Raw genomic sequence first — 144,179 nt, forward strand, 5'->3', positions numbered from 1 at the left:
ACTGTTTTCTCTCTCGTTTGTCATACTTGTGCACTAAACCTCCAATGTAATTCCTTTAACACTATAATTATTCACTCTTAGTAGTCTAGTATAAATTTCTTAAATCTCCATTTAATCTTTCTGACTCGAAATGCGCGAACTTCGGATTCGCGAGAAATAAAGCGAAACTTAAAAGAAATTCTTGTAATGATAATATAACTAACTAATACTAGGGTAAAAAATCATAAAAATAACTATTTTAGAAATAAAGACATGAGTCCTCACACGAGTCTCGTATTAATTCCTCAAATCTCCAATTAGTTTGTATTGGCGCGTCTTTCGGAAAACTATCAACGCGCGTGCGATAAAGCAAAAATTTGAACTCACTCACCTCTAATCCCTTAATTGACCTTTCTTAGTTTACTACTGAACATTCTTAATTTTTCAAGATTATTGCACTCTTGAATCAAAATTTACCTCGAAAAACGTGTATTCGTATTTCTTACTAGACAAGGCACAGAAAAATTAAATTTGCTAACGGAACGTTTTTAAAATATAATTAAGGCGTTGTTCCATGTAAATGGATGTAAAATGGTTGAAATAAATTATTCGGAGAAAACAGGTGAATAAATAATTAAATAAGCCAGTAAAGTAAGATAAAAATAAGAAAATTTTTGGCTCCTCACAACCTACACGTGATTTTTTGCAAGTATGCGCATCGTGAGCGAATATAGGGTGTTAAGAGTTGAATTTACAAGAAAAACGGTCAACTATTGATACTATTGAAGTTTCCCTATTATTTAGACTCAAATTAAGAAAAAATAATTTAGGCTACAAACGGGTAGAAAATGCAAATGAAAGCTTCCTGGGCATTGGAATCCCTATTTGATCATACTAATACAACTCCCCAACTAAATGAGTACCAAAACTTTGGCCAAATTATGGCATAATTTTCTAATATTCATGATGTTCACTTTTACTAGTATATCAACTATACCTATAGCTAATCCACCTACTTTCACAGTTACAAGATCAACTACAAGCTCATTCATTTTTATGAAATTACATGGAACAAAGCCACAAAAGTGCACCTTTTCTTCTATGAGTATATACCTTAAACTTAGGTTTAACGCTTCCATAAATTAGTATAAAATTTCAATTCTCATTACAAATCTAATACTTTAAGATGATCATAATCAATAGGCAGTTAATCATGATTATAAGAACAAAAGTATTAAATAACTCAATCAAGAAAATAGCATCAATTACTCAAGTAATTAACACATAGCACTCATGGATAATTTAGCCAAAACCCAAGGCAAAAACTTTAAAGTAACATTACAAACATAAGATCCAATTCTTACATTAACAAAATTTAGAAGTCAATACAAAGATCAAGAGATGGAAAAAAGAAAACCCTGATCGCTAGAGCCTTTTGAGCCTCTCCTTCTTCATCTCTTCTAGCCTCCTTGTTGAACCAATACTAGAATGGATGAATACAAACTAGATGACACTACACTATCCCACCCTAAAAAAAGAAGAAATAAATAGAGCTACATTTGATGAGAACTTGCGTCTTGCCTCCAAGGACAAGACACAACCCTTTGGTTGCTCTTCTTTGCTCCAAACTCCCTCATTTCTCTCAAGCTAACTAAAACTAATGCTTCTCAAAATTGGAAGAACTAAGTACAATATATTCCTGGTCTTGTTTTTTGGAGCCAAAGGGTCAAAAATAGAAGTTCCTAGAACCCCTCAATACAGCTGCATTTCATCCCTTTATATCCCATAAATAATAGAGAAGAAACAAAAAGTCAAGCAAGTTGGCAAGGATTTCTCAGAAATTGTGGGAGGTTTGTGTAGAATCTCTCGAGTGATTGATGTTTGGCAATGTTTCTTAGTTATTTCGCTAGATTGATGTTTGGCAATATTTAGCTATGTTGGGTTCAATGATCACTACCCATCTTTGTCACTCCGCAAGCAAAACACAAACTAGAATATGACGGTTCATATGATGGGTCTTAAGCCGGACACCCATCTTGGCTTGACTCAATTTTATTCACAAATATTAGCCATCGTATTTTGCTCTATTACATATATTACATTATCCAATTTAGTATTTAACGCTCTAATACTATCATCAAAAGGTATACCTGTGGTAGTTCCTTTCTTTCTAATAAGTATGTATTTTACATGTTTTAAGTGTGTTTTATTAGTCAATTTTGGTGTGTTTTATTTAGTTTTATAGCTAATTAGCTAGGATTCTAGTAAAAATATATATTTTGTGGTTTAAGTGGTAAAAATTGCATTTCTATGGATTTTAATGGTGAAAACTTCATGTTTTTGTAAGTGTAATGATTCAATCATCAATTGGAATAATTTGAGAAGATAATTGGATGATTATTGATGATTTGAAGGAATTTAAAGAAGACATGAAATACAAAATGTTTAAAGGATGAAATGCAAGTTTTACAACTTTGACACCTTGTGGTATTTTGGTTATATCTTGAGTTACAAGTTTTGGATTGAGATGATTCTTACACATTTGAAGCTAAGAGATATTCTACATTTCGTATGAAGACATCGAAGTCCAGTTCATTCATTTTCCTTGTCAAAATACAGAAGTGCATTTTCATTGTCGAAAGCTGAAACATGGTTTTGACTATTCGAGAATATTTTGGTCATTTATCGGTCTACAGAGCTTCAAATTGGATGATTCTTGATGCATTGGAAAGCTAATTCAAAGAATTACAACTTTCCTATTTTACACAAGAGATGCTTCAGCCTCCATCATGAAGAAAATATCATAAAATTTTAGTGCAAAAACAAAGCAATGATGAAATTTGTCCAGAATGAGCAAACCTGCAAAGAGTAATACGTGGGTACAATATGCGACCCTAGGTTGCGTTTTCGAGGCGCGTATTCATCATTTTGAGCTGCAACTTTTGTTCTGTTCACACAGCTTTCCAGCTCAATTCCAACAAGTAATTTCGGCTGTATCAGGTCAAAAAGAGTGTGGAATCTTGGGGAAACAACTTTTGGGAGTTTCAAGAGTCAAAATGCCAACTAGAACAACTCATTTGACTCTTGAATTCTCTATAAATATAGGCTTTTGGAAAACATTTTCACAATTTCGGAAGGTTAGAGAAACTCCACAAAAATGTAGTCTTCACTAGTTTTCTTAGTTTTTTAGTATAGTGTAATTATAATAGTTCATCCTTCTTGTATTTGTAGTTAGATTTAGATGAAGATTTGAAGAGTAAAGATGGAGAGTTGGATCTTATGTGACAAGAGTGACTTCTCTCCTAGCACTTTTATTTTGTATTTGAATTCATGTTTAGCTATAATACAAGTTTGGATCTTGTTCTTCATGTTTAGCTAAAGTTTATACCTAGAGTTATGGATGAACTTTCTATAACTTGTTAGTGATGTTTACTTGGTTATTTGATGATATTATTTTGAGCAAGTTATTTATCACTTTTGCTTATCTAATCATGATTAATTGGCCGTTAATTGTGATAATATTAAGGTGTTAAGTTTGCAATGAAAATTGAAATTTAACACTAGTTCAAAGAGGTGATAAACCTAGGGAGTACACTCATGAGAATAGAGGTGCACCTATGTGGCTTTAGTGATTTGTTTTATGTAATTTCATAGATGGAATGAGCTTGTAGTTAATTTCATACCCACGATAGTAGATATGGCATAACTACAAGTATAGTTGGTTCACTACGAGTAGATTTAACATATGTTAGGAAATTACGCCATAACTAACCAAGATAATAACATTCAATTAACCGGTAATTTTATTTGCAAGAGTAGTATGGAATTACATAGCTCTAGAAGCTTTTATTGTTATTTATGTTACTTTTATCTCATGTTTATAGTGTAGATTTAATTTCTTACACTTGTGGTAGTCTAAATAATAAAGAAAGTTGAATATCATCGGTAATTGACAATCTTCTCTGTGGGTTTGACCTTTAATACCCTATATTCAATTTCTCGTATGCTTGTGAAAAATCATGTGTGGGGTATTTAGGATGTTATAAATATATACTTTGATTGTGGATGAGTTAATTATTATATGTATACCCCACGCTCATCAAGTTTTGGCGCCGTTGTTGGGAAGATTTGCACAATTTCAGTGCTAAGAACTACATTATTAGTTTAGACATTTTTACTTATTTTTCTTGTTTTTGTCGTGTCTAGTCTCTTAATTGTTGTGTTTAGTGTCTTGTTTAGTCATTTGTTTTGTGTTTAGTGTCTTGTTTTTTCAATTTTTTTTAGTTATGTTTAAACACTTATTGCTATCAAATTGATTTAAAGAAAATATGACAATGAATATTAAAAAAAGAACTTTATTGTATTATCATGTGCAATGAAAAAGAAAAAATGATGCAAATTCTATGAAAAAAATTTCTTACTGTTGATTAGATTATATTGATCTTAAATTTGATTTAGTCATGGGGTATAGACTTACTAATAAAATGGGACAATGGGTTGTTAGGTTAGAATTAGAATTGTTGGCATTTGGTGTTGACTATTGATATTAAACTCTAAATTGACTTAATATGTTTAGATAGCAAATGTTTTTTAAGACGGTTTGAGTGAGTCATAAACTAGCGATTCGGGTTCCAGTTCAAAATTTTGGTGAATCTAAACCTGAACCTTTAGTCATGGTTATGATTTTGATTTTGATTTCTAAAATCTAGTTCTAGTTCAACAGACTGTCGAATCGGTCACGGCTCAAGTCCTACCTACAATTTTTAATAAAAATATAAAAAATACATTGAATAGGGTATTAATGATGGAGCTGATTGTTCATGGCAAATGGCAGAGGCTGCAGGTAGTAGGGCAGCAAGGAAGTTTTTCTTTTGTAGTACGGCAGCAAGAAAGTTTTTCTTTTTGAAAAAATTATACTGCTTTTAGGTGTTTTGGATAAATACCAAGATTTTTCTTAAAAAAAATACAATAAATTATAGTAATTTTTTGGGTAAAATACAAAAAACCCCCTTGTGGCTTTGCGAAAAGACACCTTACCCCCCTATCGTTTAGAAACCTGCACATAAACACTCTAAACTTCATAACTAAAGTGGAAATTACCTTCTGAACAGGCTGAGTTACTGGCAGCAGGTCGAATACCCACAATACCCTCATTTATAATAGAGAGGGAAAGAGAATCAAGAACTGACTCTCTCTCTCATTCTCTACACTACTCCTCCTCAATGAGTTAATGATTAATTTTTCTTGTCTCCTAAATCCGGCCATTTGTCATCCATGGAAGAGAAGATGAGGTCTATGCTAGTGCTACTACTGCTACCGGAGTTAAACATGACGTCCGCCATATCTACGACGGGGTAGTCAACATCCCTCCCATAGCGGGAGGTGGATGGACCGGCTATTGCGCCACCACTCGTACTGCTACCCATGTTGACGGTGCTACTAGTGGACCCTACTACGCCTCCACCGGCAACAGCAAGGCCAAAGTCACTAATGGTTAGCCATTGGCTCATGGACAAGGCGATGGAGGTGGTTGGATTCGGAAGAGGATGGATGGCAGCTGTCGTGGCTTATTGCATCATACTATGAGCTTCTCTTCGTTCCACCGGCAGCGGTGGCAGTACAGATAGGGTCGTGGATGATAGATGGCAAGTGTGGTCGCCTCGGTTTGTTACTTCGAATATGTTTGGATCGTCATCCAGTCGCTGGACTTGTTTCTTGGTTGGACATTGGTACAGCTTTTGGTGGGTGCACCTCAAATAACTCTTGGAAATGACACAATCCAAAAGTTTTACAAATTCAATTGTGTTGACTAGTTGAGCACCTCCTATTTTCATCTTTCTTTGTGTCTTAATAAGGTATTATGGTGCGTGCTAATTTCATCATCAACTCAGTCACTTATGCTCTAACGGCGTCGTTTGGGGTCTGTAGCTCAAAAACCTCAGCTTACCGGACAGATTGACGTGAATGCGCTGGTTCCCTTGCGTTCCTTACGCACCATCAGTTTGATGAACAACAGCTTTGAGGGTTCGATGCCTGAATGGAAGAAACTCGGCGCTCTCAAGTCGCTCTTCTTGTCCAACAACCATTTCTCTGGACAGATCCCCCCGGATGCTTTCAAGGGCATGGCTTCTTTGAAGAAAGTTTATCTGGCAAATAACAGGTTTACGGGCAATATTCCTGTAACGCTAGCCACCCCTAGGCTTTTAGAACTGAGGCTGGAGAACAACCAATTTACAGGGCCCATTCCAGATCTCAAGCCAAGTCTCAAGGTGCTTAACGTGTCAAACAATCAACTCCAGGGTCCGATACCATCTAGTCTAGCCAAAATGGATCCAAGCTTCATCGCATGTACTATCTATCCATGTTGCTGTGTACATATGCATAGCGTGCGTGCGTGCATTTCCTAGAGCACTGGTACAAATTTTGCAGTTGTATATACGAAAATTAAGACGGAAATATTGGATTTAATTGTGCAGGAAACAAGGGTGTGTGTGGACCACCTCTAGTGATATCATGCAATTCTCCCGATCCTCTGGGTTTCACATCTGGTTATAGGTCAATTTCCAATTTAATTATAAAGTTTATGGTGTTTATGTGCAGGTTTCTAAACGATATGGGGTAAGGTATCTTTTCGCGAAACCACAAGGGGGTTCCTTGTATTTTACCCTAATTTTTTAAACAAACACGTTAAAAAATACCATCCAAGTGGACCCTAAAAATTTTAGGGGGCAGGGTTAAGTGATTCCAATTGCAAGAATAGAAGGACAAATGGGGTGTTTGATAACCCCATTAAGTGCTTAAAATTAATGTATTAAGAGCTTTTCTAATTTTGACCCTAGTAATTGGGGATAGAAAAGGCGTGAGGGGGAAGGGATTGGGAGCGTTAAAAAATAAATTTTAATATATTTTTTAAAAAGTTCTTTTCTATTAACATTGCTTGATGACATAATTTGCTTACACTTTAATATATTTAGACCCACTTAACTTTTAAGCAAAATTTTAAGTAAAAGTTGTATCGTGTAATTGGTTGAATTGTTGAACTAGTATAATATATTCACTCAAAAAAATTATCTCACACACACTTTCACACATATGTATACATATTTTCTCACACACACACACTGTCTCTCTCTTTATCACACACACATAGTTCCAAACACTTTTACACATACACGGATACACATGCACACACACTCTCTCTTACACACACTTGTACTTCAAATATACACACAAACACATACACAATTTCTCTCTCACACATGTAAAAACACATACTCTCTCTCCTGTAAGTATTCTATTCTATAACATGCACTTTTAAACATACTCACGTGATCAAACTCCTGTCAAACACACACACAGTCTCTCTCTCATAAGTGTAAACACACATACTCTCTCTCTTACAAGTATTTTCTTCTATAACATGCACTTTTAAACTGCTTCAAATCTTCTATCCCTAAATTAGTTTTTGTCCCCTCTGTCCCTTCTTTATATAGATACCACATTGCCTCTAGCTTTTTGATAACCCAAACTCAAAAAAATCGATAATAATCGGTTGACAAGTTTACTCAAAACCAATTAAAACAGATAACTCAAACTTTTTTTAAATTTTCTTTCTTAACAAAAAAGTCTTGTTGGTCACAAACATAGTAATCAACTAAAAATCTTCTTTATTTTTTGCCCCAAATCATCTTTTTCTTAAACCCTAACAAGTACTTTGATTCACTCATTATATCTTTAATCTTGCAACAAAAACGCCAAAGGAGCAATTGTGATGATATTGACTGTCATCCGTAAATTCCAATTCACTACAAGGTGGGAACTTGTGATAAGTGCATATTTTTATGTGTTTTTAGTGTGTTCTATTACTTAGTTTCTGTGTGTTTTATTTACTTTTATAGCTAATTAACTAGGTTTCCAGTGAAAATATACATTTTGTAGTTTAAGTATCAAATATTGTATTTCTATGGATTTTAATGGTGAAAATTTCATGTTTTTGTAGGCTTAATAATTCAATCATCAAATGGAGTGAGTTGCAAAGATATTTGGACAATTGTTGATGATTTGAAGTGGTTTTAAAGATAATATGAAATGCAAGAGATGAAATGCAATTAAGGGAGTTTTTCAGCTTTGACACTAGTTAGTATTTTGGCTATATCTTGAGTTTCAAGTATCGGATTGAGATTATTCTTGTGCCATTTTAAAGCTAATAATAGCTCTATATTTGTTATGAAGACCTCGAAGTCTAGTTTATGCATTTTCCTAGTCAAAATGTCAAAATACAGAAGTGTAATTTTGTTGTCAAAAGTTAAAATAGAGTTTTGACCAATCAAGCGTATTTTGGTCATTCCTCGGTTCATAGAACTCCAAATTGAATGATTCTTGATGCATTCATAAGTTAACTCAAAGAGCTATAATTTCATGTTTTGTACAAGAGTTAGTTCAATATCCATCATCGAGAAAATATTAGTTGAAGTTGGTGTAAAATAGAATAAGGATGAAGACTGACCAAAAATGAGCAAACCCGTAAAAAGACAAAATGTGGGGTCAATATGTAACCTCAGGTCACGTTTTCTAGGTCACGTATTCTTCAATTTTGGCTACAACTTACTTTGCAGCTTGTGCTCTATTCATACAAGCTTTTTGACCACTTTTTCTGCAAGAATTCTGGTTGGAAATGAGCAAGCAAGTATAGAATCTTATAGAAAAACTTTTGGAAGTTTCAAGAGATAACAAATGCCAACTAGAAACAACTTATTTGGACCTTGAATTCTCTATAAATAGAGGCATTGGAAAACATTTTCACAACTTTGGAAGGTTAGAGAAACTCCATAAAAATATTGTCTTTACTAGTTTTTCTTAGTTCATTAACAAAGTATAGTTAAAGTAGTTTATCCTTCTTGTGTTTGTAGCTAGATTTGGATGAAGATTGAGGAGCAAAGATGGAGAGTTAGATCTCATGTAACAAGGGTGAATTCTCTCCTATCACTTTCTCTTTTGTATTTGAGTTTATATTTAGTTATAATACAAGTTTGGTGTTTGTTTTCATGTTTTGCTAAAGTTTATGCCTAGAGTTATGGATGAACTTTGTGAGAACCCAAAATTTACTTAATTAAAACTTCTATTACTTTCTTATTTAAATAATTATCCACCCATTTTCTTCAAATAATTTATTTCAACCCCTTTTGGAACCATTTACATGGAACTATGACTTGCGTATATTTTTAAAATGTCCCGTTAATAAATTTAAATTTTAGAAACTCGTTTAGCTAGATTTAATGAAATCGCGTTTGGAGGCAATAGTCGATTTGAAAGTACAGTGACCTTGGAGATTGGAGGACTCATGCGTTAGTCTTAAAATAGGTATTTTTATGATTAATTACTCAAGTATTAGTTAGTTATACTATTGTTGCAAGAATTTCTTAGAAATTTCGCTTTATCGCGCGCGAGTCGGAAGTTCGCGTTTTCGCACGCGTGACTAATTGAGGAACTTTGGACATTTATTTTTAGACTACTAAGAGTGAATAATAATAGTGATAAATGAAGTGCATTAGAGGTTTAGTGCACAAGTGAAACAAACCCGAGAGGAAACGGGCATGAAACGCGAGCGTACGCGCACTATTGAGAGTTGACTTTTGTGCACATTAAAGCCACACCTACCAAGCTTCTCCAAGAAGCTTTACCAGCTGCTACACTCTCTCTCTCTTTTCTCTCATTGTGGCCAAGACTAGCTAAGGAAGAAGAAGGAAAAATTTCATCTCATTTCACTCCAAAATTTTGCACCATTTCACTCCAAATTTATCACTCAAACTCACAACAACTTGGAGCTTCACTTGGACTAGGAAGAGAGCAACTTATCCACGGTTTCTTGGAGCTCAAAGTGACCGAAAATTTCTGAGTTTCATCAACCAAGAGGTAGTAAATGATCCAACCTTTGAAACTTGATTCTAGTGAGTTAGATTTCACTTGGAAGCTTGTAGCTTCATGTGGGTATCTTTATTTTGTTGGAAATCATTTGAGTGAGCTCTATGAAATCCCACAATGAACATGTTGGACTAATATGATGATTTTGGATGTTGTTTATGCAAATTAAGTGTTAAACTAGTGGATATAAGTTGAAAAAGTGGAAAGAAAATAAAGGAAAGTTGAAAGCTAAGAAGGGCCGATTCTGCCCTGTTTTTGCAGAGCACTTGGTGCGATTTTTTTGTGATAAAATTGCCTTAATTTTGATATAGATATGTTGTATAGGTTGTGTGGAAAGTTTTCACCAAAAATCACTTGATTTGGTTAGGTAAAAGTTGCATTTTCAAAAATCCTTCAAAGTTGGAAACGGGTAACAGGGGTTACCTGGCAGCGAACCTTGAATGATCATAACTCCTTGCTCCGATGTCAAAATTGAGTGCCGTTTCTGGCATTTGAAACTAAACACTTCCAGTTTTCTAACGGTATAAAATGCATCCTATGATTTGACTTGAGTGAGCCGTACCAGTTCTTCAAATTTACCTATCCTGTTTCACTCCTGTGCTAGAGAGTCAATGATGTGTTGGGATTTGTTGCTTAAATTTGAGCTAGCTATGGACTTAATTTCAAAATAGTTTCTTCTGATGAATTGTAGCTCTATGAATTTAGTTTCCAACGCCATCAACCATACTTAATTCCAAGTTGAATTGAGTGAGTTGTGGCTAAATTACAGAACTGCATCAGTGATAAAAAATCCTAATTTTGGTTAGCCTCGACTTGGGACTTGTTATTTTGAAACTTTTGGTGTCAATCACCTACCAAATGTATGTTGGATATTTTTTAGACCTTTTCTTCATAAATGAACCATGTTTGAGATGATTTCATTGGCAAAAGGTTCGAAAAAAAGGGAAAACGGAAGCATAAGGCAGAATTGCCTTGGAAATTCCTGAAACTTTAGTGGTCTTGTTAACTGACTTCCCGTACAAATTTTTACATGAAATTTGATAGAGGAGTAACCCTTATATGGTAGTGTAATCATACCAAATTTGGTGCCATTCCAAGTCCATTTCGATGCCAACTGAAGTCCCAAAGTTTGTGTTTCAAATCTGGAAAATTGCCCAATGGTTGTCATTTTGAACCAATTTTGAGCTGCTATATCTTGGCGCTCAAAACTCCAATTCTTGTTTCATTTGTTGTGTTTTAAACTTTGATTGTAACTCTAATTGAGTTTCAAATTTCAAAGGCTAGTTCACATTCTGTGAATTTTGCCGAATTTTCAAAATTTGCCAAAAACCAACCCCGAATCTGTCTTGGAAGTGTAAGTCAACAACTTTAAACCGAAAATTGAGTGTCTTCCATTTAGAATCATGGAAAAGTATTTTCTAGGAATTTTTAGTACTTTGGAACTAGTTTTCAACGGTACTAAGTTTTCCAATTTTGGATCTGCAGAGTGTAAGTTATGAGTTTCCAAAAATTGCTCCTCGAAACTGAAATTTCTGAACTTGAAGGGGATTGAGTTTTAAAAACTCTCCATTTCCCGTCGATATTAAATGACTGTTTTAGACTTGATTTCTTGAGGGAAAATAGTTTTACCTTGCTTGATTAAACCCCACTTTTGAGTCTCGATTTACGAGTAATTTAGACTCTTTTCACGATATTTTCTTAAGTATTGTACAAGGGTACAATCTTCTCCGATAGCTAGGGGTTTTTAAGTGGTAGAGTGTAATCACCGATTATTTTTACTCAGGCACTCAAGGGGACCTTCAAGAGGACCTCATAGCGGATGCTTAAATACTTGATTGTGCACCACTCTCTTATTTTGACTAGATGAGTGTCAAGTGCATGAATATTTGAAAATTATGTGAATTGCTCATTATGAAATGGATGGTTTATAACTGTTGAGCCAAGTGTGTACTTTATCAAACGCGTTCTCATTTAAATGAATTGTAATTGAATTGCTTGTGCATCATATGCTATGGCTGCATATGTCGTTGGAGTGAATCTCCTCGACCCATAATTGAATTGTATGACTGCCGATTGGAGTGCGCTCATCGGCCTATAACGGTATTTGTCGATTGGACTGAATGTCATCAACCATTATAATTATAATCGTATAATTAGGTTTCTGAGCGATAGCATGTACCACACCTATTCAGGTGGGAGGTAACTCTTATGTCGGCTCAAAACCCTAAATAAATGATCAGTTCTCTGAGAGATAGTAAGTACCACATCAATTTGGATGGGAGGTACCTCTCATGTCGTCTCAGAACCACAAACCATTCTAAGTCGATTGGAGCGATGTCTCATCGACCACTGAGCGATAGCAAGTACCACACCAATTTGGGTAGGAGGTACCTCTCATGTTAATTCAGAACCATAAACATATAATCGATTCCCTGGACGATAGTAAGTACCACAACTAAAGTAAAAATTGACAGGTTGTCAGCCTGTGCAATAATAAAAACCTGTTCAACTAAAGTTAATTTCTGTAGATAGTGGTAAGCAGGGTCGAATCCACAGGGATTGGGTGTAACTGTTTCTTTTCAAATTCACAGTAACAATGGGGGTGTTTTTGTGCAGAATGTGACAATCAAAGAGATTCAAATAAAATCTAGGAAGCTACTAAAAATTAAATAACAAATTACTAAAATAAAATGAGTGATAATTAAGGATCTAGCCAAGAAATAACTTCAACAATGGTTCACCTAATTGATCATCGATGCAAAGCCAATTCCAATTATTTACTAACAAATAGATTATAACTGTCAAACAAGCGATGACAGTCAACCCCTCCTTACTGTGTCGATGATTAAGGTACGCCCGTTAATCACTGCCCTAATTGAGAGATAATCTTAGGTACGCCCGTAAGATTTAATTCCCCAATTGCCTTACGTATTAGAGGAGCCCTATTCTAACCAAATAACGCACTACCAGGGTTATTTTAGGTTAGCCCGCGTATCCCCCTGACACAAATCTAATCATGCCAGTTGCCACTATTTTAAAACAATTAAACAATTACGGATTCAACGTCCCAATTGACAATAGATTATCAAATTAACTAATTATTCGGATCCAAGACAATCAATTAATTAAACAATCATAAGCACTGCAACCAAGGAATATGCGAATACCAATAAATAGAGAAAAAGATAAAATTAAATCGATCTCACAATTTTTAGGCGACCCAAAGCATCCGTTGTTTCTTGACTAGAGTGGTGAAATTAGCTCATGTTTGATGAACAAAATCCACGCAAAATTGCGGCAATAGTTACGGCCTTCGTATCCATGAATTGGGCAAATTCAATTCGCTCTAATCAATAAGAAAAGTAAGCTATAGGAGTTGATTGATTACTTTTACTCTTGTCTGACATACGAAGGAAGACAAGAAACTACTAAAAGTTAAAAAGAAAGAAAAGTCAAAAGCTCCATGCTACGCTACAAGACGAAAAACTAAAGAAGACCAAAAAGATAGTGCTCCTCCCCTGCAATTCTTATTCTAGTTCCTAACTATTGCTTCTGCCTTGTGCGGCGACTCCCCAAGGGAAAGGAACAACCCCTCTTCAGTTCAGCCGTTGCCAAAAGAAAGGGCAAAAGATTTTTTTCCTTTGCCAACAATGCCCTTGGGCTAAGCTCTGTGACTTGGGCTCCTTTCCTGACAAATTGGCACCTGTTATCATATTTTCGTTCTACTCCCTGAAATAAATGCAAAATACTAAAAGTGAGCAGAATCTAATAATTAATTCACATCGGGTTAGGTAATAGAGGACATTAATAATAAAATAAATGATAAAATTGCAACCTATCAATTCCCTGGACGATAGTAAGTACCACATCAATTCGGATAGGAGGTACATCTCATGTCGACTCAGAATCATAAATGAAATAATTAAAGTTCTACGGACTTAATTACCAACTCGAGTGACAGAGTGTCATCACGAGGAGATACTAGATTGAATTTTGGCAAAGCAAGTGGAAATGAGCTGTTTTGTGAATATTCACGAATTACTTAAATGTTATAGCTTTATTTCTCGTGCAAGTTTTATTGCTACTTGAATTACGTGCTTGCATGATTTTCTTGGCCTCACTGAGTGTCAGCTCATCCCATTAGTTTTGTTTTCCTTAACAGGAGCCGAAATGGAAGGAATTATGGAGAGGTCAACTTGACGGCCCTTTTGATTAGAATTTTAATGTAATTGATTAGATGACTTTTGGGAGACTATATTTTAGGGAAAGTGATGTACTTTTGAGAATTTGAGTTGTGACACTTGAAAATTTGTTTAAGGAAGTGACTTTTCTTATTTCGACTATCATTCATTAGTTGTTTATCCTAAGTTTGAATTAAAATTGTATCAAGTCCTGGTGAAAGTTGGGCAGGCGTTCCGCGGATACCCTTGGATTCGCCCTTGGGAGAAGTGGGGGCGTCACAAACTTTCTATATCTTGTTTTTTTATATTTGTTTGGTTAATTGATGATATTATTTTGAGCAAGTTATTTATCACTTTTGCTTTTCTAATCATGATTAACCAGCCATTAATTGTGATAATCTTAAGATGTTAAGTTTGTAATGAGAATTAAAAGTTAACACTAGTTCAAGGAAATGGTAAATCTAGCGAGTAAACTCACGAGAGTAGAGATGCACCTATGTGGCTTTAGTAACTTGTTTCATGTAATTTTATAGAAAAAATGAATTTGTAGTTAATTTCATAACCACAAAAATAGGTATGGTTTAGTTGCAAGTATAGTTGATTCACTACGAGAATAGGTTTCACATACATTAAGGAATTGCACCATAACTAGCCAAGATAATAACATTCACTTAACTAATAATTTCATTTGCAAGAGTAGTAAGGAATTCCATACCTCTAGGAACTTTTTATTGTTATTTTTATTACTTTCATTCTATGTTTGTAGTATAGATTTAATATTTTGTATTTGTGATAATCTAAATAGTAAAGAAGTTCAAAAAATATCGATAATTGACAATCTTCTTTGTGGGTTCGACCCTTAATACCCTATACTCAATTATGACTCGTATACTTACAAAAAATCATTGTTGGGGTATTTAGCACTTTATAATTGTAAAATTTAACTGTGGATGAGCTAATTTTATCATTTCTTCTCTTTTCTCATGATTATTATTTTGAGTGAATGATTATTATCTTTACTTTGAAAAGAATAAAAAAAAGAAAAAAAAGAAGTAGAAAAGAAAAAGAAGATAAAAAGAGAATAAAAGTTGTTTTATTTCAATGGTTCTTGTACTTAGTAACCAGGAGTCTTCGTCTACAAATGTCGACTTTCGTGTAAAATGTCACTTGAATTAAGAGCATACAAAGCAACTTGAGAATGTGAAGTGTTCAGTAACTGGGGATTTTCATTTAAAAACATCGATCTTCACATCAAAAACCACTTTCACTTGAGCAATATTTAGCTATGTTATATGAATAAAATCCTTTGTTGAACTTAAGAAGAGGGATCACCATGGGCTTAGTTAACATTTTTATTGACCATATGAGTTACTTGCTTGTGAAATTGGATAAGGATGAGAAATTGAGTTAAATTAGTTAAAACTATGGTATAATTGGCTCTTCTTTACTTGATATTATGAGTACTTGAGTTTAATTGAATAATTGCATAATAGTTATTTACCTTGTTTTGAGAAAATGAAGTTGAATTGTGCACGTGTTTATTTTCAAAATTTTGGATTATTGTTGGTTTGTATTTCTTATTACTTGAGGACAAGCAATGGTTCAAGTGCGGGGAAGTTTGATAAATGTGTATTTGATATGTTTTAAATGTGTTTTATTTGTCAGTTTTGGTGTATTTTATTTAGTTTTATAACTAATTAGTTAGAATTCTAGTGAAAATATGCATTTTATGATTGAAGTGGTAAAAATTGCAAACTATGGATTTTAATGGTGAAAACTTCATATTTTTTGAGGTTTAATTATTCAATCATCAATTAGAGTGTTGAGAAGATAATTGGATGATTATTGATGATTTGAAGTAATTTAAAGAAGACATGAAGTGGAAAATGTTCAACGGATGAAATGTAAGTTTTACAACTTTGACACCTTGTGGTATTTTGGCTATATCTTAAGTTACAAGTATTGGATTGAGGTGATTCTTATATCATTTTGAATCTAAGAGATAGATTTATATTTGGTATGCAGATGTTGAAATCCAGTTCAGTCATTTTCCTTGTCAAAATGTCAAAATATAGAAGTGCATTTTCATTCTCGAAAGCTGAAACAAGGTTCTGACCATTTGAGGGTATGTTGGCCATATCTTAGTCTAAAGAGTACCAAATTGGATGATTCTTGATGCATTGGAAAGCTAACTCAAAGAGTTACAATTTCAGATTTTATACAAGAGTTGGGTCAGCTTTCATCATCAAGAAAATATCAAGAGATTTTGGTGCAAAAACAGAGCAATGATGAAATCTGCCTAGAATGAGCAAACCTACAAAAGAGCAATATGTGGGTACAATATGCAAACTCATGTCACGTTTTGGAGGTCACGTATTCATCATTTTCAGTTGCAACTTGCTCTGCAACTTGTGCCCTATTCGCACAACTTTCCAACTCAATTCCAGCAAGTAATTTCGGCTGTATCTGATCAAGAAGAGTGTGAAATTTGTAGAAACAACTTTTGGGAGTTTCAAGAGTAAAAAGTGCCAACTAGAAACAACTCATTTGGCTCTTGAATTCCCTATAAGTAGAGGCCTTTGGAGAACAATTTCACAACTTTAGAAGGCCTGAGAAACTCCACAAAAATGTAGTCTTCACTAGTTTTTCTTAGTTCATTAATATAGTATAGTTCATCTTTCTTGTATTTGTAGTTAGATTTGGATGAAGATTTGAAGAGTAAAGATTGAGAGTTGGATCTCATGTGACAAGGGTGACTTCTCTCCTATCACTTTTTGTTTTGTATTTGAATTCATGTTTAACTATAATACAAGTTTGGATCTTGTTTTTCATGTTTAGCTAAAGCTTATACCTTGAGTTACGGATGAATTTTCTATATCTTATTAGTCATGTTTACTTGGTTATTTGATGATATTATTTTGAGTAAGTTATTTATCACTTTTATTTATCTAATCATGATTAACTAACCATTAATTGTGATAATCTTAAGGTGTTAAGTTTGTAATGAAAATTGAAATTTAATACTAGTTCAAGGAAGTGATAAACCTAGGGAGTACACTCACGAGAATAGAGGTGCACCTATATGATTTTAGTGACTTGTTTCATGTAATTTGTAAAAGAAATAAACTTATAGTTAATTTCATAACCACGAGAGTGGGTGTAGGTTAGTTACAAGTATAGTTGATTCACTACGAGAGTAGGTTTCACATGCATTAGGAAATTACGCCTTAACTAGCCAAAATAATAACATTCAATTAACTGATAATTTCATTTGCAAAAGTAGTAAGGAATTCCATACCTCTAGGAGGTTTTTATTGTTATTTTTATTACTTTTATTCCATGTTTGTAGCATAGATTTAATATTTTGCATTTGTGATAGTCTAAATAATAAAAAAATTCGAAAAACATCGATAACTAACAATCTTCTCTGTGGGTTTGACCCTTAATACCCTATACTCAATTTCGACTCGTATACTTGCGAAAAAAAATTATGTGTGGGGTATTTAGGACTTTATAAATGTAAAATTTGATAGTGAATGTGCTAATTGTTGTATGTACACCTTGCACTCATCACTTTTCTCTATTGTTGATGCTTTGAAAGCACGGAGGAATGGTTGTTGAGCTTGCTTCTCTCAAGCATTGATTGCCCAATTGATCTATCCTTCTTATTACCTAAAAATGCTTTCAAACACTCAAAAGCAAATGTAGTCAACAAGAATAGGTAAATCGACACATACACAATCTAAACTCAAAAACAATAGACAATATCTCACAAGATCCATAAAACTCAACACACGCACACACAAGAAACTAGACCCAACAAACACACAAGAAACTAGACTCAACAAATTCACAAGAAAAGTGAGTAAAATATCTAAACTAATAAAGTCACTCTTCATACCAATATTGTTACAAATCATCCCCAACAATGGCACTGATAACTTAAGTTAGGGGTATGCACATAATAATAAATTCAATCCAGAGTCAAATTTTATATTTATAAATTTTCAAATACTCCACGCGCTATTTTTCACAAGTATACGAGTCATGAGCAAGCATAGGGTATTAAAAGTCAAACCCATAGGGAAGACAGTCAAATGCTAACACTACTAAAACTTCTTTATTATCTAGAATCTCAAAAAATTAAGAAAAATAATCTAAGCTGCAAAAAGGTAGAGAAATTCAAATGAAAACTCTCCAAGTTTTGGAATCTTTATCTACTCATGCTAGTACAACTCCTTAATTAAATGAATACCAAAACCTTGACTAAGTAATGGTGTAATTTCCTAATGTTCATAATATCCACTTTCATTAGTGTACCGACTATACTTATAGTTAATTCATACCTACTTTTAGGAATATGAAATCAACCATAAACTCATTTACTCTTATATGTAACAAAGGCACAAAAGTGTATCTCTACTTTCATGAATGTACAATCTAGGTTTAACACTTTCATGAACTGGTGTCAAATTTCAATTCTTATTAGAAATCTAACACCTTGAAATGATCACAATCAATGGCCAATTAATCATGATTATAAAAACAAAAGTTCCAAATAACTCAATCAAGATAATAGCATCAATCATTCATGGATGGTTCAACCAAAATCCAAGGCATAAATTTTAAAGTAACATAACAAACATAAGATCCAATCCTTGTATTAACAAAACTTAGAAGTCAATACAAAGATCAAGAGGTGGATAGAAGAAAACCCTTATCACTAGAGTCTTTTGAGCGTCTCCTTCTTCATCTCCTTTGGTCTTCTTGTTGAACTAATATGAGAATGGATAAACACAAACTAGAATATACTGTACTATTTTACACTAAAACAAGAAGAAATGAAGAGAACTACATTTGATAAGGGATTGGCAAGACACAACGCTTTGGCTGTTCTTCTTTTATCTCAAACTAACTAAAACTAAAGCTTCTTAAAACTAGAAGAACTAAGTACTATATATTCTTAGTCTTGCTTTTTGGAGCCAAAAGGTCAATAAGAGAAGATTCTAGAACCCCTCAATACAACTGCACTTCATCCCTTTATGTCCCATCAAGAATGGAGAAGAAATAAAAAGCCAAGCAAGTTGGCAAGTGTTTATCTCAATTCATATCTTTTGATGATTACAAAACAAACGGTTGTTACTAATACTTTTTGTAGAGACCCTTTTCAGAAATGACACTAAACAGGTCTGTGGACTTGGAACAAAAAGAAGATAAAAAAAGGTGAAAAGTGTTGAGGAAGATGTCGAACGCACAAAAGGAGAGTATCGGACGTCCGACATCCATTGAGTAACTTCGGACGTATGAAGAACTCAAACTCGGACGTCCGAAGAAGACAAGCCAGGGTTTCTACGATTACTGATCACGATCGGACGCTCAACACTTGAGCATCGGACGTCCGACAAGCGTTGCTGCACTTCGGACACAACACATTGGACGCATCGGCCGTCCGAAGGAATTGAAAAGGAACCTCCAAATCTGCATCTTACCCTCGGACGCATGGTGATAGGGGATCGGACGTCCTATGAGGTTCAAGAAGATTTCTCTAATTCATTGACCTCGTTCGGACGCATAAAAACTGAATATCGGACGTCCGACAGCACTAACGGCTAGTTGACTCTTAACCCATGTTTTGAGAACAATACGTGACCTTAACCCATGTTTTGAGAGCGTGTATTCATATTTTGGCTGCTTTGCAGTTGTAACCAGTTGTGATTCAACTTCAGCTCTTTCCTACTACTTTTAGACCAATTTTCTGAACAAATTTGAACTGAAAAGTGCAAAAAGCATCTTAGAAATTTGGAGGAATAACTTTTGGGAATCTCAAGACACAATTTGCACAACTTGAAACAAGATTGCTTGGAGCTTTAATTCTCTATAAATAGGGTCTTTGTTGAATTTGTTTGATAACTTTGGGAGACTAAAGACACTACCAAAGTGTAGTTTTCTCTAATTTTTCTTAGTTCATTAGTATAATATAGTTAATGTAGTTTATCCATCTTGTACTTGTAGTTAGATTTGGATGAAGAATTAAGGAGTAAGATGGAGAGTTTGGAACTCATGTGATAACAGTGATTTCTCTCCTATCACTTTCTCTTTTGTATTTAAGTTCATATTTAGTTATAATACAAGTATGGCCTTTCCTTTCATTCTCTTCATGTTTTGCTAAAATTCATGCCTAGAGTTATGGATGAACTTTCTATATCTTGTGAGTGAAGTTTAATCGGTTATTTGATGATATTATTTTGAGTAAGTTATTTAGTGCTTTTGCTTATCTAATCATGATTAACTGGTCATTAATTGTGATAATCTTAAGGTGTTAAGTGTATAATAAAAATTGGGATTTGACATTGGTTCAAGAAAGTGCTAAATCTAGGGAATACACTCATAAAAGTAGAGGTGTACCTTTGTGGCTTTAGTGGTATGTCCCATGTAACTTCATAAAAGAAATAACCTTGTAACTAATTTTTTAACCATGATAATAAGTATGGTTTAACTACAAAGTATAGTTCATTCACTACGAGAGTATGTTTCACATATATTAGAAAATTACATTATAACTAGCCAAGATAATAATCTCTTGCATTTATGATAGTCTAAATAATAAAAGAGTTCGAAAATCATCAGTAATTGATGATATTTTCTGTGGGATTGGCACCTAATATCCCTATACTCGATAAACGATCTGTATACTTGTAGAAAATAGGATATTTAGGTTTTATTAAAATTTGGTGCATGGTAGAACCTCTTCAATTTCACACCATTTGAGGGATATTTTATAAAAGATTTGTAGCTATAAAATGGAGATTTTAACAATAATTATTGTCCTTATTTCTTCAATAATTATGTGCTTTAGCTTTGAAGCCACAAAAATTGACATTCGAAAACAATGTTCACACTTAAGACAAAAAGAGTGATGAACATTTCTCTATGGATAGGAGCTTGTGTTTTCTTACTTAGGAAGAGATTGGAGAGTGCAGAAACACACTACAAAAATGTAACTCTTATATTTTCTTAACTTTACATTAGTAAGGGTATAGTTTAGGTAGTATAGTGTGTCATCAACTGTTATATATTGGTTCGACTAGGATGAAGATGGAGATGAACGATAAGGGGATGAAACTCATGTCATAAAAATTCTCTCTTCTCCGACTCTTTATCTATTGTATTAGATTCTTATGTGTAGTTAATATGTAAGTTTTGGATTTTATGTTTATTATGTCTTTCTAAAATTTATTTTTTGGATTTTGGTTGTACCTTCTATGATTGTATTGTATTGATTTCTTGGTTATTTGATACTATTATTTTGAACAAGTTATTTAGCATTTTTGTGTATCCAATTGCTATTAACTGGCCATTAATTATGACAATTTTAAGGTGTTAGATTTGTAATGAGAATTAGAATTTAATACTAGTTCAAGAAATTACTAAATCTAAGGAGTACACTTGCAAGAGTAGAGGTACACCTTCGTGGCATTTGTGACTTTGTTCCATGTAATTTCATAGAGGTAATAAACTTGCAGCTAATTTCATAACCGCAAGAGTAGGTATGGACTAGTTATAGATATAGTTGATTCATTACAAGAGTAGGTTTCAGAAATATAAGGAACTACGCCAAAACTAGCCAAGGTAGTAGTGCTCCATAATCCAAAAATTGCACTTGCTTGAGTAGTTTGGGATACCATGATCTAGGGAGCTTTCATTTGCTATTTTTTTACAAATTTTAGCTTAGTTTTATTTTCTTTAATTTGTTGATGATCTAAATAATAGAGGAGTTTTAGTAGTGCCGATAGTTGTCCATTCTTCCCTGTGGGTTTTATTTTTAATACCCAATACTTAATCACAACCTGTATACTTGCGAAAAATTACGTATGAGGCATTTAGGAATGTATAAATGTAAAACTTGACTATGAATTGAACTTAATTTTATATGTGTGCCCTGCACTCGTCAAGTTTATGGTGCTATTATCGAGGAAGATTTGTGACAATATCTGTGTGAAGAACAACTTTATTAGTTTAGATGTTTTATTTGTTTTCTTGTGTTTGTTGTGTCTACTTCTCTTGTAGTTTTGTAGCGTCTTTGTTTGTGTGTTTTCCTATATGTTGAATCACATATTCTTCTTGACTAAACTTATTTTTGAGTTTCTTTGAAGGCATGTCTAGATATTCAAGAAGAGTAGTAAACATGGGTGGATAACACATGAGAAATGGAAGTTCGGCTATAGACTCTTATCATATGCGAAGCTCCATGAATAGAGGGAACAGAGAAAGTATCACGAATATGTCTTTTGAAGATAGGTTAAGGAGTTTAAAGGCTAAATTTGATTATATAATGTTAAAAACTCAATTGGACACCATTATGCAAATACTTGAACAAAAGAAGAATGTTAATGTTTTTAATTCTAATAATGTAATTTATAACTTATGTAGAAGTTATCATGCTACTTATACTTGTATGTAAGTACAAAATATGAATTATTATGATGAATTTGAGCATTGTAATTTTTGTTTTGATCAATATGGTTCTAAATGGAGTAATTCTTATACTTACGGTTGGGATAATCAATATAATTATAGGTGATTCTTCATATTTTTATGATTACAAATCCAAATTTTTTCAATACAAATCTAGACCATATGGGAATTAGCTATTGAAAGAATAGCTGATGAATGTAGAAAACCTTGTGAGTTATTATTGAAAAGTTAGCTAATGTGACACCTAATTGTTTTGATCGGGTTATTGCCCAAGAAATCCTCGTGGTATCTTATTTAGTGTGAACTCAAGTGACACACATTCAAAATAATATTTATGAGTCACTTAAAATAGGTAAATTGTAGAAAATTACAGTCTTTTGCAATAAATCTAGCCAATTTTCAATGGGATTCAAGGCCGAAAATACAAGGCAAGAAAAAATTTTATTCTAGTTGTTACCGAAATCCTACCAGCAATCTGCAATCGGATTTGGCTGGAAGTTTGTTTTTGAAGGGAATTCACGAATAGATTTCCTAATTTCTTCCTCCTCCTTTGAAACCTTGCACACACTCACACCAAAAACAAACACTACTTACAACACTCCACTTTTCACCATTTAATCCTCAAACAAACTTCACTAAATCATTTCCAATACCCTCTAGAGTAGTTTTCTTGGTTAAAAATCTTTCAAAAATAACTCCAAATTTGGATTAAAACTTCATAAGAGCTAGCGTTTCACATTCTTGAATTGCTCTATTGAGGCCAAATTGAATTGAGTTTCCTGGAGGTTTTACACACCATGTGCATCTCTAATCAGCACCCAACAAGTTTGAAGTACCAAATTTTCATTAAACTTTGTCTTTTAATTATTGCCATTTGTGAATATTTTTCATATTTTTGGCAATTTTGAATTTCTCATCTTTGTGAAGTTTTGTGACTTTTACTACACTTGTTCATGTTGTTAATGATTATTGATGTTGAATGAATCATGAATTTATGAATATTTGATTAATTTGGTGAATTTTAGCTAATTTAATGCTTAATTTGGCTTGGTGAAAATTTTTGAATATTAAATGGCCAATGTAGCATTTTAGTTAGTTTTGTGGGAGTTTTATGATATTCATTTGAGAATATGCATTCATTGAATTATGAGAATATGTATGAGAATATGCATTCGTTGAATTATTAGATAATTGTAGAAGTTAAGGTTAACTGAAAAATGAACTTCAATTGGCAAAATTGATGAATGCACTTGTGCTATTTATGGTTCAATGGTTATTAGCACTTCATAAATAATAAAAAAATTCCATTTATATTTTGATTTGGTGCGTTTGCTTCTATTTTGGGATTACTTTTGTATTTGTAGGGAATTTTGGTAAATTGTATCTTAAGAACAAAATATATTAATAGAACTCACTTTGTTCATGATTATTGGCATATTTTGTGAAATTAGCTTATATTTTGTCATGATATTTATGCAAATACTTGCTATATGAAGTTAGCTAGTTTCATGTTTTTATCATCGTTGAACATTTTGTTGGTTCCACTTATTTAACCTATTTTCCCAATTTTTCTTGACTTGCAAGTTTACTTTTTGATGGTTGCATGAATCTATTTTTAGTTGCCATTTGTAGTGTTTTTTATTTTGGCTTTATCATTTGAAGTGATGCATTAATTGAATTCTCCTTTGAGTATACTCTCAAATAAGGTTGAGAATTCATCATATGGCACTAGATTTGGATTGCACAAGTTGCTATAGGAGTATTATCTATTACACTTTTTTTTATTTTCCTTTTCTCACATTGATGACAATATGAAGTTTAAGTGTGGGGAAGGAAAATACTTGGACTTGCTATTTTGTATCATGTGATGATGTTTTGTGGATTTAAATGCATTAGAAATGTTAGAATTGTACTTGAAAAAATTGCCATATAGAAATTTTCTTGAAAAATTGGATTACTGGTAGGAAGTTTCATCCAATTACAAGAGAAAACTCTGTCAAAATTTTTTCAAAATCTTTTTCAAAATTTCACTATGGCAAAAAAGTTTTGACATTTATTTAATTTTGTTTTAAAAGGACCAATTTGTTCCAACTTTAAACATTCTGATGCTCCTACAACTTTATATATATTTTTTTTAAAATCGTTCTCATTTGACTTGAAAATGGTTATTATGCAATTAGAATTTTTGCATTTTGTAAAGTATATCTTGTAAAATGAGGAGAGTTATGCTTATATTTTACATGTCTAATGAGATTTCTCCTCTTTACTTAATTTTACAAATGAATGATTGATATAGTTAATATTTGTTAAGAAGGATGGTTTATTTATTGTATTTCAAAATAAAAGAAGAGGAAAGAAAAAAAAAAGAGAAAGAGTATGAGGTTTTGGTTTTACTCCAATGATTCTTATATCGGGTAACCAGGGGTTGGCATCTACAAACGTCGACAGTCATAATAAAAGGTACTTGAATTAAAAGTATGTATAGCAACTTGAATAAGTAAAGTGTTGAGTAACTAGGTATTTTCACCTAAAAATATTGATCTTCACATTAAAAGAAATTTCCACTATTTGAGTAAAAATTAGAATGAATAAGTCCCTCTTAAATGTGAAATTTGAGGGAAAAAATGATTGTAGGAGAGTCATAGCTAATTTTTGGACTATATGATTTGCTTGCTTGAAAAATTAGATTAGGGTGAGAGATTAAGTAAAACTTGTTTTAATTATGTTATAATAGTCTCTCCTTTACCTGATATTATGAGTATTTAGTGTAAATTGAATGATTGTCTAATGATTAGTTTTGAATTATGAGGAATTGAATTTGAAAAAGTGCATATAGTGTTTCAGCACATTAGTCATTATTAGTGATAATATGTGGATTGCTTAAGGGGAAACAATTATTCAAGTGCGGAGAGTTATAAGTGAATATTTTGTGCTTTATTTGGATGACATTTGATGTTATTTTTAGTCACTTTTGCAATGTCATAAGCCAAAGAGGTCCATTTTTGCTAGAATTGATTCTAAATGCTACTTAGTGCTTAAATGAGATTTTTGTCCCTTTTACTCACATATTTTTGGTTATTTTTTTTGTAGGAATTGGAAATAGACTTCATTTTGGATAAGAAATAAATTTGTATTATTTTAATTGAACTCCTAAAGTTTGCGATGATGGAAAGAAAATGATGAAACTTGTCAAAAAAAATCCTTGTAGGGATTGTTGGAGGGATTTGACGTAGAAATTTTTGGTGAAATAGAGGAGCAATCTCTCCAAGAATCCGGCTGGAATTCTGAAAAAATTGCCGGAGGGATTCTGGTCAAACATTGTGGTTACAACTTTTGCAACTTGATTTCAAATTCATTATTTCACACCATTTGAGGGACATCTTATAGAAAATTTGTAGCTATAAAGTGGAGATTCTAGTAGTAATTCTTAACCTTATTTCTTCAATAATTATGTGTTTTAGCTTTGAAGTCACAAAAATTGATATTTGAAATCAATGTGCACACTTGAAGACAAAAAGAGGGATAAAGATTTCTCTATGAATACAAGCGTGTGCCTTCTTATTTAGGGAGAACTGGGAGAGTGCAAGAACACATTACAAAAATGTAGCTCTTATATTTTCTTAGTTTTACATTAGTATAGTATAGTTTAGATAGTATAGTGTCTCAATTGTCGTCAACTCTTATACATTGGCTAGATTAGGATGAAAATGGAGATGAAAGAGGGGATGAAGTTTATGTGACAAGAGTTCTCTCTTTTCCAACTCTTTATCTTTTGTATTGGATTCTTATATTTGGTTAATATACAAGTTTTGGATTTTATGTTTATTATGTCTTTCTAAAGTTTATGCCTTGGGTTTTGGTTGAACTTTCTATAATTGTATTGTATTGATTTTGGCTATTTGATGCTATTATTTTGAACAAGTTATTTAGCATTTTTACGTATCAATCATGATTATCCAGCTATTGATTGTGATAATCTTAAAGTATTAGATTTGCAATGAGAATTAGAATTTAATACTAATTCAATGAAGTGCTAAATTTAAGGAGTACACTTACAAAAATAGAGGTACGCCTTTGTGACTTTTGTGGCTTTGTTCCATGCAATTTCAAAGAGGTAATGAGCTTGGAGCTAATTTTATAACCATGAGAGTAGGTATAGATTAGTTAGGGTATAGTTGATTTACAACGAGAATAGGTTTTACATAAATAAGAAAAATTCGCCATAACTAACCAAAATAGTAGCAATGATGCAACAACTGTACTTTCATGGGTAATTAGGGATACCATGATCTATGGAGTTTTCATTTGCTATTTTCTTGCAAATTTTAGCTTAGTTTTATTTTCTTCAATTTGTGAATCGTCTAAATAACAGAGGAACTTTAGTAATGCTAATAGTTGTCTATTATTTTTTGTGGGTTTGATCCTTAATACCCTGTATTTAATCAGGACCAGTACACTTATAGAAAATCGTCTGTGGGGTATTTAAGAATTTATAAATGTAAAATTTGATTGTGAATTGAACTTAATTTTGTAAGCATACCCTGCGCTCATCATCATGTCTGAAATTGCCGCCCTTACGTAGAATTGTGTCTTCTTTTAGTCTTGCTTAGTGCAAGGATTTTTTTTTTTTGTACAAAGATGAGAGGAGTTTGCAAGGGCAGAATCATCTGTAACCTTTACAAAACCCATAAACTAAGAGAATCTCTAATCTTATATTGATTCAATCATATCCTCATCTTCTAGCCATATATGGCAACTCTAGGGAGGTGCGAGTGTCCTAACAATACATTTTCCTTTTAGCAAATTCCTTATAAGGCTTGTGTTTAATGATGAAAAACTTGTGTTTGTCTTCCTAAAAGGGGTTTTCAGATTTAAGCACGAAGCTTGAATGCAAAATCATCTCTACTAAATTGTTCTTTTTTCTTTGATATGTTGAACTCGTCTCCCATTATCAACTGAAACAACCTCCAATGAATAAAGTCCGATTTTTGGATAAGTTTCTTTCCTATTTCAGCTACTTGAACTTTAATTCCACCTTGCTACTTGCTATTTTATATAGCAACATTTATAGTCTCTTGATCTTGCTTTCAAACTTTAGGAAGTAAAACCTTTTGAGATTTAAGAGGACATTCAAAAATAGTATACTCAAATTTTTTGAAATGGCTACACTTAGGTGGAGTGAATTTGTAATACAACTTTTAAGAGAAAGAAAATGGAAGAAAATTCAAGATAGTAATCTTCCCAAACCTCACACAAAAGATGCTATCTCAGAAATAGTCAAGCTACAACTACTTAGGCTACTACAAAGATAGTCGAGGCACAACTACTTAGACTATTGGAATGATAAAAATCTATTTCAAAACTTTAAAGAATCTATTTATTTTTCAAAGATTCTATCTATTTATATATGCTTGTCTGAAATTTATCACTTTTACAAGGGTTTTAGGGAATCATACTCATAGTGTCCATAGTAGCTTGGGTCAAATAAGACCCCATCAGGGGTTTGACAATTATAATTTTTGGGGTCAACATATCCGACACTTTTTTATGGTCAACCTGTCCTTCTAGAAGTAGTTTAGACAGCTATTGAACATCTTCAAATTTTTAATATTATCTTTGTGAGAACCTGAAAATTTTCACATTTTCTCGGCATTATTTTATTTCTCAGTTCCCCTTTTATATATAAATTTGCTATCCAATTTTATAAGGAGGGGTTTCATTCGATATATATGAGTGTGTGTTGTGTATATCAAGTGTAATTGTGCGTAGTTGTACTTCTCTGTGTTGGAAGGACAGACGAGCGCGGCGTTTGAACTAGGGGGAAAAAGAAAATTTTTGATGGAAAAGTTAGTACCAAATCCGGCCAGTTCTTGGCTGGATTGTTGGTGGGTTTTGAAAAAAAAAATGGATTTCGTCACTGCCCTAAATCTGGCCGGATTGTGACGTGTCACCTCCGGCAGCCAACTTTGACTGGCTGTTTTTCCTTCATTCTTATCTTGTTTCTTGGCTGAGATGTCTTCATTTTTGTTCCTTCTTGACCGGCTCTCTAGAGAGGAAAAACAAGAGAGACTTCTTCATTTTCTAGCTTCTAATCTTGATCAAATCTTGAGTTTTAACCGGTGAAATCACAAACTACTCCGTACAAGTGTACACTAAGGAGGAATAAAGACTTTGGTGGAGTGATTTTGGAGGAGGAAAGACTAAGCTACCATTTTCTTTGAGGTTCTAAGGTATTTTGCTAAGAACATCTCTCTTTGCTTCTAATAGTTAGAAATTAGTGGCTTGTGGTCGCCACTTTGGTAGCTTTATGCAAGATTTCTGGGATTGAAGTGGTGATATGTGAATTTTCAGTTTTATAGTGAATTTTCTGCCCATATATGGAGTTTAAAGGCTAGCCATGATTTACTAGTTTTGATATGTGGAATAACTAGTGTTTTAGTGTTAGTTTATTGTGCCTAAAAGAATTTCCAGCTTTTGTGCCTCAATCTCAGTTTAGGATTTCTATTATGAGATGCTAAGTGGTTGTATTTTAAGGGGGTTTAATAGTTTATAATGTGTATGTGTGATTGTGGTTGATTGCTATGAGAACTGGCATTTGATTGTAGGGTGGAAAGTGAAAGAATTCAAGGGAAATGCTGTCTGTTTAGTTTCTTGAAGGTTGAATGAGAAAAGTGAGATTTGGAAATGTGATTTTGTACTGAGTTGGACTTATTTCGTTTAGTACTACTTTGGTCCTCTCGAAGGGTGTTAGATAAGTTACATGTTTTTTTAAACTTTTATACTGTCGTATAATGAAAGTGGTGACCGTTTTAACCGTTTTCAAACATGATGCATAGTTACAAATATCCAGTTTTGAACTTCAAATGGTTACTCATTTCTTTCTCAAACTTTCTGAATTTAGTTTTGTGTTTGATTTGAAAAACTCTTAGTTACTCATGTCTTTGAGTCTAAAGGTACTTTTTTCATCCCAACAACCATGTATATACATTGTACTTCGGATTTCTTCGATTCACCTAACTTTTGCTAGATGAACTGTAATATATGGTCTTGATTAATTTTAGGATTCATCGGTGATTGAGGGTATTACCCGGAGGGTTACTTTGGACGTTATTTTGCGTAAATAGGTGAGTGTTCTTTGTTTGTTATGTTTCCATTAACTATATGATTTGTTGTGGATAGTTCATTAAATGATAAATGTTTGTTAAAAATGACTTTTCCTAGGCGAGTGTGTACTTTATCGCACTCGACCTAAATGAAATGTGAAATTTTCAATGTTTAAGTGATTAAATGTTAGTTGTGCATGAATGCAAGCCTTTTGGCTGAACTGGACCCTTGCCTTCGTTGCCGATCGACTCGAGGCAGAAGCAGACTTGGTCGGGCGATTTGGTGACCCTGGGTGAAAGTTTGGTATATTCGAGTATTACCACGTTATCGGGTGGAGTCTGGCCAATGTCCAGAAGGGGGAGAAATGAAAAGAATGAACGAAAGGAGGTTTTCAATTACAAATGAAATTTTAAATATTGGAGGAATAAGGAAATGAAAGGAAAAGGAAAGAAGAAAGGCTCCACGTGAGCATGTATCATTTTAATGAATGTGTTATTGGTGCTTCTATCTTGTAAATGTTTCTTGGATTATTTGTTATCTATGATTTATGCCTTGGACTTAATGTTTTTATTATGTGTCTGGAACCTCACTGAGTTTTTAACTCATTCCGTTAGTTTTGTTTTCCTTAACAGGGGATGCGTGCAAGGACGAGAGATCTGTATAGACTATCTTAGTCTAGTTTTTTTGAATTTTTGTGATGGTTCTCGCCCTAGCGCTTGGCAAGGGTTGGATGTATGAAGAATTGAGAACTTTTATATAATTGAGTTGTATTCCTTTTGAGATTGAAATGTATATAAGTATATGTTTTAAGTTTGAAATTATTGTTACACTTGTTCTTGTGGTCTTATTTTCATTTTTACTTGAGGTGTATGTTTGAGTCCCGGCGAGAGTTGGGCAGGCGGTCCGCCAAACCCTTTGGTTCGCCTTAGGGGAAGATAGAGCTGTCACAGGTAGTATCAGAGCCCGCTTCGCGTGGTCTCTGCGCGGAGTGAGCTTGGGTCAAGTGGTGAATAGGTATGAAGGACTAAGTGCTCTTTTGAGCATAAGCTATGCATCGTGAATTGTTGTAGGCCTTAAATCGTTATCATGGTATTTGAGGACAATAAATAGGTACGTCAGGTAGGAATGTCGATTGTAGGTAATTTACTCTTGAAACTAGCCAACTCGAGATGTGAATTATTTTATTTCGAATTCTTGTACTCGAGTACTCCAGAGTTGAGGGTAATACTAAGTATTTGAGATTTTCATTTTTGGGAACATGAACGGATTAATATTTGGCTAGAGTGAGTGCAAGAGGTCAACGGACGTCTAGTTCGGATAGAAAGTAAAGTAAGAGACCGGACGGGGGTGATTTTAGCTGAGTGTGGGATGACAGGTCGCGTTTTCTTCTTGTTTTGCCCTTGTATTGTATTACATGTCTTTTGCTTGTGGTATGTTAATACCTACATGTATAGTACTTGCTGCACTTTACTTTGTCTAACTTGAAATGTCTCTTTGTGTATATGGTGCTGTCACGGCCCCACTTCCCCCTAAGGCGAACCAGAGGGTTCGGCGGGCCGCCTGCCCAGCTCTCGCCAGGACTCAGTCGTTCACTACAATCCTCAATTGAATGTCAAGATATATATCTCAAATATACATCAAAGGTTCCCAAACTTTACATACATATCAAAAGCGAAGCGTCCACGCTTCCGCAGCGCCACTCTGATCCTTGATTACAATTAATACAGGAGGAAGTCCAAAACTAGCCTATTACACATCCAATCCAATCAATTCTAAACGTTCAAGACAATCCCAATATGAATGGTTACACAAAAGGAAATCCAAATTCAATCCATACATGAGACAATCCATGAATAAACACTACAAGCCCTTCCTTCGCCTTGAGCCCTGTGGAGGGGAATAAAACATTTTGGGGTGAGCTAGAAGCTCAGCGAGTAACCAGTAAAAGCAGTTATCAAATCAGTTTCACAATCGTTCATTTCAATAATGTCATTTCAATCTGGAGTATCAATAAATCAAGAAACATTTACAATGGAAAGCGATAGTAACATTCATGAAAAGGATACATTCGTTCTCCTGACAATTCATTGCATTTGGTTTCATTCGTGCATTCATTCACCCCATCCCTGGCTTTTGGCCAGGCTCTACCAACCTACAAGGTAATACTCGAATATACCGAAACGTTCACCCAAGTTCCTAGTCGCCCGACCGAGTCCGCTTCTGGCTCGAGACGACCGGTAACAAGGGGCAATGGCCAGTTCAGCCCAAGAGGCTTACATTCATGCGCAAGTAGCATTTAATCACTAATCATTGAAAATTTCATATTTATTAAGGTCGAGTGCGATAAAGTACACACTCGCCTAGAAAACTCGTTTTAACAATCATTGAAAGCAAAATCAATAATAACAAGACACTGATATGCAAGCACGCATGATATGTAAGAAAACAGTTCCAAAATTAACTTTGAAAACAATTCAAAAGTAGATAATGCAGGAAAGCGGTTCAAAAGTAAATTTGGAAACAGTTTGAGGTCACTCACCTCAATGGCTCAGAAATCATCCATCAAATAACATTGCCTTGCTCTAATCCAAGTCTTAGATCACAAACTCAAAGCAACCAAGTCCTTTAAAAGTTCGGACAGCACTTCCCCTGAATTTGCTAACTTTTCCAGCCATCATGGCTTCATTATATCCTCAGCCAGTCCCAAAGGTACACACACAACAACAAGTTCATCCAATAGCCATTCAGCAAGCTCCAAGTAGTACAAATACAAGTCAAGCTAGGGAAAAGTCCGGAAATGAGAGTTAAACTCAAAACCAGAAAAAAATAGCTTTGACGTCATTTTGCGGTAATGGCACAACTTGCACTACGATTATCGGATTAGGGTGTAAGACCCACCATTTCGAAGCTAAGAACCAGGGCTACAACAATGTAGAAGGTCACTCAGTCCAAATCCCAGCACAACTAAGTCAAATATGCCAAATAACAAACCAGAACCGTAATTGCAGGTGTACAAATTACACTATGCTGTAATTAGTCCAACTCAGTCTATACAGGTCCAAATGCATTGATTCCAAAGGAATACGGTAGCTAAGACATCAAGCTACATTTCATCAGAAGACACCAACATCCAAATCCAAAGCAATTCCAGTCAAAACAGACGATTTCAATCGCAGTTCGCACATTCTGATCAACCCAGAACAGCAACAGTAAAATCGACATATCTCACTCTACACTACTCCAAATGACCTGAAATTTTACAGGCATCTCAAACACATCAATACCTACAACTTTTATGTTTTGAGCCAAGGCCAATTCGGCCTCTATATAGGACCAAATATTTCGGACAGAATGAAGAAACCAAGAACCCTAATTTTCCAGATTTCTTCCAAAACAGATTTTACTTGCAATCTTCCACTTTTTCCACCTTCTAGAATCATTAAACATCATTTCCAATCATCATACATGACCCCATAATCATACTCATATTAAAACAGAAAAATCCCCAATAATTATAAAACTTCACCAATTCAACCAAAATCAAGATTCAATCCATAAATTTGCATCTTATACAACCACCAATCATGAATTACACATCATTAGAGGGAGGAGAGGGGTCCTTCTCAACTCACCTTAGTAACCAAAGAGATGGAGCAACCTTGCACTTAAATCTTCCAAATCACTTCACCAAGAACCTTAATCCTACCAAGAGAAGAGTTTTTATGGAGTAAAACTAAAATTAAACGGTTCAAAGTGAAGATTAAGCAAACTTGGAGCAAAGAAATTGGAGAGCTTTTCTTCCCTTATTGCTTGAAGGTGGCCGGCCATATGAAGCTTAGAAATGAAGATATTTTGGTCAATTTTTGAAGTTATTATGGTAAATGGTAAAAGGTTGAATAGTAAGTCAAAGTCCAAGACTTAATCTTATGGTGACACTTGTCACCCTTAGGTTTAAAACTTATCTTTGTGTCTCTCCAAGTACAAATATCTTAACACCTTATAAAATAATATCACTTAATACAAAATTCCAACAAGTTGTCAAAAATATAATGCATTTACCGCACTAGCGGGTCCCACGTCCAAAATACGCTTTTAATTTCTCAAAAACTAACCGATACTAGAAAAATCATGTTAAAACTATTTTTGCTCATAAACTTTATCTGGGAAATTTTTCTAATCAAGAAAATGTAGAAAGAAAATGTAGAAAAGGCGGGCGTTTAAAAAATAAACCCTAGAAAATTAGAAAATTTCCGGGTTCTCAAACTCATTTTTTTTCAGGGCGTCACAGGTGCGTTATATTGTGTATATGTCTCCTTGTGTATTTGATGTGTTATATCTTGTTGTTTAGTCAATTCACTTCGTTATATACTAAACATCTTTTTTAAAAAAAAAAAGAGAAAAAGGGTATGGAGGGGAAACGTAATCGTGGACGTGGAGTTAGTCAAGGCCGTGGGACTAAGCGAGCTCAAGAACCGAGAGAAGAAAGAGAAACAGTGGCCGAGCAAGAACATGGACCGAGGATTGAGATCGGAGATCAAATGGCGATGGTGTGACGCCCCCACTTCTCCCAAGGGCAAACCCAAGGGTATCGGCGGAACGCCTGCCCAACTCTTACGAAGACTCGGTACAATCCATAATTCAAAACTAGGAATATTTACTACAGCCATCTGCTGTAATACAACTTAAAGTTTTCTCCAAAAGAAAACAATTTAGCACTATTTACGAGCACTTTTGGTCTCGAACCCTGTTAAGAAAAACAAAAACGTGGAATGAGCTACACAACCCAGTGAGGTTCCAAGACACTCTACCATTTCTAACAAATCAAATAATTTGAGCATATCCAATGTATGATTTAAGGTTGCACATTGGCACATTAACATGAGACAGTTATCATTGTACAAGTAATTTGAGCATATCACAGGTATGGTTCAGGGTCGCACGTTAGCACATTAGCATGAAACAGTTATCATTATGTAAAATAAACACACATTGAAGAATACGGTGTTTCAGTGGAACCATTTCGGTTAACTGCACCTTATAACTTCAGAATCCCCTTGGTTTGTCTGACCATCACCTTATCCCTCCAGTGGTAGTACTCGAGTATACCGAAACGGTGTCGCAGGGTTCCAACCTACCCGACCGAGCCCAGTCCTGACTCGAGTAGGTCAGTAACCAAGGGCAAGATCCAGTTCAGTCTAGAACTTACAACATGCACAAGTAATCAAGTAAATTGGTGTACGGTAAAAATTTATCATTTTAGTAGGTCGAGTGAGATTGTGACGACCCCACCTTCTCCTAGGGCCTACCCTAGAAGTTAGCGGATCGCCTGCCTGACTCTCGCCAGAACTCACTCACTTACATTGACTTCAGAGATAACATTATCATTGAACAACTGAACATTCACTCTGAAGTACCACTCCAATCAGCTTGAAACATAGATTTGTCCACTAAAAGAAACAAAATACACGTTCTAAACATCCATTCTTAATATTACATCAACTCAAAACAGAAGATTCAACCATCTTAAAATACAAAAGAAAACGTGACTCCAATATATTCGCATAGTGATGGAATTTCCCAAAACAACTTTCCAATTCCATCCAATCACTTTTCAATCTCCAACTCCTGTAAGGAAAACAAAGTTAAAAGGGTGAGCTTACGCCCGTGAGGTTTCCATGCAAATAACAATCAATAAGCACTTAAATCAGTACAATTAAGCGAGTAGTGCACATTTCACTGTACAATCACTCTCATTAAACAATTGAGGAAGCACATCACTAAACAATCACTTTTAAAAGGATACGGTGCTCGCATTAGAGCCACTTCAATGCACTACACACTCCACCGAACTCCTCCTTATAACCTCCAAAATAATAAACACTTCCCTCACTTGGATGGCCATATCAATATCAGTAATCTGCTACTCCGTGGTAATACTCGAGTATACCGAAACACTTACCCAAAGCTACCGCCCTACCCGACCAAGCCCTCTGCTGGCTCGAATAGTCCATTGAACAGAGGGTTTTGGGGCCCAGTTCAGCCAGTGTGATAAGGTATACACATGGCTTACAGTCATGCACACTTACAATATCACTTGATCAATTATCAACCTTCAACCTCAATTAAGCCGAGTGCGATAAAGTACACCTTCGACTTAGAAGGTGAGGGACAATTGAAAACACTTCACAATGAATCACTTAACAATATTTCATAATAAGCACATTTGCCATATAATTGCACTTAGGTACACATAAGCAGTTTAACACATAAATTCGAAAAACACTCACCAAAGATTCAAATGACTACTCTCGAGTCTCGAGTTGGTTTCTGGGTTCACGGCTACTTCCTGGTACAAGTTAATAATTCTAAAGTGAATATTCATTTTATATGCAACCACTCATCTTACATAATTTAAGGTTTAAGTAACTAAAACCCAAGTTCCTAAGCTTATAAAACGAATCACCAAAATCTAGCAACCTTCCTTACGTTTGTCTTCAAGATTATTAAGTTTGGTAGCTTTAAAACAAGGTTAATGTACATATACACCAAATTTTAATATCATATAAAACACTTGAGCCAAGATTAACTCATTTCCAATCTAATGTGCAAGGATTAAGACAAGCAAACGTTTCATTTCTTCCGTCTAGGCTAAAACAGATTCTAGTTTGACCTTAAAGTACAAATATAATATATTCAATATTCATTTATCATTTTATTTTGAAACTCATTGACTTTATTGTTTTAATCAAGAATTATACCTGTTTTCCCAAGTTAATAATTTATAAGATATTTATTTTAAGATTAAATCATTTTCCACTCAAGATTCTAAGGTTACGGTTTAGGAGTACTTCATTGGTCCCCTTTTTAATTAATTAAACTCTAGGTTATTTGTAAGTTAAATTTTATTCCACTACATCAGTCCCTCAAATTTTATAGTCTTTAAAATATTTGTGAAGACAATAGTAAGTAATTAGAAGCCAATTTAGGTACATAATTATCATGAGTTTTCCCCTCATTTGCTTTAGTTTAACTCTACTTGTGGAGCTGTATATAGCCAATAAATCTCAGGGTAACCGTAGCTATCATTTATGAAAGCTTACAAAGTTGGAAATTAGAGGAAATGCTGGTTCAAAGTTGGTTCCTCACGGCCATTATCAAAGCAAAGTGCATCCGGGAACAAAAGGAAAGCAACAAGAAAGGCAGCTTTGCCACCCTCTGATGTTTTGATCACAACTAGAGCTACACTTATCGGATTGAGGCGAATTTTATAGCGTTTCGAAACTAAGACATAGACCTGCATTTCTTCTGAAGACATCGACATCCAGTTATTGTGTTTTCAAGGCCAAAAAGGGACGGTGAGAAGCACAATCTGTTTCATTTTCTCGGTCAGCAACCAAAACTAGTAACGTTACTTCAAGCTTTCGACGAAAACTCTATTCTTTCACTTGCTTAAAGCTCTAAATATTTAAAGTACATTCAGTCCAGCATATACCAAGGCAAATAGCATCTAGTTTCAACAAATTATTCAACCCAAAAGCTACGCACAACAATTTGTCATCAACTAATTACAATTTGCAGCAGTATAGCAGTTTAACATGTGGTGTTTTCTCATAATGTTCTTTTCAGTTTCATGCTCCAACTAGACATGCAGGGGATGATCATTCAACTACAGATCATCTTAAGCAAAACATAGAAATTGATAGCCAAAAATCCAAGAGAAAAGCTGAACCAAGATTTATATCCTCTCTCAGCTATAAAGCTGGTTCGTAGCAGCAAGTAATGCCTAAAGACGAGTTTCTTCTACTAGATCCCTCCATTTTATGCTCAAACCTCTCATGCATGAAGAAATCAAGATGTTATACCGCATATTACAGATTACCACAGAATTTTAGAGTCATTATTCACCAAAGACAGCTGAAACTTTTCCATTCCCCCCCCCCCACTCGGATGAAGCTGGAAAAATTCCAGCAAGGATCTTCCATCGGTCCTCCCAATTTCCAACTTTTCCCAAATTTCTTCAACTAAACTTCTTATAATACCTGAGATAACCATATTACATGCTTTTCTTATATTATATTTTCCATTTTTACACTGCTAATGAGCTGAAATTCATGTAATTAACTCCCGGTTGCTACAACTTCAGTCAAATAATCATTTTAATCTCAACCCAGAATTTTTCTTCAATCGAAGCTCATTTCCTCTGCTAAAACTTATCTTGCAGCTTTTATATATCTATATATATTCATTTATACTCAATCAATAAGTATTGATCACATAGAATTTACCTCTTTCCTTTAAGAGTTAAAAATTGCAGACTGACCAGATTTTCCCAGCTTTGTTTCCTCAAGGTCTGCACCAGCTATCCCTCCTATTTTCCTTGCCTTTCTCTTCTTGATTATGATCAGCAGATGATGAAGCTAACCAAATTTTCTCTCCCTCACTCTTAGTTCCACTCCCTCGATAAAGTTTTTGGAAAGAAAGAAAGAAAGCTGCCTTGTGTTTCTTTCCTCTCGGTCACCGCCCAACTAGCAATTTCTTTTTCTTTGTTTTGCTCTCGGTTATCTTCCAGAAGATGGCTTCCTTAGGTTGCATAGTAGTTTAACCAAGATTCAGGGTTAGTTAGGTCATTAGTATTAACTTATTTGTTCACTAAGGGGTGCGATTTTATTATTTCATGCATTGACTCCAAACTTCATTTGTTCTAATTTATATACCCTAACAAAATTCTCGTACATTAATCTAGGAGATTTTCATACATTTGGTTTTAAAGAAAAATCAACTAGACATATAATTTATTCAACTGTATAATATATGCTACGTGTCTAGTACTATATGCAAGTGACACAATTTACAATATACATACCATGTGTTTATTTGATTCATAAAATTTTTCTACACCAATCTAGGATATTTCTAATTCTCGATTTCATAGAAATACAATTAGACATTTAATTTAACCACTTATTCGTTATATGTAACATTTCCAATATCAAGGTAAATAAAATAAAATAAATGCAAAGCACACACCTGATTTTCTCGAGTTCTCACAGAGATAAAGTACACACTCGCCTTAAAACGGTGGCCAATTTCATATGAGCAATTATCATTAACACTTAACACTCGCCTTAAAACGGTGGCCAATACATAAGCAATATGCGGTAATTTCATATGAACATGTAACTTACGATAATCAAGTAATCAAGTAAGCAGGTAATCAAGTAAATCGGTAAACGGTAAGTAATCATGGTTAACGGTAAACGGTAATTAGTAAACGGTAGTAGTTCACAGTTAATAAGTAGACATTTATCATTTTAATAGGCCACCCATTGGCCGTCCCCACTTTTATCACTTAAGAGTCGAGGAGATTCACTCCAATCGACTTATGCAATCATAGCATTCCTTAATTTCCTTATAAGAAGAAAAATTGAGTCACGAATCTTAATTTCCCATACTCATTATATTGCATTCCTTTCTTTTAGATAACATATATTTATATATTACAATTTTTCTTTTCTTCGAATCTCATCTTTTGCATATTCGTGACCCTTTCTAAGAATCATTTTAGGCATCACAATTAATGTGATTTGTGCTAATTAAACTTTGAAGATACATTTCGACCCTCTCGATATTCATTAGGTCTAGATTTGCATCCATATAGAAACATCCAAATTGATAAGTTTATAGGTTAGAATAGGCAAATTTTTAACTAAATCTCGCAACTAACTTTGGTTAGGTTGAAAAAGTGCCTTAGATCAAATCTTGTCTTCCTTTTGTTCAACCATGACTCCCGAACCATTTTCTTTTATTTTCAAAGACCCGGAGTCGTCTAAAAAGGGTTTTGTCTATTATTTTATTAAAAATACAAGTTTAGGTGACTTGGTACACCTAAACTCAATACCAAGTGGCGACTCTTATTTTTTCTTAAAAACCCTTTTTAGACTATTATTTTGGGGCCAAATCGTCGCATATTTTAAATCCCATTTTAGGCCCTTTTTTTATTTATTCTCTAAAATAAAAAATTAATTTTTGAATAAAAATTGATCAAAAAATACATTTTTTTCTAAAACACTTAAATTATTTTTCTAAAAAATGGGAAGCGACACCATTTACCCCGGTAGTGATAAAAAAACTCACAGGAGGAAGGGTCCTATTAGAGACAATGATAGCATTAATACACCTTTTGTCCAGTCTGCAAACAAAAAACAAAAATTAGTTCTTAACAAATAATGTAAAAATAATCACATCAAATGTGCTTTGTCTCAAACTCGACAGGCAGATTTTTTCTTAGATTTCTAGGCAGCTGGATAGGTAGATTTTTTCTTAAATTTCTAGGTTGGACATATTGCAGGGAAATTAACACATAAGATACATAATAAAAAAAACACAAAGAAATGAGAAGAGATCAAAATTGTTGCCCTATATAGCCAATAAACAATTGGCAGTATGGCCATAAACCGTTGGCTATATAGGCCATAAAGTCGTTATGTAATTAAGTGAAAGCACACATGTTCATTATTGGGCAAATGATATAAGTTCAAAATCTAGTGGCATTACTTCAAACTAGAAGAACACACATCAGATCTTGTTGCAGCATAAGTGAAGCTTCAAATAATGGTCAGGATCCATTTTAATTACTATTTTAAATCATATTTTTCTTCTAATTTTTATGTTTAGTCATAGACAGAACTTCAAAGGCTGGTCTCATAGATCATAGTTGATGGAGCTTGAGGCTATAGAACAAGAAAACAGTAAAACTCAAAAATGAAAAACTAACGTTTGTACTCCTCCTATTCCTTGAGTTACAAGACATGAAGGAGGTTTAAGTACCCAATATGATAAAGTTCTATATCTCCTACCCATGCTATTGTATCACCAACTGAATAATGAACCACTTATATCATAACACAGAAATGATAAATGGTAAGAACAGAATGAGCATTTGAACTAATTAATATAACAGTTACTTGCCAGTAACTGATAATGGCTAAAATTATGATATTTGTGAATGTGTTTCACATTATTTTTTAGTCATTTGTAAGATTAAATTGTATAAGCTGTCTATTTTAGGTCACTAATTTGCACCTTAAGTTGATAAATGAATTAATTATGATTTTGTCATTTTACTCGCAAAATTTCGTTGTTTGGTAGGTGAAATGATCGAGCTCAATTGGAAGCGAAATGTCCGAGAATAGAAACTTGAGAAGTCACAACAAATGCTAAAAGAAGTGGTGCAAGGAAAAGAAAAATAAAAGATACAAGAAACTCTCGAAGAATCCACCTGCGGTTTCTCCTACGGTTTGTGGGCAGCAACTTCATTTCGCAGAGAAAATCAAATAAAGACTTGTTCTGCCCAATCCTTGGGAGAATCCCTGAGGGATTTGTGCAAGGGATTCTTGGTAGTTGCAAGTTACCAACTTGCATGTTTTTTGCTTCTTTCTTTATCTTTGATAAGACAAAAAGAGACAACTTGTACTAACTTAGAGGTTCTAAAAGCTTCTCTTTTTGACCTTTTGGCTCCAATAGTGCAAGTCCAAGAACATATACTACCTAGTTCTTCTAGTTTGGGTTGTAGTTAGAGAGTTATAGTTCAAGTTAACTTGAGATAAGAGAGAGAGAGTTTGGAGAAGAAAAAGAACAACCAACACAAGCCCTTAACAAATCTAACTCTCTTTATTTTCTCTTGTTTTAGTATAGGTTAGTGTAGGATAATTTAGTTATTGTTATCCATTCTTGTATTGGCTCAACAAGGAGGCCAAGGGAGATAAAGAAGAGAGGCTCAAGAAGCCCTAGTGACAAAGCGTTTTCTTCTCTTCACTTCTTTTATCTTTGTATTGAACTATAAGTTTGTTGATGCAATTTGTGATGTTATTTTAAGTTTATACCTTGGGTATTTGGCTGAACTTTCTATGATTATTTGGTGTTGATTTCTTGGCCAATTGATACTATTATCTTGTTTGAGTTATTTAGCACTTTTGCTCTTATAATCATGATTAACTGGCCATTGATTATGATCATTTGAAGATGTTAGATTTACAATGAGAATTAGAATTTGACACTAGTTCATAGAAGTGTTAAACCTATGGAGTACACTTACGAAAGTAAAGGCACAACTTTGTGACTTTTGTGGTTTTGTTCCATGTAATTTCATAGAAGTTAATGAACTTGTAGTTGATTTCATGACCATGAAAGTAGATATGAGTTAACTATAGGTATAATTGGTATACCGACGAAAGCAGGTATCACATATATTAGGAAATTACGACATAATTTAGCCGAAATTTTGGTACTCATTTGGTAAGGGAGTTGCACTAGCATGAATAGGTAGAGATTCCATTACCCAAGGAGCTTTATTTGTATGTATCTATCCATCTATAGTTTAGTTTATTTGTTTTAATTTAATGATAGTCTAAATAATAGAGAACTTTTAATAGTACCGGTAGTTGCCCGTCTTCCTTGAGGAATCGACTCTTAATACCTATACTCATTCACGACCCGTATACTTGCGAAAAATCGTGTGCGGGATATTTAGAAATTTAGAAATGTAAAATTTGATTGTGAATTGAGTTTAATTGTTATATACATACCCCGCATTCATTAGTAACAGCATAGGAATTGTAAGTTAATGAAAATAAACTCAAGCATCAAAACATTATCTAGCGGAACACAGAAAACATGTCTTCTCGAAATTGGGGAACTGATGAAGAGTCAACAAAAGATGTCAAAACATAATCTGTTCTGGCAAAAATCAAATTCAATGAAACTCCACAAGCAAAAAACAGCTTTAAATTTAAGGATGAGGTCCTAAAACATGTAAGTTTGCTTGGTAAAGTTCATCAAGTAATTTTTCAAATCAACAATTTATTCACAACAAGTGTTATTACAGTTGCATAGGTGAAATGATACAACTACGAAAACATATGTTGAGTTTGTATTTGTATCTCACATCGAAAGTTTTACAAAAAAAAAAAAAAACATTTCCTCTTTGTGGTTATAAATATAGTGGGCTTAAATAGGTTTATGGGTGCTAAGGGTACCAGTTCAAGTACCATATGCACCAGTTTAAGAGAGTTTTAGGGGGCCATTTAAGAGGAGTTTTGGTTAGGTATTAAACCAAAAGAGCATATTATGGGTTTTTGGACCATTAAGCAATTTATGTTATTTAATCTCTTTTGTGTTTTCAATTTTAGGTGCCTTTTGGGCCTTGAAATTATTTCCTAGGTTTTGTACTCTTTTTCTGTTGTAATAAATCTACTATCCCTTCGTCCATGGACATAAGTCAATTCGACCGAACCACATAAAATTCTTTGTCTCTCTATTTGATTTATTTAGTTGGTTATTGTCTTTATTGGGTTTCCAAGAATCATATTATTTTCGCTGGTCAATTTTCTAGGACTAGATCTAACAAATTGATATCAGAGTTTCAGGTTTTGGGTTCTTGATGACAATAACAAACTATCAATATCAATTTTGGGCGCTACAAAAAGTGAAGAAAAAAAATTTCCATTGGAGTTCAGTTGGATTTTGAAGAAGAGCTATTTGGCCCATTGGAACTTGTTGAGAGTTTTGAGATGAAGGTGAAGTAAGATTACTATATTCATGATTTTTAACCTGTTGGAATTTGTTGAATCTTTTGTTAGTTTTGACTCGTTGGAACCTATTAAGCCTTTTGTTTCTTGGTTCATTGGTGGCTCGTTGGGATCCGTTATGGGACTTTGGACTGTTAAGTAATTTGTATTATTTAGACTCTTTTACGTTTTCAATTTTAGGTGCCTTTTGTGTTTTCAAATTATTTTCTAAGTTTTGTATTCTCTCTTGCATACTCTTTTTATATTATAATATAACCGTTACCCCTTCACCTCTAACACCTCTGACCAATATTATCCCACAGTTAACCGCCCCATTGGGCCGTGAATTTTGTTCTTGGAGGTGGGGTTATAGCCCACAACAAGTGAAGAGCCCAAGTCCACAGGTCAAGAAGCCCAGCACCCCTCCAAAAGGCCTCAGTTAGGTGGGGGACATCACAACAGGATATTAAAGCCGTTCAGGACTTCCTTCCTAACCGATGTGGGATCATTACAATCCACCCTCCTTAGAGAATCCAGCATTCTCGCTGGCACACCAGGGTCGGGAGTCGGTTCTAATACCAATTCTAACACCTCTGACCAATATTGTCTCACAGTTAACCGCCCCATTGGGCCGTAGGTTTTGTTCCTGGAGGTACGGTTATAGTCCATAACAAGTGAAGAGTCCAAACCCGCAGGTCAAGAAACCCAGCACCCCTCCAAAAGGCCTCGGTCAGGTGGGGGACACCACAACGGGATATTAAAGCCGCCCAGGACTTCCTCCCTAGCCGATGTGGGATCATTACATCGCCCGTGATCGTAGGTCAATTCGAACGAACCACATAAAATTCCATGTCTCTCTGTTTGATTTATTTATTTTGTTATTGTTTTTATTAGGTTGTCAAGAACCGTATTATTCTCGCTGATCAATTTTCTGGAACTAGACCTAACAACATATCCTATCAGTTCAAAAATAAACAAGAGCACCTAGCATGAACATTGCATTCAATTTTAATCCACTTACTCTAATGCTGGCATGGGAAGGAACAATGCCTAGTGACTTCATACCCATAACTTCAGTAACAATAGCTCTAGTGTTTCTAGCTCGATAGAAAATGTTGTATTCTAGATGTGGGCTTTCCTCGGATCACATTTTCCACTTGAAGAAGTGAAAACATGAGAACAGATAAAAACTTCAAAATTTCCATTATTTAGCACATTATAACCCTTTTTCTATTTACTTTTTAAGTACATTTGGTCAATTGTTTCATCCTAGATTGCAAATACCAAAATTACTGTAGCTTGCCATCAAAAGTTGATAGATTACCTTCTGAATTAGTCCTCCAAAGGGAAGGGTAAGGACCATTTTTGGCAGATTTCTACTTCAAAGCAGGAAAATCTGCTCAATATACATAATAAAAAAGCACACAATAAAAAAGAAAAGAGCTTAAAATTGTTGGGTCACATGGACCATCAACGGATACGGGGCAGGAGCGGTCATCAGATGGACTGCTCCTGAACGGTCCCCTCACAAGACCCACCGAATGGAGTACAATAAGTCACGTCAAATACTTGTGTTGATGGCAAAAAACGTCGCCATTCCACCAAAGCAAAAATATATCCCTAACGGACTCTGTTTAGAGGAAACGGAAGAATTGAAATTTTGAAAACGAAGCTAAAAATTAGAATTGGCCGCACAAAACAAAATGGAGAGAAGAAAGCGGGCTTGGTATGTGAATGTACTCGGCTGATATCAGAAGAAGAGTTGGGGTATGCCATCAGAAGAAGAAGGAAGAAGGCAAACAGTGCAATAAGAGTGCAGTAAAAGAAGGCCAAAGTTGGTAGGAAATTTTATGAGCAATGCATGCAAGGCAGGCGGTAAGGTAGAAGCGAATTAAAGAGGGAATTCATTATCTCACGTTGCCCACCATTTTTCGTGCAACTTAATAGCAGAAGCAACTGCGCTGTCCGAGTTCGGTGAAGCATAAAGCGCTCAGCAAGCCAAGGTAATGTGATTGAACTATGTCAGCAACTTTGTGATCTTATACCAACAACTTTTTGACTGTTAGATTCAATAAAGACATAAATGAAAATGATAGAAGAATAGTGAAGTTGTACCATATGTATGTGTGTGAGCGTGTAGCTTTTCAGTGATGGACTATAATGGGAGAGTAGTTATCCAAAGACGTAAGGGTATTACATCGAGTAAAGCGTCGAGCGAAATGAGGGAAAGAGGAGAGAAACAAAGTCACATTTAACAAGTGAATGAATGTACATCCTGTTGTAAATAAGTTACAGGTTATAGCCACAATATTACAATTGATATGAATCATTGTGCATCTAGTAGTTGGTCCATGCTCATCACGCAATCTTAGTTTGTCCTTCTGCTGACCATGCAGTGTGTATAAAATGGAGGTGTAGAGTTAAATAAGGTGAAGCAGAGGAAAAGACATATATGTAAATAATAAATGGGTGTACCTGGTGTAGTAAGTAAATTAGATGATGTAAAAAATAGTGTTAATTCCACTTTGTCCCCCCAAACTTTGGACGATTACCCACTTCAGTCCTTAAACTTCAAAATGGGACACTTAAGTCCCTAAACTTATAAATACCTCCCACTTAAGTCCCTAAACTTATAAAATGGGACACTTAAATCCCTAAACCCTTATAAAATGGGACACTTCGACCACCAACGGCATTCAGGATTTGTTAACAATTTTCCTTAAGTGAGAGGTATTTATAAGTTTAGGAACTTAATTGTCCCATTTTGAAGTTTAGGGACTGAAGTGGGTAATCGTCCAAAGTTTGAGGGGACAAAGTGGTATTAACCCTAAAAAATATATTACAATGAGTAGAAAATGCTTGTTTGGCCCTCAAAATATAGAAAATGGTATAAAATACGGAGTTAGTTTAGGCGGGTATCAGTAATGAATGACATAAGGTCCAGTGAAACAAAGTACCTAGAACCTCAATATAATCGCCAGAGTGGATGTACATACAGTTAAAATATACTTACATCGTGTGACCAACACATTACAATCCGTATAACTTAGTGTACATGGAGTTGTATTTGTATATAGATAATGCCGTTGTTTTAGAGTAAAAATAAAGTGATGTGAATAATTAATTATATTGATAAACGTAATAATAGGATTTGGTATACGAGTAATGTGTGTAGCCTAACACATTGTGAATGGTAATATACATTTATGTTGTCGTTTATGCACATACTATTCACGAACTGTTGCAAATTAAGGTGTTTGATGCAAAATTGGTAGGAGTAGAAGTAATGGATTGCAACAAATTGGTAAAAGATGGGACTCCTGAGTTAGGAATGGAATTCAGCAGTGAAGAGGATGCTTACAAGTTTTACAATAAATATGCCTTTCAAATGGGTTTTAGCGTGAGGAAAGACTATCTAAATAAAGACAAAGACGGTATGACCACGTCTAGGAGATATAGTTGCTGCAAAGAAGGTGTGAAATGCAAGTACGAAGGTGATGTGATATCAAAGAGGACCCGGACGTCGATAAAAACAGGGTGTGGAGCTAAAATGGTTATTGTGTTGCTTAGAGGGATAATGAAGTACCATGTGTATGACCTTATTTTAGAACATAACCATGAGTTGCATATTGCTAAATGTTTGCACGTGATGCCATCACAAAGAAAAGTGAGTGAGGCTCAAGGATTCCAAGCTAAAATAAGCGAGGATGCTGGGCTTTCATTGAAACAGAGCCATGAGCTTATGGAAAAGGAGGTATGTGGGATGGGTAATGTGGGATATACTTGGGATAACCTTAAACGATATTTTCGTACGAGACGGGAAAGGAGCTTAACATATGGAGAAGCAGGTAGCATGCTGAATTATTTTCAAAGTTGGGTCGATAAATTTGATAGATTAAAAAGAAAATCTCGATTGTCAAAGACTACACAGACTACGGTATGGATCCAATTTTATGATGGTAAACATTTATGTTAAAATAATGTTATCGTTGTACTGTTAACTAAAGTTTAAGTACTATTCACTATGAAATAACGTTATTGTCATGTTAATAGTACAGGTCTCAGAACCAGAGTCGACATCGATTTCATTTGATGAACACATGTTTATGGGATGCCGCTCATCTATTGACTCGGTTTCGGTTAGTATAAAATGGTCATGGCTTTAACTCTTATTTGGATGTTTCTAACAGAATAATTAGTTACATTAATGTTACATTATGTGATAAATTTGTTACGCTTGGATTCCCATTCTGTAAGGCCTGGTGCAACCCAATGAGTACAAACAATTTCACAATGATGCACAAAGATATATCAAATTTAAGCACAATAAAGAAAACTTAATTAAAGAGAAAAGATGAGAAATGCAAACCAAATATCAATCCAATAGCCTCTTCAATAGATGGCGATGCTAACCAAGACGTACAAGTGAAGGCTCACTCCTTCCTCACCCCAAACACACTTTGGTTGAGCCAAGGAGTTTTACAACTATTCTAGTTAACCCTCAACAACCTACACTTGAAAGATCACTCACCCAAATAAGAACTATTTTATACAAATGAGGCAACCTTCACCAAGGTTTTACCACTCCAAGTGATAGGTTCACCTTCACCAAGGTTTTACTCCACCTAGAGAGTAACCTTCACTTGAGCAACCTCACAACCCAACTTTCCCAACCCCTTATACAACCAACAAAGAATCTTTCTACTCAAAAATCTCACTTGTAAGCTTGTATTTTGTGTTGGCAAAAGTCTCTTGTCTTCTTGTGCTTTGGGGTATTTATAGAAGGTGAGAAATGGCTTCAAAAGGCTCTCTAACGGTCAAATATTAAATGCTGTCAAAACTAGCCGTTGGCCTGTCGGACGTCCGAACCACCTGTCGGACGTCCGAACCCTGCGTCCAAACCACCTGTCGGACGTCCGAACCCTGCGTCCGAACGTCGTCAGAGAGTCATCAAATCTTTGCGAAATTTCTCGGACGTCCGATGCGATCGATGTGCGTCCGATGCGTGCGTCCGATCCTTCCGGACGTCCGATACTTCCTCACGAGCGTCCGACAGAGTTTCCTTCTTGATGTTCTTCATCCTTTCGGACGTCCGATAGCTTCCTTTCGGACGTCCCACATGAGTGCCCTGTTTTTGCTTCTTCTTTTGTGCCACAAGAATCTGTTCTAACAAATTGCTCACATAAAAACATTAGCCCAAATCTACATTTTAGTTTGTTAATCATCAAAACCAAGGATTGATCGACCAAGGTCAACAATCTCCCCCTTTTTGATGATGACAAACAAAATGAAGATTTTTTTGATCAAATAAGTTCAAATAAAACTCCCCCTTAGAAAATGCCAACATACAAAGAAATTTCAATAAATCCTACTCCCCCTTTTGACATCAATCAAAAAGCAAACTCCCCCTTTATTTTCCAAATCAAGACCATATAGAATGACAAAACTTTCATGATACCAATTGTAATTTTTTATAGGGTTCTTGGGAGTTAGTACAACATGATCTAGCAATCCACATGGATTTCATACATTTTCTCATATTTTTCTTTACATAGCAATCATTTTGCATATGTCCAAATTGGTAACAAAAGTGACACATGATAGAAGTATTTTGCACATAGGTGGATTTAATGCAACTAATTTTCTTACTTCTTATCATAGCAAACTTATTTGTACCTTGAAAAGATTTGCTTTCTTTTGTTTGAGAAAACGTTTGTTTTTCATTTTGGAGAAACTCGTTCAAGTCATTAATTCTTTTCTTTAACACATTTTGTTCCTCCAACATTTTTTCATAAAACTTTGTTTTCTCTTCCAACTTCCTTTTCAAATTATTTTTGCAATCAAAAACACTTTTTTGATTTTTTAAATCATCATTTTCCATTCTCAAACATTTGTTTTCTTGAAAAAGTTTGGAGTTTTCTTCCAACAAATCATTTATTTTTGTTTTCAAATCTTTATTTTTAGCATAAGATTTTCTCAAACTTTTATGCATTTTAATCATAAGAATTTTCACATCATCATCTTCATTATCTTCATCACAAGAAGAGTGATAAGAACTTACCTCATCTTCTCCAACGGCCATTAGTGCTATTTGGGCCAACTCTTCTTTTTCTCTTTTTGAATTGCATTCATCCCATGTAATTTTGCAATCTCCTCTTGAACATCTCTTGTTGAAGATCTTCTTGAAACTTTTGATGTGAGGAGTTATATCATTGTCCACTTCCATGATTTCATTACCTATGAAGGATGGGTTATCCCCCACTTGAGATGCTTTAAAAGCTATGCCTCTCTTATACATTCTTGCATTTTCTTCCTCTTGCACTTTGAATTTCAGTTTTAATTCATAAGAGGTTAGGGTATCCACAAGAGATTCAATGGACATAGAATTTAAATCCTTTGCCTCTTCTATAGCATTTATTTTGTTTTCCCATTCTTTTGGCAAGGCATTCAAAATCTTTCTATTTTTCTCACCCAAAGAATATTCTTTTCCAAGCAATTTAAGATCTTCAATAATGTCACAAAATCTACTACACATCTCATCAACATTTTCAAGAGGATGCATTTTGAAAAATTCATATTGAGAAACAAGCAAAGATTTCTTTTGTTCTTTAATATCTTGGTTACCTTCATGAAATACACACAATTTATCCCAAATATCTTTAGCTGATTTACAACCTTTAATCCTACTAGATTCATTTACATCTAATGCATTGTACAATATACACATGGCCTTGGCATTCAAAGAAAGGTATCTCTTGTCTTTTTCATTCAATTCTTGTCTAGTCTTTAATCTACTCAAATTGGTGGTAGAGTCAACTATTCTAGCTTCATAAGGACCATCTTCTACCACATACCATAATTCAATATAAACGGATTGTAAGAAAATCATCATTCTTTGTTTCCACATGCTAAAATGAGAACCATTAAACATAGGTGGTCTATCAATAGATTGTCCTTCTAAAAAAGAAACTTTTATGGTTGCCATGATCTTTACTCTAAGCGGTTAAGCTTGATCAAAAGAGACCAAGCTCTGATACCAATTGTAAGGCCTGGTGCAACCCAATGAGTACAAACAATTTCACAATGATGCACAAAGATATATCAAATTTAAGCACAATAAAGAAAACTTAATTAAAGAGAAAAGATGAGAAATGCAAACCAAATATCAATCCAATAGCCTCTTCAATAGATGGCGATGCTAACCAAGACGTACAAGTGAAGGCTCACTCCTTCCTCACCCCAAACACACTTTGGTTGAGCCAAGGAGTTTTACAACTATTCTAGTTAACCCTCAACAACCTACACTTGAAAGATCACTCACCCAAATAAGAACTATTTTATACAAATGAGGCAACCTTCACCAAGGTTTTACCACTCCAAGTGATAGGTTCACCTTCACCAAGGTTTTACTCCACCTAGAGAGTAACCTTCACTTGAGCAACCTCACAACCCAACTTTCCCAACCCCTTATACAACCAACAAAGAATCTTTCTACTCAAAAATCTCACTTGTAAGCTTGTATTTTGTGTTGGCAAAAGTCTCTTGTCTTCTTGTGCTTTGGGGTATTTATAGAAGGTGAGAAATGGCTTCAAAAGGCTCTCTAACGGTCAAATATTAAATGCTGTCAAAACTAGCCGTTGGCCTGTCGGACGTCCGAACCACCTGTCGGACGTCCGAACCCTGCGTCCAAACCACCTGTCGGACGTCCGAACCCTGCGTCCGAACGTCGTCAGAGAGTCATCAAATCTTTGCGAAATTTCTCGGACGTCCGATGCGATCGATGTGCGTCCGATGCGTGCGTCCGATCCTTCCGGACGTCCGATGCTTCCTCACGAGCGTCCGACAGAGTTTCCTTCTTGATGTTCTTCATCCTTTCGGACGTCCGATAGCTTCCTTTCGGACGTCCCACATGAGTGCCCTGTTTTTGCTTCTTCTTTTATGCCACAAGAATCTGTTCTAACAAATTGCTCACATAAAAACATTAGCCCAAATCTACATTTTAGTTTGTTAATCATCAAAACCAAGGATTGATCGACCAAGGTCAACACATTCTCATATACCTATTTTATCTTCTTATACAATTGTTTGGCCTTTCAAAACTCTTAGACGCATTTAATGAGTCAGTCAGTGAATGGCCCTCCAAACACTGTTGCTCCCGAAATCGAGTAAAGTGAAATGGTATACATACATTTAGTAGGAAAAATAAAGACTTTGTTGTTCCCAATCACAACTACTTTTCTGCTTATTGTAATAGTGGGGACCCAAACGCTCCTAATGCATACATATATGTAGTTAATGTATGCTCGCTTTAATAACATATTATTTTGTATTATCCGAATGTCCATCGTTTGGCTAATCAGGGGCCTCCTGCTACTATCCCTACAGAATGGATACATCTCAAATTTTCTATTTTTTTCAAACATAACTCCGTCAGAGATATCTTAATGGTCTAATATATCATTTTTGTTATAATGTATAGTTCAATTTAACTTTTAATTGAGCAATGTAGGCACTGCTAATGATTTATTTACAGTTGATATTTATATTATATAATGAAGCTGTGACAGCCCCACCTCCCCCTAAGGCGAACCAAAGGGTTCGGCGGACCGCCTGCCCAACTCTCGCCGGGACTCAGTCGTTCACTACAGTTCTCAAATGAATACAAGATAAATCTCAACATAACTCAAATGAATTACAATATAAATCTCATATATTACATCAAATTTCCCAAGAATTACATATCAAAAGCGAAGCGTCCACGCTTCCACTGCGCCACTCTGATCCATGATCCCAATTATTATACAAGAGGTATTCCACAACAATAAAATCACAACAAGCCTTCCTTCGCCACGAGCCCTGTGGAGGAGAATAAAATAGTTTTGGGGTGAGCTAGAAACTCAGCGAGTAACCAGTAAAATCAGTAATCAAATCGGTTTAACAATAGTTCATTTCAATGATGTCATAAATCAATGATGGAGTATCAATAATTCAAGAAACATTTACAATGGAAAGCGATAGCAACATTCATTAAAAAGGATACGGGCCCACATGGAGCCAAATATTCGCGCGCTCGCTCGTTCTCTTGCCATTTCCCTTTATTCGTCCAATTATTTGAAATTTTAATTTTGTGAATAAACCCTCGTTTGTTCGTTCATTTGTTCATTTCATTCACCCTCTCCTGGACATTGTCCAGGCTCCACCAACCTCCACCAACCTACAAAGGTAATACTCGAGTATACCAAAACGTTCACCCAGGTCACCATATCGTCCGACCGAGTCCGCTTCTGTCTCGAGTCGATCGGTAACAAGGGGCAGTGGCCAGTTCAGCCAAAAGGCTTACATTCATGCGCAACTAGCATTTAATCATTAATCATGGAAAATTCCGCATTTATTTAGGTCGAGTGCGATAAAGTACACACTCGCCTAGAAAACTTGTTTTAACAATCATTAAAAGCACTTAACATATTATCAATCAATAATAACAAGCCAATAAGTCAAGGAATATAGCAAACAAGGAACACTCACATGTAAGCACGCATGATATGCAAGAAAACAGTTCAAAAGTAAATAATGCAAGAAAACAGTTCAAAAGTAACTTTGGAAACAGTTCAAAAGTAAATAATACAGGAAACGGTTCATAAATAACTTTAGACTTGCATGATATGCAAGAAAACAGTTCAAAAGTAACTTTGGAAACAGTTCAAAAGTAAATAATGCAGGAAAACAGTTATTAGAAATAGTTTGAGGTCACTCACCTCCATGGCTCAGAAATCATCCATCATATAATATTGCCTTGCTCAAATCCAAGTCTTAGATCACAAACTCAATGCAAACAAATCCCTTCAAAGTTCGGACAGCACTTTCCCTAAATTTGCTAACTTTTCCAGCCATCATGGCTTCATTATTTCCTCAGCCAGTCCCAAAGTCACACGAAATATAAATTCTTCACAACAGCCGTTCAATAGGCTCCCAATAGTACAAGTACAATTCAAGCTCTAAAATATTCCAATAAGCACAATAAAACTCGATTACAAGTCATAAACCAATTCCAAATACCACCAAAATAGGGCTCCATAAGAATGTATAAGCACTAGAGTAAACCAGGAAAATCCGGAAATGGAGCTAGCTTTAACCCTGAAAAAAATAGTTTTTGACGTCATTTTACAGTAATGGCACCAAAGGCGCTACGATTGTCGGATGAAGGTGAAAGACCCACCGTTTCGAAGCTAAGAGATAGGGCTACAATATTGTAGAAGGTCACTCAACCCAGTTTATGGTGTAACCAGGTCAAAAATGCAAGATACTACACAAGAATCACAAAAACAGATTCACAGAATCCATTCTAGCGGAAACATCATAAATCAGGCTATCCAAGTCCAAATCCAGCAATTATAAAACCAGCTGAAAGCTAAGAAATAGGGCTACATTTCATCAGAAGACCTCAACAACCAATTCCGAAGCATTCCCAACCAAAATAACCCATTACAGAAGCAATTCTTACATTCGGGTAAAACCAGGATAGCAAGGGTAATTCCGTCTTTTCACAAGTTACACTACTCCGATTGACCTGAAATTTTGTAGGTACCTCTAAAATATCATTCCCTACAACTTTCATGTTTTAACCCAAGGCCAATTCTGCCTCTATCTATGAGCTATAAATTCGGACAGAATGCACAATCATAAACCCTAACTTTCCAAAATTCCTTCCAAAACAGAAATTGTTTGCAATTTACCACTTTTTCCACCTCATAGAGTTCTTAAACATCATTTCCAATCATCATACATGACCACATAATCATATTCATATGAAAACAGAAAAATCCCCAATAATTATAAAACTTCACCAATTCAACCAAAAATCAAGGTGTAATCCATAAAAGTACATCTTATACCACCACCAATCATGAATTGAACATCATTAGAGGAAGGAGAGGGGTCCTTCACAACTCACCTTAGCAATACAAGAGATAGAGCAACTAGCCACCTTAGTTTTCCAAACAACTTCACAACCAAGCTCAACTCCACCAAACTAAGAGGTTTTATGGAGTAATTGGAAGATTAATCGGTTTAATTGAAAGATTGGGCAAGATTGGAGACTAGAAAATTGAGAGCTTTTCTTTCTTTCTTTGAGCAAGAAAATTCGGCCAAGAAGCTTGCAAAATGAAGAGATTTTTGGCCAATTTTAATTAAATGGTAAAGTTATGAATAGTAGTCAAACTCAAGACTAAATCTTATGGTGACACTTGTCACCTTTAGGTTTAAAACTTATCTTTTTGTCTCTCCAATACAAATATCTTAACACTTTGTAAAATAATATCACTTAATACAAAATTCCAACAAGTTGTCACAAATATAATGCATTTACCGCACTAGCAGGTCCCACGTCCAAAATACGCTCTTAATTTCTCAAAAACTAACCGATACTAGAAAAATCATTTTAAAACTATCTTTGCTCATAAACTTTATCTGGAGAATTTTTCTAATAAAGAAAATGTAGAAAAGGCGGGCGATTAAATAAATAAACCCTAGAAATTTTAGAAAATTTCCGGGTTCTCAATCTCATTTTTTTTCGGGGCGTCACAGAAGCAGGAGCGTGCGGCAATTTCAACACACTTTGATATTGATACATATCATGTATTTTCATCATCACCCCAAGTGACAAACTTTTATCATTACAACACATGTTTATGTAGTATTGCTAATTGGAAACTTGGACATCATATATCATTAACCGTATGTTCCATTAACTGTATTAGATGATGTTGCATCGTTGTTTCTTTCAGGAAAGAAATAACACCCAGGGATTACAACTAACTGTTGACGTCGCCTCCCCCGAGAAGCAGGTTGATGAATGATGTGTACCTATAATTTTTTAACGACACATTAAGTTGGTTGACCCAACTTGGAAATGCTGCATATGTTCAGTTACTAGCTGTTAATAATTTGTTACAACTTATTTAGGAGGTTATACAGGCACTATTGATGTTTCACTCTTTTCAAACTTAGACAAGTGGGTTACAATTGTAATCGCGTCCTGTGTTAGTAGTCATCAATAGTATGTATTGGGTTGTATAAAATTGTTAGGAAATTATAAAGTCAGCAAAAAATTGAGTAACATTTTTACAATAGGTTTACATTTGTTATTATTTTGTTATGATGCTACATTTGAATTATTATTTTGATATTTTTATAAAAAAATTATCATTGAGGCCATATGGTTTATATTTTCTTGCCGATTTTATCGTAGCATTGATAGGATGTATCACAGGCACTTGAATAGTGTACAGGTTTAGTTACATTCATAACTTGATTAAGTAACCACACGAGCACCTGTAGTATGATAATTTCGCACAAGAAAATCATTCCTTGGACAACTAATTGTAATGTTAAAACTAAGTTTTATAATGCAACAAAAATGAAGAACAAACAGTATAAAATGGGTTACAACCAGTTAGGTAAATGTTATAATACGTTACAACAAGTTTCCTCCCATATGGTGTTTTTGTACCTTCTTAGGGCATTTGTTGGAGTAAACGATACTTTCCGTCTTTTTTGCCGAATCTTTGATTGTAAACTTGTATGAGATCCTTCGTTTGTGGGTTGCATGACTATGCTAACACCTACTGCTTTTAGATTGGATGAAAGGAAGGATCTACTGCCAAAATAGATGGGGATGAGATACCAAAGAGGTATAGATTTGTTGGCAGATAGTGAGAAGAAATTTTTAACGTAGCAGCTATTTATGACCATGCATAGTAAATGGTTTGTGGTATCAACTTTAACAACTGCTTCCTGTGTAATTTCATGCTGTTCTCCACAGGATAGTAATTTGAACGTGCATTTTCTTGGATCTCAAATTTTGAACGTTGTAACTAAGAACGTACAAAGTTGTACATGCCCCAAAAGAAATGCTATTCTCCATGGCAGCCGCTCTTTCACTTGTCACGCTCCAAACGTTTCACGGTCTATATACGTTTTACATAATGCGTAATTTTATGAAACATCTTGGCAATCACTACAAGAAAAATAGTGACCTTTCATACATGTTTGGTGCCTGTATGTATGAGATTGAAGAAGTGAAACAATTCAACAGGGTGTGGGAGGCGATGGTGAAGAAACACAATGTTGAAAATAATGAATGGCTTTTAAGGTTGTATTGAATTCGTGATAAATGGGCAAGGTGTATGATGAAAGAAAAATGGACCGCGGAAATGCGAGACACCCAACTTAGCGAAAGCCTAAATGCAGCAATTAAAAATCATTTGAAATTGGATCACGATCTTGTGCAGTTCTTTAGACATTTCAATCGGGTGGTTGATGAAAAGAGACATAATGAACTCATCGCAGAATATGAAGTGAGGCAAAAACTCCCCATGGTAGGTTTAAGGCAAACACCTATGCTTGTGCATGCAGCAGAGACGTATTCACCAACCGTATTTGTTGCATTCCAAAATGAATATGGCGACTCAACAGCTATGGTTATATTGAGACAACAAGTTGCAGGGATGTTTGTGGAATTTACGGTCATGAGATATGATGGAGCTATTTCAACTCACGTAACTACTTTTTCTGCACTATATCTAATCTCCCTTTTATATGCTTATATAATCAAGAAACTAACACCTAACATGATGTACATTTTTGTAAACCGATTGTACTTCATAGATCATCCCGTGTAAGGTATTCACACACAAATAATGATTATCATACAAGTAAAATTATACATCTACTATAGAAAGATGCACAAATTGATCAAAGGACAAAATAACCACTCTAAATTTATGCGTACCATTGCACTACCTTTTATAGATATACACGGTTAAGTAACTAATATCTAAAATTATTTACATTTTTGTAAACTGATTGTACCTCATAAATCACTTCGTGTAAGGTGCTTATAGGTAAATTAGTATTAGTCATATAGATAAAATTACATACACACTGCAACTTGCAAGGAGATGCATGAGTCTTGATTCTACACCATTTTTTAGATATATGCATTAGACACGAATAGAGTTTCATGAAGTGTTTGACGAATCATGACGTGTATTTATCTTAATCTGAACCCGTGCTTTTCACACTATCGGCTTTCAAAGACGTTCCATTTCTTTCTCGTACTCTTCTTTCTCTTTCAAATACTCTTCCTTTCGCTTCCTCACGTCTTCCTCACTCAACTTATTGTATGCTGCACGGGCAATGTCATTGTATTGCATTGAATAAACAAAGTCAAAATGCACGTTAAACTAAACCCAAAACAATTGCTCGTTTCACTATTTTTTTCTTAGCCTGACCATCAGTTGAATGATTGCAGTTTTTATTTTTGCTAGGCCAGCATACCTCTGTCACCTTAACACCCTTCACGGAAACCATGCGTTGATACTCTTTCCTGTCCACATTCAAAACTTCAAAGTTATTTGTGTTATTTAGTAACATTATTTTTTCCTCAAATTCAATGATCTTACCTGAACTTCATCCATGGATTCAATCGTGGGACTGGTTCTGCCACCTTGCTTGTTCCTGCTGTCTGCATTTCTTCCTCTCCACCTAAACGATCATTCCTTTTATTGGCTCTTTTCCTTCCCATCCGGCCCCTGCATTATCAACATTCTAATGCATTATAATGATGACAAATCCAACCTGTCATGACCATACACAAGCACTGACCACTTACCTATTCAATGATTTGGGTGGTACCTCGTGTTCTGTTTCACCAATTGTTTCAGCTAGTTCTTCTCTCTCTGCTTCCTGACGTGAGCTTCTTGATCGCATTCTTGCCATGTAAACTAATGTTTTTTACAAATAAATTGCATTTCAATTCCAAAATTTCATTTCCAACCACATAATATATGATGAAGTACTGCTAAATATAATATATGAGTTTCAAATATTAGTCACACTAGTTATAGTACAACTTGTAACATTTTTTTTCACATTGAGTAAGTTATTCTTCACAGTTTGTTATTTATTCCAACTAGCACTAATCAACATAATATGTTGTCCTACCTATCAGGTTTTGCTTGGGATCAACTTCTTCTTTTATTTATCATACTACTGTACAATATCAATGAAGTAGCACACGGGGGCAAGCAATTTTACAGTATGTTGATGTAATTTTATGGAGCAGTTCTATTACGGTCACTTCTGACCTACTGTGTGTAAAAACTATCAAATATGCCACAATAATTACTGTACTAGTAATCTTCTTTTCACAATTTATTTGCCACCGTGCAAAGTTTCTTGTTAATTATGCCTAATTTAGTCATATCATAATCTATTCTCCTACCTATCAAGTTCGGTGGAATCAACTTCTCCTTCATTTATCACGGTATTCAACAATACGAATGAAGTAACAAATCCGTGGAACAATTTCAACGTGTGTTCAGCCAATTTTACACAACACTTCTAATATTGTCACTACTGAATCATTGCGTGTAACAATTATCCAACATGATGTGCACCCACAATAACTAACAAGATTCGTAACTGTTTTCCCACACTGAGTATGCCAAACTTCACAATTTGTTATTTCTTCTGCCACACATTGTTAAATTATAACCTACTCTCCTACTTATTCAGTTCCATGCAATAAACTTGTCTATCTAAGCACTATGCTAGTATACAATTCCAGTGGAGTGACAATCACATTCTTGCAATTTCATCATTTGTTGGGGCAATTTTACACACCATTTTGAAGGTGTCACTAATGACTCATTGCATAAACGATTTGTCCAACATGATGTGCAAACACAATACCTATCAAAACTTGTAAAATTGTTTCCACATTGAGTATGCCAAACTGTGTAGTGCAACTTAATAAACAATACCTAAGACTCCTTTTAACCTACTTGCTGAAGGACCTTATAAAGACATGTTGTCTCGATTGATTCTCACATCTGTATGTATCTATGTCTTGCTTGATCTACTTTCTGTCATTATTGCACAGATTATTATCCTTTTCATTCAAATAAAGCCTATAAAAGATATGCCCCGTACTTGATAAATGGATATCAGGCAAGGCAGACAGGTGATTTTGGAGCTAAATAAATATGGTTAATAAAGACCTTGAATTTTATGATTGCTTGACAAAAGCATCATGTTGGTTTCTTGTCTGATCGACAAATGTAGACTCCAACAAGTCACGCCTTAATTAAAACAGGAAAGAAGATGATAATGTCATTCTATAATTTAATCCTTAATCAGAAAATCCAATAAAACGTCTGCCCAACTCTCATCAAAATAATAATAAGTATTAACTATTACAATTTCCTAACAACTTAAACTATATATTTGCATATAGCTAATATTACAAATCACTGTATAAAAATAATAAAGCCCCAAGTGTCCAATTCTTTGTCCACAAGGAGTGGAATTTTGAAGTGCAAATGCGCAAATTTATACGCACTGAAGGATTTTGCTCTAATTACCTGATCTCTACTACTTTAAACGAACTCCTTTTAGTGGCATAAAGCAATGAAAGATTAGATAGAATGAGCATTAATTAGTTAGATGTTGAACTTGAAAGAATACCATTTTGGTCTCCAGATTTAGAAGTCCTGGTTCTAATCTTCCTTCCCCTTTCTTTCTTAAATCTGTCCTTTCGCTGCTTAAAAAAATATGAAAAAAAAAACTTGCAAGATGACCAGCACATTATACTTCCTTTGGGAGCTAACCATGTGTTTAATATTTTCAAAGTGCCAATTTGGCAATTGAGCAGGTTGAGCAGTTTTTGGGTTGATTAGTGCTCGCTTTTCATTTGGATGGATTATATCCATCCCGCTCAACTACAAATTAGGTTGATGTTAGATTGTGTCATATTAGATCAATTCAAACCCATGACCGAATTATAATCCAACATATTATTTCATATATTTTGATACATAATACTCTCTTACACACATTTACACATATAAAATGATTTTTTTTTTTTACATATATAAACACAGTTTCACATGCATAAACATATTTTCACATACCAAAATACTTTCACACATACAAATACACACTCACTTCTTAAGTTCCTTGGATGGTAACACATCATTTTCACACATGCATACACACTAAAACATACACTAACATACTTTCACACAAACAAACATACACATGCTAACTTTTTACACTACTTGGATGGACAAATTAAGTGCAGAAAATCCTTTTGAAAAAGAAAATCAAATCATGTAAAAATGCAATTAAAGGAATCACCAAATTGAACTCAAGAATTGTAGAATTCAAGCAAATGGAGTCAACAGATGTTTTTCTTTTCATTGAGCAACATCTAAATCGATTCTGGGCAGTAAAGACATTTTATTCTAGTTGATGAAACAGAGGTTACGCACATTTTGTGGCCAGAAAAGGATAGACTTGTAAAATACAATTTACTTCTACCAAGTTACAGTGTTGAAAATGTTGGCAGCTGTTCCAATGCCTGGGACACACACAATCAATTTGTATGCAACCTGGAGCAACGCATGTACAAAAAATCAACACAAGTAAATTATTTGAGCCACAAAATATTGAAATTGGAATTGAATCCGAACTGCCAATTTTCTCAAATCATTCACAACGGGTGACCATTTTGCAAAATATGCAAAATATTATGCTATGAAAACTGCAATTACTATAAAAAAAAATGCTATTAGTGGCACTGGCTCTTCAAGCAATCCCCAAAGTTTGATGGATTATTTCTTCCAGTGATGGCGGGCAAGTAAATAACTAATTAGTAGCAGTCACCCAGAAATCATACTCTCTCGTGTTTTCATGGGTACTAAGTTTGTAACTCCATAAAATTGATTAATGAATACAAATATCACCTATGTTCTTGTGGGAGCTTATTAGAAACTTCTTATAGTTGGACAACTATGTACATTTGGTTGAAATAATCCTCAATTAGTCAACCTGTAATTTGCAGAGATTATTAACATAAAATAAAACTTCTTAACTTGTAATTAGTCAACCTGTAAAGTGGGAAGATGTCTGTAGACCAAAGAAGGATGGTGGATTAGCAGTGCAGAACATAGCTAACTGGAATAAATATCTAATCTTTGAGCTCATTTGGAATCTCTGTCAAAAAAAAAAAGATTCTTTATGGGTTAGATGGTTGCATTCTGTGATGTTGAAAGGGCAGTCTATGGGAAGTGAAAATTCCCGCTAATTTTTCATGGTATTGGAGAAAGTTGTTACAACTTAGGCACTTTGCTCAGTCATGGATTAAAAGTGACATTGGTGATGGTAAGAGCAATTTTTTCTGGTTTGATAATTGGCATGCATATGAGCCATTATATTTAAGAGATTTAGGATTGTCTATTGCATCTAAGGTAAGTGATCTGGTGAAGGATGGAAGGTGGTCCTGGCCCAAGGGAAGGAGGTTTAATGTAATAACGCAGGAGTTTTAGGAGTCTACTCCTAATTCTATTTTACAGCAAATGCACGGAGAGGATCATACGAAGGTCTTTTCTGTTAAATCTGCTTTGAAGAAACTCTATCTAGTTGACAGAAAAGTGAAATGGAATTCTTTAGTTTGGGAAAAGGTTTTGTTCTCAAGTATGCTTTTATTTTGAGGTTGATAATACAGCAAAAATTGATGACTAAAAATAGGCCTATCAAGGGTCTGTTTGTTTCGACAGAAAAGATTTTCCAAAAAATATTTTCTGTGATTTCTGCTATTTGGTTCAATTTAGCGCTGAGAAAATGATTTCTCTTGTAAAATCTTTTCCATAAGTGGGTGTAAAATAACTTCACTTATAAATTTACTAAAGTTATTTTCAACGCTCTGATCCTGTCCCTTTTGTCCTTAGTTTCATTCATCAACAGAAGAAGTAAAAGGCTATAGGAAATAGCTTCGGTGGGATTGTCTGATATCTCTCGACAAAACATCATCAATCCCTCTATTCATTTCATGTTATTCCTCCTCTCACAGAAACACAATCCAACCTATCGCACATCACATTGCATCTGCGTCGGACTTACAGAAACAATTAAGATCTGCAGAAATAGGGAGGATCTACAGAGACAAAACAAGGAGATTGGCGGCATAAAGAAAAAAGAGATCTCAGAGGAACTTTTACCGAAGGAAGAAAGACTTTAAGATTGGCCACGGAGGAGAGAGATGAATTAATTCTATATATCACCAACAATGTCCAGCTTTTGCTTTGGAAATTTCAATCCGAGATCTTCTAGATCTTTGAAAGAATTTTAGCAGTAAAAATATTCCCGTGAGAGTTGGTTTTATTTCATTGTCATCTTCAATGTCTTATAACTGATTACGATTGAGTTGGAAAACTAATATTGATCATTCATGTGTCTATTGCTTTAATCTCTTCTTGGTCAAAGAATGATGGCAGGGGTAGTGTATGTGGTGGAGGAAAGTTTTTTGTGGTGGAGATGAAAGAGAAATGGCGGAGCCGGCCGACGGGAGAGAATTTCTTGATATGGTGAAGAATTGAATTAATTACTCGTGAGAACAAATGTTTTCCAAAAGTAACCAAACAAATGAAAATTAGAAAGAAAACAAAACTTTTTCCAAAAAAAAAAAGACTTCCAATGAAATTATTTTCCCAAAGAAAATATTTTACATCCTACTAAACAGACCCCAAGTGGAGTGTAACTAATACACTTCCTACATGTGTGTTATGTGATCAAGAGGATGAATCTGTTAAACATCTATTTTTGAGTGTTCCTTCTCCAGGTGTGTGTGGGAACAAGTGCAAAGATTGTGCTTGCTATATAGGGGGTGCTGACTGTTAGGAATTTGTAATAACTACAACTATAGAAAATGATTTTGGCATGAAAATTCACTTTTCTTAAGGAAATTTGCCCCCACTATTCTACTACCAGGTTTGCGGCAATTCCCTCCAAAAATAACAAAGTCAACCAGAATTTCTACACAGTGGTATGCAAAAATTCTCCCTAGAACGGTTTTAGAGAATATCATTTTCAAAGAAGTAGAAGAATAGTAAAACTAGAAATAAAATGTGAGTTTTCTGATATCTGGACATCTTTATTTATAACATTCAGATACCCCAAAAGAAATCTCATGTTCTTTGAAAACATATTTCTTCCTGAATAGGTACCTTTTAAAATGAATAGATACTTAACGGACATTTAAGAGTTGTATCATAAGACACAACCCCTAAAAGAAAACCATTTAGTTAAGAAGAAATATTAAAACAAAATTAATTAAAATTAATTTGGGTTTTTAAGACCCAAGTAACCAAGTGCCAATCTTTTGACCACTAAATTTATATTCTAATTTAATAGTCAACATGGCAAGTGTATGTGCAATTTTGAAGTTTCCCTCCAAAATTTCCCACAATCCAAATATATTTGAATAGATGTGAACTTGATTATAAATCTCTTTCATTCTTCAGACACTTTCAATGTGGACTCATCACTATCTATTTCTACACTAACCTTGGAACAAGAATTAGATTGGTGGTGTCACCATGGTGGTTCCAACTCCTTTGCTGCTAAGATCGGAAGACTCTCTTCAGTTGTCATTGTCTGGCAGCTTTGATAGGAGAGGAATAGAAGGATCTTCCAACATGTTGCTACGTGCACAAGTCCTTACAGCCATCAGTAGAATGGTCCACATGGTGATTATTTCATGGCCTAAAGCTCCTCGAACTCAAGAGAATTGGCAGTTGATGATTGAACCAGGTTGTCAATGGAGTGCGTGATCTACTAGTTGCAGTAGTAGCTAAAAATAGACAAACTGGTGTGTAGTGTAGATCACTGGAGTATCTCAGATGTAGTAGGAGTTCTTTCTCCATTGTACAGTTGAATTGCATATCAATAAAATAATTCGTTTTTTGCCTAAAAAAAAACTTGCTTACACCTTAGGAACAGACTATATATTTGAAATGGAACTTGGGAGACCCGATTCCTGCGAAAGACCAGAATAATTTACGGCTCCATTTTCTACATTTGTTTATCAACTTAGACTTTTAATAAAGAAACAAAGGGAAAGAGTAAAATCAAAGAAAATTCATGTGTATATGTTTTTACTACTTTTTTTTTTTTTTTTTTGTAAAACAAGTATACACATTTCCTACATAGTATCCGAATTGCTAAACACAATACGCGACAGATATTATCTAAATTAGGTCGAACAAAACATATCAATAAACTTGTCGCTAGTTGTAAGCTCAGCAGAAATGTGATGTTGTTGACCTTTTTTTGTGAACAGATGTGGTGTTGTTGACCTGGAAAATAAAGCTGGTCTTGTCCCAAAGTGAAAAGGATAACATTTAATTTTCCTATAAGAAATATGAAGAGTAACCTTGTTTTGTACAGCTAGAATGAAAACAAAAGTGCTGAGGATCTGTTTTCTTCTAAGGTTTGCGGTCAAGTGTTAAGTAAAAGAAAGTACAAAGCAGGCAGTTCCTGAAGGTTAGTAATCAAATGGATCCAAGAAACAGTGGAAATATATAGAAAAGAAATCTTCAACTGAGGCAAGTTTCTTATTAGTCAACACTGACCATGTGGCATGATATAAATCATGGAATAAGTTCAACATTTTTAGTTGTTTTATGTAGGAGAAAAAACAGGTAGATGATGGACAATGACAAGAAGACAAATCAAAGTATACAGGCAACAAGAAAGGTGTTGATCTGAAATTCAAGAAACATTCAATGTTTGACGAAATTAATTTCTTGCGTGTTCGGTGTGCTTAATTAGTAATGGTAAGTAGCGGTCATGATATTTAATATGGGATATTCACAAAATATTTAGATATTTATTCACTAAATCAATTTATTATCCACTGAGTGACAAATGATGCAATAAATTTTGGCTAGGATAAGCAAATTATCATGGTAGCAACACCAATATACATTTTCTGTATTTTTACTCTCCCAACCCCTCCTCACACCCTATCTATCCTCAACTGCTAGACATAAAATTCAAATTCTTAAACTCTAAACTTGACAGTGATGAGGATTTTAAGAATCCTTTCCTAATCATTAAGCCAACCCCAATGATTTTACAAAAGTTTCATTCAAGGCCATCTTCATTTTTTTTTTGTCTGTTTAAAGTTATTTTACATCTATCGTTTTTGCATTTTTAATCGGAATGCTTTCAAGATTCAGTCATTTAGAATATTGACTCAAATCGCCGGTCGCCACTAGAAAGACTTGAAAAGCCAAGTCTCTTGGCCGGGCAAGACACGAGCAAAGTGGCATAACTAGATGACTGCGAGATGTATGATCAACTTGTTATTAATTTATAGCTTGTGCCTTCAGTTGTCTTCATTTTTTTTTTTTTTGGCTCGAAGTTCCAACTGAACTGGGTACTACGGAAAATAAGAATGAGACAGTAAGACATGTTTGTATTGTTGCCAGCACTAGACGTATTTCAGCCAACATCCATGGTGACAGTGATGGAGTCGGGACTTATGGTCAGTAGCGGCAATATTATATATATAAAATGATGTCGTTATTATGCAAAGAGAATTTTAATTAAAGATAATCTTTTTATTATGAGTTTTTTGTGTTGAGAAATTATTGAATTTATTTCTTATTCAAGTAGTAAACAATTTTATGTTTTAATAGCTTTAAAACATTTGTATTGTAGGAGAGATGTTTCAAAAATTGGTTGGTTAAGAAGATAATGTAAAGGGAATGAGGATTTCTCAAGGGGCAATGTAAAGGAAAAACTTGTACTTTTCAAAATGGGAAATTTGTCAAATTGGTTCCTAACTTTTTTAGTTTCTAACATTTAAATCAATTAGAATAACCCCTAACATATAAATTATGAGCCAATTTGGTCCTAATGCTCGTATTTGCCCATTTCTCCGGTAAAAAATAGCACGTCTCTCTCACGTGAGTATAATTTCAAGGGCAAAACTGGAAAACACACTTCGTTTCTGGTTTCCATCTTTCTTTCATATTTCCCCAATTAAACCCTAATTGCCTCGCATCAAAACCAAAATTGAAGAGGAAAAAAGCGGCTACAACTGGATGATTGTGCAATTGAGAAAGAATAACAAAAAAATGCAAAGAAACTGACCTATTGAAGAGTACAATGGATCTGAACAACAAACGATATCTTTGTGAAAAGGAACGCATCATTGGGAATTCTTGGAAACCTATAAATCCGGGAAGAAGATTCTATACCTACCCAAATTATGAAATAAGCTTTCTAAACATTCTCATGTTCATCCGGGGGAGCGAAGTATGTTTTTCAATTTTGCCCTTGAAATTATGTGAGAGAGGCTTGCCATTTTTAGCCAAAGAAATGAGCAACTACGAGCATTAGAACCAAACCGACTCATAATTTATATATTAGGGACTATTCTATCTGATTGTAAATGTTATGGACTAAAATTTTTTTTTTTTTTTTTAAATGTCAGGGACCAATTTGGTAAATTTTCCTTTCAAAATTGAGGGGATGCAGTTATGACAAAAACATAAATATTTTTAATAGTTTCAAGGCTACTCTTTAAATTTTGTAAAGTTGAGAGGAAGGGAGGGCAATTGACCACCCTCAACATGGTGGGGCTCCGCCACTACATGGTGGTGCCAACCAACGCTGAACATCTTTTTCTCCAGAGAAACAATTAACTAGTACTCCATCTCGCAATTAGCAGGTGGATGTTTCCTAGTAAAGTGAGTACATATACAAAAAGAAACTCGGAAAACAGCATCCCCATGTGTTTTAGCGTTTAAGGTTGGTAAAATGAAGGTTCAAGCAAGTTATACATTTTTTGTTGAAAGAAATTGATGAAGTTGAAAAAACTTTCTTTTTTTCAAAAAAAAAAATTGTTGGTGCATGTGTGCGTGTTATATTTTTTTTATTATTTATTTTTGGTGGGGGATGGGGCTGGGCACGGTCGCTAGCCCTTGTAACACAGAAATTTCTTTCAAGCCAAATAGCCAAAGCAAATTGAACAAGAGATTATTTGAAATATTATTTAAAATAATTACATATAACACTTTGATATATAATGTATATGAGACAAAAAAAAGTGATTAAAAAGATTTAAAAAATGTATCAAAAAATGTATTGGTGATTCAAATAAATAATTTTAAATTAATATTTCATATACTGACAGTGTATACAATTTCGCCATATATGACACAGAATCTGAATTTAAATTTGAAATTCAAATTTTACATATGCATCGTGCATCCAACCATTATAATTTATAGCGCATATAAGATTTACTCAATAATTTTTTACGATTAATTCCTATCCAAACACGCATTCAACCGTTGAGACGACATCAAAAGTACAATTAATACTATGGAAAACATAGACCGATTCCCAAATGCCAGGTCAGTTAGCCGTGACTTAAGGGCCTTAGGGGCTAAGGTTGCAACGTGGGCAGAAATCAAATGCTTGCCTTTCCCCACATGTTCCGTAAAGCCAACTCAACTTTAGGAAAAATATCAAAGCAATTTAAGCAAAAGAATAAAGACATGAAAAGGGCAAAAAAGAAGAAAAGAAAAGCTAATTGCGTTAATATATAAAGAAGAGGTCAATGCCATAAAGCAATGACTCACTATCATCATTGAATGTCCAATACAGAAAAACAAAAAGGCAGTAGTAGCTGTTCAAATCATCCTCTGGTCCACCTTTTTAAAACTTTTCTTCCCAAGTAAGCATCCCTATTAAAGAATTACGGGCTGATCTAAAGAAGGCAACAAGAGAGCACTAGCCGGCCAAGTATTACAGATAAAAATATCACCAAGCAGTTGAGTGAAGACATCAGAGAGTATGCAATCACCTTGCTTCAAGGCAGCTGAACGAGTATGCCTGTACGGTTGCTGCACCAGTCCTCTACTTGTTACCAGTGAGGACCAGGAGCCCCAAAAGACGAGCTCCAAGTCCAAAAGCACATTGGCTAGTTGCCGGCAAGGCTTTGCTGCCATAACTGCTTCCACTTTCTTCCCAAACACACACTTCACCAACCATGAAAATCTCCCCTCTCAGCAAGAATCACTTGTCCAATTCACCAAAGCATATCCTCGATATTCAGAGACGTCCCAGGTGGACCAAATACGAGCTGAAGAGTACTATCATCTATCACTCTCCAAACACATCTGCCTGGATTACATTGGTATTGGTCTCTTTTCCTACTTACAAATTCAGTCTCAGTCTTCCTCAGCAGTCCCAGTAACATCATCTTCTTCTCCGCCCCCAAGAATTTCTGATGCTTCATTCTTCAATCTATCATACAAATCAGTTAACCTCAAGTCGCAACTACTTCATGGAGGCCAAGGATCACATCTGGAATCTGTCATCAGGAAAAGGATCATGGATTTTCTTAATATTTCTCAAAATGATTACTGTATGGTATTTACTGCAAATAAATCATCAGCTTTCAAGCTACTAGCAGAATCCTACCCTTTCCAACACAGCCGAAACCTTCTCACAGTTTATGACTACGAGAGTGAAGCACTGCAGACCATGGTGAATACATCAGAGAGAAGAGGAGCCAAAATCATGTCAGCTGAGTTCAAGTGGCCACGGCTAAGGGTTCACTCAACAAAACTCAGGAAAATGATTGGCAGGAAGAATAAAAAGAAAAAACACCAGGGTCTATTTGTCATACCCCTCCAGTCGAGAATGACTGGTGCCAGTTACTCTTATCAGTGGATGAGTATCGCACAAGAAAATGGCTGGCATGTCTTGCTTGACGGCTGTGCATTGGGACCAAAAGACATGGGCAGCTTTGGGCTTTCACTCTTCCGTCCTGACTTCCTCATTTGCTCCTTCTACAAGGTTATTGGGGAAAACCCAACCGGATTCGGATGCCTCTGTGTGAAAAGATCAACAGTTCAAATTCTGGAAGCTTCCACGGGTACCGGAATAGTAAGTCTTGTACCAGCAAATCAACCCTCTCAGGAAGATTCTTCTGGTACAGACACAGAACTAGAACAGATATCCATACCTGAGGCAAAAGAAGAAATGGATAGAGAGATTTTTCCTTCAGGTCTTATTGTTTCTCAAGGTAGACAAACTAAAAGGCCAACTGAAAGTGAGACTGCTACGACACAAGAAATGGATACTACCTCAAAAGCAGAAAGACTGGGAGATTCAGAAACTATGAAATCTAAAAGGGCCATTGTCTCATACAACAACAGCGATGTTAAACTACCTGAAAATGAAGGAGCAGGCATGCAATTTAGGTGTCTGGATCACGTGGACTCATTGGGACTGATGCTGATTAGTAGCAGAGGAAGATACCTGATCAATTGGCTGGTTAGTGCGATAGTCAAGCTTCAGCATCCTAACAGGTTGGATAACTTTCCCCTGGTAAAAATCTATGGGCCAAGGATTAAATTTGACCGAGGACCTGCATTGTCATTTAATATATATGACTGGAAAGGAGAAAAGGTTGACCCTATACTGGTGCAGAAACTTGCAGATCGCAATAATATTTCTCTCAGCACTGGGTTTTTACACAACATTTGGTTCTCAGATAAGCATGAACAAGAGAAGGATAAAATCCTGGAGACAAGAAAGAGTCAAGAAAAGGAGAAGGCAAGAAACAAGAGTAGAAAGGCTGATCAAAAAATACAAATAGTTACAGCTGCACTTAGTTTCCTGGCCAATTTTGAAGACATGTACAGGTTTTGGGCTTTCATAGCTCAATTTCTGGATGCAGACTTTGTGGAGAAAGAGCGATGGAGGTACACAGCTCTTGATCAAAAGACAGTGGAAGTCTGAGGTTAACACCTGTGTAGAAAAGAGATTAGTGTTTTCACAACTAACATTTTTGAGGTTGAATTCGAAAATGCTCAGCATCATCTTAAAATTGTATCTTGCATCTAAATTATGAGGAAAGACCTGATCATCTTGTAATAACTAACATTTGAGTAAGCATTTTCTGTGTCCTTTCTTTTCAACAGAGGAAATAGAAGTCATCTATTTGGCTTCTTTTAGGAAGACCAGGCAATTCCATCTTTTGCCCACTCATGCCCGTAATACTAATAGATAGTAATGTTATGGCTGCTAATCATAATTCAACAACATAGATTGATGAATCAGTAAGAGGCAAACAGCTGATTGAATTTTTTTCATCTAGGACGTCCTAACAATACGAGCACTATGATGCTAATTGGAAAAGTAAACAACCACAATTCCTCTTTAGCATCTCGAAATTTCAGGATTTATAAAATCGAAATGACGAAGCAAATTGGGGATGAACAGATATCAAATAATTTGGTACATCGTACAAATCTTGCAATGGCTTGAAATTTCAGACACTGTTATGATGCAAAGTTTCAACTCGTTAAAGGCTCACTATGTAGCCTGACAAAACTTGATAAGCTGCTATGCAATTAAGAATCAACCAAATCTTAATAACCTGATGGACATCATTATTCTGTTTTTTATCAACAACGAAAAGCAATGAAAAGTTTTAAAAAGTTCAGTTGCTCCAGAAAGCAACAGCTAATAAGCATCTCAATTTCCAGTAGCAAAGAGTGGAAGTACAACTAAGATGGCTACAAAGCAGTAAAAAAAGATGTCTTACATGGTTGTCAGCTTCTTTAAGTTGAACAGCAGTAAAGGGGATTAGCTTTTCTGCATCCAAACCAAGTATTGCTGCATTTAGCAATTCTTTTCCATCATCCAGAACAATCCCAATATGGCATCTGTTATATGTTACAATATCAACTCATTTTATCAAAAATTTGTTTAGTGGAAGTGATTTATTGACTGTAAGATTAGAAAGTTGTGTATTATAGTTATCTAGCCTCAATCTCTGTTTCTTCCTTGCATGAAGGACACTTGATAATCAAGTCTATATCTGCATGGACTGATTTTTGGCAGTTGAAATATGCAGTGTACCAGAATCTTGATTGTCCTGGAAGCAATTTGGTTTTTCCTCTTATCCACGATGTCTTGGTCTGTTGAAGTTGTCTTATAAGATATAGACTAAAATATGAATTTTCTAAATAGAAGTAGAAACACTTGCATCCTTCAGTGTGTTGATTGCACTCTCAGTGTCAATTATGTCTTCTTCCCTTGGAGGTGGCAGCAGTTTGTTGGAGTCTTTATAAGCAGCATCTTCAACCAACTTTACCAATTCTCCTCTGTGAACATTGTACCTGCATTATCACCTTAACTAAGCCAAAAATATCAAAACTCCAGAAAAAGTCAAAAAGCTTAAAAGGATTATCTTACCAAGCTTTCAAGCTGTTTGTTTCTTCTCTTGGAGGATTAATTAATAAGCAAGTTGAAAGTCTTGCACTGAGGGATAGATCTGCAGAAGAACAACTCAGAATCCAGCAATAAGAATTAGTATAACAAGTAATAATGCTAGTGTAAATATGTTTGAAGATTTAACTCACAGCCGAAAGTGGTAACTTTCAGCCTCATAGCAATAAGAACATTGCCATTTGCAATTGTATTTGCAAGTAGAGTTCCCTCATTCTGTTTGAACTCATTCCACAGAGTAAGCGCCATCATATTTCCCCTGAAGAAAGCATATGAAATTTATTCCATTTTGTCGAATGACAGACACTTTGGAAAATATGCAAAACAGCCAAAATTCTGTGCCTCACTCTTGATCAACAATGATGGAATCTCTTGTGAAATTAGTCCATGTTCCTTTGCAGGAAAAGCATGGATGACAACAGCTTGTACATCTTCAATTCAAAGAAAGAAGAATATTAGTTCAGCTTAATTAAGTTCATGAATCCAAACAAACAAATTAAGTTTTAAATATAGTTTGTAAAAGAAATTACTTACCCTGCAGGTTGTCTTGATCTGCATATCTGAAGAAATCAGAGAATCTCTTCAGCTGGAAGGTGCACGGCAGATTTGGAGGAATTGGTTCAAGATGCTATTCCACCAGAGTGTAATTGTTGATCACCCAAGAGCAGGTATAGTCACTAACTTGGTATTTTGGTTCTTGTAGTTTAACAGAAGCATTAGAGATGTAATATCTCTTAAATGGTTGCAGCAAAGTAGCGAATATCGCTGCCATGTATGGCTGCTGAAACTGTAGTTCCCTGTTTATTTGAAAGTGGAAAATGTAAGTAAAAATTTACCACGTGTCTCAAGATGTGTCTCAGATTGTTTGACTTGTAATAACAGTTATTTTTACCTAAGAATCTGTCAAGAGGAAGTGCATAATGTTCCTTGGTGGTGTTTCACAAGTAAGCTGCACATCTCCAGCCTCAACCACTTGCACAAGCACAGTCCATCCCCTCATCTTTTCACGAACTTCAAGCACTGGAAGGTAGCGCCTCAGCGTTGTTATCTGAAAAGATAAAGCATGAGACTAATTTCATATTCATTAAAGAAAAGGAAATGAGACATTTCACAAAAGAAATAGAAATTTCATGAGACTAATTCCATATTCATAGAATGACTACTATGAAATAGAGGAAATACAGTACCAGATCTACTAAGAGCATGCCACATGATAAAGTCCATTGCAGAAGGACAGTGTTCCTGCAACCTCTCATGGCTTAAATGATTTACCCTCGTGGTTAAGATATCAGGGTAAACAATTTTTCACTGTATCATCAGTTCATGATTACATTGCTCATGAACTACTTCATTGTCTGTGCTATTCTGCTGCATTTCTTGTGTCTTCGTTTATGTACCAAGAAAATCAAAATAAAAGGCTCAAAACACAGGGAATGGTACTAATCCAACCATTGCAGTAACTAATAGACAATCAAACCATTGCAGTAACTAATAGATAATAAAATTGAAACTTTTCAAAAACACAAAAAATGACAGTTCTCTAACAAAAATAGACATCCATCGTCACAGCATCCAGTAACCAACTTCAATTTGCAGAAAACAAAACTAAGAAAAGTCATAATGAAAGCCTTAACACATAAAGGGCAGTAACCATCCTCTTCTCAGTCAAACTTAAAGCATGCAGAGGTCCAACACTAGAGATGAAATGGTTCATAAATTTAGAAAGTACAACAACCGATTTTATAACATAAGCTTCAAAATTATAAATTGATAACAAAATTTCCTTGTTGAACATGATTCTAGCTTAAAAATCTTCATGTATCTTTAACTTTTTAACTATTCTAACATGCTAGATTTCAAGCACGTTCTTCCTGTCAATTGAAGTAGCTCTTAGTAAGCAAAGTAAGAAACAAAACCACCAGGTTACAATGTCAATAACTATATGTATAAAGGAAGGCAAAAGATTAAGAAGGAAAAAAATTGGCATAAAATTAAAGCATCCGTGAGAGACGAAGTACATGTGATTGCGTCCAAGAAATTCTTGAAAAAGACCAAAAGAAAACGAAGCAAACAGCTAAATCACAATATACTACACAACCACTCTACACAACCACTATTAACAGGGGAAGAAAAAGCAATGAACAAAATGAGAGCAAAAGCTAGTAAACTGATAAAAAAAAGTACTTAACATGATTCGAGCTTCAAGACTTATACAAAGTGGTTTTAATTGCGACTGCTGTGGTGGTTTTAATTTGCACACATGTGGTTTTACTAAGTAAGATGTACTTAACATGATTCCACTTTTAATTTAGCAACCCACTCTCCATATGCCAAGTCTAACTTGTTAAGTGCTCTTCCGTCACTCTCCATATGCCAAGTCTAACTTGTTAAGTGCTCTTCCGTTCTTATTATGAATCACCTTTGCTAGGTTTCAACTCACTTTCTTGCTCCAAATTTAGTACCGTCTTAGCCAGCAGAGAATAAGAAATAAAATAAAGACCACCATACTACGTGTGCAAATAGTAAGAGTATGTATGTACATGATACATCTAAAACATCTCAAAAGGCCAAAAAGGACTTCTATTAAACACAAAAAGGTGTAGGGAACAGACTGTTTTAGAAACGTAACTTAACATGCAATAACTTAGTTGAATTTGAAAAAAATACATGAAAAAAGCAAAGCCAATCAGCAAGATCAAACTATGTAGAGGTCCAAAAACCTGAGATGAAATGATTCAAGATTAATAACTAATTTTTATACTATAAGCTTCAAGATTATAGATTGAAAACAAAATCTAGTTGTTTATCATGTTTCAGCTTCAAAACAATCTTCAATTTTTTAACCACTCTAACATGCTAGATTTCAAGCACAATTTTACAATGCCATAAGATTAGCAAAAAAATTGGCATAAAATTAAAGCACATATCAGAGACAAAGTGTAAGTGATTTCATCCAAAAAATTCCGGAAAAAGGACCAAAAGAAAATAAACTAAACAGCAAAAGCACAATGTACTTAATAACTTCTGTCAACAAGGGGGGAAAAGAAAGCAATGAACAAAATGATAGCGAAAAGCACAAAAGCTGACAAGAAATCCTACTTAACATGATTCTAGCTTCAGTATTGTTGATGTAAATTTAACTTATTAACTACTCCAACATGGTAGATTTCATGCAAAAAAAATTTTCCCTTCCAATTCAGTATTCTCTTAGTAAGCAAAATATGAAGTAAAACCACCAAGTTACATTGGCAGTTTCTATGTGTTCAGAGATGGAGTATTAAGTGAATTCGGCCAAAAACTTTCTAAGGAAAAAAAAAAGACCAAAGGGAAATAGAGTAAAAGCAAAATCAACCATTATCAAGCAGGGCCAAAAAAAATCAATGAAAAAATGAGAGCAAAAAGGAGAAGCCATACCAAAGGAAGCTAGAAGAACAAGGCTCGTCTCCAGGGCACCGTGGGTTGCAAACTTGGGATTATGGATAAGGCCACAACAAAAAGCACCGATCAATTCCATAGTCGAGGTAATACAATCAGTGAAGGGTTTGAGATTGAGAGAGTACAGTGAAAAAGAGTGAGCCGTTTTCACGTGACAGAGAATACAGGAGCATGGAGGTTGAGCCGTAAGAACTAAGAAGCATCTTTTCAATCAAATCTATGTAAACAGGCTTATTCAAGTTTGTTTGATTATTTTGATGAAATTGAAATTTTGTTTAATTCTCACTTCTCAAATTAAGGTGGAACCAACTTTTTATTGAGCAAAATTATTTGCATGTAAATTTGTAAATTTTACTTATGTACTAATTTGAATTTACTTCTTAAGTTAAGGTCAAAGAAACGTTTTATTTTACATGTAAAATTGTAAATTTTACTTAGGGAAAATTGCACAAATCATCCCTCACATATTAACGATATGAAAATTTAGTCCCTGAGAACGAAAACTAGTATTTTTAGTCTATTACAAACAAAAAATGATCAATTTTAGTCCCTGTTAGCTTTTTCGTGTGAATTCTTGACAGACTCAGTCATGGGAACATCACGTGACCAACTTTTGAGGGACAAAAAGGGCAAGTCACTCAGATCTTGACCAAAATGTAAAGGACCAGTATCTTTCTTCCTTCAAAGCACACGGACTAGAAACAAAAAAGTGAGGGACCAAAGATAAACCAAATGCTTTCAATCGAAACCAATCGCAAATCCAGTAGCAAACAAAGGTGACGAAGCAAATCAGTGATCAGAGAAGATATACTTGATAATGAGTGGAGAGGACGACCATCAAATCCCAGCTTATGGTAAGTATCTCTGAACCCTAGGATGCGATGTTTGTTAATTGATTGAAAAATATGTTTAAATACAATGGATACGTTTGGATTGGCCAATTTTACATAATTTACCTCAGATTTTTGACTTGCATGATTAAGTTTATTGGAACATAAGGGACTCATTTATTGTTGTGAAATGACTTGCATTTATGATTACAAAAAGTTGGCAGAAAGGATAGATTGACGGATGGTAAATTCTATGGACACATGCGGGACCCATTTGAGGCTGAAATAGATAATTTGACCCAATTTGCTTACCTAGTCAAACAAGTGGGGCCTTCAATTTGAAAATTAGTTAGGCGTCCGATTTGAAATCCTGATTTGCGCACTGAACATGGAACATCTGAACATGGAACATATAATAAAGCAATGCGGTGGTTAAAGAAACAAGCATGCGCATGTTTTTTCGCTGGCGCCTCCGTTTGTGTGATGGAAAATACAGGTTTGAAGTCACACCTACCGAGTGCTTACAGGAGGTTACAGCTATATAACAAGGTGTAAAACAACTCAAACGGAAGGGAAATGGGAATCAAACGATAGTAAATATGCATAATACTTAGGCACAGCATACCCCTTTCTCCAAAATTAGCAAAAATCGACACTACTAAAACGGGGTTTTTTATAACTTTCGGGCAAACAAAAAAAAGATTAATATAATTCACCCATATCTGAATTACCGCTGGCGTGTATTTCTATAGGTATTGAACATATGATTGGGCATTGCATCTCTCATGCCAATCCATTGGTTAATCACTTCAAGAGGGTTTGTAGTGGCTGTATCTCCGGATAGGGAGGAATTGCACCATTTGTGTCTGGATCTCTTATTTCGGGGTTGGCGAAGTAATAGTCATTCGGTTGTTGATCTCTAATGAAATTGTGCACAGCACAACAGGCAATAACAACGTTTATCTGAGTAGTCATCATATAGTGGGGTATGGCGCCCCGCAAGATAGCAAATCTCCTCTTAAGGACACCAAATGTTCGGTCTATGACATTTCATAGAATAGAATGTCTGTAATTAAACAGTTCCTTGGCCGTGGCAAATCTCCCCCTTCTACGACTACTAACATCCGCTTGGCGTCCTCTATAGGGCAGTAAGAAACCGGGTAAGTTCCGATACGCGGAATCAACCAAATAGTATTTGCCTATACCAAATGTATTTTAAAAAATATGCAATTAGCAGTGTGAAATTAATGCTAAATAGAAAGAACAATGGTGTAACTCGCATACCTGGGGGGCATTGGGAAATGATTTGGGTCCGTTAGAGCCCCATCCAAAACACGAGTATCATGGGCACTTCCCTCCCAACCTGTATACACGTATACAAACCTCATATCATGATCACATACAGCCAACACATTTTGTGACTATACTCCGTGTCTATTTGTGTATGCCACCTGCTGTCCACTAGGGACAAAAGTGGGTATATGTGTCCCGTCAATAGCCCCAACTGTGTCCTTTAAAAAAAATTCTCTTCAGCTTGGCGAATTTAATAACGAATTAAGGCAATTACCCAATGAATTAGGTATTATTAGTTTTTTCCTACAAACAAAATATGCTTAAAAAAACAAGGCAAACAAGTTAAAGCAATTGGACAAACAAGATGATGAAATGCGTACAATAAAGCAATTGATGAAATAGTTCATTAATCGTTGAACCAATAATAGTTCATCAATTTTGAGGGTTGCGGTGTTTCTTTTCTGCATCTTTGGTTCATTGGCACAAGCGTTTGTACTTGCCTATTTCATGATGTCACACAAGCCCATGAGATTGCCTTTCCTGTGTTGGACTTCCAAAATATTGAGGGCGTTACTTATCCAAGATGGGCTTTTGTGAATAATGAGCACGGACCAGGTTGGTAGCTTCTACTTTGGATCTGCCACTTCCATTATTCTCATTTGCTATACAAATCCCATTATTATCAATTACTATACAAATTAACATAAATATTAATTATTTTTGCATAATATAAATAGAATAATTGTGATGTTAATTGGTATCTTAGCAGAAAATCTAATAAAATATAGAGTGTAATTTGGACTTTTTTTTCCTAAAATATAGAGTGTAACTTGGACTTTTTTTTCCTAAATCTAATAAAATATAGACTGTTTTGACTTTTTTTCTTAAAATAGTTCATATAACAATTCCATTAACAACTATTTTCTTATTTTACTTCATGAAGGAAGGATAAGTTCCATGATAGTCAACTCATACACTAATTGATACAAGTTTCATGTCATACACGCAATTAGTTAATTAGTCTACCATTTTTAATTAGTTAAAGACTTAAAGTGGCACTAGTGCCTTTCTTACAACAATAGCACGAGTCAACAAATAAAGACTGAGGTGGAATTTAGGGTACAAAGATAGATTCCAGTGGATTTTCAGCGTAATGCTTGGCCTGTGGATTTTCAGCTATAGCGAATTTATATAGGGATTCGATGAACTACTCAATCTATAAATTCCATGCACCATGCATCCACGTCAAGGTTTAGCCAACCGTACCTCAAACCATGGATAAAATCTACTATCATTCAGAATTTTTGGATGGACTTCATCCTAGCGTCTTGGAGTGATGATGAACTGCGCAAATGTACATAGACCCTTGATAATTTCGTGAATATTCCGATGCACTGTCTCAAGCGAGTGATTGAATCGGTCCGCAATCATGCGCATCCGCATGTTGTGACTCATCATAACTAAAGTCATCGCAAGTGCCTAATCTATCGTCACCCTTTTTGCTGATGGTGGGGAACAAATCCACAATCGGCCAATATGTCGCACAATCTCATAAATGAATCTACGGTTAACCTTGTTGCATCCATAATTCGGGTGTGGTACCCTGACATCACTTCTTCAACCCAGGCTCTGCCAGTTAAAGCTGATGTCCTGCATGGAACCTTTTGGATAGGACCTCCGAATGGTTCAGCATCTGGACCGAACAATAGGGCTGCACCAGCTGCAAATAGAAGATCGTCTTCGTCTGAGGAGGAACTGGTCGCATCCCCATACATGCTGAAGTTAAGCATAGAATACGAAGTACTCTCCTCTATGTGTGAAAAATAACACACTTGTATATAGGTTGTGGGGAGGGACTCTTTACAAATTTTGAATGGTGAGGGTAGGAGTGCTTGGTTTGTATTGCCGGTGAATACTTATAAAAGCATCGCCGGTACGTCTAACTATGGCAAATATTAAAGGACGCTTGTCAGTTCGTCTGTCCACCCCATGTTCTCCTCTGCGAATATAGTAGTTTAGTCTGCAAAAATCCATGTGAGAAATTTTGATGGATGGATAGAGTCAATAGTGAAGACAAAACGTGGAGTCCCTTCATATGACATAGTAGTCCCCACCAACGCTAGTGGAATCACTACTGAAAATCTATCAGCTCATCACTTAGTAGGAAGATCTGAAGCTATGGACAAGGTACTTGTCCAATTTCTTAATATAATATTAGAATGGATTCTAACTTATACCAAGGACATCTATCTGCTCACCCCATGTTCCATTTGCAGTACTATAGGACAAATGCTTGGCACATTGGGATCATTCGTTGCATGAAAATTTTCAATTTCCTTTTTTTGTCCTGCATGGGTTAAAGTTAAAGGTTTATGTTGCCCAATAAATCGTTATGTTAAACTTTCCATTGCCTAAGCAGATGCTAAAGAAGCACCAGATGCATCATTCGTTTAAAGACCACAAAATAAAAAATGGAGAAACTTATGATAAGCATGCTAAAATTGCACATATAAGCAGTTCCTTAATTAAAAAGTTCATATTGGAACAATTTGCAATTTACTTTTACCACAATTCTTGTTTTAAGCATACAATTGAAATAAATTTTGTTGGTTCTCAAAAAAATTACTTTTAATAATTACAAAAAAACAACCTATAGGCTGTTGTTTGCCATTTGAAGTAGAAATGGTGAGTAAAGTGGATTTAATTATTAGTCAGTTACTATGCATTTTTTTAGGGATTCAAAAATTGCGCATCCACTTCGATTGTACAAGGGAACTGCATGTCACATTTGCCTAGCATGCACAATATAGTTTCCTGTCTATGGACCCAGGTGCGTGATTGGTAAGCTAAAATGTTCAAAGGAGCCGTCACTTCATTTGGTATACATGTAAGGCACTAATATAATTTGTGTGGTTCATATATAACCACTAATATAAGGCACCAATATAAGGCTCCTGTAAAGCTGTAATAAGACACTTATATATAACATAGCATCCAACCACGAGCAAGTGCCGAAGTTCATTCCTATTTTATGCAAAATCTCAATACCACCATACTATAGGTATAACAACAGAAATTCACCATTGGAAAACCACCTTCATAATATAACAACAGCCAAGGACCAAGTTGGACCAATAATATAATATAAGAACAGAAATTAATCTAGTACTGGAAGTGAAAATGCAGTGAGTTAATAGGAACTACTAAAATTCGGGAGACTTAATACATAAAATCTTTGTTTGGATAGGGTATTATTTGAAATATTATTTGGAATAATTACTGTAGCACTTTTTGTGATGTGATGTATGTGAGATAAAAAGGTGATTGGGAATATAAAAAGGTGGGTTGAAAAATGTGTTTATGATGCAAGCGAAATATTATTTGGGATAAGTTTTGTATCCAAACACTCCCCTTGTTGCTCACTTAACAGAAATCAGCCCAAATATGAACTACTCTTCATCTGACCCCTTCTGTGGGGGAACTTCCAGATTTCTAATCCAGTACTCCTGAAGATCGCGAGCCATAGTCAGGAAAGTTTTATGCCATTTGTCATCCTGAAGTTGTAAAAGAGCCGCTAATTTGCGTCCTTTTGACAGGCCTTCGAAGGACTCGACAACCTGATTTGCCATTGTATTTCTCAGAATCGTTGGAGCGACGATCCTTAATTTGCAGTTTCACTGAGGCAAGGTTGTTGAGCGAGTTGGCACACTCAACAAATGGATTGTCGGAACTTTTGCTCGACTTGCTCCGGCGGGATCCGTATCCTGAGGTCGTTGCCCCTACGCTGGTCGATCCTCTCTTTCTTCCAACTTTAGGAGCACAATCGTAGCATGCCACATCTGGGTCACCACTAATCAATTCCTCACTCAAATGTGAACTTGATTGCCCTCCGAAATGAGTAGCCAGAATATGTTGAGGCCCACGCGAAGATGGAGAAGCAAAGGTTGAAGTTGCCTGGCTTCCAGTGGCAGTTTCTCCTTCGAAAACCTCGGATAGTATCTCATATTTGTCGACACACTGGTGGTATCGCAATTGGTTGTAGTCTTTATTCTCCTATCAAATTAGAAAAAAAATCCTTCAAGCCGCATTTAAAGACCACAAAATAAAGCGAAGACATACAATTAGTTAGCACATGAGTACCTATTCATCCTATTCTACCATAGCAGCCAAGCACTAGTCGCATTTTAAAATTATTCCATTGCAAGTAAAGTAACAAGTCACTAGTCAGCCCGCCAGTTATGAATTAATGAATTAAGCAATTGAAGGAAAATATAATTGATAACAAATTGTGTTGTCCAAATATTCTTTGTTTGGATGGCAGATTACCATTTGCAGATTGGTCCACTGAGATTCATCGGCCAAGAAGCATCTCCTATTGTCGTCCTACCCAATTCCAGTTTCGGCTGAGAGGCGTAAACCTTCTAATTTGGAAAATGCACACAAAATCCTCTTCAAACGCGTGAACTTCGAATGGTAGACAGTCCACACATACTACTTGCCCCAGGCGGAATTAAGGTGGGCAGCCAGTTTCATCCAATTTGCCTAGGTAGAGATGTTTGGATTCCACTCCCCACTTTTTTTCCACTCAACGAATTCATGCAGAAGTGCATCTCCATGTTTTCATCCCAATGAGCTTTTGGGGTGGTGTGGTCACGAGGCATCTACAGATTAAAGACTAAAGGACGTGCATATCAGTTCGTAGCAATGCATAACGAAAAGTAAACTGTCCAAGTGATATAACCGAAGGCAACTAAACCACCTTCCCGTGGTTGCAAGCCAATAGACGTTCCAAGTGGTTGCAGCGCTTTTGAAATAATAACATATATAAAAGATGGACAATGCACAAGGACAGAAAGGAACAAATCAGCCATCAAGGTGCTAATTTGAACCCAAGCATACGTCAAACTATCAAGTAAAATGGCACGTGTCAGGACAGAAATTGAATGGAGTAAACAGATTTAGTTGGAGTATGATTAGTCAAGTTCAATATAGTACACCAAAGAATGATATTAAATGGATGTATGAAAGTGCCTAAACAGGGCCAAAGGTTGAAGACAGCAGCATGAAAATGGAAAGTAAAAAAAGTTTTTGCATTGGGAAATGAATTTTTGGATGGACTTACCTTGAAGTAGTTAACTAGGGATTCGATGTAGTCGTTTGAGGCTGTGACTGAGTGGACGGAAGAAATCTCGGATGCACAGGCGGGGGTAGGTGGACCGAACAATGATAGTCTGTGCTTGTTGGGCATTTACTCCATATAAGGGTGTGTCAAGAGGATTCCACTCATGAGATTGCCACACTCGATACAAGTAGTTTAAAATAGGAAGGTTTCAAATTATCTTATATTCTCAATCTTCGTTACCGGATGGGGGAGGAAAATATTTGACCGCCTGGGGAACTTGCCTATGGTCTTTCTCTGTAAAAACAATCAGCATTAACTCGTTTTCATTTTTTGGCCAATTGTTCAAAAATTAACTCTAAAACAGCATTACTACATACACTTGTGGCCATTGAGAGCTCACCCCTAATTTCCTAAAATACCAGGACAGTTTTCATCTGGTTTCCCTAGTAAAATGGTGCAAGTGCCTCTCTCTCTTTCTTAAAGTCTGCTTCTCGATTCTAGTCAGACTGTTAAGACAAATTATCTAGTGCGAAGCTGCACAATAACCATCCGACCAAGCATAAGGTATCTGAGTAGCTCTAGGAAACTCATTTTGAATCCCACATCTAGATAATACTTTGTATTTTTCCTTCTGGACAGAAAGGATATATAACATCATCATAACAGGGAACAGGTCATTATCCCTAGACTTGTATATCTTTTTCAAGCAACAGCAGACATCTATTTTACTTCTCCGGAGAGGGAAGTAATAGGTTTGAATCATATTTCAGCATACTTAGATATTTATAAACTTCAGCATACAAACAAGTTAAGCCTACTTCATCATATTTCTAAACAACAGAAATTCTATTATCATTTTGCAAATAGCAACTATACTTCAGCAACATTCAAATTCCGGTTATAGATTTCGATGAAGTCTATCTAACAAAAAATAGAGGATCTGCGACAATCAAGATTACTCTAAGAATCAGTCTAATTTAGATCAGCAGGCATTATTCACTTTCGGGCAAACGCTAATGCATATTTAACTCGATTTAGAAATAAACTTGCAATTTCATCCTAACTCACAAATTCCGTGTCTATAGGTGCCTAATGGCAGTTCGATATGCCAAACTCTGAAGGCAATTACGCGGGCAGCAACCCAAAATTTCAGACTGCGTAAAATATAACTACATGATTTCCAATTAGGGCTGACTCATACATTGGGCAAATGCATGAAAAAACTTGTAAAAAAAAAGATTTGCAACTAACTGGGTTTTGAAACCGGATTGGCAAAATTGTTTTAGGTATCACCTTTGAATTTCCTCTAAATAAGCTCCAGAATAATACCTCAAGCTCACGCTCTCCCGAATACAACTCTGGTATTCAGCTTGGCATTCGCAAGTTAATTACCCCAGATCTGGCTGTCTATTTCTGCCTCCACTGGTGACTTTTACGGAACTCTAACTGACGTCAACAGGCAATAGCAAGCATGGATAGCAGATATCGTTTTGGTGTTAACTATTTCTTGGTTGAAGGCGTATACGTATTGCAGCGGTGGCTAGAGTATATCTCTCAAGCAGCAAACAGAAACTCATAGAATTTGACTAAGCTCGATAGTTTGTTCTCTTTCTCCTCTCTGGGTTTCACAACAACGGATAGATTTGAGTGGGTTTGGTTACCGTGTCAATACGGAGGTAATAAAGTTGTTGGGTGAGAATTGAATAAAACACGGTGGGTCCATCTACCACGTGAACCCTGACTCCAGCACCACTTTTGTCTTAATTTGATGGGTACAACTTAGCTTTTGCTTGTGAACACCAAATGCAAAAAAAGACGTGTCCAAACAAGGATTTGAAATTAAATTTTGCACACTAAATTAAGCAATACAAATTAACCAATCCAAACGTATCCAATGAATAAAATAATAATAATCGTGATTAGCGCATGTAAGAAGTGTTATTATATGTTTATTAGGGTTGCTGAAATGGTTTTTATACATGCTAGTAGCTGTGGTCTCTCATGTGTGTTGTCGTTTTTGGATCCTTTTCTGTGTTGGTTGGGTCCTTTTCTGTGTTGGGTCCTTTTCTTTATTTTGTTGGTTGATGATTATCGCCTAAATGGTTGGCAGGTAATAGTAATCTATTTTCAATTAGGGTTCACTACGGAGGCGAATTCATTGATTTGCCAACCAAAAAATATGTTGGGGGGCAAGTCAAGATTGTTGACTATTGTAATCCAGATATGTGGTAAATTTGTACTTTAGATAGGATAGCAGAAAAGTTAGGTTTTCCTGAGTTTACTGCAAGTTACTATTACTTAAGACTGGGGATGACGATGGAAGATGGGTTAATTTATGTTATGTGTGAAGATGTTGCTCAAGATTTGGCCAGAAATGGAGTAAAATATTGGATGGTTGATGTATTTGTTGTGCACCTTAAGCTGTACTCCATTAGTGGTTGTGAACCTGATCCATATAAGGGAAATACGGATGACGTTGCAAAAAACCAACAAAGGTCTCCTAGTGTAGAAGAAGTAGTGTTGACAAATATTCCAGCTAGTCAAACTCAAGCTGAGGGTGAAGTTGTTGACAGAGATACTACTGATTTTGGAGCTGATGGGCATAAGAATGTAGCAGATCCATGTCTAGCGACCTTGCGTTGTACTGAAGAAATAGCGGAAACAAACTTGGACCTACAGAATAAAGGGACATGTGATCATGAAAGTGTAGCTGAATTAGGAGGGGAGAATATAGCTTCATTTGGCAATTCAAGAAAGGAAAAAATAGTTAAGGTGATAGTGGCAAGCAAAAAAACACCAACCAAAACAGCAAGTAAAAGAGCACCAACCAAAATAGCAAGTAAAAGAACACCAACCACAGCAACAACTAGGAAGCAAGGGACAAAGAAGAGAAGCAACAAAAACACATGTGCTGAAAATAAGGAGGAATCAAATAAAGATGATGGGTTTATTGATAGTGATTATCAATTTAGTGATGAGGAGCATGTAGTGCAACAAGTCAGACAAAGAAAAGCTGAGTGGGACAAAATTGCGAGGAACAGTGGATCCACTAAGGGGACAAGTAGTCAACCTGAAACGGTGGGAGCTGAATTTGATAAAGATGCTACGGAATCAGAAGATTTTGACAGTGCCTGCGATTCAGAAGAAGAGAAAATGTAGCTAGGGAAAAGGGTCAAGTATCCAAGGTTCAATCTTAATACGGACATGCAAGACCCCAAATTTTAGGTTGGTTAGACATTTATTTCAAAAAACCTGTTCATCAAGGCATGTAAGAGCCATGGGGTGACTCATGGAAGAAAAATAAAGTTCAGCAAAAATGATACCAGGAGAGTTACAGCATATTGCAATAACTGCAGTTGGAAAGTTTTCACTGCAATTATGCCTGACAAAATGACATTTCAAGTGAAAAGCATGCGAGTTGAATGCACATGTGGGAGAACCTTCGATCATGGACTTGTAAACTCTACATTTCTAGTTGAGAGATACCAAAAGGAGATCTCCCTTATTCCTGATATGAAGGTAAGTAATCTGAAAGGTAAGGTGAAAAATGACATGAATGTTAACATCTCTAGATGGCAAACATATAGTGTGACGCCCCCGCTTCTCCCAAGGGCGAACTCTAGGGTATCGGCGGGACGCCTGCCTAACTCGCGCCAGGACTCGAAATTTCAAAACAATAAAAACTAGATAAACCAAAGGCATACTATTCACAATATATTCAACTCCAAAAGAGTTCTATTTACATCCCAAAAAGTAGCTATTCAGAACACTATATTACCTTATGATAATGACCAAAACCAGAAAATATACCCGAAGAAGAGTCCTTATACAGATCACTAAAATAAGGATAAACATCTTAACGGTTCAACTATTACAAACAAACCTAACTATACTAGTGAATGTGCCAAGAAATCTTCCGCGTCGGCCCCTGCTAAGGAAAAAAAAGGGAAATGGGTAAACTATATGTTTAGTAAGTAAACAGGGGTAAAATCGTAAATTACAAATTCAAATAAACATATAAATCCAAATATTTCACATCAATACAGAAGTGTAACATCACAATGGTAGGATACGGGTTGGCTCCAAAGCCAAGTCGTTTGCCATGTGTGACCTCCTGCCGACACTCCGTCAACCACAAATAAGGTCCGTAGAACTCCACTTGTACTCTCACCTAACACCTTATCACCCTCACTGGCCAGTCATTTCACAAACTTGTTCGAGCGAACGAAACGAAATTGAACTTGCTTCGCAAGATCGGTTCACAAACTTGGTTCACAACTTGAACCTACAAACTTGGTTCACAACTCGAACCTACAAACTTGGTGGCCTCAAGACTAGGTTGGAGCTCGAATAGTCCATTTAGGTCTTGAAATCGGGTCCCACAAAAGTCACCCCGAACTACAAGTTCAACGGGTTCAACACCAAAATAATTTATGTATACACATCTCATAAAGGTACACAAGTGCAAATTAGGGTTTAGGTCGAGTGTGATGAAGTACACCCTCGCCTAAGCACCCTTACATTCATCTCGAAACACATAAGCAACGTATACAAACAAATAACCTGAGTACTTACACAAAAAGCAAGTACAACAAAATGTGAAGATCACGTCACGTATCCCAACTAGTAGGCCCCACTGGCACCGTCTAACTCACCACCATCTGAAATAGAAGATTGCATCACAATATATCACAAATGGCTACTAGAATGCATAAATCAAGCAAAACGGTAAAATTGGCACACGCAAGTGCAGAAACGGCATACGGAAACGGAAATGGCAGCATAACCGTTTTGGTGTCAAAAATTGTTTCGAACACAATCGAAACTACGAGTGTCGGATCAAAGTGCATGAGGTACCGTTGTGAAGTTAAGAGGAAGGGCTACAATTTTCATTAAGACACCTTAATCTAGATCTGAATGGAAGCAGGTCGAAATTATGGGAAACAGTACCAGAAATTTGCATTTAGGGTGACGGACAGGGTTTGTTTACTGGACCATAACTCACAGCTCACAAACCCAAATCAATAAATTCCAAAGGGGTTGGAAAGCTATGTCATAATGCTAAAACTTTTATGTTCTGGACAAAACCTGGATCAATACAGAGCATAGGGAAAAAATGGTCCAAAATTCCTGTCAGAACTGTCCAAATTCACAGGCAGTTCTGACAACTGATCTTGGTTTGATCATAACTGAAGCTACGGAACTCGGATTTGGATGCACACTATACCGTTTCGAAACTAAGACCAAGATCTACATTTCTTATGAAGGAACCAACACCCAGTTCGTACGTTATCAGGATGAACTGAGCATGGTCAGAGGCCAAATCAAGAAACATCACCAAATTCACAGTTTTGCATAACTATTAGTGTTTTGGTCATAACTCAGGCTAAACAGATCCGATTGACCTGAAATTTTGCAAACACAACAAGCACTTAAGAAGCTACAACTTTCATGTTTTGAGAAACTTCTGAATCAGCATGTAACATAAAAAAAAACAGAGCTCAAGTTCGGAATTGTGGACTGCCCTGTTTCCAGTTTTGCCGGTTTCGCGCGCCGCAACCGCACAGTCCGTTTTTATGGTTCTTATACAAGCTTTCTAGCCAAACTCATACCAAATAAACACACACATACCAGCTTCTAATTGCTCCACAAAAGACCCAAAATTTCTTTCCCAATTTAATCCCAAAACTTACCAAGCACTAACCATAATAAAGATTCTAATCTCCCCAACTCTAGCTACTTCAAAACTTAACCCATTAAACCCTAACAATCCAAGTTTTAACTAACCCAAACTAACTTCCCCTTAATCTAGGGTTTCATAACTAAACTGGATTTGTTTAGGATTCATCCATACAAGTAAAATTAACACATCAAGAATTCCATTTACAAGCCAATTACTCAACCAAACCAACTAAGGAAAGTATAAAGCAAGAAGCCCTAATTTTTCCATAATCTTAACCGAAATTTGGGCAGCAATAAATCACTGAAATTAACCATCAAATTACTCAATAATCACTACATAAACCACACAAGTTCACAATCATAACAAAACATCACTTTCATGACTTCAAAGCTTAATCACTAATTTTTAACTTCCAAGAGAGAGATATTTTACCTTCAAGAAAGCTTTGTAGGTGAAGAATCTACCACAATCAAGTGCCAAAGTTGTTTCCTCCAACTCCAAGATCAAGATGGAAACTAGAAGATGAAGAACTTTGAAGAACTTTTCCTTTCTCTCTTACTCTTGCTCTCGGCCCTCTATCTCTCTCACCCTTTGGTTTTATTTTGTTTTGCTTCTTATGATTATCTTGCCCATCCTATGATATATAAGCTTGGTCAAAGTCTTGGAAGATATTTTTTACTTCCACCAATCACACAAAAATTGGAATTTGCTCCTTAGCCCCTTACACCTTCACTTTGCATTTGATCAATTCTTGCCCTTAAACATTTGAAAAGCTTTCAATTTACCCCATAGGTCTTAAACTTAATCTAGTCCAAAACATGTAATCACACTTAATTACTTCACTAATCACTTTCCTATCTTAATCACCTATACTTAAACATACTTTATCCCACATTAGAGCAATTAAACAACAACCTTTTTGTCAAAGGCAAAATTAGGGTTTTAACCCCAACTTAGGACTTCTAATCGATTATAACACTAGAGGTTTTGCACATTTAGGGTTTTTAACCTTTTTAAACCTACTTAACCTTGATAAAAGAAATCTATTCCTATACTTACCTGTACCAAAACACACAGTAAAATACCAAACATGCAATACAACCCAAACTTATGAATAATACAAAACTAGGGTTTCAATCCTAACCCAAATTAGAGTTTTCTAATTAGCCCTAAAGCCCAGTTTTACTGCACAAATCATGAATATCACCTAATATCAAATTTAGGAACTGACTTGGGTCTCACAACCTCCCCCACTTAGAACAATTTCATCCTCGAAATTAATGCCTTTGTTTGTGAACCATAAATACAGGGTTTACAAAGGAAAAGGCGTGGCACCTAGGTCCATTAAACACTTGCGGTGCGCCGAAAATAGAGAGCGTACCTTCGATGCCCGCCGAAGGGTCAGTCACCTCCTGTTGACCCATTGCATATACTCTGCCTGGTCCTTTGGGTCGATTTTCCCCTACATTTGACGGCTTAGCTGTGGTCCCTTCAGTCGGTGGCTTAAGTCTCTCTTTTTGCATCTTAGGGCAGTGGGCAATCAGATATTTCGTACTACCACATTTAAAACATTTTCGTACCGAACTATTTTTCCAGCAATTCTCATCAGTGTGATTGCCCCCACAGAAATCACAGGTCGGCTTAGTTCCTAATGTTGACCCTCTATGCTGGCCACTCCTCTGGAACCTTTTCCATACCTGACCTTTTTCCACATTATCTCGTGGACCACCAGTTCCTCGACCTATCTTAGAGGGTGGCTCGTTTCTCGAGCTCTATCCTTTGTGAAGTTGCTCAAGATAGGTGGCCTTCTTTTCCGGTCATGGAAGGCTTTGACTTGTCCCCTGGCGGTCTCAACTCGCTGAGCCTTTTCTAGGGTTTGGCTAAATGTGTCCAACTGTGCGGCCGCTAGTGCTTCCTGGATCTCCACATTTAAACCTTGAACGAAGCGGCGGATTCGTTTTGCTCCGTTAGCACCAGATCCGGGGCAAAGCGGGAGAGTTTTGTAAACTGGGTTTCATACTCCGCCACACTAGATGCCCCTTGACGTAGGCGAATAAAATCATCTTCCCGTTTCTCTTGCACAATGGGCGGCAGATATTTTTCATTAAATTCCCGTGTAAAATTAACCCATGTTCAGGGGGTCTGTTCTCGCTCCCACTTGGCTTTAATCACATTCCACCAAGCTCAAGCAGCCCCCTCAAACTGAAAAACAGCAAAAGATATCTATCGTTCCTCCGAATACCCAAGTGCGGCAAATATATCCATCATACGGTCCATCCAACCCTCTGTTAGGTCAGGATTAGGTCCACCTATAAACTTGGGAGGTACAAATTTTTGGAACCGTTCTAATACACGGTCCTCTCCCTCGTGATTGTCTGGATTATTTTCAGGGTTTCCTGTAGTATTCCCATGACCCTGACCCTATTGCTCAACCATACGTTCTAACAGGTCAGCCATCCTGGATGGCTGTAACTACCTGATCTGGCTCGTTCTCATTTCCTCCTTCGGGGTCTCTTCCTCGCCCTCTACCTCTACCACCGGAGTCCATTTCGGTTCAAAAGTCTATAAATTGAAACATAACGTGTACTTATTATTCAAGTCATGAAAGAAATAAATAACACAAAACTTATGCACAAAAGACACGCAAAAGATAAGTTCAAAAGATTATGCTCAAATATATACATATATTTACAAAGTCACACCAAAAGATATACGAATTATCCGACATCCGGTCGGTACAAAACCCTTTGTTTACATAAGTACTCCGGTTCCAAAAATGTGGTCAACTACCAGATAACAAGAGAAACCAGGCATACTGGTTATAACAAAACAAGCATGTCAGATAGTCAAAAGGAAATCCTAATAACGGCCCTATGCGCCTCCCCTAGGGCCCCAATTCCCAACGGAACCTAAAGTGTCCACCTCGTCCATCCGCTCTGGGCCGGTAGCTCGTGGTGGTACCTCCGCGGCCACATCTAATAAGACCTCACAGTCTAGCATGATACCCCGAGCCCTCTCCCTCAGCTGCCCCTTCAAAGCGAAAAGGTGCTGGTGTGTGTCATGAAACTGACGATGAAGAGCGTCCGTCCTCTCCACCTCAACTCGGAGGCTCTGCTCCAACTCCCCAATACGCCTAGCCTGCCCGTGGCTAATCTCTCTAGCCTCCTCCAGCTGTCTAACCAAGCGATCGGCCACCTTCCCCAGGTAACGTCGCTCGTCATCCACCGCCAGGACGACCTCGTTGGGGTAGCCGTACGTATGGCGACACTCGCAGGATCGGTGCGGCATCCGACGAAAGGGTGAATATAAAATATAAGGCTCCCCAGGCCTCCTCTGATATCGGATCTCCCGCCTACGCAATACTCGGTTCACCGAGCCCCCCGCACTCGGAGGTCTCGGTCCCGGTCCCGATCCTACGCCACTGGGTCCCGCACCACTAGAATTGCCCGAATCCATACTTACAAATATTAATTCGTTAGTTCACCGGCATTTCAGTTTAAAATATATCATTCATTTTAAAAGAATCAAATATGCCTAGTGCCTATCGCGTATGTCCCAATTGCCCAAGTTCTCTAATCTAGGCGCTCTGATACCACCTGTGACATTCCCGCTTCTTCCAAGGGCGAACCCTAGGGTATCGGCGGGACGCCTGCCTATTTCGCGCCAGGATTCAAAATTTTAAAACAATAAAAACTAGATAAACCAAAGGCATACTATTCACAATATATTCAACTTCAAAAGAGTTCTATTTACATCCTCAAAAGTAGCTATTCAGACCACTATATTACCTTATGATAATGATCAAAATCAAAAAATATACCCGAAAAAGGGTCCTTATACAGATCACTAAAATAAGGATAAACATCTTAACTGTCCAACTATTACAAACAAACCTAACTATACCAGTGAATGTGCCAAGGAGTCCCCCGCGTCGGCCCCTGCTAAGGAAAACAAAGGGAAAGGGGTAAGCTATATACTTAGTAAGTAAACAGGGGTAAAATCATAAATTGCACATTCAAATAAACATATAAATCCAAATATTTCACATCAATACAGAAGTGTAAGATCACAATGGTAGGATACGGGTTGGCTCCAAAGTCAAGTCGTTTGCCATGTGTGGCCTCTTGCCGACACTCCGTCGACCACAAATAAGGTCCGTAGAACTCCACTTATACTCCCACCTAACACCTTATCATCCTCACTGGCCAGTCACCTCACAAACTTGTTCGAGCGAACGAAATGAAATTGAACTTGCTTCGCAAGCTCGGTTCACAAACTTGGTTCACAACTTGAACCTATAAACTTGGTTCACAACTCGAACCTACAAACTTGGTGGCCTCAAGACTAGGTTGGACTAGTTTCGACCAAGCCCCGGCCGACTCGAATAGTCCATCTAGGTCTTAAGATCGGGTCCCACAAAAGTCACCCCGAACTACCAACTCAAGGGGTTCAATACCAAAATAATTCATGTATACACATCTCATAAAGCTACACAAGTGCAAATTAGGGTTTAGGTCGAGTGTGATGAAGTACACCCTCGCCTAAGCACCCTTACATTCATCTCGAAACACATAAGCAACGTATACAAACAAATAACCTGAGTACTTACACAAAAAGCAAGTATAGCAAAATGTGAAGATCACGCCACGTATCCCAACTAGTAGGCCCCACTGGCACCGTCTAACTCACCACCGTCTGAAATAGAAGATTGCATCACAATATATCACAAACGGCTACTAGAATGCATAAATCAAGCAAAACGGCAAAATTGGCACACGCAAGTGCGGAAGCGGCATACGGAAACGGAAATGGCAGCATAACCGTTTTGGTGTCAAAAACTGTTTCGAACACAATTGAAGCTACGAGTGTCGGACCAAAGTATATGAGGTACTGTTGCGAAGCTAAGAGGAAGGGCTACAATTTTCATGAAGACACCTTAATCTAAATCTGAATGGAAGCAGGTCGAAATTATGGGAAACAGTACCACAAATTTGCATTTAGGGTGACGGACAGGGTTTGTTTACTGGACCATAACTCACAGCTCATAAATCCAAATCAAGAAATTCCAAAGGCGTTGGAAAGCTATGTCATAATGCTAAAACCTTTATGTTCTAGATAAAACCTGAATCAATACAGAGCATGGGGAAAAATGGGTCCAAATTTCCTGTCAGAACTGTCCAAATTCACAGGCAGTTCTAACAACTGATCTTGGTTTAATCATAACTGAAGCTACGGAACTCGGATTTGGATGCACTTTATACTATTTTGAAGCTAAGACCAAGATCTACATTTCTTATGAAGGAATCAACACCTAGTTCGCACGTTATCAGGACGAACTGAGCATGGTCAGAGGCCAAATCAAGAAACGTCACCAAATCCACAGTTTTGCATAACTATTAGTGTTTTGGTCATAACTCAGGCTACACAGATCCGATTGACCTGAAATTTTGTAAACACAACAAGAACTTAAGAATCTACAACTTTCATGTTTTGAGAAACTTCTGAATCAGCACACAACATAAAGAAAAATAGAGCTCAAGTTCGGATTTGTGGACTGCCCTGTTTCCAGTTTTGCCGGTTTCGTGCGCCGCAACCGCACAGTCCGTTTCTTTGGTTCTTATACAAGCTTTCTAGCCAAACTCATACCAAATAAACACACACATACCAGCTTCTAATTGCTCCACAAAAGACCCAAAATTCCTTTCCCAATTTAATCCCAAAACTTACCAAGCACTAACCATAATAAAGATTCTAATCTCCCCAACTCTAGCTACTTCAAAACTTAACCCATTAAACCCTAACAATCCAAGTTTTAACTAACCCAAACTAACTTCCCCTTAACCTAGGGTTTCATAACTAAACTGGATTTGGTTAGGATTCATCCATACAAGTGAAATTAACACATCAAGAATTCCATTTACAAGCCAATTACTCAACCAAACCAACTAAGGAAAGTATAAAGCAAGAAGCCCTAATTTTTCCATAATCTTAACCGAAATTTGGGCAGCAATAAATCACTGAAATTAACCATCAAATTACTCAATAATCACTACATAAACCACACAAGTTCACAATCATAACAAAACATCACTTTCATGACTTCAAAGTTTAATCACTAATTTTTAACTTCCAAGAGAGAGATGTTTTACCTTCAAGAAAGCTTTGTAGGTGAAGAATCTACCACAATCAAGTGCCAAAGTTGTTTTCTCCAACTCCAAGATCAAGATGGAAGCTAGAAGAAGAAGAACTTTGAAGAATTTTTTCTTTCTTTCTTGCTCTTGCTCTCGGCCCTCTATCTCTCTCTCTCTTTGGTTTTATTTTGTTTTGTTTCTTATGATTATCTTGCCCATCCTATGATATATAAGCTTGGTCAAAGCCTTGGAAGATATTTTCTACTTCCACCAATCACACAAAAATTGGAATTTGCTCCTTAACCCCTTACACCTTCACTTTGCATTTGATCAACTCTTGCCCTTAAACATTTGAAAAGCTTTCAATTTACTCCATAGGTCTTAAACTTAATCTAGTCAAAAACATGTAATCACACTTAATTATTTCACTAATCACTTTCCTATCTTAATCACCTATACTTACACATACTTTATCCCACATAAGAGCAATTAAACAACAACCTTTTTGTCAAAGGCAAAATTAGGGTTTTAACCCCAACTTAGGACTTCTAATCGATTATAACACTAGAGGTTTTGCTCATTTAGGATTTTTAACCTTTTTAAACTTACTTAACCTTGATAAAAGAAATCTATTCCTATACTTACCTGTACCAAAACACATACTAAAATACCAAACATGTAATACAACCCAAACTTATGAATAATACGAAACTAGGGTTTCAATCCTAACCCAAATTAGAGTTTTCTAATTAGCCCTAAAGCCTAATTTTACCGTACAAATCATGAATATCACCTAATATCAAATTTAGGAACTGACTAGGACAAAGAAAAAGGTAGAGAAACTCATTGAAGGAGACTATGCAGATCAATATAATAAGCTGTGGAACTACTGTAGAGAGGTCAAAAGGGCAAACCTCGGATCAAATGTGTTCATGACTGTAACTAAAGATGATGAGGGAGAGGATAGGTTTGAGAGATTATATATGTGTCTTTCAGCATGCAAGAAAGGTTTTCTAACTAGTTGTAGGCCTATTATTGGATTAGATGGTTGTCATTTAAGAGGTCCCCATAAAGGTGTTTTACTTGCAGCAGTGGGAATCGACCCAAATGATCAGTTATATCCTATTGCATTTGCTGTGGGTAAAGTTGAAAATAAGCTTACTTGGAAGTGGTTTGTAACTGAATTGGTGACTGACCTTGACATAAAGGATGAGGGTAAATGAACCTTTATGACTGATAAGCAGAAGGTGAACTACTAAGCTGATTTTTATATGGCTATATGTTTTGTCCATTTTTAATGCAAAGCTGTCTTTTAATATATCTGTTATGCTTTATTCTTGAAGGGGATGATCCAAGCTTTGCACGAGATTCTTCCAGATGTGGAGCATAGAATGTGTGTACGACACATGTACAACAATTTCAAGAAACAGCATAGTGGATTGGCACTAAAGGATAGAATTTGGTCGCTTGCAAGAGCACCCTACAAGAATTTATTTGTTGCATTGATGGAGGCTTTAAGGGAATTCAATGAAAGGGCCTTTAAATGGTTAGTTGATAATACAACACTTCAACATTGGATTAGAGCATACTTCCACATTTCTCCTAAGTGTGTCATCCTGTTAAACAACCTCTGTGAGAGTTTTAATTCTAGCATTTTAGAAGCACGAGAGAGGCCCATACTTGGCATGTTAGAAACTATTAGGCTATATTTAATGACTAGAATGGAGACCAAGAGGGAGTGGATGAGAAAGTATAGTGGAAGTGTGTGCCCAAAAATTTTAAAGAAACTTGAAAAAGTAAAAAATGCAGCAAGTAGTTGTATAGCTACACCCTCGGGTGACTGGTTTTATGAGGGAAGGTGCATGTATGGGGATAGATACTCTGTTAATTTGGCTAGTAGGACATGTAGTTGTAGGAGGTGGAAACTTAATGGCATTCCTTGCTCCCATGCAATGAGTGCTATTGCATTGACAAAGGAACCTCCAGAGAGTTTTGTGCATGAATGTTACTCCAAGGAGGCATATATGAGGGCGTATGAGCCTATCATATATCCTCTTAATGGTGAGCACTTATGGAAAGATCTGAAAAAGGGGCCTGTACTACCCCCCGAGCATATCAAGCTTCTAGGTAGGCCAAAGAAAGTTCGAAGGAGAGAGCCTGATGAGCCCCCAACTACAACAAGTAGTCGAGGGCAACTTAAAAAGCTGTCTAGAGCTAGGTTGATGGAGTATAAATGCTGAAAGTGCAAAAAATTAGGCCGCAACAGCAAAAAGTGTCCAGAAAATGCAGATGCAGCAAATGGCAATAGAAGAGCAGCAGCAAGTACACACCATGTCATTGTTAATCCACCTAAGCAGGAAGCTACACAACAAAGAGATGTTGCAAACACATATGAGGCAGCAAGTGGTCCACATATGGCAACATGTGGTCAACATGAGATAGCAAGTGGTCCAAGAAATGAAGAGCTTCAGCCACAACAACAAGAGAGTGTATACCAGCCTCAATTTTCTACTATTGGTACAGACGCAAGTACTTGTTTCAAAACTGAACCAATGGATGAAACAAGTGCCTGCTTGACTGATGAGGTTCTGCTTGATCTCATTAATCAAATACCTGGTCAACCAGCAAGTAGTCAGCCATCTAATCAACCACCCAGAGCCGAGATGGCCCCTGTCCAGTTCACACTCTCTCTCTTTGTACCAATTCAGTTTGTAGATTTATTGGGTTATTAACTAATGTTAGTTGCTTTTTCCTTACTTCTTGATCATGGTTAGGGTAAGAAAGTGAAGTACAGATGTGGGGTATGTCGAAAATTCGGACACACTCGAAGTAATTGTGACTCTACACTGGCTGTTCTTTATAGAGGGCCCCTTATGAACCACGTGGTTTGGCTGTAAGTTCTATTTGTTGCCTAACCATTAAACTTCACATTTTTTATTTTATCCAGTGGTCTTTTTCTCATTGTTGATTTTTTTTTTTTTATGTTCAGAGACATAAGAATGCAAAAGCTGCTACTACAACAAAGACCACTACTGCTGCAAAGAAGGCTTGAATGATTCTGCTAAAAGAAGCTACTGCTGCATAATCAGAGCTCTCATATCCTTTTGTGTAGTTCACTTTTTGGTTTTTGGAAACAATTAGTGTCTTTTAACTAGGATTGATCTCAGAAGACTTTGCTCAACTTTTGACTTGTATTTTATGAAAGACATGGACAAATGAGAAGTAATTGTTGGTGGGTAATTATGTGACCTGTTTTGCTGGTTCAGTTTTTGTTATTACAGCAATGGAATTGATCTCAGGAGACTATGTTCAACTTTTGACTTGTATTTTATGAAAGACATGGACAAATGGGAAGTCAATGTTGGGTAATTATGTGACCTGTTTTGCTAGTTCAGTTTTGTTGGGAATTACGTGACCTGTTCTATGAGCAATTTTTACTAAAGCAGGAATCAACATTACATTGTCTAAAGTGCTATTTTAGTTTGATTGGAGAATGTTTCAATTTAATTAGTCGATGCATTTGGACAACACATGCAACATTGCAAACTCTGAAGTATTTTGCAGATTGCTAAACAAAGCATTATATTCCAATGCTACTTTAACAATATATTCATAACCATACAACTAACAATTATCTAAATCCCTTGCATTATCTTTATAAATTACCTAATAGCTACTACGCCAGAGGCCCCTAATTCACAACCCAGACAAACATATGCAACCAGTGCCAAATTACTCTTTCCAAAGCCATTGATAGGCTACTACGCCAGAGGCCCCTAATTCACAACCCAGACAAACATATGCAACTAGAGCCAAATTACTCTTTCGAAAGCCATTGATAGATTACAGTAACAATGGCCATGAATTGCATCAGATTCATTCTGCGCTCTTTTTGTTTTCTTTTCTCCACATCAATCTCCAAATCTTTCACCTTCTTTGTTAACCTCCGTGTGTGCCTCACCAGTTTATCGCATCTCTCACAGCCGCTTGTTTCATGCCACTTGAAGTACCCACAGCCACCTCCGCCATTAGTATGCTGGTCATGGAGAACGGAGCTCAGATTCTCCAAAAAAGGAAAACAAAATATTCTGAAGCAAAGACTTACTTCACAATAGGCACATCCATAGAAATTCTTTCCTGGGTTCTCAGCTGTCCACGAAGTCTTCACTGTGGCTGGTATACCGCAGCTACAGTTTGGTGGTTCTCCCATGGCAACTTCAAAGAAATTTAGGGATTTGAAGTGCTTTGAAGGAAGAAAGATACTAATCCTCTACATTTTGGTCAAGATCTGAGTGACTTGCCCTTTTTGTCCCTCAAAAGTTGGTCACGTGATGTTCCCATGACTGGGTCCGTCAAGAATTCACACGGAAAAGCTAACAGGGACCAAAATTGATCTTTTTTGTTTGTAATAGACTAAAAATGCTGTTTTTCGTTGTCAAGAACTAAATTTTCACATCGTTAATATGTGAGAGATGATTTGTGCAATTTTTCCTTTTACTTATATACTAATTTGAATTAAGTTCGAATTGAATTTAAAGTTTATGACGTGTCCAAATTTGATTTGAATAATTTAATTTGAGTCGAGTATGAGTCGGATTTAAAATCTATCAAAGTGTTAAAATTTAATTTGATTAGTTCGCCAATCAATTTAATTTAATTAGTTGGCCAATCAAATTCAAACGGGTTTTTACTGAATCAATTTGGTTCATTTTTTCAAACCCATCGATCATAACAAAGTATTTAGTTGAATTTATCAGTTAAAAAAAAAAAGCATCCAACAGTTGAAAATTGTCATCAAGTACTAACTAATGATCCAATGGGTCAAATTAGACAGCGCAAAATATTAAATACAGTCGGACCCGAAATTCAAACCAGAGATTTCACCAGAGGCAAATGGACACAGCCACGTGCCATAATTTTTGAGTGTAAAGTTTCAAGGTTGCTCAGCAGAAAGCCGCACCATAGGTGATTCAATAGCTCTTATAAGAGGCCCATTTTTACTCTTCCCTACAAACTCGAGAGATTTCTTATGATGAAGCATGCTCATCTTCTCTTCACTAAAGAATTGCTTTTTTTTTTGGTAAGAAACTAAAGAATTGTTGTATGCAGAAAAGGCTGGAGTATAATGGCCCAGAGAATAGTTCCCGTCTCTTAACATATCTTTTTACAGTTTCATTCTTTCCAGAATTGATACTTGCACAAAAATAGATGCTAGCAAATAGCTGTTTGATCAGAAAATTGAACATGCATGTCTATCAACAGTCACTAATCAGCTATTACACTATCACTCAGGTTTGGTCTGATCAAACAAAAAGAGAAATTCTGCTGCAACAGCAAATAAAACCAAAACGATGCATAGAACATACAACTCCAGATCTTGTAAGATACGTTTCTAGCACAATAATAAACAAAAGCACAAGTTTTTCTATATCATATCGGTCCAATTGATAAGATACATTTCTAGCTTTACAAGGCACTTCTGTTCTGCAATCAAATAACACTGAAGGGGTAATTTTGGCTTCAACATATCAATCCCCATGGATAGTGTACCTTTCCCACTTCTTTGTTGGATCATATATCTACAAAAAGATGAACAAAGCATGAATTATTCAAAGCTCACAGTACAGCCAGGCATGAAATATGGAAACATTTCTAACATTTACCGCGCTGCCAAGATGAGTTAACCAGTACTGAACACCAAAATAAGTTGCAAGATACTTGTATTATAGAAGTATACCGCGACCTGCGCATGCGCGCTCCTAGACACACAAACACAACACACACATACAGAGAGAGAGAGAGAGAGAGAGAGAGAGAGAGAGAGAGAGAGAGAGAGAGAGAGAGAGAGAGAGAACCTCCCAACGTGAAGCAGGAAAAATGTGCTTATTCTTCTCATACCAGTGCCTTTCAACAACTTTCCCAGCATGTGACTGTTAGAAAAGTAGAAAATCAGTTTGGGACCAAATGACAAAAAGTATGCCAAATCACACGTAACAGAATGTCTAGTCAATAAACCAATGGTCCCAAGAAAAGAATTATGAAAGTATGTAACTGAAAAGGTACTTATTTCTGTCGAAGTATGTCATGAGCTTTAAAAGTTGATTTAAATTGATGGTTTAAACAAATATAGGTTTGGAATGGTAAGTGCACAGCTTTGTTTCTGGACAAAAAATAATTGAGAGGAATTGTCCAATAACTCCAGTATCCCCCAAAGATAATGTGCAAGATTGTTATAAATTGCCAGACAAACCTTCATGCAAAAATTGTAAATAGAAGACCACTTTGAAAATAAAGTACTTATTTCCTAGTCTATGAATCCTTACCTCATCCTTCTCTATTGTTGCGTCAGCTATTGTCCTCACATCCTCATGCACATCAAAGTGGAAAAGCTACAGATGTTTGACAAGCCAGAAAAGTTTCAATCAGAAACTAGCAGAAAGTAAATAACGTAGAGCAATAAATATTCCCCCTTAACATGCAAGCAAATTAATGAATGCAAGAAACTCAGAAAATGAAAAGAAATGAAAACAACCATGAGCCACATGTCCAAATATGACATCTTTTACAGAGATAAAGAGAGACAGTGATGATAAGAAAAGCTGTGCTACTTAAATGCACCATCATGACACTGGTATGGGCTTAACCTAATGAAGAAACCGAGTTTCCATAAAGGGGAATGCCTCTAAAGTTAAATAAATAAATAAATAAATAAACAAACAAGTAACAATCATTATTCTAAATTGCAAACCAATAATAAGTTTTAAACCAATTTCATCAAAACTTGGTAGAGACAGGAGGTACTTATTGTGCAACAATCAGAAAATATATCATAAAATGGTAAACTGAAAGATTTAGCAAATAACAAGTAAATATTATATGCCTGCCTGCTCTTTTAGTCTACTAAAGGTTATAGTGGATAATCACATTTACCAACAGACACACTTGGAACGCATTACAAACTCAAAGAAACAGAGTATTACCGGTCCACTCTTTCCCCTAGCTTTGTTAACAATCAGCTCATAGAAACTGTGTTGCTGAAAGGACGAACAGACGGATAATCAGAAAAATAGTTTTAACTCCGCTGAATATAACAGAAAACTCAAACATTGGTGACAGCTTCAATCATACATGAGGAATGATAAGATCTTCTTTCACATATAGCAGATTATCCACTGATGTTGTCCGGACCTCTCGAAACTCTGGTGCAAGTTGCTGTTGTACAGCTCGAAGGAACTCCCCTATTGAATCTCCTTTCCGAACCTGAAATAAATATCAAAGGAAAGGAATATAATTGAATGAAAATAAAGAAAACCTTTCATAAAAGGAAAAGGAAAGATATAGACATCTAGAGGAAAGCAGCAGAGACACATATGAAACACACCTATTTAATGATTATTAATTACCTGGATAACCCGTCTATGGCCTGTCCCATCCCAGTAGCTGTAAGTAATTTCAAGGGGTTCATCTGAAATTACAAAGGGAAAATTATTAGTCTGGATAATTTCATACGTGTGATTACTGTATGACATTAGAATCAAAGACTTACTTTTAATACGTTCTTGTTCAACAAGCCACTGCTTCCGTAGCCTTTCACGCTCAGCTTGCTCCTCTGCCTCTCTCTCACTGAAAGAGTGTGCTTCAATATCCAACGGACAAGCATAAGAAGGAAATCAAATAGTGAAGGGATGTTAAGCAGAGAAGTAGAGATGCCACACCTATCAGGCAAAAAACTAGTTTCAACAGTTGGATCCTTCCCGAATTTCCAACATCCAAGCCTTTCTGATTCTTTCCTTCCAACTGAGGAATAAAATAAACAAGTATGTCACTACGCAAATACAGCAAATACAAGACCTGCAAATACCCTAACACTGTAAATCAAGTCTTCAAAACCTAGAACATGAAAAAAGTCCCCACCAGCCACCATTCTCACCCAAAAAAAAATTGAAAAATAACTCAGGCGGTATCCCTGATCCTTGAGTAACTATGAAACTTGAAGTGGCCCGTGACCCATAGATTTTGTAAACAACTACAAGTTCTTGAAAAGTCACATCCACAGGAGCCTTTAGTAGCAATTGCTTGATCCAATGTGCAAAAGCTAACAAAAGAAAGGATGAAATTTAACTTGTATGACAAGCCAAAAAAAGTGCTTCATCAAGGTTAAGCACCACTATGAGAATTATTTCTGCTCTCATAGCCCTACTATACATTTCAAGGCCAGACGAATCCCCACTCATGGAATCTTCTCCACTTATTACGAGTTCCAAATTCCAATTCTATGGGATACTGCTATCTTTAGAAATGTTGAACATAGGGTGCAAGTGGACGGAGCACAAGCAATTAAAGAGGGTGATATATGGTAAAGTATGACCAAAATGCAAAAGAGTACCTCTGCACAACTCAATTTGTATCTGCAAGAATGGCTAGATGTGCTTAAATAAGATATATATTGCTTAAATACTGCTATTTCTAGGTAAATAATTCTAAAAAGCATCAAATCTTTGTCAGTCTGGCAAATGATGAAGCAAGTTAAACAGTTGTTTAAGGTTAAAGCTCTGGGTAATGGACTCTGGAATTGGCACATGGCCAGTGATTCTTCCCATAAGCTGTATGGAGACTCTGCATCTTACTTATAGTGTTATCCAATTACAATGTAAGTTTTTGACAGCATAGCAGTAAGTAATCACTTCCCAAGGCATAATTAGTAATCAATTCCCAAGGCATTTGTGTGCTGCAAAATAGCAAAAAGAAAAAGATTTCCACTCAATAAGTCTTCTAAGACCACCGTTCAGTAAGCCTAAAATATCCCCTCCCAAAACAATCAACAGAAAACAGAGAAGGGTCGATAAGACCTAAATGATCTACACCCTTACAAGCCAAAAGTCACTAAACCTACCAAATCCACTAAGTATGACCTAATCTTCACTCACAACAACAAACATTAGTTTGGTTCATATGTTAACAATCTACAGTTCAGCAGAGACAGCGCCAGAATTGGAATATTTTGCCCCAAAAACCAGAGATGCCTCTGTCTAGTGAATCCCACCTTGTACTGCTAAAAGGTATCAACCCTTAAAGTGCAACTGCTGAATAAATCATATAAAAAACAGGTTTCAAGCAATCAAATAAGCCTACCGTTTTCTACATCTTCATCTGTGTTGGAATTCTCAATATCATCACAAAAGGATAACCGAGGGTCCACCTTCACTTTTCTCTTCTTAAGCTTCTGTAGCTGAAGTTCCTCCTCCCTAAAATACAAGGAAAGAACACAACACGTTCAGTATAACTTGTATAATAAGGTGCTTTAATTTCAAAATATTCTCATTCTGTGAAAATGAAACACAGTTATAAATGAATTTCACCCACTCTTGTTGCAACTTCTGAAGCTTCTCTTTTTCTTCCTCTTCAATCTTACTCCTAATATTAACCCTCTGCATGAATACAAACACAATTTTACAACATGAAATTGTTCAAGACTGGAAAAAAACTAACACTTGATATCCAGGTCATATTTACCTTCTCAACATATTCTTCCCTACTCACCAACCCAACAGTTTCCTTCTTAAATGCTGTCTCGAGTATCTATACAGCAAAAACATATATTTTCATTAAAGGTTAAGTATATTTTTCTGCACAAAAAAAAAAGAGTCTAAAAGTTGAACCATGGATTTGTTCATAAAATTGGGCCAACCTCAGAGGTGCTGGAGCCAAATTGGAGGAGGCCAGGTTGGCCTTTAGAGGAAGCACTCTTGTTCTTCAGCTCTTGAATCTTTCGCCTCTCCGCTTCTCTTTGCTTCTCAAGCCTTCGGATTCTCACAGCATCTTGGGCAGTGCCCACATACCCATCTCCCATACCCGACATTTTCTTCTGTCTTCCCAAACTCCTTTATCAAGATTCAATCTGCCCTTCGATTACTGCCCTGCAAATGTTCTGCAAAAACTGACCAACTCAAAGGTCTGCATTTGCACATCGTAATTAATCCAAAAAAAAGGAAGATCCCTTTCATAATCGAATTAGTCATTTAACCCTAATAAATTAAATACAACAACCAGAAATTGCTATAATCAACATTTAAACTGTTATCTAATGCATGTGCCGAGGTCGATTTCTCAACAAAAATAACGTTTCCTAATGCAACTAGCTATCTTTTTTTGTTACTGCATAAATATGGTAGAAAGAAATTACGGTTTTGAAACATACTATCAAACTAAACCTAGAAGTTATAATGAAAAATCCCAATCAGATAATCTCGTAAAATCTTCAAATCTTCAGCAAAATCTGTGAGCTGGTAAATAACCGAAAGGCAACTAAGTTACCTTGCTATTAAAAACCCTAAATTTGCAGTGTCTGAATAGAAGAGAAGAGGCTTGATTTTCTGGTGAAAGAAGGAAAATCCAAATCTTCAGAGACTGAAAAATACCAATAAAGCAAACCCTAGAACGTTAAAAATGAAAAATTCCAACCAGAAAATCTCAAAATCTGTGAATTGATAAACAACCAAAAGGGAACTAGGGGAAGTTACCTCTTGTTAGCTAATTTGCAATGTCTGGAAGAGGTTGATTTTTTGTGAAGGAAAGAACATAGTGGGATAGGACTTACTTTGTGATCCGATTTGTTATTTGACCCGGTTGGGATCCGAGCTGTTGGAGAGTGCAATTGGATTTGGAACTTTTAGGCCCAGCCCAAGACTTCACCCATCATTCTGGTCCATTTAGAATTGTAATTCATTTTTTGAATTATTGACCAAACATACAATTGTAGAGGCTAATTCCTTTGTTTACATAATCTACATAAGTAATAAAAGAGTGAAGAATTCCGATGTTCCGCGCGTGATTTCGTCGTCCTCATATGACCCTTTCCTCCTTTGTTTAGCATATTGCACGGGTTCCTCTTCCTTTTCTTTTTTCTAACCCTAAGTCAGAGCCACCTCTCATGTCCCATCACTCTTCTTCAAACTTCCTCTTCTTTCCCTCTCCTTTTCTCTCACTTTCCCTATACCTATCCCTCTATTGCTCCAGTTCCTCCTCCCCTTACTCTATCAAAAGTTTTTAAAAACCTTTCTATATGTCTCAACTTTTTCCCCTTCTTTTCTATCTTCTCCTTTTATCTACATAAGTAATAAAAGAGCGAAGAGTTTTGTCGTTTCATGCATGATTTCGTCGTTCTCACGCGACCCCTTCCTCCTTTGTTTAGCGCATTGCACAGGTTCCTCTTCCTTTTCTTTTTTCTAACCCTAAGTCAGAGCCATCCCTCATCTCCTCTTCATTTTTTTTTTCTAAACCTTAGTCAGAGCAGCCTCTCATCTCCCACCACTCTTCCTCAAATTTCCTCTTCCTTCTCTCTCCCTATCCCTCTACTGCTCCCTTTCCTCCTCCCCTTACTCTATCAAAAGATTTTAAAAACCTTTCTATCTGTCTCATTTTTTTCCCCTTCTTTTCAGTCTTCTCCTTTTAATAAAGTAAAACCCATAAAGCAAACAAATTTCAGCTAGTTCCTTTGGAAATAATCATATCTCAAATTTTGTAGGAATCTTTCAAGATTATGAAAGCAGTTGAAACTACTAAAGGCTACTATTAGGCTACAAGTTCATTTTCTTTTCTCTTTTTTTTTTCTTAATTTTGTGGTTGTTTTTGGCTGTTTGGTTTGTTAATAGCCAGCTGTGTATCCTTTAGTTCTTTATTTTGTTTCTTTTTCCCCTTATCTGAGGATTATAATTTTTTTTTGTATTTTTTTCCTTTTCTACATAAGTAATACAAGAGCAAAGAGTTTCGTTGTTCCGCGCATGACTTCATTGTCCTCACGTGACCCCTTCCTCCTTTGTTTAGCACATTGCGCGGGTTTCTCTTCCTTTTCTTTTTTCTAACCCTAAGTCAGAACCGCCTCTCATCTCCTCATTCTTTTATTTGTTCTAACCCTAAGTCAGAGCTGCCTCTCATCTCCCGCCGCTCTTCCTCAAACTTCCTCTTCCTTGCCTCCCCTTTCCTCTCCCTATCCCTCTACTGCTCCCATTCCTCCTCCTCTTACTATATCAGAAGATTTTAAAAACCTTTCTATCTGTCTCATCTTTTTCCCCTTCTTTTCAGTCTTCTCCTTTTAGTAATGTAAAACCTATAAAGCAAACAATTTTCAGCTATTTCCTTTGGAAATAATCATATCTCAAATTTTGCAGGAATCCTTCAAAGTTATGAGAGCAGTTGAAACTACTGAAAGCTGCTATTAGGCTACAAGTTAATTTCTTTTCTCTTTTTGTTTTCCTAATTTTGTGGCCATTTGGTTTGTTAATAGCCATCTGTGTATCGTTTAATTCTTTATTTTGTTTCTTTTTCCCCTTACCTAAGGATTATAATTTTTTTGTATTTCTTTCCTTTTACTCCATCTTTTAATTTCTCGTGTCTGATAGGATTTTCGTCATGGTCCTCGTCTTCTTTACAGCTCCAGTATTTTTATGTCTTCGTTAATAGGTGTAAATAGTAAGTTCTTGTTTACCTTTTTCCACTGTTTGTTCTTTTTTAATTACGAAAGTCTAAGTTATAGTTTTGTTTGTTTATTGATTAATATCCTAGATAAAGAAGGGTCCGGTCAAAATATTGACATTAGTCTATGCAAAAGCAATTGCATGTGTTCTACTTTTAATAACACATGCTCATTAAATATTCACTGATTGGAATTTAGTTGCAACTTTTCTCGTGTAAATTTTTATTTTCGGATGAGATTTCTTTATGTGACTAAAATGAATAAACTACAAACTTAAAGTAGTCACAATACAAAATTTTCTTGTGTAAAGTTTAGATTAACTTGTTTCTTTTCCTTGTCCTTTTTTTTTTAATTTTAGTTGGAATTGCTAGATCCATAGGATTGTTTGTTGTTAGGGAAATGATGTTTTAATTGTTCAAATGAATTTCTAAAGCAGATAAGAGCTGGGCCTTGATCATCGATAGCTGACAATTTCTATTACTACTACTAGTGACTTGTAACAGACTCATGGTTTCTTTATGTAACGCGGTCAATTATCTACTGGTAAGATGATATTGCAAGGGAAATTGTTATAGCAGAAAAGGCTTATGCAAGTCTTTTAGAAACATTTTGATAATGTTATGGAGGGATTACAGTCCAATTCTGTATCTGCAACGTGTTTTAAAGAATTGCGAGGTCAACAATAAAATATCTGCTTGTGGTATTATGAAATTCAATCTTCTTACCTTTTTGTGCTTAATGTATTACCTATTAAAGGTGTAAATAAGTTGTGTTTTTCCAAAAATGACATAATTCTTTTGCAATTACAGATTTGTTAACATTGATAGTGTGGATTGGTAGCGAAACATCAGGGACAGAATAATTCTTAATCTTATCCTGTTAATGGAAACTCCTTTGTCTTCAACATCTTAGGTTATAAAAACTATTCTGGAATAAAAACTATTGGTATTGTCATATTTGCACATGAATTTGATCACTGCAAAAACAAATTGTAATATTAGTTTATGTAGAAGATTTAGTTTGTTTGTTGCTTCTTAATAGGCACCCTAGAGTTCTTATGCTCATGATATTATATCTCTTACTGTAAATACAAGAAATTTGTCTCTAGAGGAACTGATCAATAACTTTGTTGAAGATAAGAACTATATCAGAGCAGACTGATAGAGAAGATTAGTTCTGCATGCAACAGGATTATTTATGAGAACCGCCCAGGCAAATCTTTGATCCGTTCTCTTTGCTAGGAGCAAATGGAGGCAGCACTTTTCATGGATGAAAAGGAGAGCTCTTTGGTGATGTGGTAGACTAAATGGTGCAAGAATTAGTATTGAGGAAAGCTAAATGGTTATCTGCAACAGGGTCACCTTAGTCAAGCATATGTCCATTACACAGAAGGCCAATATCTACTGCCTAATGACAATCATCAAATTTGCAAATCATTTTGTACTTTAAATTATTATAGTCTTTAAAATAATATATGTGTTGCATACTCCATTTTCCACTTTCAACAATTAAGTTAAATAAACTTATAATTCAACTTTCTATTACATTTATTTGGGCATGCTAAGCACCATTTCCACCGCATGTTGCGCGGTTTATTCCTTCTAGTTGCTGAAAAAAATCGCACCAACGTTGATCTGACAGGAGATATTCCACAAATATGCTGGTCATGCTCATTATGCATGACATGATAGGAATTTTTTTAAAAAAATGTTAGACTACCAATTGAATTTTTTTTTAAAATACAAAAAATTGAAGGTTGCCGGTCTGTCAGCCTGATAACTTGTTGGGTATTTTTTTTTTTAAATTGAAAACTGCCGAGTTTAGTCAGTTCAGTAGCCTGTTTGCTAAATAAGCACGACAGGTCCCATTTTTTATTTTATTTTCAGGCTTAAGAAATTTTTTTGGATGAAAAAAAAAACCACATCTCCTTCAATTTACAAGAAGGTGCATTCCCAAATAAAAAATTATTAATGCTTAAGGCACACTCGATGCATGTGCAACAATAAATAAATATATAAAGATTTTTTTAAAGATATTTGTTAAAATTATTTTTCATGAGATTTAGTTTTATATTTTTATAAAACGTACAGAAAATTGATATTTGCATAAATAAAATGTACAAATAGACTATTATTTGGTAGTGGATAGTTATAAAAAAGAGGTAGAAATACATATAATAGTGGTTACTTATACTTAAAAAGTAATTTAGGAAGATCCACTTTTTATTTAAACCAAAAGGCTCAATAGAGATAAGGGTTATTGGATAATAAAGATGGATAATAGAAATAAGAGTAAATCTGAAAACACACAAATTTAACACCAAATTAGCACTAAGTTAACTATCTATAAAGGCTTTATTATTATAAAGCTATGAGTTATATAATTAAAATTATTTCATGAGCTATATAATTAAAATCACTCATCTAATCAGTTATATTGTTGTAATTTGAAATATATACATATTGTGCACTAAAAAACTAAAAAGCAAAAAATAGAAAAGAAGGAAAATTTGATAATGTCAAATGGTGAAATTTAAAAATAACGCTAACTACCATTCAAATGATGAAATTTTAAAATAATGTTAACTACCACATTCAAATGATGAAATTTAAAAACATGTACAAGCAATTATAATATCAACATCTAGTACGTCTCTTGCCCTTACCCTTATCACCTGGTGTTGTGAACAGACAGGAATATCTATTAAATTGCCATCTGTGATGTTCACGAAAAACTCTAGACTGGTACAAAACATCAATAGGGGACGCATCATCCTTGAAAGCACTATTAGGTCCTATATCGTCCTCACCGGTCGATTCTGCAGTCGTGTTGTTATCATAATCATTTTTGAAATGATAGGTATAAAAATCTTCTGGCCGACCATGTTTGGAAGTAGATACGGGTTAAAAATAGGTATGACCATAAATTATCCAAAACTATAATAGTTGAAAAGATTTAGAATAGGAGATGAACCACTCATTCCACTAAGAAAACTGAATATTAGGTGCAGTTCAGCACACGAAAATGAGGCCGATATAGTGGTAGTATATCCAAACTGAGGTACATGTGGTAATGATGGGAATTCTCCTCCAAATACAAGAATCTATGGAGAAGGCGTAGGTTATGCACCAAAAGTAAAAAATTATAGCGAAGACGTGACTTGTGGACTAATATGTAGTGAGTGTAGTGACGGTGTGATTTGTGCTCCAAAGGTCAATATGTGACACCCCCACCTCTCCCTAGGGCGAGCCCTAGAGTATCAGCAGGGCGCCTGCCCAACTCTCGTCAGGACTCACACACTCATTCTAGTTTAATAGAGATCCACCAGTCAACCATAGATTTAGGATTAAAGGAATATTTTGAATATACAAGCCAAATTCTTCCAAAACTACCATCTATTATTACAATCCAAAAAATTCCAAATATAACAAAGTTTACACTTCAAATGTCTCAAATATCACACAAAAGGTTTACTAGCTTCAACCAAAAATCGCTAGTCTAGAGTCTCAATTTCCACTTCCAAAACCTGTTAAAGAATAATAACTTAGGGTGAGCCAACGCTCAGTGAGGTCAAAAAAACCAAGCAAACAAGCGAGCAGCACGAATCAAATCAAATAGCACACTTAAAAGCGACTTAACATGAATTTCATATAAGTGAGCAAGGAGGAAGTAAAACACAAGTAGAAACGATACAGGAGCTCTCATGAGCTATTCCCACGTCACGGCCGGTTCAAGTCAGCTTTGGTTGACCCTCCGTCAACTCAAGTAGCAATATGTTCGTAGAGCTCCACTTACTTCCTCCATCCACCATATCACCCTCTCGGATTCGGAATCAAACAAGCACGAGGTGGCACTACTATTCGAACATGCCAAGCAAGATCTCAAAAGATCAAGCTATAAAATTTTCCATGATTCACCAAACTTCTCAACCAAGCCCTTGCCGGCTCGAGTTACGAGATTAGCCAATGGGTTGGGACGTCCCCACAACTATAGTTGATCGATGAGACAACGCTCCAATCGACTTAGAATCGATTATAGCACTGAGTCGGGATGAGAGGTACCTCCCACAAGAAAATGGTGTGGTACATGCTACCGCTCAGCGCTCACGAGTTAAAAGCATGTTCAAGTATAAGTACAAGTCATAAAAATTTATATAACAAGTAGTGAGTACTCAAGAGGGAGAGGATGAGGGCGATAAAGCACACCGTCGCCTCTGCAAGTTTACAAATCACAAGAATCACAAAGCACTTGTACAAGTATCATTTCAATCAAAGCAACATGAAGCATGCACTTGACACTCACCAAAGTCAAGAGCAAAAGCAAGAGGTCAAACGAGCTCCTCGGTGTCCACGTGATTACCTAAGACATGCACAATCACGGTTACCTAGGTATTCGACCAAAGTTAATAAAAAATCCCCTTGCTACCATATTCAAGAGCCTCAAACTCAAGTCATAATAACAGAGAAACATTCTCACTTTATCACTAAAATAATATTCAAGGAGGACTCAAAATTTTTATCTTCGAGTCAAGTCGTGGCAAGAAATTAGATTTCAAAAAAAGGAGTACCACGCTAAATTTTTTTGGCACGAAAATCGAGAAAAGGAAATAAGATGTTTTCATATTTTAAAACTTCTAATCCTATGCCCAAGTTTTAGAATATAAGTGAGCGTTCACGTTTTCTAAACTAATGAAGTCAAAATCTACGAAAAACATCACTTATTTTATAGTAAATATTGAAGCTAAAAGCTCCAAGTTTCAAATGTGAAGCTAGTGAAATTTCTCAAGAATTACTGTAACTAAAACGCTCAATTTATGATCAATTTTTACGAAAACCGAGGGCATAAGACTAGGAGGTGAAAAATCTTATTTCGGAGTTAAAGAAAACAAACTAGTTTCGGTTGAAGTTTGGCCAACTTCCAAACAATCAACCTTTCTGATCTAAGTCAAGAGAAATCTCATGTGCTTGGTGAAATCCATTTCCCAAGTTTGAAATGGTGTGCAAGTAATCAAAAAGGTTAGGCTTGAACTCATAAATTGCTTCCAAACCACTTTTGAGCTTTTGTCACTTTATAAGGAAAATTTCAGTTTTGGTAACGTTCTTTGAAAAATTATAACTTGAGTTCCATAAGTCCAAAAATTGCAAATATTATACTGTTGAAAAATAGACTCAACAAACTAGAAGACACTTCTACTAGATTCGAATCAGAAACCAGTCAAAATTTAGTTCCAAATTGCTGCTTCAGCAAAAACCGAGCAAAACAGTCTTGAATTTCAGTGAATTTTGAAAATTCATCAAAATTCATAAGAATCGAACTAGCCCGGAAATTTTTACCACTAAAAGAATTTCAAGTCTAGTTTCAAATGCAACAAACAAAACTCAATTTGGATTTTTCTACACCAAGATACAACAGTTTTTCAAAAACTGGCTTTTAAAACCTAAAACACGAAAATTCCAGCAAACTACTTGTGAAACCTTTCTCTTTTCCTTTCGTTTAATGCCACCTTAATTGCTCCAATCAAGCTGAATCTAAGGCCATTGTTTTAGCAAGATTTTAGCTCAAGAAGAGGCTCCAAAATTGAAATTTGCTGCTCAAACTTTCGACCACAAGTATGGCCTCAAAACCAGAATTTTTGACCTCCAAGTTTGGAGCTAAATTGGGGCTTTTAAAACCAGAAATTTCAGTACATTGTTTGAGTTAAAATGAAGCTCTAAAACCTGAAATTTGGTCCTCAAAGTCTCGGCCAACAAGAGGCTTTAAAACCTGAAATTTTAGCTATCAATTCCAACCAAAATAATGGCTCAAAAACTAAAAATTTTCAGCCTTGAATCTCGGCCAAGGAGGCTTCACCAAAACCAGTTTTTGGCTAAGATTTTAAGCTACAAAAGGGGTCACTAACATCAGAAATTTTCAGCACCATTTTCGTCCAAAGAGCGGGCCTCAAAACTGAAATTTTTGCACCAAAATTCAAGCATTATAACTCACTTTTCGTGTCACCAAAATAACCAACAAAGCAAGTCCATTATTAACCAACAAAACCCTAATCTTGCAAGCTATTAAAGAGGTAAAATCAAGCCATCAAGAAAGCCAAGAATCCATGCTATATCATATGATCATCCAACCGAATCAAGCATATCAACCCTCAAGGCATCTTCCTAAGAGCAAGTCAAGAAAGCAAGAAAATCCTCAAGGCATGCTGCCTAATGTCAAGGTTCATAAAACCCTTCAACAACCCCAAGTGTATCTAGCTAAAATTCAACTAATGGATGAAAGAAAGATTGGAGTTTAGACAGGTTACTTTCTTCCAAGGGTAGCAAAAAAAACCTCAAGAAACCAAGCACTAAACCTCCAAGAATCTTCTCTCCACCAAATCTTCTACCAAACTTGAAGATGACCAAAGATGTGAGCAAGTTTGGGAGCAAGATTAGTGAGCAAGATTGAGAGGAAGAAGATGATATTTTCTTGGCTAAAGGAGAGGAGAGGGTTTCGGCCAAGAGAGAGAGGAAGAGAGAGTGAGTTTTGTATGTTTTTGTGATGTGAAATTGTGAAAGAAAGAAGTGACATAAAGCCACTTTTTATGGTGCAAAAGTCAACATTTGAATAGTGGTTCATTAATACTCCTAATTGAGTTTAACTCAAATCACCCACCTCTAATCTCTCAATTAACTTTTCTTAGTCTACAGTTGATCATTCTTAACTCTGCAAGACCACTGCACTCTCTGATCAAATATTGCCGCAAAAAATGCATTTTCTCAAATTTTTAGTAATTGGGCGACAGAAAAATTAAGTTTAAGGGCAAACGTGTTAAAAATATAAAATGAGACAATGTACCATGCAGATGCAATTAAAATGAATGAAATAAATTAATTGGAGCAAATGAATAAATAAATAGATAAGCCAGTAAAAGAGAATTTTGGGTCTTGACATCCTTCCTCCCTTAAAAAATTTTCGTTAAAAAATTTTCGTTCTTGAAATTCATACATTGATTTACAAATAACTCTGGATATTTCTTTCGAATCTCCTCTTCAACTTCCCAAGTTGCTTCCTCGATTCCATGATTCCTCCATAAGACATTCACTAGAAGGATTTACTGATGTCTTAACTCCTTCATTTTTCGATCTAAGAGTTTTACCAGTTTTTCCTAATATGAAAAATTCTCATAAATTTTCACTTTTTTCGGTCGCAACACATGAGACGGGTAGGGATGATATTTCTTAAGTATGGAGACATGGAAGACATCATGAATTCTAGATAAGCTCAAGGATAATTCCAACTTGTAAGCCACGTTCCCTACGCGCTGGATAACCTTATAGGGCCTTACAAATCTCGGTTGCAACTTCTTTCTTTTTTCCGCCATTAGGCTTGTTTTCAAAGGTGTAATCTTAAAGAACACCTTATCTCCAATCTCAAACTCTAAATCTTTCCTTCAATTATTTGCATAACTCTTTTGGCGGCATTGAGCCGTTCGAATCCTTTGACGTATTAATTTCACTTTCTCAAAGGTTTTCTCAATCCAAGACACGGTAGTCGGGTCCAAAATTTTCTTTTCTCTAATTTCGTCCCAATGAATCAGATATCGACACTTTCTACCATAAAGGGTTTCGTAAGGAGCCATTTGTATTGAGGAATGAAAACTGTTATTATAAGCAAATTTCACCAACATGAGGTACTGACTCCAATTTTCTCCAAAATTCAAAGTACAAGACCTCAACATGTCCTATAGGGTTTGGATCATCCTTTCTGATTGTCCATCTGTTTGCGGGTGGTAGGTGGTACTAAAATTCAACTTAGTCACTAAATTTCCTTGCATCTTTTGCCAAAATCAAGACACAAAACAAGGGTCCCGATCTGATACTATACTTACCGGTATCCTATGCAACCTTATAACTTCATCCAAGTACAACTTAGTCAATTTTTCCAAGGAATACTTCATACTAATCGGTAAAAAGTGAGCAGATTCGATCAACCGATCCACTATTATCCAAATAGCGTCGTAACCTCTCTGAATCCTTGACAGCCCTGATACGAAATTCATAGTGATATTCTCCCACTTCCACTCAAGTATCTCTAAGGGCTATAATAACCCAGACAGGTTCTGATGTTCGGCTTTAACTTGTTGACAAGTGAGACAGGTCCGAACAAATTGGGTAATTTCTCTTTTCATATTTTTCCACCAATAGAGACTTTTCAAGTCATGATACATCTTATTACCTTCAGGATGCACCGTATACTTGGAATGGTGAGTTTTGTGAAAAATTTTCTTCATTAGTCGTTCATCTTTTGGCACCACTAGACGATTTCTAAACCTTAACATTCCATCGGTCCCCAAATTGAAGTCAGACTTTTCCCCTTTTTGAACTTTCTCAATCCATTTTTGTACCTTAGGGTCTCATTTTTGAGTTTCTTTGATTCGATCTAACAAGTTAGACTTCACAGTGATATTCCCAAAAATCACCCTCTGTAGCTCAAGACGCGGGTTCCAAACACTAACTTCCTCTAGCATGTGTCATTTTCTCACCATCAAACTGGCCACTTGTACTTTACGACTCAGAACATCTGCCACTACATTACTTTTTCCAGGGTGGTAGTTAAGCGTACAGTCATAATCTTTCAAAAATTTCACCCATCTACATTGTCTCAAATTCAACTCCTTCTGGAAAAATAAATACTTAAGACTCTTATGATTAGTGAAATCTCGAAAGTCACCCCATACAGATAATGTCTCCATTTTTTCAAGGCAAACACCACTGCCGTTAACTCCAAATCATGGGTAATTCTGCTCATGAGGTTTCAACTTACGGGAGGCATACGCAATTACTTTTTCATTTTGTATTATCACACATTCCAAATCATCCTTTAAAGCATCTGTATAAACCATGAAACCATCTCCTCCATTCGGCAATGCTAATACAGGTGTCTCAGTCAAATACTTCTTCAACTCCTGAAACCCTTTCTCGCATTTAAAATCCCATATGAACTTGCCATACTTCTTAGTCAACTCGGTTAGGGGTTTCGCGATCTAAGAAAAGTCCTTGATAAATTGACGGTAATACCCTACTAATCCTAAGAAATTTCGAATTTCGATAGGATTTTCTGGTTGTTTCCACTTAAAAATGGCTTCTACCTTAGTTGGATCCACAGTAATCCCTTCCTTAGAGATTATATGATCTAGAAAGGCTATTTCTTCCAACCCAAACTCACACTTATTGAATTTAGCAAAAAGTTGGTGCTCTCGCAGGGTTTGCAAGACTATCCTCAGGTGTCGTTCATGATCTTCTCGAGACTTATAGTACACCAATAAGTCATCTATGAATACTATCACAAATTGATCCAAATACGGTTTAAAGACCCGATGCATCAAGTCTATAAATGCTGCTGGCGCATCAGTTAACCCAAAAGGCATGACTGCAAATTCAAAGTGCCCATATCTCGAATTGAAAGCGGTCTTAGGCACATCCATTTCTAAGATCCTCAACTGGTAATAGCCCTGCCTCAAATCCAACTTGAAAAATACCATGGTCCCTTGCAGTTGGTCAAATAACGCATCTATGTGAGACAAAGGGTATTTGTTCTTAATGATCACATTGTTCAAGTCTTGATAGTCTATCCATAGCCTTAAACTTCCATCTTTTTCTTAACAAAGAGCACCGGAGCTCCCTACAGTGAATCACTTTTTCTAATAAAATCTCTTTCTAATAAATCATGCAACTGCAACTTCAATTTTTTCAATTCAGATGGAGCCATCCTATAAGGCGTCTTAGAGATATGTGCTGTCCCCGGAGTTACATCAATTTTAAACACTATTTTTCTCTCCGGAGGCAATGTCTCTAATTTCTAGAAAAAGACATCGGGGAATTTCTTCACTACTAGAACATTTTCTAACTTCACCTTATCCTCATGTGTATTTATAAGAAAGACTCGATATCCTTTAACCCCACTACTCAACAATTTCCTAATTCAAATCTCTAAAATTAGGGCAGACGATGGTAGTCTACCCCTTTCATCTTACAATCCAATTGAGCATAGTATCGAGCCCACCAATCCATCTCAAGTATCACATCATATTCCTTAATTGCTAGACTCATTAGGTCTGCCAACAATTTCCTCTCACCAATCCAAATCTCAGAATTTCTATAAACTTACTAGCAATTAGGCACTGGTCCCACGTAGGAGTTTTAACTCTCAAATCAAAATGTAAGGAATCACACTTTATATCTATACCATTCATAAATGTAGGATTTATGAATGAATGGGTTGCTTAGGGATCAATTAAAACTCTAACTAGATGATGAAAAATGGGGATCGTACCTTCCACCATTTCAGTTGGGTTAGGGATTTGCTAATTGTTTAAGACATAAACCCTAGTTGGCACTTTTGGTCGGTTCCCTCCGGCACTTGACTGCTTTGAAGCGGACCTAGCAGGCTACTGAGTATTCCCTCCTTTCTTAGAGGCATTAGGACAACTCGAGATCTGATGCTCGACACTACCGCAGAGTAAGCACTTTCCTTGCTTTCGTCAACACTCGGTCTCAGTGTGGTTAGACTTGCTACAATATCCATAAGTCACACGAGGAGTCACGGCCAATGTTGTCAAAATTGCGATCCGGATTGTATTCAAAATCGAAAAATACCTCATTTTGCATGGGATCTGTAGGATCACATGTAGGATTGTACGATCCTACGATCCTATTGCGATACTATGAAATTTTGCAAGTTTTAGAAAAATGAGGCTAAATTTTGTAACAAAATGAAAATATTGGGGCAAGTTTATAATTTACCGAAGAATTGCAACCTTTAATTGCAATTGTGTGAAAATTTGTCTCAAAAGTCAAAAAAACACAATAAAGATTCTCACGGGTCATATGGCTTTGGGAATGAATTAATGAAACCGAGAAAGACAAAGGGACTTTTCATTCTACCAAAACCCATTCTACAAAAACCAAATTAGGCATTTAGGATAGAGCAATTTCTTCCCCATCTCCACTTCAAGCTTCTTTTCCATCTTGATTCCAAACAAATTTGGTGGAGGTGAACTGGACAAAGGTGAATTGCATTTAGTTATTTCGGCAGAGGTGAATTGGGCAGAGCCGCAGAGTTGAATTGGGCAGAGGTGAACTGCAGGCCGTCTCTACTGTTCCTCTCTCTCCGACCCCTTTTCCTCCTTTCTCCTCCAGTGAGTTTTTTTTTTATGAGGTTTGGAGTTTGGACTGCTATCAGCTTCCATTCTAAGATATCAAGATTTGGCTTTGTATATCTCCTTATATTTTTCTTCCATTTTGATGAACTTCCAAAATGATTCATTTCTTCGTTGCTTGCTATCTATCGATCCTGTTGACTTGTTCCAGGGAGCTCAACCTTTAATTGCAACATTTTATTTCCTTGTCATTCTTTGTTGGGGTTATCAAGAAACTAAGAAGCATTGGTTCAAATTATCTCGTGTTCAAATTATCATGAAACTAAGAAGTATTTTATTTCAAAGTTAGGCTGCTCTGGATTGGAATATAAATTATCTCGTGTTTCCACTTTTCATTTTTGTTTTAATATCAGAAACTAAAAATGTTACGTTCTAGATTTTCACTAGATTTTTAGGTTGCTGGCCTATTACGATACTCACTATGGGATTAAGACTGATAAATTGCATTGAATTATTAGTATTTTGGATTAGTATCAAGGGTCAGTAATAGAAGTATCACCTGGAAAATGTGCTTCTTGAAAAATTAAGAACACATGGGAGGTAAAGGTAGTTTTTTGGTGAGAAAAATTGGTGGTTAGTGGTTACTAGTTACACTATATAATGGTTGGATTAAATCACTGTTAAAGTTTCTAGACAAGTTTTTTCTTGGGTTGTTAACTTGTTATCACTATGATTAAGGGTGTTAAAATCTATTTTGTTACCTAACTATGAAATAATCAGTCTTTTTTTTGTGTTTCTTTAAGTGTATGTTCACTTGTACATTTATCATTAGTTTGACTTTCTTATATGTATGTAATATGTTTGATTCGGATATCATGGCTGGTTCCTTGTGAATATGCTAACATATTTGGCAGTGTTTAAATGTCTTCTTCCGCTTCAAAGAAACAAAGTAGAAAAAATGCACCGGGTGCTCGATCGGATCCTGGGTGAGATCATGGAATTGAAATTGATGCTAACAAAAAACAAGTTCAGTGTAAATGCTGTGAGATTACTCGAGCAGGTGGTGTTTATAGGCTTAAGCATCATTTAGCTTCTACACATGTAAATGTTGAACCATGTCCTAGCGTTCCTAAAGATGTAGAACACAAATGTTTGACTTACTAAGTGCAAGCTCTGAGGAATCAAGGGAAAAAAACAAAGGCTTAGTACCATGTATGATTTACAAGAAGAAGAAGGAGAAGTTAAGCGGGCTAAGAAATGTTCGATCGAAAATTTTGTTGTGAGAAAACCTGGGGGGTCGAATATAAGACAAACAACCATAAATGAGAAATGAAAGAAACAAGATAGAGATGAAGTTTGTCAAATCATGGCTAGGTAGTTTTATACAAGTGCCATTCCATTTAATGCCGTAAATAACCCTTTGTTTCCTTTAATGATTAAAAAATTGGGAGGATATGGAAAAGAGCTTAAACCACCTTCGTACCATGAAATGAGAGTGACATTTTTGAAAAAAGAGGTGAAAGAGACATTGAGCTTGCTCAATACCTACAAAATAGAGTGGAAAAAAACTGCTTGTACTATTATGTCCGATGGGTGGTTTGACCAAAGAAAGAGAACAATGAACAATTTTCTTGTAAATAGTCCAGCTGGTACTGTGTTCTTTTCTTCTATAGACACCACTGATATTTCAAAAACAGTTCAAAAGTTATTTGAATTGTTAGATGGTATTGTGGAAAAAATTGGAGAGGATAATGTTGTGCAGGTCATCACCGATAATGCTTCTAATTATAAGGCAGTTGGAAAAATATTGATGGAAAAGAAAAAAAGATTATTTTGGACCCCTTGTGCTGCTCATTGCATTGATCTAATGTTTGAAGATTTTCAAAAGTTTGATTCGCTCCACAAAGTCACAATACAAAAAGCAAAATCAGTGGTCACATATATTTATTCATGGGGTACAGTTATTAATTGGATGAAAGAGTTCACAAATGGCAAGGAGTTGATTAGGCCTGGAGTTACTCGCTTTGCTACTTCATATTTGACTATGAAACGTCTAAGCGAGTTGAAAGGGAATTTGTTTACTTTTTTCTCTTCGGATAAGTGGAAAACAAGTACATATGCTAGGAGAAGAAAGGGAAAAAAATTGAAAGCAGTATTTTTGATAATCAACAATTTTAGCCAAATGTGGAGCTATGTTTAAAGATAGTTTCACCTCTCATCAAAGTATTGAGAATGGTGGATTCTGATGAAAAACCTGCCATGAGTTTTCTCTATAAAGCTATTGATTAGGCGAAAGAAGAAATCAAATAAAATGTGAACAATGTTCGAAACAGGTAAATTTTAAATAAGTTTCCATATTAATTATAAATTCATTTTTAATTTCTATGTTGGATATTAGAATGATTTTACTTTAGTTATTTTTTTACTAAACTCATGTTTATATGCTAGATATGAATCAACATTTGCCATCATTGATAAAAGATGGGAAGATCAATTGAGTCATCCTTTGCATGCCACGGGTTACTATTTGAATTCTCAATTTCAATATAGTCCAAATTTTCAGCCCGATGCAAATGTAAAACGTGGACTTTATGATTGCATTGCGAAGATGGTTCCCGAATCCAATGAAAGGGTGAAAATTGATTTGCAATTAGATGATTTTCAACATGCACATGGATTATTTGGCCATGAGAATGCTGTACTAACAAGAAACAAGAAATCTCCTAGTTAGTTACTATTTAAACTTACATTTTTTACCTTTAAAATCTTTATTAATTTATTATTTATTTTAATTTTTTACAGCTGATTGTGGGAATCTTATAGGGATGAATGTCCAGAGTTGAAAAATTTTGCCGTTCGAGTTCTCAGTTTAACTTGTAGTTCTTCTGAATGTGAGCGAAATTGGAGTGCATTTGAATTGGTAATAACGTTTTCATATAATATAATATTTTGTTTAGCATTTGAATTTAAGTTTATAGTATAAATTCTTTCAATTTTAATAGGTACACTCCAAGAGAAGAAACCGTTTAGCTCAGAAAAGAATAAATGATCTTGTATTTGTGATGTACAACTTGAAATTGAGAGAGAGACAAAGACAAAGGCAACGTATTACGGAAGAAATTCCTTTTGAGGATTTGCCTTCAGATGATGAATGAGTGACAGAAAAAGAAAATCTAACTCTTCCAAGAGAACATAGCTGATTGCGAGTTCTAGATGATAATCCCATATGTGATACTTCAGATGAAGAGGGAAATGGAGATGATGAAATTGAAATACTTACAAGAAATGTGCAGAGAGCTTGTAAGTTTCTTTCTTTGTTTCAATTTAAGTATAAATTTTATCATCTTTTTTAGTTTTTATAGCATTATTTTGTAGGTTCTCTTATTTTTAGTAACTTTTATTGTTATTATTTATTTTTTCAGATGATCATGAAGGTCATGAAACCCATGCCTGTAGAAGACAAGTTAATAAAATGAAAGAGATTCATGTTATTGATGAGGATGATTGGCCTTCGGCAGAATTTGACCGTCAAAATGATGATTACCTTGATATGGTTCTCGAAAATGATGTTCAAATGGGAATTAATGATCTGGATACTAATTTAGATGGTGATGAAGATAATGTCGAAGATGGATTCCAAGAGAATTGGGATGGCGAAAATGATTGGGAAAATAATGATTTTAATAATATGGATTATGGGATGATGAATTTAATGAAAATGATTGGTTATAAATGAATGTATTTTTGAATTGTTATGATGCTTGAAAATGATAATCGTTATTATTTATTTTTTCATGTTTGTTTAAAGTTGACAGATGACATTTTAATAGTTAATTTTCATGTTGAAAATCTTGAATTTTGGAAGTTTCGACTTTTTAGTGTTTGTGGAGGTTGATGATTATTCTATATTTCAAATTATTATTGTGTAAACTATAAAGCATTTGATTTTAAAACTTGAAATCATAATTTATAACTGTTTATGTTCTTTTTCTTTATTACTTGTCAAACAGTAGGTTAAAAATGCTATATGTTTATAAGTAATTTATTTGATATCTTTTAGGGTGTACAAAATGGTATATGAATTTTAAGTTCATTAATTTAGTAAATTTAGAAACTTTTGGTGGGATCTTACGATTCTACGGTCCGATCCTACGATCCAATCCTGTGAAACTAAAATCGATCTTACGTAGAATCCCGATTTTACAAACCTTGGTCATGGCCTGACTAGTTTAAGAATTCCCTTTCGACTGACCTCGCCCACTCTGATTTCCTTTTGGCGGGACTTCCCTTGATGGAGCTCCTCCTGATTTTTTGAGCATCCTTACTCGTCCAACCCCTCTTTCCATTTTAAGGGGTTTGGTAGACTTCTCGGACAGTCCAAGAGCATTGCTTGAGTTACCCCTTTTTCTAGCATGAAAGATTTTGGATTGGTGTTTAGCATTGTCTACCCTTTGTACCTTATCCAAGACAACTATAAAAGTGGTGATCTGGGCTGCTACTAGGGACTTTTTGATTTCCACATTTAACTCTTGAATAAATTTCCTTATCCTTTTGCTTTCTGTGACCACTAGTTCAGGGACAAATTTGAAAAGTTTGGTGAATCGTTCCTCATACTCGGCTACACTTAGCAACGCTTGTTTCAACCTAATAAAGTCATCCTTTCTCTTTTCTTGTGTCATTAGCGGGAGGAACTTGGCATTAAACTCACTCTCAAAGTTTGTCCAAGTTCGGGGGGTTTGTTTTCTCTTTCATTTCGCCCTAATAATATTCCACCATGAGCGCGCCGCTCCCTCGAACTAGAAGACGATGAAGTCACCTGCCTCTTCTCGGCATAATCTAGGGCGGCAAAAATTTCTACCATCTTTTCAAACCAATTTTCTGAATCTTCGGGGTCAGATCCTCGGCGAAATATAAGTGGGGTGAACTTTAGAAAATGCTCTAGAACTCTATCCTCACCTCTCTCGTGGTTTCTAGGCGGGTTGACTGGTTTAGGGTCTTGACGCTCAGCTAGACGCTCGAGCACATCAGTTATACGATTAAGAGCTGTAGCCACTTGATCACCCTCTTCATTCCTAGGATTTTGGTCTGGATCGGTCGCTGATCCCTCATCTCTCTCGGGAGTGCGGGATTACCGAAACCCACATCCACGTCCACGACACCGTCTACGTTCTCGCCGATCCATTTTTAGCAAGAGTCTAAACGCATAATTAAAAGAGGGTAAATCAGCATAGACATTTAAAAACATATGCAAGTTGCAAGAACACTTGAAATGAAAGCATAATTCTTCACATAAACTAAAAGTTATATTACAAGTCAAGAGTTCATAAAATTATTCAATAATGGCAAGTACAAGACATAGGCATCCAAGTGCCTCAAAATATAGAGGTACATGCAACAAAATACAAAAGGTCTCAAGGCGAGGATCACCCCTTTTAAATCCTTATCTAAAATCAAAAGATCAGAAGGTCACTAGTGTAACTGGATCGAGCTAGTAGATCCCACATTCTCAGAAGGATCCTCCTCGGGCTCCACCTCCATGGGCCCTATCTCCTCCTCATCACTAGAGGTAGTATCCCCAGCTCCTCCTCCACCCATGACCTCCTTTATGTGATCGGCCATGGTCCCATACTCCACTAGAATACTGTCCACACGGTCTCTCACCTCTTCTACAACTCGAATAAGACGCCCATTGATCGCCTGAAGCTGAGCGTGAGAGGTGTCAACCCTCTGATACTCCTCGAGAACCCTAATTTCCAACTCCTGAATCTTGGCAACTTGTGCCTCTATGTGGCCCTCATTACCTCCCTCTCTGCTCGAGCTATTCTGAGCTCATGGGTCAACTGTTTTCCCTCCTCAACTACCCCCAATACCACGTGATTAGGGTAGGAGAACTTCTCACGGCACGGGCATGTCCTAACCCACCTGGCAGGTGACCACCGTAGGGGGGTCCACCTCTGACCATCTGAAACCGAATCAGTGGGGGAGGTCCCTCGATCCTATCACTGTCGCTGTCACTGTTCATTTCCTACAAACAACCCACAAGACTCAAGGTTAGGTCCTTAAAATTACTGGTGCCATTCAAAAATCTAACTTAAGGTTTATCACGAATTTCTGTGATCGAAAGTTCATGACTCAAAACTCCTAACACTATTTCAGGTATTTCAAACCTAGAGCTCTGATACCAACTGTGACGGCCCCACATTTTCCTTGAACGAGCCCTAGGGTATCAACGGGGCGCCTGCCCAACTATCGTCAGGACTCATGCACTCATTCCAACTTAATAGAGATCCACCAGTCAACCATAGATTTAGGATTGTTAGGATCGAAGACAACCTAAGAGGGAAGGATGAATTAGGTTATTTAAAAACTAATCAGGTTATAAGACATTTTTTTGTTTAATATGAAATTTACTCTCTTTTCTAGGTAACCACTCAATGAAACAATTAGTAAGAGAGCAAGATTACTTGAGAGTAGAAGAGATAAGCAATTAAGGTTCACAAGATAGTAAATAATAAGGGAAGAATAACAAACCAATTTGACTACCGAATTCCTCTTGAACTTGAATATCACTTTATAGAACGAGCTTTTTCAAGTTGATAAAAAATAACCAATCATTGTGTACAAAGGAATGATCACTTTCTCCTTGCCCTAAGATACACTCGGTCAAGTTAGGAAATTTTACTATCACTTAGGATAACCTTCACAAACTATACTATTGAAGTATTTTTCTCACATAAGAAAAGTTTACACGAATTTTACACAACAAAGAGTACAAATCTTACTTGTAGAGTGTTTTCTCACTAAAACTACTCTTGATCTTTCCTATTCTCAATGTAAAAAAGTTCTTCCAAACTGGTTGACCATGCACTATTTATATGAGACCAAAAAGGTACCCCATTAATGCTTCCAACGGATAGAAAACAGCTGAAAAGTCAACTAGCCGTTGGGAGTATCGGACGTCCAATACTTTCGATACTTGTGTCCGACAGCAGGCAGTGAGTTTGAAAAATCTCATTCAATTCTTTCGGACGTCCGGTATCTGTGATGCTTGCATCCGAAAGTAGATGGTGAGTCTGAAAATTTTTTTTCAATTCTTTCGGACGTCCAGTGTCTTTGATGCTTGCGTCTGAAAGCAGACAGTGAGCTAGAGAGAATTTCTTAATTTCTTCGGACATCCAGTGATGGAGTATTTCATGCGTCCGAAGTGCTGCATTATTTATCGGACGTCCGGTGTTGTCTTAACGAGCGTCCGACAGCTTTCAAATTCCTTTATCTCTTTTAATTGCTCTTGTTCTTTGAATCAGGTTTGCTTCATAGTTGAAAGTATTTTTTGAAGAGATATTCGTATCATCCAATTGTTTTATAAACATCACAAGATAGGGACCAAGATCAATATTCTCCCCCTTTTTGATGATTACAAAATAATAGATGAAAAGAAGGAAAAAAATGAGCAAAAGCCCCCTCTCACTTATCGCATTCAAAACTTTGAAGTATCAATTCAAAATATCAGAAGATCTCCCCCTCAGAATAACTCTCCCTTACACATGCATCCATTTCTTCCCCTTTTTGTCATCATAGAATTGGAGAGTAAAACAATCATAATCCATAATGTAGTATCCATAACAGAGAATTTATACCAAAAATCAGAGAATTGATACCAGAATTCAGCAATCATCATCATACCAAAATTCAGCAATCATCAGCCAAGAACAGAGCATTAATAATAAAAGAAGTACCAACCAGAGAAATATCAACCAAAGTACATTAGTTATTCAACTAAAAACCATCAATGTTAACCAAGATCCATTAGTACAGAGTACTTGAAATATCAAAAGAGAAAGTACAAAAGATTAAGTAAATGCATCCTAATATGAAGTGCAAATGCCCCTAGAGTGACTAAATTGTGATTTTGGATGACCCAGGTCTTCTTCTTGCAAGACGAAACTGAGATGGATCCAGCTCATCCTTAGCTTCTTCATCATCGGCTTCACTAGTCTCAATAGATGGAGCCTTGCCTTTGTCTGAAATCGAGGGATCATGAGGAGTAGGCTAAGAGCTTGAGGCATGGACTTCAGCAGTGGGAGGAGTGGACTCAGTTTGTGGTTCTTTTTCTTGTGGAATAGGAGTTGACTCAGAGCGTGGCTCCTTTTAATGCACATGTTCATCCTCTTATGGAACAAGAGGCACAAGCAGATTTCTTTTGTCCAGAAAGATGCCTTGTTGCTCAGATGTCGTGGTCATCATTAGACCATCTTAAAGGAGAAGGACATGTTGTTTGAGTTCCTTAAGTAGGAGATGACTTCATGATTGGATGAGGTGAGTTGAGTAGAGGGTCTTCGAGGGTGAATAGAGAAGGGTGAAGTGACAGGAGGCTGTTTGGAAGGTCTAGGAGTGACTGAGGCCTTATGACGACTCTTGGTTCCAGACTCCAAGACAGATTTTTTATAACACCAGTAACCCTCAAAGAACCTAATACTCTTTCTCTCAAAATACGCTTTGGTGAAAATAGATGATGAAGATTCTTTTGGAGAGACTCCAGTGAAAAGAATTTTGAAGTGGGCAAAAAATAGAATTAAAAACTTTCCATAGGAGAGTTTCTTACGGCTGTCAGTGCCTAGTTCTAGCAGAAATTTGTACATGACAAAGCCAAAATCAATTCTGATTTTTTCAACAAAATAATAAAACAGATAGTGTTTCATTTTGTTGGCATCAGTTCTATGTCCATCAGTAAGAACCAACAGATTTGGGATGACTGTGAAAATAATCAGATTTTGAGGACTAAAATCCTTCAATTTGGCCTCAACAGGTGTATTGAAGTGATTTTGAAAGTAGGCCATCAATTTTTCAAAATGAAAATGGTTATAAGTAGTCGGATATTCTTCGTAAGAGGAAAAGTTTACAATTTTACTCCTACAGCCATCTTTAATTTTGGTTTTCAGAACCAGATTGACAATATCAATATCAGGAGTGAGAAGAATGTTAATGCCATTAACACGAGAGACAATTCAGTATGGAAACTACCTTTTCTAAGATTAGCAAAAAACTGATAAAGCATTTCAAAATAATAAATGTTGGGCATGGATAGAATATGAGACCATTTTTGGAATTTAAAAAACTTAAGGATTGGTTCTAGATCAAGCTTACGGAATTCAGAGGGAACAATGGTTCTTTGAGTGATGAAAATTTTCTGTGAAATCCATTCAAACTTTTCTCTGGCATCATCATCGATGAACCTGGGCAATGTGGTTAACTGTTCCTCAGTTTGATCAGTACGTTTTCTTTTTTCACAGTGTTTCTCAGTCCCTCAAGGTGATTTTTTTCTAGTGGAAGCCGCCATAGGTTCTTCATCCCTGAGTCTAGTTGTGCGTCCGGTACCAACAGAGCCACCTCTCGATCGTGCCATAATAAAATGCAGGATAATTTTGTTGCAGAATGTGATGACAATGTGAATGAGATAGACTAGGTTTGCAATTTAGACTAGAATGAGTGCTCGAATCTGTCAGAAATGAATGAGTTTTTTAAGTTAGGATTTCTGAAGAAATTTGGGATTAGTCGAGTTTTTGACAGCTAGAAAGGAGTTTAAGTGATGATCAGTTTGCAAAGGGGTAGTGATGGTATTGGTGAAGTCAATTTCTTGGAATTTGTTTTAAGAATAGGTGAATTTGAATTTTGAAAATGAAGGAAGGAGAAGGGGTACGTCCGAGACAACGGTTATTTTTGAACTAAATGAAGGAGAAAAGTTCTTTATAACACATCTCTTTTGAGTGTCGGACGGTCGAACGAAGAGAAGCTTCCGACACTACCGTTTGATATGAAAATTTTTCTGGAAAATGGCTTAGAACACCGTCGGACAGCCGTTCATCTAGTATTGGACGTCCGATAAAATTTGACCAGAGAATTTTTAAAGATTTTTTTCCAAAACGCCCAACTTTGTTCTAAAAAATACAAACTGATCCAATGGTAAGGTTTTTGTAAGTATATCAGCAATTTGATCTTTTGAATAAACATATTGTACACAAATTTTATCCTTTTGGACAAAATCACGAATGAAATGATACTTTTTGTCTATATGTTTTGTCCTAAAATATTGAATAGAATTTTTTTGTCAAATTTATGGCACTTGTATTATCACAATACATAGGCACACAGTCATACACTAATTCAAAATCATTCAAGGTACTTTTCATCTATAACAATTGAGTACAACATGTACTGGCGACAATATATTCCGCTATGACCGTAGACAAGGAGATATCATTTTGTTTCTTACTAAACCATGACAGCAAGTAATTATCAAGAAAGTGACATGTACCACTAGTGCTTTTTCTATCTATTTTACATTCACCAAAATCATGATCCGAAAAATCATATAAGCCAAATTCATGACATTTTAGATACCAAAGACCATAGTTCAAGGTTCTCTTCAAATATCTAAAGATTCTTTTCACAGCAATTAAGTGAGATTCCTTTAGACAAAATTAGAAATGAGCACACAAGCAAACAATAAATATAATATCAGGTCTACTTGCGGTTAAATAAAGTAAACTACCAATCATACCTCTGTACTTGTTCTCATCAATTTTTATACCTTTTCCATCCTTGTCAAGTTTGGTAGATGTGCATATAGGTGTTTCAACTTGTTTTGAATCTTCCATTCCAAATCTTTTGAAAAGTTCCTTTGTATATTTAGCTTGATTAATTAATGTACCCTCTCGAATTTGAATCACTTGGAGCCCAAGGAAGAAATTTAACTCTCCCATCATATTTATTTCAAACTCATTTTACATAATAGTGGAAAAACTCTAACACAAACACTCATTAGTAGCATTAAAAATAATATTATCCACATATATTTGTACAATTAAAAGATCATTTGAACTTTGTTTAGTGAAAAGAGTGGTATCCATAATACCTTTTTTAAAATCATTCTCAACTAAGAAACCATCTAAACATTCATACCATACTCTTGGAGTTTGTTTTAATCCATACAAAACTTTTGAAAATTTAAATACATGATTTAGATATGTCTCATTTTCAAAATCGAGAGGTTGGTCAACATAAACCTCTTGATCAATAAAATCATTTAAGAAAACACTTTTAACATCCATTTGAAATAATTTAAAATCCTTGAAACATGCAAATGCCAAAAATATTCTAATTGATTTTAGTCTAGTTACGGGAGCAAATGTTTCATCAAATTCTATTTTTCTTTTTGAACATACCCCTTAACTACAAGTCTAGCTTTACAATAATAGGATGATTTTTCTTACAATTTCACCTTTGTCATTCATTTATTTCTAAAGATCCATTTTGTACCAATAACAATATAATTTTAGACTTTTCAACTAGTGTCCAAATCTTATGTCTTTCAAATTGATTTAGTTCTTCTTGCATAGCTAAAATTTAGTTTTTATCTCTCAAAGTATCAACAATATTTTTAGACTCAAAATGCGAGACTAAGGCAAAATTATCCATCAATTATTTAGAGGAGGAACGAGTTCTTACCTTTTCGGATGGATCACCAATAATAAGGTCCTTGGGATGATTTTGAACAAATTTTCAAACTTTTGAAAGATCCTAAGTGTACCAACATCCTTGTCATTTTCTTCTAGTGCTTGATTTTCTTGAAGATCATCTTCTTTTGAATTTTCTTCTAATGGAGCATTGTCTTGATCATGAAACGTGAGTTTTTTGAATCCTTCTTGAACACCTACATCATCATCCTGACAACAACTCTTGAAAATTTATCATTAGATTTATCAAATGTAACATGTATGGCTTCTTCTATAATAAGAGTTCTTCTATTATAGACTCTAAATTCTCTTTTATTTTGACAATAATCCAAGAAAATACCTTCATCGAATTTCTTATCAAAATTTTCAAGATGTTCCTTGATATTTAAAATAAAACATTTGCAACAAAAAATTTGAAATATCCAACAATTGACTTTTTACTAAAAATTAACTCATAAGAGATTTTGTTCAAAATTGGTCTCAAGAGAATTCTATTCATTGTATAACAAGTCATATTTACAATTTCGATCCAAAAATATTTTGGCAAGTTGCATTCACTTAACATAGTTGTTACGGTTTGTTGAGGAGTTCTATTCTTTCTTTCAACAATACCATTTTGTTGAGGAGTTCTTGCAATTGAAAATTCATGTGTAATTCCATTGTGATTACAAAATTTCAGAAAATCATAAAATTTAAATTTCAAACCATTGTTACTTCTTATCTTAACAAATTTCAAACTAATCAGATTTTAAATTTTAACAAATAGGGAAACAAAGTTTTTGAAAGTATCATCCATGTGAGCAAGAAATATCATCCAAGTATATCTAGAATAATCATCAACAATGGCTAGGCAATATCTCTTATCACCCAAACTAGTAATTTATGTAGGACCGAACAAATCAAGATATAAAAGTTCCAAAGGTTTTGAAGTAGAAACACATTTTTTGGTTTTAAAAGAAACTTTGATTTGTTTTTCAAATTGACAAACATCACAAATTTTATCTTTTTCAAACTTAATTTTTGACAAACTTCTAACAAGATCCTTTTTGAAATTTTTTTTTTACAAATTCATGTTGAAATGACAAACTTTTCTATGCAACAACCAAGGATCTTCATTTGAAACTTTAAGGCATTTAAAATTAGAGAAATCAATTTTTTCAAGAATAATTACATAGATGTCATTGATTCTTTTTTCTTTGAAAATGATATTAAACTTAGAGTCAAGAACAAACTACTCATACTTTTTGAACAAAATAAATAAATTTCTATCACATAATTGACTAACATTTAGCAAGTTATAACTCAATTATCAACTAAAAGAACATTATGAACAAAAGTCTGACTATTCTTATCGATATCTCCTACTCCAATTGTTTTGGCTTTGTTATCATTTCCAAATGTCATTTTTTCACTTGATTTTAGTTTCAGTTTGATGAATTGTGATGGATCACTAGTCATGTATTTTGAACAACTACTATCTATGAACCATTTTGATTCCTTAATAATATTCACCAAGTTCACCTACACAAAAGTTCACAACATAACATTTGGTACCCTTTAATTTTTGGGCTCTCGAGAGTTAGTATCATGTCTAACTATCCACATGCATTTCATGTCTTTTTTCATGTTCCTTCTCACATAGCAATTACTTTTTATGTGACTTATTTGACAACAAAAACTACACATAATCAACGAGTTATTTGTATGGACAGGTTTAACAAATCTTACTTGCCTTTTCTTATAAATAGTAAATTCATTTGTAGTAGAGTTTAACTTTTTCTCATGAGTGCCAAGATGTGGTTTTGAACTATTTTCTTGAATACAACTATATTTTTTGTGTTTGAACAACTCATTTAGATTGTCCATCCTTTTTTTAAAATCACCTTGTTTCTTTTTTAACATTTCACAAAACTTTATTTTTCTATCAAGTTCAATGTGTAGATCAGTCTCACCCTTTTTGAAGTAGTCATTTTCAGCTTTCAATATTTTATTTTGTTGAAATAGATTTGCATTATTTTGAAGTAGAAAGCTAATTTTCTGTTTTAACTCCTTGTTTCTAGCATAAGATTCTTTCAAGTTATCATGCAATCTCTCAATGAAAGATTCAATATCATCATCAGATTCATTATCACTAACAAGTTGAGAGTTGCAAGTAGTTACCTCATCATTACCAATGGCCATGAAAGCCATTTGAGCAGATTTTTCTTCCTTTTCAACGTCACCATTTGAGTTGCATTCATTTCATGTGATTCGAAAGTTGTTGAATTTTGATTTTAGTTCAGCTTTTACTTCTTTCTTCTTCTTCATTTGGCACTCACTCATATAGTGTCCAAGTTACCCGCATTCATAGCATTTGTCAGCTTACATTTTATTCTTTTCTTGTTTTTCTTTATTTTTTGTATTGTTGAATGGATTTGAAAATAAATTGCTAGGTCCTCCTTTTCTGAATCTTCTTTTGTTGAGGATTCTCTTGAATCTTCTTGTGATGAGAGCAAGATCATTGTTGTCAACATCCACATCTTCTCCATCCAAGGCGTGAGAATCGAAAATAACCTAAGAAGGGGTGAATTAATTTGATTATAAAGTTAATCAAGTTATGGGTATTTTTTTTCTCAATATGAAATTTACCTTCTTTTCTAGGTGATCACCCAATGAACCAACCAATAAAGAAACAATACCACTTGAGAAAAGTAGAAGATATAAACAATTTAAAGATCACAAGAACAATAAATAAGAAGAGAAGGGTTGCAAACCAATTGACTACCAAGCTCCTCTTGAACTCGAAGTTCAATTTACAAAACAAGTTTCTTCAAGTTGATGAAATACAACCAATCTTGTGTACAAAAGGAAGGCTCACTTCCTCCTTACTCCAAGGCTCACTAAGTCAAGTTAGGAAATTTTAATATATCTCAGGACAACCCTCTCAGAGTTACACTATTGAAATATTCACTCACAAATGAAAAGTTTATAATGAATTTCACACCGCCAAAACTACAAATTTTCTTTGGAGAGTGTTTTCTCACAAAACTACTCTAGATCTTTTGTATTTTCAGTGTGTAAAAGTTGTTTGAAGTTTTTGACCATACTCTATTTATAGGAGACCAAGAAAGTGCTTTATTGATGCTTCCAACGGATAGAAAGTAGTTGAAAAGTCAACTAGCCATTGGGAGTATCGGACATGCGGTACATCCGAAACATGCGTCCGACAGCAAACAGTGAGTTTGAAAAATCTTTTTCAATTTTATCGGACGTCCGGTGCTTGCTTCCGAAAGCAGACAATTAGTTAGAAAGAATATCTTAACTCTTTCGGACGTCCGGTGATGGAGTTCTTCATGTGTCCGAAGTTTTACAATGATTATCAGACGTCCGGTAATGTCTTCACAAGCGTCCGACAGTTTTCAACTTCTTTCATCTCTTTCAATTGCTCTTGTTCTTTGAATCAAGTTGCTTCATATCTGAAAAGATTTCTTTTTGAAGAGATATTAGTATCATCCAATTATTTTGTAAACATCGAAAGATAGGAATCAAGATCAACATTCTCCCCCTTTTTGATGATGACAAAACAATGAATGGAAAGAAACAAAAATGAGTATAAGCTCCCCCTCATTCATCGCATCCAAAACTTTCAAGTGCCAAACTCATAATTTCAGAATAATTTCTCCTCAGAATAACTCTCCCTTACACATAGCATCAATTTCTTCCCCGTTTTGTTATCATAAGATGAGAGAGTAATTGTCATAAAAAAATAACAACAGCTGCTACCATCATCAGTCAATAACAAAAAAATCACACCAAAAGAGACAAAAAATAACAGTGAACATCAATGACACCAACATTCATATCAATCGAAATCCATTAGTCATTAAAAAATATCAAAAGAAAACTCAGTTCAAAATATCAGAAACATCAAAAGAAAAGAACATTATGAACAAAATCTGACTATTCTTACCAACATCTTCTACTCCAATATTTTTGCTTTCATATCATCTCCAATGTCATTTTGCCACTTGATTTTGGCTTGAATTTGATGAATTGTGATGGATCACCGGTCATGTGTCTTGAGTATCCACTATCTACGAACCACTTTGATTTCTTAATGATGTTCACCAGATTCACCTACTCAAGAGTTCAAGAACTAATATTTGGTACCCTTTAATTTTTGGATCTTTGAGAGTTAGCATCATGTCTAACTATCCACATGCATTTCATGCCTCTTCTCATGTTCTTCCTCACACAGCAATCACTTTTTATGTGACCTTTTCGACAACAAAATTACACAGAACCAAAAAATTATTTACATGAACAGCTTTAATAAATCTTACTAGTTTTCTCTTATAAACAACAAAATTGTTTGCACCAGAATTTATTTTTTTCTTATAAGTGCCAATATGAGCCTTTGATTCATTCTCTTGAAAATAGTTTTATTTTTTATGTTAGAACAACTCATTTAAACCATCCATTTTTCTTTTCAAATCACCTTATTTTTTTTAACAACTCACAAAATTTTATTTTTCTATCAAACTCAAAGTGTAAAGCAGTTTCACCTTTTTTTAAGTAGTCATTTTCAGTTTTCAACTTTTTATTTTGTTAAAAAAATCTGCATTATCTTGAAGTAAAAAACTAATTTTCTGTTTTAACTCATTGTTTCTAGCATAAGATTCTTTCAAACTATCATGCAATTTTTTAATGTAAGATTCAAGACTATCATCAGTTTCATCATCACTTTCAAATTTAGAGTTACAAGTTGTTATCTCATCATCTCCAATGGCCATAAAAGTCAATTGAGCAGATTCTTCTTTCTCTTCAATTTCAGCAACGGAGTTGTACTCATTCCATATGAATTGAAAGTTGTTGAATCTAGATTTTCTTCCTTCTTTCTTCTTCATCATTGGACACTCACTCATATAGTGTTTAAGTTGGCCGCATTCATAATATTTGTCAGTTTATTTTTTATTGGCCTCTTGTTTTGCTTTGTTTCTTGCATTGTTGAACTGATTTGAAAATGTATTGTCAGGTCCTCATTTTCTGAATCTCATTTTGTTGAAGATTCTTTTGAAATTTCTTGTGATGTGAGTAAGATCATTGTCATCAACTTTCACATCTTCTCCATCCAAGGAAACCGAGTCATCTTCATCTTGAGAAGCTTTTAGAACAGTGCTCCTTCTCACTTTTGCATCCTCTCCTTCTTGCACCTTAGTTTTAAGTTTCAACTCATAAGAGATTAGAGAATTAACAAGAGATTCAATAGGCATAAAATTTAAATTTTTAGCCTCTTCAATAGCAGTCACTTTATTTTTCCAATCCTTGGACAGGGCATTCAAAATTTTTCTATTTTTCTCACATAGGGAGCATTTCTTTTCCAACACCTCTAAATCCTTAATGAGATCATTAAATTTACAATACATCTTGTCAATATTTTCAGTAGAAATTGGTTTGAGGGGATAGAATAAAGCACTAATGAGAGCAAGAGATTAGACTTTCTTCTCGAGCAACTTTGTAAGTGAGTATTGGAGAGTGAATTAGGGTGTGAAGCTTTTATATTAGGGAATAAGATTTTCGTATTTTGTTATGTTTATAAGTAATGATAGTAATCTTGTAGAGACTCAAGAGCTCGTCCATATTAACCAGAGAATAGTTAAGATTTATATTTTGAGATAACCTGTCAGCAAAAAATGAAAGGGTAATATGGTCAGAGTTTCTATTGTGAATAGTTACTTATTTTGATCTCTTGATTTTCCTGGCATACTAGCATTTGACTTAAACTAATCGGTAAGATGACAAATTTGAGAGATATGTAGAAGAAAATAAACATGCTTCGAAAGAAGATAGAGTTTCAAAAGAAATTGGCTGACTACTGGGAAAGACGATGGAAACAAGAATACGCAGAGAAAATTGAATTGCTACTCAAGTAGAGTTAGTCGGATATTACCTTCGATTTATCAAGAACTTTTCTAAGACTGCAAGACCCTTAATTGAGTTGACTAAGAAGTATGGTAAGTTTATTTGGGATTCTAAATGTGAAGAAGGATTTCAAGAGTGAAAAAGTGCTTAACCGAGGCACCTGTGTTAGCCTTACTGAGCAGAAGAGATGATTTTGTGGGTTATACAGATGCTTCAAAGGATGGTTTAGAATGTGTATTGATACAACATGATAAGGTAATTGCATGTGCCTCTAGAAAGTTAAACCCTCACGAGAGAAAGTATCCAACTCATGATTTGGAGTTAGCGGCTGTGATATTTGCATTGAAGAAGTGGAGATATTACCTATATGAGGTGGCATTTGAGGTTTTTACCGATCACAAGAGTTTTAAGTATTTATTTTTCCAAAAAAAGTTAAACTTGAGACAACATAGATGGGTGAAAATTTTAGAGGATTATAATTGCACGATAAATTATCATCCAGGAAAAACTAATGTGGTAGCTGATGCTTTAATTCGTTAAGTGCAAGTAACAGGATTGATGAGCAAGAATTACACTTGTTGAAATTGGTCACGACGCCGTTTGGGTGATAGTAGATAGGTTGACCAAATCTACTCATTTTCTGTCGATTAGTATGAAGTACCTATTGGAGAAACTAGCTAAACTATATTTGGATGAGATTATAAGACTACATGGGATACCAGTAAGTATTGTATCTGACCGAGACTCTCGGTTTGTTTCTCGATTCTGGCAAAAGATACAAAAAATGTTAGGAACTAAATTGAGTTTTAGCTACCTACCACCCATAGGCTAATGGTCAATCAGAGAGGACGATTCAGACCCTTGAGAACACATTGAGATCATGTATCTTTAATTTTGGAGAAAGTTGGAGTAAGTACTTGACACGAGTGAAATTTGCTTAGCTAAGGTTCTAAGTGACCCTGATACTACACACTCTTTTGCAAACCCTATATTTATGAGTGGGTAGACGTGAGACCGATTAAGTTACCCTATGACTTGGAAGTTAAAACGCCTATTGGGGATCAAAATGTAATTGCTATTTGGGTAAATAAAAAATTGTGAGATATGGGTTGGAGAGTGTAAGTTATTGATAGATTTGATAAGTCTAACTATTAAAAGGTATGATATTATTTTGGGTGTGAATTTCGATGACGAAATTTCTTTTAAGGAGGGAAGGATGTGAGGATCCAAATTTTTACCTATATTTTATTTTATTTCATTGGTTTATTTAATTATTTATTCAACCGTTTTCTCCGAATAATTTATTTCAACCATTTTAAATCTATTTACATGGAACCATGTCCCACTTATATTTTTAAAACGTCTCGTAAGCAAATTTAATTTTTTGGAGGCTCATTTAGTAAGGAATAGCGAGTACATGTTTTTCGAGACAATATTCGATCCAAGAGTGCAATAGTCTTGGAGAATTAAGAATGATCAATAGTAGACTAAGAAAAGTTAATTGAGGGATTAGAGGTGAGTGAGTTTAAATTTAGTTTTTACCGCGCGCGCGTCGATAGTTTCCCGAAAGTCGCACCGGTACAACTAATTAGAGATTTGAAAAATTAATATTAGACTAGTAAAAGTGAGTAATTACAGTGTTAAAGGAAGTACCTTGGAGGATTAGTGCATAAGTGTATCAAACCCGAGAGAAAAGTTGTAGTGCATGACACTATTTCGCACTATTGAGGGTTGACTTTCGTGCACACTTTATGACTACCTTTTTCATTCTTTCCCTCCAAGCAACTAAACCACAAAACCCTCACTCTCACTCTCCTTCATTCGGCCGACCAAGAAGAAAAGAAAAGGGATGAGAAAGCTTCAACTCCTTGCTCCAAGTTTACTTGATTCACTCCATTCAACTCACAATTCCTTGGGTTTTTCCTACAACTAGAAGAAAAGTAAAAGCATGAGGTGTTGTTTGGTGATTTTGGTGAAAAATCTGATCTCATCTAGGGTTTAAAGAGGTAACCGTTCATCTCCTTTAATCTTTCCAAATTCTTCAAGATTGATGGTTAGTTTTCATGGGTTTACAACCCTAAGCAAGAAAATAGGTTAGAGAACTTGAGAAAACCATTTATCTTACTTTAAATCCTAGGCTAGCTGTCTTGATGAGACCTCGAAGTAGCTGAATTGAGACTTGATTATTTGATTATGATTGTTTATAGGATGAATGAGTTGATTACGGTTAGAAAGTGGAGAGAAAGTTGAGAAAATGGTGAAAGGAAAGCTGGCCGAAAATTTTGTCCAATGTTGTTCTATTTTAATTCGAAATTTTAATACTTGGTTGGTTATTAAATTGATGTATATATGTTGTATTATGTGTGTAGAGTGTGCCTTTCGAAAATCGTTTCATTTGGTTGCTGAAAACTAGGATTTTCGAAAAATGAAGAAAACTGGAAATGGTGATTAGGACAGCCAAACAGTATTTCTTTGCTTGAACATAACTCTTTGTACAAAAGTCAAAATTGAGTGCCGTTTATGGCATTCAAAACTAAACATTCAGAGGTTTCAAATGGTATAAGAATCCCCTGCTAGCTCGTTTTGAGTAAACCGTAGCGACTCAGCAAATTTGACTGTCCTGCATTGTCTATCTGGCCAAGAGGAACTGAGAAGCTGCATTTTGTGGCTCAATTTTCTCTCACTTTTGAAAAGATTTTTGAAACGATTCCTTCTGATGAATTGTAAAATTTTGAACCTAGTTTCCAAAGCCGTAAACCATTCCCAATTTGGATTGTATAGAGCTAGATATGGTTTGATTTCGAAAATGTGACAAAACTGGAAACTGGAAACTGGAAACTTTTTCATTCCTTGTTGGCCAAATGGTCAAATCTGTTTTGGGATGTTATACTTCAAAAATTTTAGTGTCAATTACCTATCAATTGCTCTTCAAATGGTTCTGGAACCTTGGTTTCAAAAATGGAGAGAATTGGGTTTGATTTCATTGGACAAAACTTTTGAAAAGAAAGAAAGAGTGAGTTGGCAGATTAGCTTTGAAAATTTCACAAAATTTGGTTGTTTTGTTGACTGCCTTCCCTCGTGTGTTTTTGTTTATAATTTGATAGAGAGGTACTCCATATATGGAAGGTTAAGTGTACCAAATTGGTGTAATTTCAATACCATTTCGATACCCAAATAACGCCCCAAAAATTGTTCTTCAAATCTGGAAATCCACTGATCAGTTTGCAAAAGTCAGCCGACTTCAAACTGTTATATTTTGTTGTTCAAAACTCCGAATTTAGTTCTGCTTGTTGTGTTTGAAACTTGGTTTGGAACTATTATTGTGTTATAAATTTTAGAGGCTGATTCACTTCCTGTGAATTTTGCCGAATTTCCGAAGATTGCTGAAAAACGAAGACTGGTTCAAACTTGTCTTCTTGGAACTGTAAATTTGAGCTAAATTATGAATGCTTTCTAGTTGGAATCTTGAAAAAGTATCTTCTGAGAATTTTTAGTACTCTGAACCTAGTTTTTAACGGTATAAAGTTTTTCAATTTTGGACATACTGAACTCAAGATCTGATTTTACCAAATTTGTCGCGTAAAGCTGAAATTTTTCGATTTCTTAGGAAATGAGTTTTCAAGAACTTGTCACTTTCTTTTGATATCGATAGACCGTTTTAAACTCGATTTCATGGGGTATGCAAGTTTCTCGTGTAACTTTTGAATATCGATTTTTAGAGAATAAAGTTCTCTTTTAAGACAGTCTTAGTTCTAAACAAGTGTACATTCTTCCTTGGTTGATGCATGGTTGTGAGTGATAGTTAATTGTTATTTCTTCAGGCGCTCAAGAGCATTTTCAAGAGAATTTCGGAGCGGACGCCTGAAAACTTATTCACTCACTTACTCATTTTTTTGATTTGGTGAGTGTCAAGTGCATAAATTGCTGTATATATTTGATTTATCTTGCTTATATACGTGAATGTGACTTGATGAGAAGAGTGTGTACTTTATCGCACTCGTTCTCTCTTAAGTGAAAGTATAATCGAATTGTGCTCTGTGAATCGATAATCGAATTGTGTGAAGTGAATCGCTAAATGAATTATGTGAAGTGTTGCTATTGCAAATCATACTTGTGTTAAACCGATGTCGATTGGAGTGAATCTCATCTACTTATAATTATATTCGAGGGACGCCCAAACTCATAGGCTAAACTTGGGATTTGAGCCGGCATGGGCTTAGTCGAGAAGTTTGGTAAACCATGAAAAAATTCGTAAAGCTTGATCTATTTGAGAGATCTCGCTTGGCATACTCGAATCGTATCATCTTTCTAAATGATGAGCGGGCCCGGAACAGAGGGTGAAACGGTGAACAGGATTCGCGAAATAAGTGGAGTTCTACGGACTAGATACCTACCCGGTTGACGGAGTGTTATCATGTGGGGTATATGATCGAGTCTCGGCAAAGCATGTGGAATCTAACTCTTGAGAGCTCCCATATCCTTATCAGTCGTGTTGTATTATTAATTGTGAATTATTTGAACTTTCTAACTTTAATTCTTGTTTAAATGTTATTGTTACTTGAACTATGTATTTGCATGTTTATTCTTGGCCTCACTGAACGTTAGCTCACACTATTCCATTTGTTATTGCTTAACAGGAGTTCGGATTAGAAAGATTTTGGAGAAGCCAACTTGATTATCTTTATTTGAATCTTGGGATGTAATGGATTAGTTGACTTATGGTGGTTGTAATTATTGAGAGATTTGATGTATACTTTTAGAAACTTAACATGTAAGATTTGAATGTTATATTATGAAAGCGACTTTTCTTCATTTCGACTTTTATTATTGATTGTTATCTTTTAAATTTGAATTAGACTTGTATCGAGTCCTGACGAGAGTTAGGCAGGCGTTCTGCGGATATCATTGGGTTCGCCCTAGGGAGAAGTGGGGGCGTCACATAGAGTGTCAAATTGGATTGGAGTTAAATCCTAAACAAGTGAAAGATTTCCTTCTCGTGCACTGGGATAGTGAAATCAAAAACCATATGATCAATGGAAAAAAATTCCTATTCAAATGCTTGATTTGGACACTAGAATTGAGTACCAAGTGCTCTTTGCAAAGTGGCCAAATCGTGACATGCATTTGATCCTATGAAGTTGGTTTAAAGAGTCTGTGACTAGTAGAAACTTGATATCTGGAATGACCATTGGATTGTATTAGGATAAGAAATCCAAGGCCCTTCATGTATCAGTTTTGGACAAGTTCATTTGAATATTGGAACTGAAGACCAACTAGTGTTTCTTCCTCTCTTTCTTTCTTTTTCTTTTTGTTCTTGGGTTTGGAAAGGAAAAGGAGGAGTCAAAGTCTAAATGTTGTTTCTCTTTTTTTTTCCTTTTATTTTTTTCTTTTCAGGGGTAAGGAGTGGTGTTGGCAAAATGTTATGTTGTAATAAAATATTTGTTGACTTTGCATCTAAACAAAGTTTCTATTGAAACCATTTAGGTTTTTATATCTGCTTCTGCAATTCTGATTCTTCTATTTATTCTAAGTCAAAAAGCCAAAGCCATGCACAAGTCATAGTATTTGATGTCAACCTTACTATTAATTTAAGCCATTAAGAATCACTAAATCTGATTTTTGTAAAAACTTTTACAATAATTTTTTTAGCCTAATATGTTCATCTTATTTTGATGATCGACTATCTACCTATTTATAATGAAGATGTAAATTCCTATTCTAAAATTTCATAAAAAACAAAAAAAAAGGAAAAAGATCCTAGGTGGGAAGAGTAATTACTCTTCTATTTTCTAAAAATTTTTTGATAGCAATAGAACTTTCAAGTTGGAAAAGTATGATGAATATTGAAGTATTAGCACATTTTTGTCTTAGTCTTCATTTAAAATTTAACCATCTAATCATGATGCATTGGATTCAAGGTCTTGTCCTCTGTTGGCATTTTAGATAGGTATTCTAAAAAATTAGGTTCATGATATTGTACATTTCAGAATTGAGTATTGAAAATGCCAATAAATCATAGAGGTGTAAGAAACTATCTATTTTTCTTTATAGTTTCTGTGATCCATGTCAAGTAAAAACTTGGTGATTAATTAGCTAGTTCGACAGACCTTGCTCAATCTCACTCTACAATGGATTATTCACAATTGCTCTCGTGATTCTATTTGTTAGTTATGTGAGAAGAATGACTTTCAAAGGAATATTCATTATGTATGGCTATGCAAGAATGCAAGTGTGTTGCTATGTTTGTGTCTGACCAAATTGTTAAATGATGTGAAACCCCGATCTAGACAACCAAAACATCATGGCTTAGGCAGCTGAAATTTGACCCAACTAATCCCTAGAAGTCACGAACAATTTTGATATTATCTCAACCCGTAACTACTTGAATTAACGAACCAAATTGGAGGTAGTAGAACGCCACAATCAAGGAGATACTCGATTGATAAGTTCGGGTGAATAACTTGAGAAGATTCTCAAGTATTCAAAAGAAACTCTCTTGCCAAAGAGAAAGTGAAAACTCACTAATTGTATTTAATAGCCAAAAACTCGTCCCAAACAAAGAGGAAGTGGGGCTATTTATAGCCCTTACAAGTATTAACCCTAATCCAAAGGTTGACCAAACTACCCTACATATTTAAGAAAGATTTTGGGCCTTACTTACTAACAAATGGGCCGCAATTAAACTATCTTAATTACCTAGACTTTTTAAAACGAGAAATAACCAAAATCAACGAGGAAAATCAAATAATCCTACTAAACTCAAGCATTCGTGCAATCAACTAGTTTTCACTTGAATCTTCCAATTCCCCATGTGCTTGAATGGGCCTTGGTCTTTATATTCTCATAATTCCCCTCCTCTTAAAAGCAATTTGCCCACAAATTGAAGCACGAATGGTGACAAGACTAGTTACATGCCTTCGACTCAATCTTGTTATGATGGCTACAGATGGCATCCAATGCAAAACCCATGTGCTAAGTTGGAAACTAACCCTCGTTGAACCTTGAATCTCACAAACCATCTTCAATGTATGCTCAACTTTATTATTTGTGGTCATGAGGTAAGGGTCCTCAAAGTGGTATGAAGTGTATCCCGTGAAATCGAACTCCGGTTCGAACACACTTGCAAGGCACCAAGGCGGATTTGGTGATATTGGAGTTTCATGTGGACTAAGAGCAAGACGAAAATCATAATGGTCATTGAGGTACTTGTTCTTTAAACGAACCCGTGGTACACAACCATCCCTAAAATATGGAGTGTTCCCTTCAAGATGAGCTCGAATCAACTCCCCTTTGGTGTGGACTGATTTGAGTTGACATTGTTCCATGAATAGATACCAAGGGGGTTTAACTCTTGGAGTACCAACTCCATGGAGGCTTGCAACGTCTACAATTGATTTTGGAATGGAACACACGAAGATCAGCTCAACTTGCCTTTGCTTGATCTGTATAAAAGAAGAAACACTAAACAAAGTAAAGGTACGTTTGTTAAGAAAATAATAGACCTTCACCGGGTTGCTCAAGATTAGCCCACTTTCTCTTCTTTCTTCCTTTTTACCACCCATCTCATTAGATTTTTTCATCTCTTTTTCTAGTTCAACAGCTGACCCTTTTATCTCATTACTTTCAACTTTCTCGGGTTTTACCTCTGCAGGCACAATTCCCTCATCTAGCTTTTTCTCCATTCTATAACGCTCAAACTCACTTTTCATGCATGCTAGATCAATACAAAGTTGGTCATAAGTAAGTGATACAAGTGCAAGACGACGACTATTAAATAAGAAGGAATACTTATTAGTATGTCTGTCAATTTTAACTTCTCGCCTCGACATCCATGTTTTGCCCAACAACACATGTGTCACTTGAATTGGGACTACATCACACAACATCTCATCCACATATTTGCCGATTTGAATAGGTACCAGTGTGTGCTTAGTAACCCAAACATCCCCATGAGTGCTCGTCAACTTGTACGGTTGAAGATGATCAATGGTTGGAAGATTTAATTTCTCAACCATGATAGCACTTGCAAGATTGACTTCACAACTACCATCAATGGCCAAGTTACAAATTTTATCTTTGACACCGCAACGAGTATAAAACCAACCAAGCAACTGAGATTTGACGAGGTCCAATTGCTCATCTACACCACGTAATGCCACTTCTTTGACTCCCTTAGGATCAGGAAGACAATGTTGTGGGCTAGTTTTTATGCGTCTTATACTCGCCATGACGTATGAGGGAACCTGCAAAAAGTTAGCAACGAAATCGAAGATATTGCCTTTCACGCTCCCTTACGTGTATCCACTCGCACTCGTGTATATGGATATCACTCTAATGGACTTACCAAATACTTTTACCTTGTTGGGTTAGGTAGTTGAGAAATGCTGCTCAAGTCAAACAACCGTTACCAACCTTTCCACAAGTGTAATCACAAGAATGTAGGAGAAAATGTAGGAAAGTGTTCCTAGAATCTAGGAAGAGAATATAGGAGAGTTTCCTAAAGTGGATGAGAGAATATAGGAAAGGTCCTAAAAATGGATGAGAGAATTTTAGGAGAGTTTCCTAAAAAATGGATGAGAGAATTTAGGAAAGTTTTTAAAAAATGGATGAGAGAGTTTAGGAAAATTTCCTAAAAAATGGATGAGAGAATATAGGAAAGTTTTCAAAAAATGGATGAGAGAGTTTAGGAAAGTTTCCAAAAAAATGGATGAGAGAATTTAGAAAAGTTTCCTAAAAAATAGATGAAAGACTTTAGGAAAGTTTCCAAAAAAAAATGGATGAGAGAGTTTAGGAAAGTTTCCTAAAAAAATGGATGAGGGAGTTTGGGAAAATTTCCTAAAAAGGTAGGAGAGAGAGTGTCCAAGTGAGTACAAAGAGTTATCCAAGTGCTTTATTTAGTTTCCTAATTGATTTTGGAAACAAGTTAGTTTTTGGAAACCTTTTGAAAATCCTTTTCCTCTTGAACAACTTTTGGTAACCTTCTTGAAACAAACAATGGTAATCTTCTTGAAACAACTTTTGGTAATCTTCTTGAAACAACCTTTGGTAATCTTCTTAAAACAACTTTTGGTAACTTCCAAATTCTACTCCAAGAAAGATTGCACAAATCAGATTTGGTTCCCTATTCAAAACAATTCGGTTGCCCCTTTCTTTCCTTTCCTTTTTTTTTTCTCTTGCCAACCAATTCCTCTTTTCTTTCTTCTTTTTTTTTTGTCTTTTTTTTTTACTACAACTATCAACCACGACACAAAACAAGGAAGTCCACAAATAATAACAACC

The 144,179-nt window shown here is 35.6% G+C and overlaps 4 protein-coding genes and 4 long non-coding RNA genes across 33 annotated transcripts; 3 read left to right on the forward strand and 5 right to left on the reverse strand.

The window, feature by feature from the left end:
• Window positions 1-5,213: 5,213 nt before the first annotated feature.
• Window positions 5,214-5,813, reverse strand: LOC113718318 (WRKY transcription factor 55-like). The gene is made up of 2 exons (XM_027243230.1): window positions 5,561-5,813; window positions 5,214-5,428 (listed from the first exon to the last, which is right to left on the reverse strand). The coding sequence occupies exons 1-2, from the start codon at window positions 5,811-5,813 to the stop codon at window positions 5,214-5,216; spliced, it is 468 nt and encodes a 155-aa protein (XP_027099031.1).
• Window positions 5,814-31,261: 25,448 nt separating this feature from the next.
• On the reverse strand, window positions 31,262-38,228 carry LOC113717676 (uncharacterized). 2 transcript variants are annotated; one of them, XR_011824900.1, is made up of 4 exons: window positions 37,946-38,228; window positions 35,948-36,006; window positions 32,200-35,285; window positions 31,262-31,547 (listed from the first exon to the last, which is right to left on the reverse strand). It is a non-coding gene; the product is annotated as an uncharacterized lncRNA (long non-coding RNA). The 2 variants fall into 2 exon arrangements; XR_003454466.2 differs by lacking the exon at window positions 35,948-36,006.
• A 29,430-nt stretch (window positions 38,229-67,658) lies between these two features.
• Window positions 67,659-75,154, reverse strand: LOC140021467 (uncharacterized). Of its 22 annotated transcripts, none has more exons than XM_072072341.1 (12): window positions 74,801-75,152; window positions 72,574-72,769; window positions 72,279-72,434; window positions 71,921-72,183; window positions 71,734-71,817; window positions 71,521-71,645; window positions 71,354-71,432; window positions 70,701-71,277; window positions 69,754-69,901; window positions 69,410-69,518; window positions 68,567-68,979; window positions 67,659-68,456 (listed from the first exon to the last, which is right to left on the reverse strand). In XM_072072341.1, exons 6-8 carry the CDS (start codon window positions 71,636-71,638, stop codon window positions 71,121-71,123), a joined length of 354 nt encoding a protein of 117 aa, XP_071928442.1. In that variant the 5' UTR covers window positions 71,639-71,645; window positions 71,734-71,817; window positions 71,921-72,183; window positions 72,279-72,434; window positions 72,574-72,769; window positions 74,801-75,152; the 3' UTR covers window positions 67,659-68,456; window positions 68,567-68,979; window positions 69,410-69,518; window positions 69,754-69,901; window positions 70,701-71,120. The 22 variants fall into 22 exon arrangements, with proteins under 22 accessions (XP_071928442.1, XP_071928441.1, XP_071928437.1 ...); XM_072072340.1 differs by having other exon boundaries at window positions 68,567-69,320; XM_072072336.1 differs by adding an exon at window positions 69,235-69,320 and having other exon boundaries at window positions 69,410-69,901.
• On the forward strand, window positions 67,937-70,071 carry LOC113719152 (uncharacterized). The gene has a single exon (XM_027244240.2). It carries the CDS (start codon window positions 67,937-67,939, stop codon window positions 69,890-69,892), a length of 1,956 nt encoding a protein of 651 aa, XP_027100041.1. The 3' UTR covers window positions 69,893-70,071.
• Window positions 75,155-97,434: 22,280 nt separating the features above from the next.
• Window positions 97,435-98,144, reverse strand: LOC113719142 (uncharacterized). Its single transcript, XR_011825759.1, has 2 exons — window positions 97,986-98,144; window positions 97,435-97,916 (listed from the first exon to the last, which is right to left on the reverse strand). It is a non-coding gene; the product is annotated as an uncharacterized lncRNA (long non-coding RNA).
• A 945-nt stretch (window positions 98,145-99,089) lies between these two features.
• On the reverse strand, window positions 99,090-104,544 carry LOC113719637 (protein XAP5 CIRCADIAN TIMEKEEPER). Of its 3 annotated transcripts, none has more exons than XM_027244887.2 (14): window positions 104,401-104,518; window positions 104,195-104,287; window positions 103,569-103,808; window positions 103,394-103,459; window positions 103,244-103,308; window positions 103,013-103,125; window positions 101,596-101,677; window positions 101,427-101,503; window positions 101,284-101,345; window positions 101,009-101,140; window positions 100,861-100,914; window positions 100,204-100,269; window positions 99,736-99,810; window positions 99,090-99,459 (listed from the first exon to the last, which is right to left on the reverse strand). In XM_027244887.2, the coding sequence occupies exons 3-14, from the start codon at window positions 103,737-103,739 to the stop codon at window positions 99,409-99,411; spliced, it is 1,014 nt and encodes a 337-aa protein (XP_027100688.1). In that variant the 5' UTR covers window positions 103,740-103,808; window positions 104,195-104,287; window positions 104,401-104,518; the 3' UTR covers window positions 99,090-99,408. The 3 variants fall into 3 exon arrangements, with proteins under 3 accessions (XP_027100688.1, XP_027100689.1, XP_027100690.1); XM_027244888.2 differs by having other exon boundaries at window positions 104,195-104,253; window positions 104,401-104,455; XM_027244889.2 differs by lacking the exon at window positions 104,195-104,287 and having other exon boundaries at window positions 104,401-104,544.
• Window positions 104,545-104,578: 34 nt separating this feature from the next.
• Window positions 104,579-107,898, forward strand: LOC140021534 (uncharacterized). 2 transcript variants are annotated; one of them, XR_011825372.1, is made up of 2 exons: window positions 104,579-106,105; window positions 107,542-107,898. It is a non-coding gene; the product is annotated as an uncharacterized lncRNA (long non-coding RNA). The 2 variants fall into 2 exon arrangements; XR_011825371.1 differs by having other exon boundaries at window positions 107,594-107,898.
• A 9,331-nt stretch (window positions 107,899-117,229) lies between these two features.
• LOC140021653 (uncharacterized) lies at window positions 117,230-121,260 on the forward strand. Its single transcript, XR_011825555.1, has 4 exons — window positions 117,230-117,525; window positions 120,289-120,406; window positions 120,489-120,786; window positions 120,909-121,260. It is a non-coding gene; the product is annotated as an uncharacterized lncRNA (long non-coding RNA).
• Window positions 121,261-144,179: the final 22,919 nt, after the last annotated feature.

Source organism: Coffea arabica, chromosome 11e, assembly GCF_036785885.1.
Source record: "Coffea arabica cultivar ET-39 chromosome 11e, Coffea Arabica ET-39 HiFi, whole genome shotgun sequence".
Classification (NCBI taxonomy): Eukaryota; Viridiplantae; Streptophyta; class Magnoliopsida; order Gentianales; family Rubiaceae; genus Coffea; species Coffea arabica.

Coding starts and splice junctions, on each gene's coding strand:
- LOC113719152 (XM_027244240.2), top strand. CDS start 67,937: ATGCAATCACCTTGCTTCAAGGCAGCTGAACGAGTATGCCTGTACGGT.
- LOC113718318 (XM_027243230.1), bottom strand. CDS start 5,813: ATGAAAATAGGAGGTGCTCAACTAGTCAACACAATTGAATTTGTAAAA. Junction 5,429..5,560: donor GGAACGAAGAGAAGCTCATA/GTATGATGCAAT, acceptor GAGGCGTAGTAG/GGTCCACTAGTAGCACCGTC.
- LOC140021467 (XM_072072322.1), bottom strand. CDS start 71,638: ATGATGGCGCTTACTCTGTGGAATGAGTTCAAACAGAATGAGGGAACT. Junction 71,433..71,520: donor GAAAGTTACCACTTTCGGCT/GTGAGTTAAATC, acceptor GTTCTTCTGCAG/ATCTATCCCTCAGTGCAAGA. Junction 71,278..71,353: donor ACAAACAGCTTGAAAGCTTG/GTAAGATAATCC, acceptor GTGATAATGCAG/GTACAATGTTCACAGAGGAG.
- LOC113719637 (XM_027244889.2), bottom strand. CDS start 103,739: ATGTCGGGTATGGGAGATGGGTATGTGGGCACTGCCCAAGATGCTGTG. Junction 101,678..103,012: donor AGATGAAGATGTAGAAAACG/GTAGGCTTATTT, acceptor TTTATTCCTCAG/TTGGAAGGAAAGAATCAGAA. Junction 101,346..101,426: donor TGAACAAGAACGTATTAAAA/GTAAGTCTTTGA, acceptor TTGTAATTTCAG/ATGAACCCCTTGAAATTACT.